A 144179-nucleotide genomic window follows, 5' to 3' on the forward strand; every position below is an offset into this window, starting at 1 on the left:
CCCTCTAAATGGCACGGTATTGTAGAAAGAGTACTAGATACACAGTTAGACAACATGTATTCTAAAGTTAGTTTTTGAAAAACAAAAGCATGTATTAACCTCTCCATATTTGTTTCTTCATTTTTAAAATGACAGAGTAGAAAAAGCAGAGGCTACTAGTTGCTGGCTTCTTAGTGTATTAGTCAACACCTTTGGTTCCAAACTACAGATTTCCTCCATCTCGCTTAAGCAACAAAAAGGGACTATTTTCAGGAAAATAAAGAGAGTAATTGGAGAAGAACAAAGTTGGAGAACTGGCACTACCTGACTTCAAGACTTACTATAAAGCTATAGTAATTAAGACAGTGTGGTATTGGCAAAAGAATAGATAAGTAGATCAATGGAACAGAATAAAGAGCCCAGAAATAGACCAACATAATACATAAGTACCGTCAACTATCTTTAACAAAAGTAAAAAGGCACTACAACGGAGAAAAGAGATACTCTTTTCAGCCAGTAGTGCTGGAACAACTGGACATCCATATGCAAAAAAAATGAATCTATACACAGGTCTTAACATCCTTCACAAAATTAACTCAAAATGGATTATAGATCTAAATGTAAAATGCAAAACTATAAAACTCTTAGAAGATAACACAGAAGAAAATCTAGATGACTTTGGGTTTGGTGATGACTTTGGGTTTGGTGATGACTTTTTAGATACAATACCAAAGTCATGATCCATAAAAGAAAAAAAAACTGATAAGCTGGATTTCATTAAAATTAAAAATTTCTACTCTGCAAAAGATACCACTGGGAGAATATAAAGATAATCCACAGGCCAAGACAAAATATTTGCAAATATATGTATATACACACACAAAAAAAACTCTTAAAACTCAACAATAAGAAAACATACAACCCAATTAAAAAATGGGCCAAAGACCTTACAGACACCACACCAAAGAAGATATACAGATGGCAAATAAGCATATAAAAAGATGCTCCACATCATATATCATCAAGGGAATGCAAATGGAAAAAACAATGAGATACCACTACACATCTATTAGAATGGCCAAATTTCAGCACCCTGACATCAAACACCAGTGATGATGTGGAGCAACAGGAACTCTCATTAATTGCTGATGGGAATGTAAAATGGTACAGCCACTTTGAAAGACAGCTTGGTGCTGTTTCACAAAACTAAACATACTCTTACCACACAACCCAGAATTTCCACTCCTATGCAAAAGAGTTGAAAACTTATGTTCACCAACAATATGCACATGTATGTTTATAGCAGCTTTGTTCATAATTGCCAAAACTTGGAAGAAACCAGTATATCCTTCAATAGGATAATGGATAAATTGTTTTATAAATCCAGCAAATTGAATACTATTCAGCACTAAAGATAAATGAGATATCAAGCCATGAAAAGACATGGAGGAAACTGAAATGCATATTACTAAGAAGCCAGTCTGAAAATGCTATATACTATATGATCTCAGATACATAACATTCTGGAAAAGGCAAAAACACGGACACAGTAAAAAAATCAGTAGTTGTCAGGGGTTCCAAGGAGATAAAGAATAGACAGAGCACAGAAGATTTTTAGGGTGGTGAAACTACTTTGTAATACACTATAATGGTGAATATGTCATTACACATTTGTCCAAGCCCACAGAATGTATGACACCAAGAATGAAACCGAAGATAAACTATGGACGTTGGATGATAGAGAGGTGTCAGTGTAGGTTCATCAATTTAACAAATGTACCACTCAGGTGGGGGATATTGATAACGAGGGAGGCTATGCATGTGTCGGGGCAGGGGATACATGAGAAACTTTTTACTTTCTCCTCACTTTTGCTTTTAACCCAAAATTGCTCTAAAAAAATAAAGTCCATTTTTCCTAAAAAGAAGAGAGCCTTTAAAAGACACTGAAAAATTAAAGTTAGAAGTATCATAATAGATTTCTAGGACCTTATTTGGTACCCACCATCCCTGACACACACACTCCAACCTTAACCCCAGCTAAAGATGAGGCCTTGTTGAAACTGTTGGCATCAGGATCAAGAACCAGAAACAATCTATCTATAAATATTTCTCATAAAGTCATGGATTATTTGTAGATCCTTAACAATTGGTTATAAACGTTTTCGGAATGTAAAAAAAGACTTTATCTTTTGCAGATTATGTCACTAGCTGCACAAGTTATTTGTGGAAACTTGGGAGATCCAAGAAAAGCTACAATGAGATATGCTGCTTCTCCCACTTCTTTATGTGGCTACCTTGTTTCACCTAAGTTTCTGTGTTCTTTGCTAAAGAAATCAGGAATTTACTTTGTGTGTGTGGGTGTATGTGTGTGTGTTGTACCCACAGAGAGGCACCAGGGGTTTCTTCCCACCAATCTATAGCCTACCTGAAATGACACGCTTACATAACCAAATGTCTATAATTAAAATATCCCTACCTACCTCCATTTCACACTTGCTGTCTCCAGAATGTATCTTGCTTTTTCACACCTCTACTTCTTTAATTATATTGCCCTCTGTGCCTGGACTGCACATAGTTGCCTCCCCCTCTCTCCTCTTACCCCCAGCAACTCCCACTACCTCACTTGACAGAGAAGAGGAATCTATGCAGACACCCTAGTAGGTGTCCACAATAGCACTTACCACTGTGCCATATTTGTTTCTTCTTATGTCTAATCCTGTGTTGGACTGTGAGCCATTCAAGAACCAAAGTTGTTTTCTTCACCTTTATATCTCTAGGGTCTAGAGTGTTTATTAAATAACGTACATATGTGTTTATTTAGAAACTGAATTTAACATTTACAATAAAAATAGGCACAGGAACCAAACATCAAAGTTCTGACTGCTTTAGATGTCCTGCCTTCTTCCCCCAACCCCATCCCACACTTTCCCCGTCCCTCTCCTCAACATATTCATTTAGTTATTTATATTGCTTAATCTGGAAAAGTTTCTCGAAAAAGATATTTTTTAAGGTAAGGCAAGAAGTAAAAAAGAAAAACAGTATTTTCTTCGTCACCCACTTGAGAGGCCCCACATGTGGGACTAGGTTTTCTAAAATGAGAAGCAAAGCTAGTCTCATTTCCTTTCCTCACTCCCTCCAATCCCATGTCAAGGATCCAGTGCCCTGTCCCCTTCAAAGTCAAAGGGGTGTCTGTCTCAAAAGAAAATGAACTCAAATACACCTGTAATTGTAAAAGGCTTTATCCTCTGCAATGGGAGTAGTATTCCGGAAGTAAAGAATAAGACTGCCTTTGGCACCCAACTAATGTGGCTACTTCCACATAAGGAACTAACCAAAGACAGAAAATCCCACGCTCAGTTTTGAGTACATTTGCTTAAAGTTCATTTCTTCTGTCACTACTATACGAAAAATGCCACTCTTGATAAATGCTGTTTACCCCCTAAAAGGAGCTGCTTTCTATGTTCACGGCCATTTTAGATGTTCAAGGTATGAGGTGGGGGAGGGTTATCCTAGCGTTGGAATTTGGAAGAAGTATAGACAGATCCCATAGCGATAAAACCATGTGCTACTAAAGAATGGCCTCAGAAGGTGACATTCCCAGGCTAAGTAACACTATTTGGCGTCTGGTTCTCAGACACCGGTTTCTTAGTCCCTCCAAAAAATGAGGTCCTTGATCACAGATTGACTCTAACACAAATCATATATCTATCAAGATGTCTATAATAATTTTTAGTGGTCAGCTTTCCTTTTCAGTGACAGCACTCTTTCCTAAAAACAACCATTCTCGGAGTTATGGCTTAAAACAAGTCAGTCTGTACCATTTATTAAAGTTGATATGCCTATAGAAGCTTGAAATTTACTTATTTATTTATTTATTGAGACGGAGTCTCCCTCCGGCGCCCAGGCTGGAGTGCAGTGGCGCAATCTCGGTTCATTACAACCTCCGCCTCCAGAGCTCAAGAGATTCTCATGCCTCAGCCTCCCGAGTAGCTGGGACTACAGGCATGAGCCACCAGGTTCGGCTAATTTTTGTATTTTTAATAGAGACGGGGTTAGGCCATGGTGGCCAAGCTGGTCTCTGAACTCCTGACCTCAAGTGATCCGCCCTCGGCCTCCCAAAGTACTGGGATTACAGGTGTGAGCCACCACGCCTAGCCCAAATTTATCTTTTACAGTTGCATTCTTGTTTGTTGCATTTTCTCAAGTCTCAGTAAACTGTTTACCTATTTGCTTGGGTATTCCACAAAACAGCATGGCGATATCGATTATGTTCTGGGCTAGATCTCCTATACAAAAGTAGTAACACAGTGAAGGGCAAGTTGATTTCCTCAAAGACACATGGTGGGAAGTGGGGAGACTAACTGCCACCGTTTATTTCTGTTCAAGAGGACTATACTGAACTATTTACACTGAACATATTTAATGGTACAAATTTTATACTGGAATAAAACGAAGCTACATGATCTCAAAATTAGGGTTAGTTAGACCTTCTATATGATAAAATACTCAATCCAGCAACTCTGCCTGAGAAGATCAATTAATACTTCATTTGGAATCCTGACTCTAGCCTCTTACTAGCTGTGTGACATTGAGCAATTTACTGGGACTCTCTGAGCATGTTTCCTCATTTTCTAAAATGAAAAAGTACAATAGCTACCATAGTGGTTAGGTTCTCAAGTCAATAAGTAAGGGGATGGGGGATCTAAGTTGAAATTCCCTTTGAAAATCACTTGAATTGTCCATAAGAACAGTATATTGACTTTTGCATACATATCACTATACAGTAAGTCCCACAGACACTAAATTTTGAGCAACCATTGAGATAAACCAAACAAGAAATGCATGTGTTCATTAGTTATTGTAAAACTTGAACGGCATATGCACATGTGGAGACATTAAAGCCATCCTGGTTTTAGAATTCACAATCACTAACAGCAAATGGGGTATGGATGGAGAACACCACTCCACGTGCTTAACAAATGTCCGTGTCCTTCCTTTCTTCTGCCCTTTAAACCACCTGGAAACCTTCCCGGAGCAGCCGGTTGAATGGGGTTACGCCAGAGACATAGGCATTGATTTACGCAGAGAGTACTTTGAGGGAAGAAGCTTGGAGACTCGTATAGGGTTCTTACCCTGGCACTCACACTTAGAAGCACCTTGATGAATACGAAAAGGAATTATTATTTACCCTAGATTACAGCTCGAGCTATTTCGACGTAATAACGATCCCACGTACACTTTAAAAAGCAAACTTTTCACATACATCACTTCCTGGAAGCCCTAGACAGCCTTTAGCCCAAGCAATGCTGAGCCCAATCCTTCGGCCTTCCGTAGTCTCGCTCGGTTTCGCGAGACCGAGGCTGAGCTCCGCCGCGCCGCCGTGGGGGCGGCCCCAGAACACTTCCGGGTGTAACTGGTTGTGCTGTCTGTGCACTTCTGGCAGCCTCCAGACGGTTTCTTCCGCTTCCGGTACCACCCGGCTCAAGTAGCGGACACGGAACCGGGGACTATCAGCCCATTGGCCTCCGGGCCTTGCAGTCTCTAGCCATGGATCGGGACCTTCTGCGGCAGTCGCTAAATTGCCACGGGTCGTCTTTGCTCTCTCTACTTCGGAGCGAACAGCAGGACAATCCACACTTCCGGAGCCTCCTGGGGTCGGCCGCCGAGCCAGCCCGGGGCCCGCCGCCCCAGCAGCCGTTGCAGGGCAGGTAATGAGACGTTGGTGCCACTGCGCCACGGGAGAGGGGACGCAGCTCTGGCAGCCACTACCGCAGCCCCGGGTTTACGTCTAGAGGAAGTGGAGCCGCGGCCGTGAGCACAGGAGGATCGCGTGCTGGTGTCTTGGGCTGGGTGGACGGGGGGCGCTCCTGGGTTGTGCAATGCGGGATGCGGGCTGAACTTTTTCTCTGGCGCTGCTTGGTAGAGGCGCAGATTCCTTAGCTAAAATCCCTTGAGCTTTCCTCTCTGAGTTGGAGGCGTCACTTTTTAAGTTTCCCCGCTCTCCACCTCCAGGTTGATTAATGAGGGAATGCCTAGTTAAAACTTTTTCTCTGAGGTTGTACGGTCTGGAGCTTAGGATGGAGCGGAATGGGCGATGAAAGCCATAAGCAGAAGGTTAGAAGTAAAGAGGCTTTGCAGATAACCCAATTTTTATATATATTTTTTCTTTTTAAGAAAAGAGAAGAGAGTTGACAACATCGAGATACAGAAATTCATCTCCAAAAAAGCGGATCTGCTTTTTGCACTTTCCTGGAAATCAGATGCACCTGCAACTTCTGAAATTAATGAAGACAGTGAAGGTGAGTTTAGCCTTAAAACCTTTAAGATTGCGGTTCGGTTTAACAGTACTTCGGGTGAAACGGAACTCAAAACTATCGTTAGTGATTTTGTTAATTTTTTTTTTTTAGATCATTATGCAGTCATGCCACCTTTAGAGCAATTCATGGAGATACCTAGTATGGATCGGAGAGAGCTGTTTTTCCGAGATATTGAGCGTGGTGATATAGTGATTGGAAGAATTAGTTCTATTCGGGAATTCGGTTTTTTCATGGTGTTGATCTGTTTAGGAAGTGGTATCATGAGAGATATAGCCCACTTAGAAATCACAGTAAGTTATTTTTGTTACTTGGATTGCTTCTGTTTTTGTTAACTCATCTCAATGCAAGAATTATATCTTTGCATGCAGTTGTGCTCAAGTATACCTGCCAAGATACTTTTGGAAGTTAAATGTTAATTGGAGAAAAATAGTTTAAAAAAATTAGTGAAAGTTACCCAGTTTCTCCCTCCATTTCTGGTTTTTGGGATTTTTTGAATTTAAACTGGTTGGCAGGCACAGTGTCCTTTTCTAAATGCTCAAAGAGGTACCAGTGGACGTGGTGAGGTTGATTGATATTCAGACTTATTTCTTGTAGTTGAACATATGTATTCTTAATTAGTTAATATTTGGCATTGTATATTTTCATGTGGATAATTTGGAGAGAAGTTTCATTTATATATTTACAATAATTAAATGTAAGTGGTTTGTACATTATATTAAGATACTTTGCCCAAGATGGATAGTCCTGAATTTAAACTAATGTGTCACGATAAAAGATTGGGTATTTCCCATCTATCCAGGCAGATAAAAAGGAAGAAAAGCAGAAGGTATTACAGACTGGATAACAGACAAAAACTTTGGAGAATTCGCATTTCATTTTCACTGGAATCCTTATACCTTTTAGACAAATTTTAGTTTGTTTTTGATGCATGTTGTATAGTGTCAGAAGCCATCATATTTGGTTCCTAAACTAATGGAAAGTTTCATGAGATTTTAGTTTTTTAACTGAACCAGCAAACATATTTTACTGTGTTTGGACACGGAAATTACTTTTAACTAAATCCTTATTTAAATTTTTACTTTAGGTTGTTCAACTACTAGCTGTTTCATACCAAACAACTAAGACAAAAGAAGACATTGTTCTTATCAAAGCTTGAAATGTCTGGTGTTTTAAAATACTTGTCATTACAGGCTCTTTGTCCCTTAAGAGATGTGCCTTCTCACAGTAATCATGGGGATCCTTTATCATATTACCAAACTGGTGACATCATTCGAGGTGATTAGTTTCATCATACTAATAAAAAAGTAATGATTGTTGAATTTTTGTTTTTATTAATTTAGAAAAATACAGTCTAAGAGGGTAGTGTTTGGGAAAGTTCATATTTTTTATGTTAGTTTACCTTTTCTTACTAATCAGCTTAGTTCTCTTTTTTTTTCTTAAGCTGGAATCAAGGATATTGACAGATACCATGAAAAGCTAGCAGTATCTCTGTATAGCTCTTCTCTTCCACCACACCTATCTGGTATTAAATTAGGTGTAATTAGCCCTGAAGAGCTTCCTTTATACTACAGGTAATTTATCCGTATTATTTCAACAACAGTTTATTACAAAAGTCTCTTGGATTGAGGAATACCACATTTTTATAACAGTTAAATTACTTCAGACTTGGTAAAAGGAAACCGTATCTAATATTGCCACACCATCTTATGCAAAAAATGGAATTAGTATTTAAACCTCAAATGATATTATTTCTTTACTAGAAATGGAATGTCAAATTAGCCATTTTACAATTTTTGTGTTTGTATTTTCTTTTTTTAAGGAGAAGTGTTGAACTAAATAGCAATTCTTTGGAGTCCTATGAAAATATCATGCAGAGTTCCTTGGGATTTGTTAATCCAGGAGTAGTCGAATTCCTTCTAGAAAAACTAGGAATAGATGAATCTAATCCACCATCTTTAATGAGAGGCCTACAAAGGTATAGTACATTAGTATTACTCTTAGGTGGTGAGGGGAGTGGTGGTAAGCTCAGAGGCTGCGTTTAGCTGAAGGACGTATTTGACCATCCTAAGCCACCTAGTAGCAGGCATATGCCAAAGGTTGAATGAACCAGGTGATCCCATCTTCTGGACTGGACTGTCTTATCAGTGATTAAGATGTGTACCATGTAACCAAGTAGAGAAGGATGCAGAAACTTTTTATAAGAATTTTGTGTGTATGCTAAAGAAAAATACTGGTTTTTTTTGTTTTTGTTTTTGTTTTTTGAGACGGAGTCTCACTCTGTCACCCAAGCTGGAGTGCAGTGGCGCAGTCTCAGCTCACTGCAAGCTCTGCCTCCTGGGTTCACGCCATTCTCCTGCCTCAGCCTACCAAGTAGCTGGGACTACAGGTGCCCGCCACCACGCCTGGCTAATTTTTTTTTTTTTTTTTTTTTTTTTTTTTTTTTTTTTTTGATTTTTAGTAGAGACGGGGTTTCACCGTGTTAGCCAGGATGGTCTCAATCTCCTGACCTCGTGATCTGCCCGCCTCGGCCTCCCAAAGTGCTGGGATTGCAGGTGTGAGCCACCGCACCTGGCCAAGAAAAATACTGTTTAACAATAATAATCATTTCAAAAGTTCAAAGATTTTGGTGTGTAAATAGAATGCAGATTTCTTGCTTGGGATTCATACTTTCACTGTCGAGTGCCTGTCAAGCAGAGTTAAGTATAGTTACTTAAAAAATATTTGTGGTTTAACTTTTTAATTTTTATTTTCTTTAATAGCAAAAATTTCTCTGAAGATGATTTTGCTTCTGCATTGAGAAAAAAACAATCTGCGTCTTGGGCTTTAAAATGGTATGAAGACTGTCTTTCAACAATTGCATTATATCTAGTCTAAAAGCTTAGGGCAAGGCAAGCATGCTTATATCATCAATAAGACAAATTTGAGATGCATTAAAGTAATGCCTTTTTGACATGAGCTTTTCTTTTATAGATGTAAGTAGTCTTACATTTTACACTTAACAGATAAGTTTTATTCAGCATTTCAGTTTTCTCAGAAGGAATTAGTATATTGATATCTAGGTTTCACCAATATTTGTTGTGAAAATGTCCAAAGGCAGAAGAACGTTCCTTAGGTATATTGTGAGTATTCTGAAAACTAAATATTTGCCAAGTTTGATGACATTTGCTTTTAAAACTTATTCACACTAACATTTTATTTAGATATTGTTTGAAGTGTTTGTGATGCTTTACAAATGTCTTTTTTAGTGTGAAGATCGGAGTTGACTATTTTAAAGTTGGACGCCATGTAGATGCTATGAATGAATACAGTAAAGCTTTGGAAATAGACAAACAAAACGTGGAAGCGTTGGTAGCTCGTGGAGCATTGTAAGTGAATCATACATGGATTTTAAGGAATGTTTACCAGGTAAATGCGAACAAGATTTATGAGGAGCTTGTGAGATTCAGCCCTGTAACTTTGTTTCATGTCTCTAGATATGCGACAAAAGGAAGTTTGAACAAAGCAATAGAAGATTTTGAGCTTGCATTAGAAAACTGTCCAACTCACAGAAATGCAAGAAAATACCTCTGCCAGACACTTGTAGAGAGAGGAGGACAGTAAGTATCAGATTTTGTTTAATAATGGAGGTCTAATGTTCAACCAACCACTAAAAAATTTTGAACTTAACATAAGGAAATAGTTTCTTAAGCACTTGATTTAGAACACTCTTGGTTTCAATAAATAAATGGAAAAGTACAAGAGATTAGAAAAGAGTACAAATACTCTTTTCCTGGATAATATACTCAAAAGTTTTTGGTTTATGACTATACTATACAGTCATTCCTGTTTGTGATCACAAATTCCAAGTTAATTAAATTTTGCAATATTCGTTTATAATTCATAGGAACTTCTATTTAATGATTGGAGCAGCTTTTTACATTCCTACTAGGTGGATAACTAGTACCTACTTATATGTGGTTGTCTTATAGCCTCGTATTGATGTCTTTGAGCTGAGTGAATAGCAATACCCTGTAGTTACCTAAGCCAGAGATATTGTTCATCTTTGACTTGTCCTTTGTTTCCCATATCCAGTCTACTGACACAAAGGTGATCCCATTGTATTTGTTTTATAGTAATTTCTTTTTCCTTCTAAGAACCCAAAGCATTTTGCAACGTCTTTTGACTGCTCTATGTCCAAACTTTCTCATTCTGGTGTTTCACAACCCAGACTTGTGAACTTCATCTAATGATTATGCTATTTATAGGCTCATTGTGATATATGTGTATGTTGGTATTTCCAAAGATTTCCAAAATTTTCTGTAGATAATTTTTCATAAACTACTAGGGAAAAAAAAGCCTGCTGGTAGAATTCTGTGCTAAAGTTCAAGATCATACTAAATTTGTGGACACCCATTTATCATGGGTTTTCGTGTATCACTGCAAAAATGTGCCAATATTGGACATATACCTTTTTACTAGTAGTGGATTTCTGTTTATGTGGTCTATGAAATAAATTACAGTAAAAAGCATATTATTTTGGTATTTTATTTTGGAAAATAATTTGCTAAGTGTGGCTTTTCCCTGATAAGCTCTCTCATATAAGCCTTTGACCTGTATGCATATTTGGATAGTTTTGTTGTTTTTACAAAAAAGCTAAATCTTTCTTTCAAATTTAGGTTAGAAGAAGAAGAAAAGTTTTTAAATGCTGAAAGTTACTATAAGAAAGCTTTGGCTTTGGATGAGACTTTTAAAGATGCAGATGATGCTTTGCAGAAACTTCATAAATATATGCAGGTGATTCCTTATTTCCTCTTAGAAATTTAGTGATATTTGAAATAATGCCCAAACTTAATTTTCTCCTAAGGAAAACTATTCTAGATTACTTAAGTAAGGCATTATGAAAAGTTTCTTTTTAGGTATAGTTTTTCCTAATTGGGTTTGACATTGCTTTGTAGTGCCTCTGTTTTTGTCCATAATCGAAAGTAAAAATAGCTATGAGAAAACTATTACCTAAATTTGGTATGTTGTTTTGAGAAATGTCCTTATAGGGAGCTTACCTGGTGGTTTTTAAATTATTGTTGCTACTATAATTGAACTAATTATAAAAACCTTTTTGAGACATATTTTAAATTGTCTTTTCCTGTAATACTGATGATGATGTTTTCTCATGCATTTTCTTCTGAATTGGACCATTGCTGCTGTGTCTGTGACATCTGGTGCTGCTCATCCCCATCCACAAACTGGAAAATGATTTCCTATGTAATCATGCATCCAACTGGGCTGTGCTATTTTTTTAAATGGTTTGTATTTGAACATGGTGATTCCTCCTTCACTTCACCTTAATGGAATGTCTTTATTTGAATTTTATTCGTAAAATGTGTCCTGTTTAAATTTTTCGATCTTTAAAAATAATTTTTATGTACTTTTTTTTTTTTTAACCTTTCTTGCACTCTGGGTCATGGGTACCACTGCAATGGCTTCCCCTTTTTTTATGGGATACCAACTGCAATATGGTCCTCAATGCTGTTCTGGCCATTTCAATGACTAATGCGAAACATCTGTATGACTAATTTTTTTATGTTAAAAAAATACTGTTTAATGCTGGCTCTGTGGTGATTTGGTTTTACTAAATTGGGTTTCTCGTTGGGGGTGGTCTTTTGAATACTGGGTTTTATATATTCTGCTATTTTTAACGTGTGGTTTTTTTCGATATCTGGGTTCTAAAAGAAATCTTTGGAATTAAGAGAAAAACAAGCTGAAAAGGAAGAAAAGCAGAAAACAAAGAAAATAGAAACAAGTGCAGAAAAGTTGCGTAAGCTCTTAAAAGAAGAGAAGAGGTAAACTATAATATTCAGTATTTTTAAACTTAAGGCAACTACTGAATTGAACCCAAAGTGCCATACTGGAGGTAAAGTAAATAAAAATATGAAAGTATTTCAAGTGATAATCAATGACTGTTAAGAATCTTTAGCAAATATGTGTTCCATGTATTTTCTTATTAAAGAGATGAAGTGGAATTTAAGGCTAAAATTCTACAAAAAAAAAAATCTTAGAATTAAAATACAGAATAAGTTACTTCAATTATATTTTAGGAAGAAATGTTTTAGAACTAGAGCAGTGGTTCTCAACTAGGGGTGGATTTATTCACCTGGGGACATTTGACAAGATCTGGAGACATTTTTGATTGCCATAACTGATAGGGTGCTACTGCATCTAGTGTATAATGGTCAGGGATGCTCTTAAACATTCTGTAATGCACAGGTCAGCTTCCACCCCCACCCCCAACAAAGAATTATTTGGCTGAAAATACCAGTAATCAGATGAAGAAGAGGTAGCCAAATAAAAAATTTGAGTTCTCCTTTATGTGTTCAGTAGTCTTAAGTTTTTAAGGTAGTGTTGAAAAAAGTTTGTCTTTCAGAAATGATGGATTTGCTTACAATGATACCTGTCTGCAAGCATTTTTTCCCCCAAAAGTGCTTAATAGTAAAATTAGATCTTGTAGTAGCTGAGATTATTGTATCATTTATCTGAACCACAGCTTTTATAAAATCTTTAAAGGAAACAAATAGGGCCCACATCTTTATGAATAACTTAGAAACATTTTTGTACATACATGACAAATGAACTGTTTTTTTTAGGCTAAAGAAGAAAAGAAGAAAATCAACTTCTTCTTCAAGTGTTTCTTCTGCTGATGAATCAATGTCTTCATCATCCTCTTCCTCTTCTGGTCACAAAAGGCATAAGAAACATAAGAGGAACCGTTCAGAGTCTTCTCACAGTTCCAGAAGGCATTCATCTAGGGCATCCTCAAATCAGATAGATCAGAATAGGAAAGATGAGTGCTACCCAGTTCCAGCTAATACTTCAGCATCTTTTCTTAACCATAAACAAGAAGTGGAGAAACTACTGGGGAAGCAGGATAGGTTACAGTATGAAAAGACACAGATAAAAGACAAAGATAGATGCCCTCTCTCTTCATCTTCACTTGAAATACCGGATGATTTTGGAGGTAGGTCTGAAGATCCAAGAGATTTTTATAATAGCTACAAAACCCAAGCAGGTAGTAGCAAAACAGAAAAGCCATATAAATCAGAAAGACATTTTTCCAGTAGAAGAAATTCCTCAGATTCCTTCTGTAGGAATTCAGAGGACAAGATTTATGGTTATAGGAGATTTGAAAAGGATATAGAGGGAAGAAAAGAGCACTGTAGAAGGTGGGAACCGGGTTCTGTGAGGCATTCTACCTCACCAGCAAGCTCAGAATACTCTTGGAAGTCAGTTGAGAAATACAAAAAATATGCTCACTCTGGATCACGTGATTTCAGTAGACATGAGCAAAGATACCGTTTAAATACAAATCAAGGAGAATATGAAAGAGAGGACAATTATGGGGAGGATATCAAAACAGAGGTTCCAGAAGAAGATGCGCTAAGTAGCAAAGAACACTCAGAAAGCAGTGTTAAGAAAAATTTACCTCAGAATTTACTGAATATATTTAATCAGATAGCTGAATTTGAAAAAGAAAAAGGAAATAAGTCAAAAAATTAATACACCAAGGCTATCGGCACTATTACACAAAATGCCATTTAGTGCAGTTTTTGGTTGTATTAGTCATAACAGTTCAGTGCAGAAATCTCTGCTCCTAAAATTATTTGTAGAGATTACAGGAAACAAATGCTTTTAAGTTTTTCTCAAATTTTGTTTCAGTTGTAGGTCCCTTGTCATAGCTTGGTTTTTAGACTTTATGAGTTTATGTACAGTATATTACTCTGACAGTTTGAATTTCTTCACCTAAAGATAATTCTCTGAAAGTACTGTTTCTTCATTCTATTGCGGTATATGAGAATTCCTGGGTGCATCTTATTCTGCTGTTTGAGAGAAAAATTTGTGCATTGAACACTTGAATCATTTTTATAAAAATTGATTTCATTTTCTTTTCTGTTAAATTAAAAATCGTCAGCTTTTGAAAGATTACATGTTCGAATGTTTCTTGAACACTATTTTATATTTATCAGTTTAACTATTACATTTTTTGCCCAATTTTTTTTTAATTTTTAAATGGTAGATTATATGTCTTAATTTTCCTCTAAAGCCCAGTTTGATTAAAAGTGGTTTGTGAACAGTCATTGGCTTCCACCCAGCATAAGTGTCTTAGGAATAAGATCATAAAAGTTGAATAGGAGCCCATTTTGCTTATTTCTCACCTCATTGCTAGCATAGCCATAAAAAGCTTTTTAACTTTAAATATTTGCAAGGCCCTTAGGGCCTGTATTCCAGGCAAGGGTAAATCAGAAAAGAAAAAAATCCTTTTAGCAAAAACGTAGCGGTAGCAGAGAAGCACATTGTAAATCTGGCTTTGCTTTAGGGAAAGAAAACTGGGAAACTCTCCTAGTGTTGCAGATGTTCAGTCCAGAAGGCACTAGGCATGTTTTTAAATCTGACCTGCATTTCTTCTTACCACCTCCTGTGCCTTGATGCTTCTCTGATGACCCCTTTCTCAGAGTCTGAATAAATAACTAGACCAACTAGAGCCTGGTTTTACTAAGAATAAATTCCAGCAGCTAGAGCTGAAGAACAAAGAGACTTGGATTATAAAGATCCTCCCCAAATTGCTGAAAATAGTGTGGTATATTCTTTGGGAGATAGAGATAGGAGTCATAGGTACTGGGTTTATGATGTCATTAGAGTTTGCAGTTTAAGATTCTCCAAGCTGTAAATTACAATGGGCTTTAGATACTGTCACACACAATGACACTAGATAAGTGGGTGGGTAGCTGAGTATCTACAGAGGTCTAAGTGAGGGAGAATAATAGAGGAAGAAGAGACTTATTCCCTGTTCTGTCTTGGAGTTCTTGCCAACAGTAAAATGTCCAGGCCTTAAGTACTGGGTGTGTATTATTTGTGTCTATCAAACTCTAGTAATGAGAGCCTAGTGAAAAATCTGAAATTTCTTTTGCAAATGGGACAGTGAAAAGAAACCCTGGTCAAGAGCAATAGATAATGGTGGTAGAAATCGGCTAGTCAATCAAAGCATTAGTCTTTGCACCAAGAAGCTTCTTTAAGAAATTCATCTTAAAAAGAGTCCTTAATTCTATGTATTAATAGCTCCAGTATCATCTTTACATAGTCGTGTTTATAAAGAGTGAAAACTACGTCTTGGCATAGCCTTTGACCTTTTGGAATCCCTGGTTCAACTTAAAATTTTAAACACAACATTAAAAAAAATTTTTTTTCCTTAATTCATATAAATTTAAGGGGTACACATGCATTTTTGTTACATGGATCTATCGTGTAGTGGTGAAGTCTGGGCTTCTAGTGTAACCATCACCTAAATGATGTACATTGTACCCATTTCATAATTTCTCATCTCTCACCCCCCTGCCAACCTACCAATATTGGTGTAGGCACATTCATGATTCAGACCTCAAAAGTGCAAGCAAGAGGGGCTGAGTACAGTCACTCATGCCTGTAATCCCAGCACTTGAGGCTGAGGGAGGAGGATTGCTTGAGGCTAGAAGTTTGAGACTGGCCTGGGCAACGCAGCATGACTCCATCCAAATAAGTTGGGTGTGGTGGTGCATGCCTGTAGTCCCAGCTATGCGGGAGGATCACTTTAGCCCAGGAGTTCGAGGCTGCAGTGAGCTCTGATTGTGCCACTGCACTCCAACTTGGGTGACAGCCAGACTGGTGTCTTAAACACAACAAAAACAAAATGGAACTTAAGTGAGCTACGAAGTTCTTGCACAGCAAAAGAAATAACACAGTGAACAGACAACCTGCAGAATGGGACAAAATGTGTAAACTATGCATCAGGCAGGGGACTCATCCAGAATTTACAAGGAATTCGACAAACCAAATCACCTATCCAAAAGTGAGCAGAAAACATGAATAGGTATTTTTCAAAAGAAGAGATAAAAATGGCCAAGAAGCGTATGAAATAATACTCAACATCACAAATTAGAGAAATGCAAATTAAAACCAAATGAGATGTCTGTCATCAGTCAGAATGGCTATTACACCCCATTCAATGTAAGAGAATAGCACCTTATCCTGTAGGCTGCCTGGATTTATTAGGTAGGTGCAAAAGTAATTGCAGTTTATGCCATATTAAGCAGAGTATACAAACCAATTTCTAAGGAAGCTTATCACAGCAAAAATTATTGGGGATTTACATTGTCAAGAACAGCGACATCTTCAGTAATTTTTCTCAAGATCATATATTGCCATATCTTGGTCTCCATAAGCAGATGAAGCATGACTTTTAGATATGAGGATAAGTGTCCAGATTTGGCGATAGGTTGATCCCCTGTCGCACCATTTGTCATTACTACACTGAAGTTAGAACTGTTATTTAAGGATTAAATGTAGATTTGTATGCTGGCCCAAGAACCAAACCATTCCACAAATCCTGTGCTAAGCTCCAGGTGGCAACTCAGTAAGTAGAAGTTGTTATACAGTGCAATTTCTGTGTGTCAAGCCCTGTGCATCTTTTTTATATTATCAAATTCGGTAAACTTGTAGGTAACTTTCTGTGTCTGTAGTATAAATGAGGAAAACAGAGAAGTAACTATCCAAGGTTACAGAGCTAGTAAGATACAACCTCTGCCTTCATAGAAGAGTGTTTAATATTACTTCAAGTTTTAAGTAATTCCCAAACTAGCATAGGGCTGACAATAAGAACTTTGATGAGCAAAGTGACTTTAATTAGTTTTTAGGTCTTATAAATCTCATGCATTAGAGCAGTACTTTAGCCAAAAGTTTTATTACCTAGCTTTTTTTTTTTGCCCACCTTATTCTTTGGACTTTGCTATGCCTTTTTCCTATTTCTAAAACAACAAAAAATAATCAGAACTATTCACTACCACTACTGCTTTTCAGAAAGAAGTACAAACAAACAACAGTTCTAAAATAATGACAGTCGTAATGAGCATTTTTTTCCCGAGGTTTGAAGGAGACACATGTACATTCATGAATTCTAATACATTTATTTAAAATCCAGTTTTATAATATTCCACACTCTATTCCAAGAGTACAAAGTGTTGGGCACATGTTATAATGAAGTGTTAACTGGAAAAACTACTACATTTGGCAGTCTACCTCCAACTGTAAATGAAATTTCTATTGCAAATCAAACCATACCTAGCTTTCATTAAATTGTTTATTAAATCAAGAAAATTTCAAAATTCTTTATACTTGGTTGGCTGTATCTGAAAGCAAATCTTTAATGTGTTTGATTTATTTCAAGGTCAGAAGTGATTTTTGTAAATTTAAGCTGCATTTTAAAATTGATATACAGTGTTTCTCTTACCGGTTTTTTTTTGGGGGGGGGGGTAGGGGTTGATGCTATTTTTTGGTTAAAAATTATAGCAAAAGAAGAAACTGCCTTTAACAATTTTTCTCCCCAAAAGTCTGAGAAATAGTTACTTTGAATAAAGAAAACCTAATTTTGGTGTCTTGTAGAGTAAATGAGATTTTCACATTGCAATACGCTCATAATAGTACAGTAAATCTTTAGAAATTTCTTCTTGAAAGATTGTTACATTAGAAGTGAGTGTAGTTTCATGAAATAATGAAGCAAACTATTTTCTAACACTACGAACATCAAAATTACAGTGAAATACAGCATTTTTCCTATGCTTGTATAACATGTAGCCTTGTCAAGAATCTGCTATTAATGTTTTTCTTCAGTATGAAGAAAACAGTAGAGAAAATGAGAACATTCCTTTTTTTTTTAAACTATATCAGTTTTTACACTTAACACTAAGTTTTTACACTTTCCACTAGATAAAATGTGTTGGGTCGTTTTGTATTTTAAAGTATATTTTTGTTGTTGTGTTTACAACTTTTTCAGAAGAGATTAAAATGTTTATTTGCTGCTCTTTTTGCTCTTACCATTACTAGAGCTACTACTAGCACTAGATGGCCTAGAAGGGCTGCCTACTAGTGAAGAGGAGGCCGGGAATTTAAGCTCCAATACTTTAATTGAAGACTGAGAAGTAGATGTACTTGTACTCCTAGATGACCTAGAAGAAAAACCAGAATTATAAATTTAATGCAAAGTTTATATTTTAGTATAGACCTTCTCATTACTGGCAAAAGGTACCATAATTCCATAACTAAAGAGATCAAAAAAGTACATATTAATAGTGTTAAGTTTTTAAATGACCATCAATAGATATCAAACAATTTAAACGGGAAAAGAAAGATGAACATAGATGAGTTTCAAACCAGTAGAAAAGTAGTTTAATAAGTATGTTCCTACATGGTAAAAATGCTTTGAACTGTAATCAGTTTTTTAGAGTTGGAATCATTAAGCATTGAAAGTTTCCAAGACAGAGGAAAGAGGGCCAAGAGGATTTGGTGCTGGCAAAAATAATTAAAATGATACCTTTTGTAATTTAAGCTGAAGAGAAGAGAGAAGCATATTGATGGATAAAATGGTGGGGTCATTTGAAAAACAACTAGCTATATAATTCTGAAAAAAGTTTTAAATATATATTTTATGAAAGTACAGGGATGTTCAGTTATATAGAAACCGATTTTTATACTTAAATGAAACACTGTTTTTCTAGGGGCCTCTTCATGAAATTTTTACCTGGACTAAGGAATAGTAATTTAATAAGTAGCTGCTGAATGCAGGAGATTGTGAATTCTAAAATCAGGATCATTATTAATAAATTTTTGTCAGCAAAGCACAAGAATGTTGGCTTAAGCATCTGGTGATAGAATTCTGGATAACAACTGCAGAAGAAAAAAAGGGGTTTCCTTTTGAGCAAAATAAAGCTTCATAAAGTCAAATCCTGATTATGTAAAATACCAGTGTGGTTTGAATCACAAAAATCATATTCTATACGTCTGTACATCTAAGCTGCCCTTATATGTTTTTTAAAAAATTCCCCCAACTTGGGGGTTCACCCCCAAATGCTAGATGTAGCCCCCAAATTTATTTCTGTTTTATCCTACTGAAATAGCTCATAGTCACAGAGCACTTGGGCTATACTGGAAATAGTGACATCAGCAGAAGTCAGAAGGAAATTCTTGTTCTGCTGACTGTTTCTGCATCTAATCTATATGATGCTGACTGGTGAGATGTCTGAGGGCGAAAAGAACACTGGCAGTGAGTGCATGGGCCTGTCTAACAGCTGCGGTGATGTAGAAGTGGCTGGAATCACTTAGTGTACAGCTGTGAGAGTTAAGCAGATTTTTTTTTAACCATCCACTTACCTTGCTGATAGTAGTGAAGTATGTGAAGGAGATCTAGAACTCTGACGACTGCCTTTTGTGCTAGCTGTAGGTAGTTCTAACCCACTCTGGAGGAATATTCAATAGCAATCATTAGTACTACTTACTGTTTTTTTGAAGAGAAATATTTTTAATTAGCTTTCACTTCATGATGAATGTCATGAAAGTTTTTATTTTCATGAAGTTTTTAAGAAATATTTAATAGAAGGTGCTGTATTACCTGTTGAAAGTATGTTTGAAGGATAATACGGATCTCAGTATTTTCTTCTATGATATCAACTAACATTTCATCAATAACCTTGTGAAACTGTTTCATTTCACGAAGTTTGATGTCTTGTTCTTCCAGTGTTTCATCTTTTGTGTCTTTCAAAAGACGGATTTCCTTTGTGAGTTTTGCACACTGTTGGTAAATAATAGTCAATTATTCTATAAACCTGTTTACCAGAATTTAATATTTTTAAATTAAATTTAAATTTTTTTTTAAATTTAAATGAAGGAGGATTTGGGACTTCAAAAATGTAATATGACAGGTCAGGTTTTAAAAGATACCAATACCTGTTTGGTCACTCTTTCTAATTTTGGCTTCTGCTCCTCTGTTTCTTTACTTAGTTGAAATGAATAAGCCTGCTTCTCTGACAACTTTTCTTTGACATTATTTGCTAAATGTTCTATAACATCTAATGTATTTTCCATGCTCTGTAGAAAAAATATTAACATGTATTTTTAGAATCAGAAATTGACTTTTATAACTTGTCATTTATCAAGTATTCATTTAATTTTAATTCATTTATTTTTGTACATAATATATATTATTTCTGTTGATGTACCTCTTAATGACGTCTTGGTCAATGATGAACTGCATATATGATGGTGGTCCCATAAGATTATAATGGAGCTGAAAAATTCCTGTTACCTAGCGACATTGTAATGTGGCACAATACATTACTCATGAGTTTGTGGTGATGCCTGGTGTAAACAAACCTGCATTGCCAGTCATATAAAAGTCTAGCACATACAATTATGTACAGTGCATAATACTTGATAGTGATAATAAAAGATATTACTTATTTATGTATTTACTATACAATATACTTTTATTATTTTACAGTGTACTCCTATTTATTTAAAAAGTTAACTATAAAACAGCCTCAGGCAGGTCCTTCAGGAGATATTCCAGAAGAGGGCATTGTTATCATAGATGACAGCTCCATTCATGTTACTGAGCCTGAAGACCTTCAAGTGGGACAAGATATGGAGGTGGAAGACAGTGGTATTGATGATCCTGACCACGGGTAGGCTTAGGTTTATGTGTATGTATGTGTCTTAGTTTTTAACAAAAAAGTTAAAAAGTAAAAAAATTAAAAATAGAAAAACGCTTAGAGAATAAGGATATAAAGAATATTTTTGTGCAGTTGAACAATGAGTGCTTAAGCTAAGTGTCATCACAAAAGAGTAAATTTTACAAAATTAAAAATGTTTAAAGTTAAAAAGCTCTAGTAAGCTAAGGTCAATTATTATTGAAGAAATAAAATTATTTTTATGAATTTACTGTAGCCTAAGTGTACATTGTTTATCATGTCTACAGTAGTGTACAGCAATTAGGCCTTCACATTCTCTCACCACTCAGTCACTGACTCACCCAGAGCAGCTTCCAGTCCTTCAAGTTCCATTTATGGTAAGTGCCCTGTACAGGTGTACCATTTTTTTAATCCATTGTACCATATTTTTATTGTACCTTTTCTATGTTTAGATTTGTTTAGATACACAAGTACCATTGTGTTACAGTGGCCTATAGTACTCAGTACAGTAACACACTTTACAAGCTTATAGTCTAGGAACAATAGGCTATACCATCTAGGTTTGTGTAAGTACACTCTTACGATGTTCACACAGTGACAAAATCGCCCAAGGATGCATTCGTCAGAACACATTCCCATTGTTATGCAATGCATGACTGTATAACGGTTTTATGGATTAAATTTTGTATGTAATTCAACTGGAAAGTATTTTTATGGTATTTTGGAAAAAATAAAACAATGACAATTGAAATCATGGAATCTGCAAAGATTCACAGTATCTCTTCTTCTGCTTTATTAGTAAAATCAATGTTTAGCGCCTGCTTACAAGGCACATTTTTTTTTTTTATTATACTTTAAGTTTTAGGGTACATGTGCACAACATGCAGGTTTGTTACATATGTATATATGTGCCATGTTGGTGTGCTGCACCCATTAACTCGTCATTTAACATTAGGTATATCTCCTAATGCTATCCCTTCCCCCTCCCCCCACCCCACAACAGGCCCTGGTGTGTGATGATCCCCTTCCTGGGTCCATGTGTTCTTGTTCAATTCCCACCTATGAGTGAGAACATGCGGTGTTTGGTTTTTTGTCCTTGCGATAGTTTGCTGAGAATGATGGTTTCCAGCTTCATCCATGTCCCTACAAAGGACATGAACTCATCCTTTTTTATGGCTGCATAGTATTCCATGGTGTATATGTGCCACATTTTCTTAATCTAGTCTATCATTGTTGGACATTTGGGTTGGTTCCAAGTCTTTGCTATTGTGAATAGACAAGGCACATTCTTTTATCTTTCAGTGATTTGCCTTAGTAACTACTTTCTACTAGATTATTATTTTTTCTTTCATACTATTTTAAGGAGCAATCTTAATGTGATCTTTAAGAAATTAAAGTTCATTAAAGGGTTAATGGGTAGATCATAATAACCATGATCTACCAACTAATAACAAGTAATCGTCAGGGCTTACCGCTGGGATTTTAACTAATTTACCTAAGACTCTGAGCACTTGTTTTTGTCTCCTTTAAATGAGACCGTTATCTCTTACTATCTACTTCCCTAAAAGAGATTCTAAATAACTGTCTTCTTGGTGGAAGAGCAAGAGAATAGAAGTAGCAGTAATGATAGTTGACTTTTATTGAAGGCGTATTACTAAAATGCCTGTAAAATTTACCTGGATGTCTTCTTGAAGTTCTCTGATTTGTCTTTGTTTGTATCTGTATTTTTCATCAACAGCTCTTTTTTGTTCTTCTAGTTGAATTTTTAGCTCATACTCATCACCTGAAATGTAGAACATTTTTAGTTTAAAATTTCAACATATTATGTAGAAATCAATTTTAAAGTATTATGTAAATTGCACCAATATTTTTGTTATTAAAGGTTAAATTTTTTATATCCACTTGTAGAAAAACACTATGGGCATGTAGTAGCCATTTCTTGTTTTGTCAACATAGAGCAGCAATATGCTGCCATTTTTTTTCAGTTTTTGAATTAATTACCCTAGAGAGGTGATATGCCATACAGATCCTGAACTAATAATGGAAGTAACACCCTAGAAAACCACTTAGCAAAAAAATGGCGTGGGGGGAGGAAAGAAAAGGGATTAGTTTTTCTGACCCAATCTAACATAGCATACTTTTGTTATTCCTCATGTCTCACAGTGTTCCTTTTAACTATACACTCGTCACTGTATATATGTATAAAAAAAATTTAACTCGTACATACTAGATGGAGTCACTTTTTTAAAAGATTGCTTATAGTTGTTGTTACAGCTGTTCAGTACTTGAAGGGTATTTTCTAGAGCGTAGATTTCTTTTTCAGCTTTGTTGATCTTGGCATCCAAACAGTCACCTTCCCTTTGAAGTTCTTCTTTTTCTTGAGCAGCCTATGAAGTACAGAATAGAACTGGTTGAATAAAAGCATTTACTGTGGGAAGAAATGCCTATTGGCTGTCTTTGGGGCAGAAAATAGTTGACTTGTGACAATAACAGTTTATCTCATGGCCTACATACAGCACCAAGCATTTATTTCTTGCACTTGATTTACAGTGAAAGCCCAAATTATCAGGCCTTCAAAATATGGCACATAGGATACAGAATTCAAAACCGTGATGGAAATGTAGTAACTAACCAAAGCTTATATAAAAATTTCCAACAAAAATTGCCAAAGAGTTAATCAAGTATAAATATTACTGGGAAGGAAGGGAGGGAGGTTTGATAATAGATATTAAATCAGAAGAATGTTTCTGACCTGAAAGAGGTTCAGGAACACTTTATTTCAAACTTTAGGAGTAAAAGAGGTAAAATGGCATGTATTTTGCCACAATTCTAAAAATAATTTTTTAAAAAAAAGATCATTGTAATAAATGTGGCTGAAAAAGATGAAATCCATGAATTGCTAAAGACCAAAATTATTTCCTCTAAAAGTGGACATACTCAGTGACTTTCTACCAGGGTAATGCTGTCACTGGGCTAAGCGGTTCTCTAGAGCTGTACCTAAACAATTCCAAAGAACGTCCTAAAGGTTGACATAGATAGTATGCATATATATACATATATGTGTGTATATATATGCAAGAAAATTTTTAGTCAAAATCACTAATAATTTCATTTTAATTTATTCAGTTCTTAGATGTATGTATTTAAACCTGAATGTAGTCAATTAGAAATATAAAGTTTTTTCTGATTATTTTTATTTGTAAAAATTTATGGAGTACAAGTATATTTTGTTACATGGGTATATTGTGTAGTGGTGACTAGTGTACTACCCGTCGTTGGAATACTGTACATTGTACCCATTAAGTAATTTCTCATTATTCATGTCCCTCTGATACCCCCACCATGCTTCTGAGTCTTCCGTGTCTATCACTCCACACTCTACCTCCATGTGTACACGTTATTTAGCTCCCACATATAAGTGAGAACATATGGTATTTGTTTTTTTGTGCCTGAGTTGTTTCTCTTAAGATAATGGCCTCCAGTTATATCATGTTGCTGTAAAAGACAGGATTTCATTCTTTTTTATGTCTGGATAGTATTTCATTGTGCATATATACCACATTTTCTTGATCCAGTCATCCATCAATGGACACTTCAGTTGAATCCACATCTTTGCTATTTTAAATAGTGCTGCAATAAACATAGGAGCAGAGGTATCTTTTTGATTTAATGATTTCTATTCTTTTGTGTAGATACCAGGTAGTAGGACTGCTGGATCAAAAGGTAGTTCTATTTTTAGTTATCTGAGAAATCTTCATTCTGTTTTCCATAGAGGTTGTGTTAATTTACATTCACACCAACAATGTATAACCATTCATTTTTCTCCATATCCACACCAACATCTCTTGTTTTCTGTCTTTCTAATGGCCATTCTGATTGTTGGCTTTAATTTACATTTCTCTAATGATTAGTGATGATGAGCATTTTTTCATATGCTTGTTGGCCATTTGTTTGTCTTCTTTTGAAAAATGTTTATTCATGTCCTTAGCCCACTTTTTTTTCTTCCAACTTTTAGGTTCAAGGGCTACATGTGCAGGATTGTTACATGGGTAAATTGTGTGTCATGGAGGTTTGGTGTACAGATTTTTTTGTCACAGGTAATAAGCATACTTTCCCCAGTGTATGTTCTTGTCAGTTTTGTCCAAGAGCAGTTAGCTGTATGTGGGTCTATTTCTGGGTTCTCTTTTCTGTTCCATTGATCTTTGTGTCTCATTTTATACCAGTACCATTGATGTTTTGGTTACTATAGCCTTGTGGTATAATTTGAAGTCAGATGATGTAATCCCTCCAGCTTTGTTCTTTTTGCTCAGGATTACTTTGATTATTTGGGTTTTTGTGTTGCATGTGAATTTTAGGATTGTTCTAATTCTGTGAAAAATGAAATTGGTATTTTGATAGGGGTTGCATTGAATCTGTAGATTCCTTTGGGCCCCATGGTCATTTTACCAATATTAATTCTTCCAATCCATGAGAATATAATGTTTTTACCTTTGTGTCATCTATAATTTCTTTCATCAGTGTTTTGTAGTTTTCCTTATAGAGATCTTTTACCTCCTTGGTTAAATACATTTCTAGGTACTGTTTTTGTATCTATTATAAATGGAATTACCTTCTTCATTTGGTTCTCAGCTATACCATTATTAGTGTATAGAAGTGCTACTGATTTTTGTACGTTGATTTTGTATCCTGAAACTGCTGAATTCATTTATCCAATCTAAGATTTTTTTGGTGGAGTTCTTAGGGCTTTCTAGATGTAAGATCATATCATGTGAACACAGATAATTTAACTTCCTCTTTTCCTATTTGAAAGACTTTTATTTATTTCTCTTGCCTGACTGCTGTGGTTAGGACTTCCAGTACTATCTTGAATAGGAGTGGTGAAAGTGGGCATCCTTGTCTTGTTCTAATTCTCAGGGGAAATGCCTTCAGCTCTTCCCCCATTCGGTATGATGTTGGCTGTGGGTTTGTCATAGATGGCATCTATTATTTTGAGGTATGTTCCTTCTATGCCTTGGTTTATGTAGGGTTTTGTCATGAAGGAATGCTGAATTTTATCACATTGCTTTATCTGCATCTATTGAGATGATTATATGATTTTTGTCTTTAATTTTGTTTATGTGATGTATCATATTTATTAAGTTGCATATACTAAACCATTCTTTCATCCCTGGATAAAACCCCCTTCATCATGGTGTATTATCTTTCTGATGTGCTGTTGGACTCAGTTTGCTAGTATTTTGCTGGAGATTTTTGTGTCTGTGGTCTATGTTCATCAGGAATATTGATCTAGCATTTTCTTTTTTGTGTTGTGTCCTTGTCTGGTTTTGGTATCAGTGTGATACTGGCCTTATAGAATGAGTTAGGGAGAATTCCCTCCTCCCCAATATTTTGGAACAGTTTCAGGAGAATTTGTATTAGTTCTTCTTTGTATGCTTGGTAGAATTTAGCTGTTACTACATCTTACCCTGGGCCTTTTTTGTTGTTGTTTGGAGATTTTTTTTTATTATTATTATGGATTCATTCTTGCTATTTATATTATTGGTTTATTCAGGATTTTTGTTTCCTCCTGGTTCAACCTTGGGAGGTTGTATTATATGTTTCCAGAAATTTATCTGTTTCCAGGAATCCATTTCCTCTAGGTTTTATAATTTATAAGTTAGTATAGTCCCTGATGATCTTTCATATTTCTGTAGTTCGGTTGTAACGTCTCCTTTTTGTTTTCTGATTTTGTTTGCTTGGATCTCTGTTCTTGATTAGCTAGCAGTTTATCAATTTTGTTTGTCATTTGAGGAACAAACTTTAATTTCGTTGATCATTTGTAAATTTTTTTGTCTCTATTTCATTTAGTTTTGCTCTGATCTGTTATTGCTTTTGTTCTGCTAACTTTGGTGGTTTTTTTTTTTCGTATTTTGCTAATTCCTTGAGGTGCAGTGTTAGGTTGTTAATTGATGACCTTTCTACATTTTTGATATAGGCATTTAATGCTATAAACATCCCCCTTAGCATTCCTTTTGCTCTATCCCACAGGTTTTGGTATGTTGTGTATCCATTTTCATTCACTTCAAAATTTTTTTCAATTTCCATCCTGATCTCTTTGTTAACCCAGTGATCATTTAGGAGCATATTGTTTAATTTCCATATATCTGTAAAGTGCCCAAAGCTTTCTGAGCATTGATTCCCGGTTTTTCACTCCAGTGTGGTCTGAGAAGATTTTTTTTTTAATTTTTTTGAGACTTGTTTTCTGGCCTAATATATGGTTTGTCTTGAAGATGTTCCACGTGCTTATGAAAAGAAGGTATATTATGCAGTCGTTGGGTAGAATGTTCTGTAGATGTCTGTTAACGTGCATTTGGTCTAAAGCCCGATTTAAGTCCAATGTTTCTTTGTTGATTTTCTGTCTTGATAATCTGCCTAGTGCTGTCAGTGGGGTGTTGACCCACCGTTATTGTCTTGCTGTCTGTTTCTTTATTTCAGTCTGGTAATGCTTGTTTTATGAATCTAGGTGCTGCAGTGTTGTGCATATATATTTAGGATTGTTATATCCTCTTGCGAAGTAATCCCTTTATCATTGTATAATAACCTTCTTTGTCTTCTTTTACTGTTTTGATTTAATATCTCTTTTATCTAATATAAGTAAAGCTACTCCTACTTGCTTTTGGTTTCCATGGAATGTCTTTTTCTACCCCTTTACTTTCAGTATATATGTCTTTACCAATAAGGTGAGTTTCATATAAGCAGCATATTGTTGGATCACAGTTTTTATCCATTCCACCATCTATATGTTTTAATTGGGTCATTTGATCCATTTACATTCAAACTTATATTGATATGTATGATTTTGTTCCTGTCATATTTTCAATTGTTACCTAGTTGGTTTATAAATTATTTCTTTTTTTTCTCTGTGTGGTCATCTGTTTTGATAGAATTCTGTTATGTTGCCAGTGATTCCTTTCTCTTCCTCTTTTGTGTGTTTGTTTTATAAGACCTTTGAGTCCTATACTTTTGTGTGTTTTCATGATGGTGAATACTGACATTTTGTTTCCATTTTAAAACTCCTTTGAGCATTTCTTAGAGGACCAGTCTAGTGGTGAAGAATTCCCTTAGTGTTTGCTTTGCTGGGTATTTCTTCTTCCTTTATGAAGCTTATTCTTGCTGGATATAAAATTGGGGGCTGACAGGTGTTTTTTTGTTTTATTTTGTTCTGTTTTTGTTTTCGTTTTCCTTTTAGTGCTTTGAAAATTCTGTCCCATTCTTTTCTGTCCTGTAAGATTTCTGCTGAGAAGTCTGCTGTTACTCTGATGGGGTTTCCTTTATAGGTGACTAGATGCTTTTCTCTTGCTAATTTTAACTTTTCTCTTGCAGTTACACCTTGACTTTAGACATTCTGATTACAATACACCATGATGAGGTATTGTTTTGAAATGTATTTTCCTGGGGATTGCTGGGCCTCTTGTGTCTGGATGTCTAACTCTCTTACTAGACTTGAGATGTTTTCATCAATTATTTCCTTAAATGGGCTTTCTAAACTTATTTCTTTCTCTTACCCCTCAGGCATAACTGATAATTTGTAAGTTCAGTCACTTTACTAGTTCCAAACATCTTGAAGGCCTTGTTCATTCTTTTTTATTCTTTTTTTTTTAATTTGTCTGACTGGATTATTTTAAAAGACCTGTCTTCAAGGTCTGAGATTCTCTCTGTTGCTTGTCTAGTCTATTATTGACTTTTTCTTTCGCTTGTGTAGTCTATTTTTGAGTTCTTTTTTTTTTTTTTTTTTTTTTAGTCCTTGGTGAATTTTTTGCTCATACCCTGAATTGATTTCTGATTTCTTTGTATTGGTTTTCAGATTTCCCTTGCATCTAATTGAACTTCTATCAATATTTTGAATTTTTCATCTGGCATTTCAAGGATTTCTTTTTGAGTGGGATCTATTGCTGAACAGTTGTCATATGGTGGGTCACATTTCCTTGCTTTTTCATGGTACCTGTGTCCTTCCATTGATAGACGCATATCTCATGTAACAGTTGCTTCTGCTAATTTTTTGAAATTGCTTTCCTAGGAGAGGATTTTCTCCTGAAGAAGTACATATGTAGTTGGTGCTTTGATGTGGGGTGCCTGTGGTAGTGTGGTCTTTGTATGATTTCTTAGGCAGTACACAGGGTCAGTGGTATCTGTGATTTCCTCAGTGACTTAAGGTATGGTTATTAGGTGAGCTTTGGTGAAGTTTTGCGGGGGTCTAGGATGCCAGGTAAGCCTGTCTTTGGGCCCCATTGGTGGCAGTGGTGGGCTGACTGTATCTATTCTTAGGCCAGAGAGTAGCTTATACTGTCACTGGTGTTAATGGGTCCTGGAAGGCTGATTCTTGGGCCTCTGAGTAGCTTGCTCAGATGTTGGTAGTGGAAATGGTGGGCCCGACATGTAGGCAGGTTTTCAGGCCCCTGGGCAGCTGGTGTGATGCAGGTAATGGCAGTAGCGGTGGTGGTAAAGCAACTCACTGGAACCCAGAAGGTCCATACTGGTGTTGCTGGTAGCTGCAATGGGTTGGACATGCTGGTCCTCTGGCCTGTTGGTAGTGCATGTGAGTGGGTGTCAGCTGTGTTGGTATTGGTAGGTTGAGTTGCCCCAACTTCAGGCTCTAGCAGGACTGATCATGTGCCAACAGTGATGCACTGGGTTGGTAAATATCTGGGCCCCTGGATGGCATACTTGAGTACTTGGGGGATGGGTTTGGGCTAGCAGACTAGTCCTCAGGCCCCTTGGTAGTACCTTTAAGGAGGTTCTGGCTGTGACAGTCAAAGGTGGGGTGGTTCCCAGGACACTGGCAGAATACTCAGGTATGGGCTGTGGTGGCTGTGCTGCATGCCTGCCACCAGGGAGGGTGCAACCTTTCTCGGGTGGAACAGCATGGGTAAGAAGCTGTAGGAAGTCCCACAGCAGCCATAGTGGGACAGCAGGAATCGTCACCAGAGTACATGGGAGTGCCTGGTCTCTTTTCTCCCTCCTTGGATCGGAGACAGCTGCGGCAATGTCAGCCTGCACTTGGCCCAAATGTGGGGCACGGTGTAGCATTAAACTCTCCAAATGGTGCTGGCTGTGGCCTTGCAACCAGAGAGTGCAGGGTTCCTCTCAGGTGAGGTGCTCAGGTGGGTAAGAAGTTGTGAGGAGTGCAGTCTTCTCACACCTCCGTCTCACAACAGCCAGTAGCAAGGTTGTGGGAATTGTCTTAGGGGTGCACTGGAGTGCTTGGTCACCCCTCTCCCACCTTGGACAGGTGGTAGCTGCAGTAGTGTTTCAAGGCACAGCCCAGCATTAAATTCTCAAAATGGCAAAATCCTAAATCTACTATATCAAGAAACAGAATCCATTACATTGAAAAACAGACTTATATTGAAAAAACAAAAATTAACTTCTCATTGGCAAGGTTTTTCCCAGCAGTGAAAATGCTATGGGCCCATGGCCAGAGAGGTTGTGGTTCCTCTCAGGTGATTTACATGGGTAGGAAGCTGTGGGGAGTGCAGTCTGCTTATGTGTCACTTTCACAGCAGCCTGCAGCAGGGCAGGGGGAATTGTAAAGATAAGTTTTATTAGTAACATTTCCATTCTTAACATTTTCACTGGCATTTGTTTTATTGTGCTTCAGAACATTAGTTACACATATTTTGTGATAAGTATTACATAATTTTAAAAGTTTAGCAAAAAAAATTATAGAAATTATATCTAATTCCTTTGAGTCTCAAATTGGTAACCCCATTTCATTTGAAATATAATAGTATAGTGGAAGAACGAGCTGGGATGAGCCAAACAGATTTTAGTTGTGGACTACTGGGTCAGTTTCTTCATTTTTCAAATGAAGGAGTTGAATTTGTTCATTTTATGCAAATTCCTGATATAATTCCATGTATAGCTTGAAGTTCTAAAATTCTGATTCCATTCACTTCTAAATCAGAGATGATATATCTCTCAAAAGTCTGTCCAACATTTTCAAGTAACTTAATTGGACAGTTTCATTAAATTGCAGTCAGAACTAGACTGTTTCCTTATAAAGACTAAGAGGAACTTGGAAATGAGATTTGAAAAATACTAGTCCTTCATTGGTTACTAATTATATTTTTCAGTTTGGCCTTTAAGGGTTAGATATTATAAGGTACTAGAGTTGATGAAAAAGCCATGTATGTCCCATAGAACAAAGACCAAAGACAGGAGCTTACTACAAGACCAAAGACAGGAGCTATGGGTTGAGCTGTGTCCCTTATAAGAAGATATGTTGATGTCCCAACCTGTGGTACCCCAGAAGGTGACCTTATTTGGAAATAGGGTCTTTGCAGATATAGTCAAGTTAAATTGAGGTCATTAGGTTGGTCCTAATCTGATATAACTGGTGTCCTTATTAAAATGGGAAATTTGGACAGAGGGAAAACTATATGAAGAGACACAGGAAGGAACACCATGTAAAGATGAAGGCAGATTTCAGGGTGATGCATTTACAAACTAAGGAACACCAAAGATTGTCAGCAGACCACCAGAAGTTAGGAGAGAGGCATAGAACAGGTTATTCTTCATAGCCTTCAGAAGAAACCAACCCTATCAACACCTTCATCTTGGACTTCTAGACTCCAGATGTATGAGATATACATTTCCTTTTTTTTTTTTCTTTTTTTGAGATGGAGTCTCACTCTGTCGCCCAGGCTGGAGTGCAGTGGTGCGATCTTGGCTCACTGCAAGCTCCGCCTCCCGGGTTCACACCATTCTCCTGCCTCAGCCTCCTGAGTAGCTGGGACTACAGGCACCCACCACCACACCCGGCTAATTTTTTGTATTTTTACTAGAGACGGGCTTTCACCGTGTTAGCCAGGATGGTCTCGATCTCCTGACATTGTGATCCGCCCGCCTCGGCCTCCCAGAGTTCTGGGATTACAGGCTTGAGCTACTGAGCCCGGCCTGAGACATGTATTTCTGTTGTTTAAACCATCTAGTTTATTGTATTTTGTTACAGCAGCCCTAAGAAACTAATAAAAAGGGTCAACAAGCTTTGTCTGTAAAGGGCCAAATAGTAATTAGACTTTATGGGCCATTTAGTCTGTCAAAACTACTTCATTCTGTCATTGTAGCATGTAAGCAGCCATAAACAATATATAAATGAATAAGTGTATGTCTTTTGTCTTTCAGTACTTATTTACAAAACAAGTGGTGGGCAGCATTTGGCTGGAGTGCATAGTTTACTAAGGCCTCATCCACAACATTCAGAAAACACAACAGCGGTTAGCATTGTAATCAAATTCCTGTTACCCACAGCCATAAACATAATATATGTATCCATCAGGAGAGATCCCTTTGTAGATAACATAAGAAGAATAAGGGAAGGGAAAAAATTTTGAATTGACTAAATTTAAATCCTAAATCTACTACATCAACAAACAGAATCCACTACATTGAAAAACAGACTTACATTGAAAAAACAAAACTTAACTTCTAATTGGCAAGGTTTTTCCCAGCAGTGAAAATGCCAAGGTACTATTTTCAAATAGTTAGTTAAAAATTCTTATACAAATATGAAATGAACATTTATTAAAGGTTTTATTCAACTTGTTAATGAAGAGCCAGTAAGATATTTAGACTATTTCAAAGAAGAATATGAAAACAGATTTTATATTACAGACATGTCGAATCAGAAATGCTGAAATGAATTTGCTGGTAGATGCAAAGCATATTAATATATTTTAGTGTAATAAACTTCAATGCTTGGGTTATCTTTTCTACAGAGCAGAGTTGTATTTCTACTGGCCAAAATTTACATTGTTACCAGCAAGAATCACTTGTCTTACTATCAGTTGTCTGCAAATTATCATCTATACCTACAGAGTTGTAAAATAAGTTAGTTAATAGAGAGTTGAAGGTGTGCACTCCTATATAATACCTTGGAGGGCCCACTAGAAAATGCCAACACTTTGGTATCACGATGCACTGGCATCATTGCACCCATGGTTTGCTTTTCTCTATTTTTCAGGCTGTAATTTTTCCTGATATAAGCTAGACTGAGTTTAGTTATTATTTAAGTTTCATTTTTACACATCTAAGACTTGTGAAGTGTTATCAGTAAAAAGCGTAAACATGCTATATAACCAAGAAAAAAAAAAAAGTGAATAACTGCGTGGCAAGCTGCGGATCCCAGAGAAGATGGAAGATAGGAAATATGGCATCAGGACATTGAGAAAGTAACTGATAGCCTCAATTCATTTAACATAATCATTATTCTCACATTTATCCAGCACTTTCACTGTAAACAGAAGGAATATTCTTTCTTCATATAAAACTTGCCTGTGTTCCTGTGAGTTAGGTTAATCAGCATCATCACAGTAATAATAATAACTAACATTTACTGAGGACTCATTTTGTGCCAGACACCGTCCCAAGGGCTTTACATGTATTTTCTCTTTTCTCCCAATAAAAGTAACAATATTACCCTCTTCATTTTCCAAATGAGTTTCCAATGAGGAAACTTATGCCTCACATGGTTAAGTAACTTATTCCTGGTTACCTACCTAAGCAGTGGTAGGATATGGACGAAGGCACACTTAACACCAGTACTTTTAGGTAACCCATCACACCACTTGTTAGAGAAACTTAATTGGAATTGCAACATCTCCCTATTTCCCAACACCTAAAAAATTAGAGCCTACCCTTTATCCTTCGGGAATTTTTAAAACCTGAGAGGAGAAAAGTCCTGTTTGGGCAGAAGCCTGAGGTATTACAGACTGACAAGTTATAAGAAAACTTTTGAGAGCTGGGACTGATTTCTCATAGGGAAGGCAGAATTTCAAGCAAAGTGACAGGCATACCATACTTGCTGTATTTGTTAGGGGCAGATTTGAAGAAGAGCTACAGGAGAAAATTTGGCCAATTAAGTTGGTAGAAGTCAAAGGGAGAGAGCATCCACAAGAGCCATTCTCTGAAGGTGTGAACTGGAAGATCATCTCACCCTTATTCATGTATGGTACAGGGAAATGAGTCAAAGTTCCAAGTTCCATCCCTTGTTTGAAGCATTTTGAGTAATTTCCTAGACCTTTCTGTAAAGGAAATTACTCCTGTTCAGGGTATTTTCTGTGTGGGAAAGATGAATATAGCAGTGCTTAGAATGAGAATAGCATTCAATTCCACATCACTTAATGAATTTCCCCTTATGGGTTAAAGATAACCATGGGATGACAGACAACTGTCAAACATCAGAAAAAAACAGATTCACCTGGTCTGTCTCCCTATAATATCATTATAGGGATATATGGGCAGGGAAGCAGCCCTCTTCCTCTCTGAACAGCTGCCATACCAGGACTATAATGGTAAACTGGAGTTTAAAATTCAGAGGTGGTGTAGCTCCAAGAAATGCTAAGGTCCAGCCAGGGTGTGGCATAAGAGTGGGTGGCTATAGTGAAGTAAACGAAAGCGTTAAGCCTCAAATGTTGAACAGGTTGTCACATGCATACCAAAGAAACTTAGAGTGATAATAGGTCTTAAAGAAAAAGATTACGAATCTTGACTAGGGGAAATGACATGCTGCAAATAATAGCAAAAAGAAAAAAGTGTCAAAGAATGGTCAAGTAGAATGACCTGAACTCAAAAGAGGAAGACTTCTATAGCAAGTTCACAGTAAATTTTGGGAATCAGAGGGCAGTGCTTGACCTCACGGACTAGAGGTATATAGAATGAATAGTGCTTTCAGTATCTCCATTTAGGAATGAATGTTTTGGCCGTTGTTAAGTGTAATAGTGGCCCTAATTAAGTGAAATAGTTGCTAGATTTCATGGAGGGAAAGTTGCAATTTTTTTTTTTAAATTCAGAGGATTACGATGAATGAGTTAACAAAGAAAACTTCATACCATCACAACTGTGAATCAATTAAAATTACCTTTATTACATAATAGGCCTGTGTTTTCTCCTCTTCTCCTTCAGGAGGCAGCATAACAACAGTCAGAATTTCATATCTATTCTTCAGCTTCTCAATTTTACTTAGCCGCTCATGAAACTCAGTGCTAATAAGAAAAAGAAACACTGAGAAACGAATAACATACTTTAGAATTTTTAAAGGACTATCAGGTGTTCTTACTGAAGACATTTGGATTTGTGTTACTACTAAACTCAAACAGGTTAAATTTGTTCTCACGTTTTAATTTAATAATTCAGTGTGAAGGATCTGATATTTACCCTACTTGAAAGCTGACAAGTTAGCCTGCCACAGTTTCATTGTGTCTTTTGCTGGCAGAAGACACAATTCCTGTTTCAGAGACAACGGACTTTATTTCTCATGACACAGCAAGTAGCATAAGATTCCTGTTTGATCGGTTCCCGTTGCTCCTTACATCCCATGGGGGCAAGAAGGGGCTCAAGTGGATGCTGCACACAGTAGATTTGCATCACAGCTGAGGAATCTCAAGCCTAGGTAACCCAAATATTTTATAGTGGGAAATAAGCAAACATGCCTAATTTTTGCTCCAGAAGGAGATACTACCTCTAGTTTCTGAGGCTGTTTGCTATTCAAACTTCTTTAAAAAGATAGTCTAAAGAGGGCGGTTGAGAATTGTCTTCCAGAATTCAGATTCAGATTCTTAAATCTATTGGTTACTTTCTCCTTTTATTTCAGTAAATTTGTATTTTATGAGCTATTTTTTAGAACTTAATACTAGTAATCTTAATATATGCATGGCAATATGGAGAGTGACTCAACTGCTTGCTATAAACTCATGAAAGTAAGCTATCTAACAATGGTGAAAAAGAAATCCTCGACCTACCAGTTTTTCTACTGCTAGAGAAAACTCATGGTAAAATATATTTAGTGTCAGAAGTTAACAGTTTTTCTTATTTTTAATTATCACTCATTTCCTCAGGAAATATTTACTCATCCTTTATGTGATCATAAAAACTTGCTGGACTTCAAGATTGTGGACCAAGCACAGTATATTACTCTTTCTTTCTAAAATAAAAAAAGATTAAAAAAAAACAGCAACATAGCCATTCTGAGAACCAGAAAGGTACAATAATTTTTCATGAGTTCATGGAAAATAGATGGGGTAAGATTAACAGAAAAAAAAAAATAGATACACACATGGAAGACCACTGCAGAAGCAGGAGCCATTTTCCACCAAAGAAGTCTGAAAAAAATCCAAACTCAGAAATAAGAAAAAGAACAAGAGTGATCTGTGAGGCTATAATCAACACCTCTGTGCCATTCCCCTCAACCCCTAAGCATACAGAAATGTCAGGAATGCTTTCTGCTCCAATGATAACCAAAAAATTACCACAGTTCCTAGCATGTATGTTGAAGCTAGAGAAGAGGTAAAAACATAAAGTAATTCTAGGCTTCCCCCAACAGTGGAAGTAAATGAAAAAGAAAGGCAGTTCTACTTAGGAATGAGATAGTGTCTTCATCACTCAAAATAAACACCTCCTAACTTTTTGTAACCATGAAATCCTAACCCTGCTTGATAGCTATTACACTCTTACCAGGACAAACTAGCTCAGAGCCTATAATCAGCCCTCCCATTTAGAGGAGCAATCTGTTGGAGAAAACCAGAGATCTACTTAATTGCAGAGGAAACCCTTACCAGTTAGCTACCGATATCCACTGATTAATAAGCATTTATTAATAAATATTAACAGAAAACAAAGGACCATTAAACATTTATGGAAAGCAAATGGCAAAAATGAACAAAATGAATGACGAACAGACCTGACACATAATGCATAGAAGACAATGTTTAGTCTTCTAATTAGTACCCTCAGAAGAGGATATTGATTCCAAAAACACCCATAAAACGAGATGGGCTGCTATGAAAATAAAGGACTAATGAAAGAATAACAGTGCTTGCAAATAAGTTTTCTTTTTCAGTGTAAGAGCAGTGAAGAATAAAGATTTAATGAGCAATCTGGAGAGAGATACAAGGGAGGAGATTAGGCAGAGGAGAGGGGAATAGGGAGAGAGAGAGAAAAAATATCTGAGAAAGTAAAATACAAGTAAAAAAAAAGAAACCTGGAGGACAGACTTAAAAGGGCCAACATCTACTAAAAATGAGGAACAAATGGGGAAAACAGAGGAAAGTATGATGGTAAGAAAAAAATTAAATAGAAAAATATTCTCCTGACCTGAAGAAAGACTTGAATGAAATAACTAAAAGAGAACATACAGAAAGGAGTTCAGCCCCTCTTCCCTGGGAACCCCTATTCCCTGACTCTTCACCAGGCAGGGGCCCCAGCCCGTGACCACGGAACAGTTGCTCCACCCATGGCTGAGCATACCCACTGGTAGTGGCCTGGAGTTTCCTGGAGAGGCCCCCAGAGGCAAATGATAGCCTCTCTGCCATGACCACAGCAGCAGTTCTGTCCCTGCTGCCCTTGATTTGGGGGAAAAAAGCCCTGAGGACTATGCCTGAGCTTACAGCACACTACAGTCACCATGCAGAGAAGACACCACTCTCTTCTCCTGACTCCCTTAACTCCTTGCTCCCCAACAAGCCACAGGCTCACACCAGCAGTACAGCCATCCCACCCCACCCCACCAGCTGAACACTACCAGTAACAGCAGCTAAATGTTTCTCAGAGGTAGAGCTGCCAGGGGCAACCAAAAGCTTCTGCCACTGGCTCTGCAGTGGTACTACCCCAGCTATCCTCGGATTAACCAAGGAGCAAAGACCCTAAGTGCCTCATCCATATTTGCAACAAGCTGCAGTCCACCCAAGGAGAGGAAGCCAGTCCATCTCCCATGGATCACATAAACCCCCACTGCTCATCACCAGGCAGGGTGTCCCCAGCTTGGGCCCATAGCGCAGACTACCTCATCCTGGGTTTATTGCACTCAGTGATTGCTGACCTGCACCTCTCTGGGATGAAGCCATCAGGGGACAAAAGACCCTCAGCCACAACCACTACTAAGGTACCTTATTCTGCTGCCTCCAAGTTGGGAAAGAAACATAAACCCTGAGATCACCCCAGAGCTGTGGTGGGCAGCCCAGTAGCACCAAGCCATGATCTACAGCCAGCACTCAGGTGAGAGAGGAGCCCACACTTACAGAGCATTGAGAAAGAGCATGAATGTGAGGAAATATAGAGGAGCCACACAGCCAAGCAAGAGCCTACCTACTGACCACTACACGTAAGCACCACCTACTGGATCACACCCCAAAGCTTCAACACCAAAAATAACTTCCTAACAGATCCCCCTGTGAAACCAAAGATAAGAAGTCAGCTACAAATAAAGACCCCACACAAAGCCTTGGCCCAGTGAAAACCTCCAGAAAAGAAATCTGTTGACTGTACTCAGTCTACACCACAGTTAAAGGAATAACCATTGTATTAGTCCATTTTCAAACTGCTATAAAGATACTACCTGAGACTGGATAATTTGCAACAAAAGAGATTTAATTGACTCACAGTTCCACATGTCTGAGGAGGCCTCAGGAAACATATAATCATCAGTCATGACGGAAGGCAAGGGGGAAGCAACATCTTCTTTACAAGGCAGCAGGAGAAAGCAAGAGAGGGAAACTTCCAAATATTTTTAAACCATCAGATCTCATGATAACTCACTCACTCATGAGAACAGCATTGGGGAAACCACCACCAATATCCATTACTTCCCACCAGGTCCCTCCCTCAACATAGGATTACAATTGTAGATGAGACTTGGGTGGGGACACAGAGCCAAAGCATAATCTGCCCCAGTGCCTCCCAAATCTCATGTCCTCACATTTCAAAACCAATCGTACTTTCCCAATAATCCCCCAAAGTCTTAGCTCACTCCAGCATTAACTCAAAAGTCCAATTCCTAAGTCTCATCTGAGACAAAGCAAGTCCCTTCTGCCTATGAGCCTGTAAAATAAAAAACGAGTTGCTTCCAAGATACAATGGGGGCACAGGCATTGGATAAATGTTCCTGTTCCAAATTGGAGAAGTTGGCTAAAACAGAGGGGCCACAGGCCCCATGCAAGTCCAAAACCTGGCAGGGCACTCCTTAAAGCTCCAGAATAATCTCCTTTGACTCCATGTCTCACATCCAGGGCACACTGATACATGGGGTGGGCTCCCAAGGCCTTGGGTAGCTCTGCCCCTGTGGCTTTTTAGGGTACAGCCCCTGTGGCTGCCTTCACGGGCTGATATTGAGTACCTGCAGCTTTTCAAGGTGCATGGCGCAAGCTGTCAGTGGTTCAACATACACAAATCAATAAATTTGATTCATCACATAAACAGAACTAAAGACAAAAATAACATGATTATCTTAATAGATCTATAAAAGGCTTTTGATAAAAGTCAACACCTCTTCATGTTAAAAATTCTCAATAAATTAGGTGTTGAAGGAACATACCTCAAAATAATAACAGCCATCTATGACAAACCCACAGCCAACATGATAGTAAATGGGGAAAAGCTGGAAGCATTCCTCTTGAAAACCAACATAAGACAAGGATGCCCTCTCTCATCACTCTTAGTCAACAATAGTATTGGAAGTCCTGGACAAAGCAGTAGGCAAGAGAATGAAATAAAGAGCATCTAAATAGGAAGAGAGGAAGTCAAACTATCCTTGTTTGCAGATGATATGATTCTATATCTAGAAAACCCCATAGTCTCAGCCCAAAACCTGCTTCAGCTGATGGACAACTTCAGCAAAGTTTCAGGATACAAAATCAACATATAAAAATTACTAGCATTCCTATATACCAATAACAGCCAAGCCAATAGCCAAATCAGGAACACAATCCCATTACACAATTAACACAAAAAGAATAAAATACCTAGGAATACAGCTAACCAGGGAGGTGAAAGATCTCTACAATGAGAATTACAAAACACTGCTCAAGGAAATCAGCAGAAAACTGATTTCTCATGGATAGGAAGAATCAATGTTAAAATGGCCATACTGCCCAAAGCAATTTACAGATTCAATGCTATTTCTGTCAAACTACCAATGACATTTTTATAGAACTAGAAAAAAACTATTTTAAAATTCATATGGAACCAAAAAAGAGTCTGAGTACCAAGGCGGTCCTAAACAAAAATAACAAAGCTTGAGGCATCACGTTACCCAACTTCAAAGTACACTACAGGGCTACAGTAACCAAAACAGCATGGTACTGGTACAAAAACAGACTTACAGACCAATGCAACAGGAGAGCCCAGAAATCAGGCTGCATCCCTACCACCATCTCATCTTCAACAAAACTGAGAAAAACTATCAATGGGGAATGGACTCGCTATTCAATACATGGTGCTGGGATAACTGGCTAGCCATATGCAGAATATTGAAACTGGACCCCTTTCTTACACCACATACAAAAATCAGCTCAAGATGGATTAAATATTTAAATGTAATACTCAAAACTATAAAAACCCAGAAGACAACCTAGGCAGTATTATTCTGGACAGAGAAAAGGGCAAAGATTTCATGATGAAGATGACAAAAGCAATCACAACAAAAACAAAAAGTGATAAGTGGGGTCTAATTAAAACTGAAGAACTTCTGCACGGCAAAGTAAACTATCAACAGAGAAAACAGACAACCTAGAAAATGGGAGAAAATTTTTGCAAACTCTGCATCTGATAAAGGTCTAACATCCAACAACTATAAGGAACTTAAACAAATTTATAAGAAAAAATACAACCGTATTAAAAAGTGAGCAAAGGACTTGAACACTTTTCAAAGGGAGACATGCATGTGCCAAAAAGCATAAGAAAAAAAGCTCAATAGATCTTTAGAAAAATGCAAATCAGGGTGGCAGCCAAGATGGCCAAATAGGAACAGCTCCGGTCTACAGCTCCCAGCGTGAGCGACGCAGAAGATGGGTGATTTCTGCATTTCCATCTGAGGTACCAGGTTCATCTCACTAGGGAGTGCCAGATAGTGGGTGCAGGAAAGTGGGTGCAGCACACCGTGCGTGAGCCGAAGCAGGGCGAGGCATTGCCTCACTCGGGAAGCGCAAAAGGTCAGGGAGTTCCCTTTCCTAGTCAAAGAAAGGGGTGACAGACAGCACCTGGAAAATCGGGTCACTCCCACCCTAATACTGCGCTTTTCCAATGGGCTTAAAAAATGGCTCACCAGCAGATTATATCCCGCACCTGGCTCGGAGGGTCCTACGCCCACGGAGTCTCGCTGATTGCTGGCACAGCAGTCTGAGATCAAACTGCAAGGCGGCAGCGAGGCTGGGGGAGGGGCTCCTGCCATTGCCCAGGCTCACTTAGGTAAACAAAGCAGCCTGGAAGCTCAAACTGGGTGGAGCCCACCACAGCTCAAGGAGGCCTGCCTGCCTCTGTAGGCTCCACCTCTGGGGGCAGGGCACAGACAAATAAAAAGACAGCAGTAACCTCTGCAGACTTAAATGTCCCTGTCTGACAGCTTTGAAGAGAGCACTGGTTCTCCCAGCACACAGCTGGAGATCTGAGAATGGGCAGACTGCCTCCTCAAGTGGGTCCCTGACCCCTGACCCCCGAGCAGCCTAACTGGGAGGCACCCCCAGTAGGGGCAGACTGACACCTCACACGGCCGGGTACTCCTCTGAGACAAAACTTCCAGAGGAACGATCAGACAGCAGCATTCACGGTTCACGAAAATCTGCTGTTCTGCAGTCACCACTGCTGATACCCAGGCACACAGGGTCTGGAGTGGACCTCTAGCAAACTCCAACAGACCTGCAGCTGAGGGTCCTGTCTGTTAGAAGGAAAACTAACAAACAGAAAGGACATCCACACCAAAAACCCATCTGTACATCACCATCATCAAAGACCAAAAGTAGATAAAACCACAAAGATGGGGAAAAAACAGAGCAGAAAAACTGGAAACTCTAAAAAGCAGAGCACCTCTCCTCCTCCAAAGGAACGCAGTTCCTCACCAGCAACGGAACAAAGCTGGACGGAGAATGACCTTGACGAGTTGAGAGAAGAAGGCTTCAGATGATCATACTACTTCGAGCTACAGGAGGAAATTCAAACCAAAGGCAAAGAAGTTAAAAACTTTGAAAAAAATTTAGATGAATGTATAACTGGAATAACCAATACAGAGAAGTACTTAAAGGAGCTGATGGAGCTGAAAGCCAAGGCTCAAGAACTACGTGAAGAATGCAGAAGCCTCAGGAGCCAATGCGATCGACTGGAAGAAAGGGTATCAGTGATGGAAGATGAAATGAATGAAATGAAGTCAGAAGGGACGTTTAGAGAAAAAAGAATAAAAAGAAACAAACAAAGCCTCCAAGAAATATGGGACTATGTGAAAAGACCAAATCTACGTCTGATTGGTGTACCTGAAAGTGACGGGGAGAATGGAACCAAGTTGGAAAACACTCTGCAGGATAATATCCAGGAGAACTTCCCCAATCTAACAAGGCAGGCCAACATTCAGATTCAGGAAATACAGAGAACGCCACAAAGATACTCCTCAAGAACAGCAACCCCAAGACACCTAATTGTCAGATTCACCAAAGTTGAAATGAAGGAAAAAATGTTAAGGGCAGCCAGAGAGAAAGGTCGGGTTACCCACAAAGGGAAACCCATCAGACTAACAGCGGATCTCTCGGCAGAAACTCTACAAGCCAGAAGAGAGTAGGGGCCAATATTCAACATTCTTAAAGAAAAGAATTTTCAACCCAGAATTTCATATCCAGCCAAACTAAGCTTCATAAGTGAAGGAGAAATAAAATACTTTACAGACAAGCAAATGCTGAGAGATTTTGTCACGACCAGGCCTACCCTAAAAGAGCTCCTGAAGGAAGCACTAAACATAGAAAAGAACAACCGGTACCAGCCACTGCAAAATCATGCCAAATTGTAAAGACCCTCGAGGCTAGGAAGAAACTGCATTAACTAACGAGCAAAATAACCAGCTAACATCATACTGACAGGATCAAATTCACACATAACAATATTAACTTTAAATGTAAATGGACTAAATGCTCCAGTTAAAAGACACAGCCTAGCAAATTGGATAAAGAGTCAAGACCCATCAGTGTGCTGTATTCAGGAAACCCATCTCATGTGCAGAGACACACATAGACTCAAAATAAAAGGATGGAGGAAGATCTACCAAGCAAATGGAAAACAAAAAAGGCAGGGGTTGCAATCCTAGTCTTTGATAAAACAGACTTTAAACCAACAAAGATCAAAAGAGACAAAGAAGGCCATTACATAATGGTAAAGGGATCAATTCAACAAGAAGAGCTAACTATCCTAAATATATATGCACCCAATACAGGAGCACCCAGATTCATAAAACAAGTCCTGAGTGACCTACAAAGAGACTGAGACTCCCACACAATAATAATGGGAGACTTTAACACCCCATTGTCAACATTAGACAGATCAACGAGACAGAAAGTCAACAAGGATACCCAGGAATTGAACTCAGCTCTGTACCAAGTGGACCTAATAGACATCTACAGAACTCTCCACCTCAAATCAACAGAATATACATTTTTTTCAGCACCACACCACACCTATTCCAAAATTGACTACATAGTTGGAAGTAAAGCTCTCCTCAGCAAATGTAAAAGAACAGAAATTATAAGAAACTGTCTCTCAGACCACAGTGCAATGAAACTAGAACTCAGGATTAAGAAACTCACTCAAAACCGCTCAACTACATGGAAACTGAACAACCTGCTCCTGAATGACTACTGGGTACATAACGAAATGAAGGCAGAAATAAAGAAGTTCTTTGAAACCAACGAGAACAAAGACACAACATACCAGAATCTCTGGGACACATTCAAAGCAGTGTGTAGAGGGAAATTTATAGCACTAAATGCCCACAAGAGAAAGCAGGAAAGATCCAAAATTGACACCCTAACATCACAATTAAAAGAACTAGAAAAGCAAGAGCAAACACATTCAAAAGCTAGCAGAAGGCAAGAAATAACTAAAATCAGAGCAGAACTGAAGGAAATAGAGACACAAAAAACCCTTCAAAAAATTAATGAATCCAGGAGCTGGTTTTTTGAAAGGATCAACAAAACTGATAGACTGCTAGCAAGACTAATAAAGAAAAAGAGAAGAATCAAATAGACGCAATAAAAAATGATAAAGGGGATATCACCACTGATCCCACAGAAATACAAACTACCATCAGAGAATACTACAAACACCTCTACACAAATAAACTAGAAAATCTAGAAGAAATGGATAAATTCCTCGACACATACACCCTCCCAAGACTAAACCAGGAAGAAGTTGAATCTCTGAATAGACAAATAACAGGATCTGAAATTGTGGCAATAATCAATAGCTTACCAACCAAAAAGAGTCCAGGACCAGATGGATTCACAGCCGAATTCTACCAGAGGTACAAGGAGGAATTGGTACCATTCCTTCTGAAACTATTCCAATCAATAGAAAAAGAGGGAATCCTCCCTAACTCATTTTATGAGGCCAGCATCATCCTGATACCAAAGCCAGGCAGAGACAGAACAAAAAAAGAGAATTTTAGACCAATATCCTTGATGAACATTGATGCAAAAATCCTCAATAAAATACTGGCAGCAAACCGAATCCAGCAGCACATCAAAAAGCTTATCCACCATGATCAAGTGGGCTTCATCCCTGGGATGCAAGGCTGGTTCAATATACGCAAATCAATAAATGTAATCCAGCATATAAACAGAACCAAAGACAAAAACCACATGATTATCTCAATAGATGCAGAAAAGGCCTTTGACAAAATTCAACAACACTTCATGCTAAAAACTCTCAATAAGTTAGGTATTGATGGGACGTATCTCAAAATAAGAAGAGCTATCTATGACAAACCCACAGCCAATATCATACTGAATGGGCAAAAACTGGAAGCATTCCCTTTGAAAACTGGCACAAGACAGGGATGCCCTCTCTTACCACTCCTATTCAACATAGTGTTGGAAGTTCTGGCCAGGGCAATTAGGCAGGAGAAGGAAATAAAGGGTATTCAATTAGGAAAAGAGGAAGTCAAATTGTCCCTGTTTGCAGATGACATGATTGTATATCTAGAAAACCCCATTGTCTCAGCCCAAAATCTCCTTAAGCTGATAAACAACTTCAGCAAAGTCTCAGGATACAAAATCAATGTGCAAAAATCACAAGCATTCTTATACACCAATAACAGACAAACAGAGAGCCAAATCTTGAATGAACTCCCATTCACAATTGCTTCAAAGAGAATAAAATACCTAGGAATCCAACTTACAAGGGACGTGAAGGACCTCTTCAAGGAGAACTACAAACCACTGATCAATGAAATAAAAGAGGATACAAACAAATGGAAGAACATTCCATGCTCATGGGTAGGAAGAATCAATATCGTGAAAATGGCCATACTACCCAAGGTAATTTATAGATTCAGTGCCATCCCCATCTAGCTACCAATGACTTTCTTCACAGAATTGGAAAAAACTACTTTAAAGTTCATATGGAACCAAAAAAGAGCCCACATCCCCTAGTCAATCCTAAGCCAAAAGAACAAAGCTGGAGGCATCATGCTACCTGACTTCAAACTATACTACAAGGCTACAGTAACCAAAACAGCATGGTACTGGTACCAAAACAGAGACATAGATCAATGGAACAGAACAGAGCCCTCAGAAATAACGCCGCATATCTACATCTGATCTTTGACAAACCTGAGAAAAACAAGCAATGGGGAAAGGATTCCCTATTTAATAAATGGTGCTGGGAAAACTGGCTAGCCATATGTAGAAAGCTGAAACTGGATCCCTTCCTTACACCTTATACAAAAATTAATTCAAGATGGATTAAAGACTTAAATGTTAGACCTAAAACCATAAGAACCCTAGAAGAAAACCTAGGCATTACCATTCAGGACATAGGCATGGGCAAGGACTTCATGTCTAAAACAACAAAAGCAATGGCAACAAAAGACAAAATTGACAAATGGGATCTAATTAAACTAAAGAGCTTCTGCACAGCAAAAGAAACTACCATCAGAGTGAACAGGCAACCTACAAAATGGGAGAAAATTTTCGCAACCTACTCATCTGACAAAGGGCTAATACCCAGAATCTACAATGAACTCAAACAAATTTACAAGAAAAAAACAAACAACCCCATCAAAAAGTGGGCGAAGGACATGAACAGACACTTCTCAAAAGAAGACATTTATGCAGCCAAAAAACACAGGAAAAAATGCTCACCATCACTGGCCATCAGAGAAATGCAAATCAAAACCACAATGAGATACCATCTCACACCAGTTAGAATGGCAATCATTAAAAAGTCAGGAAACAACAGGTGCTGGAGAGGATGTGGAGAAATAGGAACACTTTTACACTGTTGGTGGGACTGTAAACTAGTTCAACCATTGTGGAAGTCAGTGTGGCGATTCCTCAGGGCTCTAGAACTAGAAATACCATTTGACCCAGCCATCCCATTACTGGGTATATACCCAAAGGACTATAAATCATGCTGCTATAAAGACACATGCACATGTATGTTTATTGCGGCACTATTCACAATAGCAAAGACTTGGAACCAACCCAAATGTCCAACAATGATAGACTGGATTAAGAAAATGTGGCACATATACACCATGGAATACTATGCAGCCATAAAAAATGATGAGTTCATGTCCTTTGTAGGGACACGGATGAAATTGGAAATCATTATTCTCAGTAAACTATCGCAAGAACAAAAAACCAAACACCGCATATTCTCACTCATAGGTGTGAATTGAACAATGAGAACACATGGACACAGGAAGGGGATCATCACACTTGGGACTGTTGTGGGGTGGGGGGAGGGGGAGGGATAGCGTTAGGAGATATACCTAATACTAAATGATGAGTTAATGGGTGCAGCACACCAGCATGGCACATGTATACATATGTAACTAACCTGCACATTGTGCACATGTGCCCTAAAACTTAAAGTATAATAATAATAAAAGAAAACAAATTAAAAAAATAAAAAGAAAAATGCAAATCAAAACCACAACGAGATACCATCTCACACCAGTCAGAATGGCTGCCATTAAAAGTCAAATAAAATAACAGATGCTGGTGAGGTTGTAGAGAAAAAGGAATGCTTATATAATATTGGTGGGAATGTAAATTAGTTCAGCCATTGTGGAAAGCTATGTGGTGATTCCTCAAGAAAGTAAAAACAGAAGTATCATTCAACCCAGAAATCCCATTACTAGGTATATACCCAAAGGAATATAAGTCACTCTACCATAAAGACATATGTGCACAAATGTTCATTGTAGCACTATTCACAGTAGCAAAGACATGGAATCAACCTAAATACCCACCAATGACAGATTAGATTTAAAAATTATGGCATATATACACCATGGAATACAATGCAGCCATAAAAAAGAATAAGATCTTGTGTTTCACGGGAACATGGATGGAGCTGGAGGCCATTATCCTTAGCAAACTAGTGCAGGAACAGAAAACCAAACTCTGCATGTTCTCACTTATAAGTGGGAGCTAAACGATAACTCATGGACACAAAGAGGAAAACAATGGACATTGGGACCTGTTGGTGGGTGGAGGGTGAAAGGAGGGATAGAAACAGAAAAAATAACTATTGGGTACTAGGATTAGTAGCTGGGTAATGAAATAATCTGTATAACAAACCCCCATGACACAAGTTTACCTGTATAACAAACCTACACATGTACCCCTGAACCGAAGATAAAAAAATTTTTAAAAATCACTGAAAGAGGTCTAGGAATGGTCAAGCAAGAGAAACTTTAAAATGACAAAACGCCCAGACACATACAAGAAAATTATAAAACATCAAGGATAAAGAGAGTGTCCCAAAGCTTCCAGAAAGAAAACAAACAAAGCCCAGTTTCCCTACAAAATAAATTTCATTAATCTGTAATCAGACTTCTCATAAACAACACTGTAATCTAGCAGAATATGAAACAATGTTTTACAATGTTCTGTCATTCAAGTTTAAGGGAGAATAAATATATTTATTAAACATTCAAGGACTGCAAAGTTTCAGAAAACATCAGTTCGAAAAAACAAATTCAAAATCATACTCCAAAAAAGGAAACGAAATCCAAGAAAATAGAATGATGACAAGGGATACATGAAAAAACCATTAAATCAAGAAACAAAACACATAGGTAATTTTAAATTATTGCTGACATTTGGATCCACAGCTTAACGCACATGAAAAAGTTTTTTAAAAAGTAAAGACATAATATTAAAAACATAGCAAGAGACTATAATCAGTATTTCAACAATATGTGAAAGATGGGAAAAGGAAAAGAAGAGGTAAGAGATGCTAAAAGTCTTATTTTTTAGGAAGGGGAAAATAATAGAAACTAATTTTCAATATTCATAGAGAAAGGATTAAAGTTTCTTTTAAATCTAAGAATAACCAACAAAATAATTAAAATTAGAATGTATACCTTCCAAATAAAGAAAAGGCTAAACAAAATTCAGTAAAAACAATGAAAAGCAGGAAAGACAGAAATAATGAATACATGGCAATTTCTTAATGTTTCCTGAAAAGTTAAATATATACCTACCACATGATCCAGCAATTTTACTCCTAAGTATTTATCCAAGAGAAAAGAAAGCATATGTCCATACCAAGAACACATATGTTCATAGCACCTTTGTTTATAACAGCTAAGAACTGGAAACAACTCAAATGTCCGTCAGCAGGTAAATGTATAAATAAACTGGAGTAAATACATGTAATGGAATACTGCTATTTAACAAGAGAAAGCCAGGGTCAGCAAACCATCCTGCCTGCCACCTGTTTTTAGATAGCCCACAAGCTAAGAATGACTTTTAAATTTTTAAGTGATTAGAAAAATAAAAGAACTATATTTCATGAAAATTTAAAATTTCAATATTCATACAGTTTTATTGGAAAATAGCTGTGCTCATTTTTTGACAGTGTCTGTGGCTGCTTTCAGTCTACAATGACAGAGTTGAGTGAGTTGAGTTATTAAAACAATGACTGGAAGCAGCCTAAATGCCAATCAACCAACAAGTGGATAAAGAAAATGTGGTATATATACACCATGGAATACTACTCAGCCACAAAAAGGAACAAAATCATGGCATTTGCAGCAATTGGATGGAGTTGGAGACCATTATTCTAAGTGAAGTACCTCAGGAATGGAAAACCAAATATTGTTATGTTCTCACTTATAAGCGGGAGCTAAGCTATGAGGATGGAAGAGAATAAAAATGATATAATGGACTTTGGGGACTTGTGGGGGGTGGCATGTGAGAGGGACCCGAGGGATAAAGGACTATACTTTGAGTACAGTGTACACTGCTTGGGTTCAGATACACCACAATCTCAGAAATTACTGCTAAAGAACTTATCTGTGTAGCTAAAAACCACCTGTTTCTCAAAAATTATTGAAATAAAATTTTAGAAAAAATTGAAAAATAAAACAAAGACAATATGGCCTGCAAAGAACTGTAAGTTAGTTATCTAGCTCTTAGAGAAAAAGTGTGTCAACCCCTGACAAAAAGGAATGTATATTGATATACACAACATGGATGAATTTCAAAATAATTATGCTGAATGAAAAAAGCCAGACAAAAGGCAGACCTACTATTGGATTCCATTTACATTAAACTCTTGAAAATGCAATCTGAACTATGTGGATGAAAAGGAGATCAGTTGTCCGGAGAGAGAAACACGGGGGAAGGACTGAAGGGAGGAATTACAATGTGGTACAAGGAAACTTGTGGGGGTGATGGATACATTATCTTGATGGTGGTGATGGTCTCTCCAGTATATTACATATGTCAAAACCTATCAAATGTACACTTTAAATATGTGCAACTTATGTATCTCAAATATACCTCAGTAAAGTTTAAAAAGTAAAGTCTATGACAATTGAAAGACAGGAAAGGCAAAAAAGAAAAAATGGCAATATTTTTTGTGGGATACAGCTAATATAATACTTAGAGAGTTTTTTTAGACTTCAAAACTGAAAATTAATAAGCTAAGCATCTGAAGAATTAGGAAAAGAACATTAAAAAAGCCCATATAAAAGAAGGAAAAAATAGTAAAGGCAAGATCAGAAACAAATGAAATAATGAATGGACAATAGAAGATATCAATATGAGCACATCCTTTCCAAATAATGTTAATACTGATTAACTTGTGGTAAGAATTATCCTACCCCAAAAGAATGCACAAATAACCAACGTCAGGAATACAAAAGGAGTCATCTCTAAAAATACTACAACTATTAAATAATAAAATAATAAACAACTGTACGGCAATAAATTTGAAATTTGGATAAATATAGAAAATTTTTCCTAGAGAAAAATAGAATTTACCAAAACAGAATCAATAATAAATACAAAATCTGCATTGTCCTATAACCAGTATATAAACCAATAGTTGAAAATGTTCCCCCATAGAAAACTTCAGGCTCCCAATGGCTTTTTTTTTTCCAGTGAGGCCTTTGAAAAACAAAAAAGATATAATTCCACTCTTTTAGAAACATATTCAATGTATAGAAAAATAAGAAATACACACAAGTCATTTTATGAAGTCAGACATAACCTTAATAGCCTGATAACCTGACAAGGACAGTAGAGCAAGGATAATTATGGGTCATTTGTACACATGAACATAGATGCAAAAATTGTATTAAAATATTCCCTAACAAAATCTAGATGTATGCAAAAGATAATATGTAACAGATAAGTTGGGTTTATTCTAGAATGTAAGGTTGGTTTGACTTTGAAAAATTGATCAATATGATTAAACACAACAGACTGAAGAAGCTACATCTTGTCAATAAGTGCTGAGAAAGCATATAATAAAAGTCAACATCCATTCTTGATTAAACAAAATAACTTCTTAGTAAAGGATAAAAATAGATAGGAGCTCAATGTGGTAAAAGGTATCTAAAAAATAGAAATAAACTACAGTAAACCTTATACTTAATGCAAAAACAATGAAAAATTTCCCTTTGAGATCAGGTAATAAGACAAGGATACCTGTAATCAACACTGCTCTTCAGTATTGAACTGGGGAAAAAAGAAAAGTTATAAAGGTTGGAAAGCAAGAAATAAAACTGTTATTATTTGAAAATAATATAAATGAAATACAGTATATAGAAAATTAGAATCTACTGATTGTTAGAACAAGACTGATTGTTAAGCAAGGTTGCTGACCACTTAATATACGGAAATTAACTGCATTTCTACATACCAGCAACAAACCAAAAATGAAATTGACAGTAACGTTAAAGAAAAAACATGTAGCCAGAAATAATCTTATAAAAGATGTGGAAAATCACTCCGATAGATGCAGCTATTGAATATCTATTTTTAAAAAGACATGTTATTTGACTTTACCACAAACAATACATAAAAAGCAATTCCTAGTAGATTAGTGATCTTAATGTAAAAGAGACAATCTAAAGAATGAAGAATTAACCAAAAGAAGAGCCTAGATTTACGGCTCTAACATGCCCTATGTCTTTCTTATATGAAAATCCATTTCAAATGAATAAGAAAAAGATGCACATCCAGGATGTTAGAGGGGGCGGCCAGTTCTCCTGACATCATCTTCACTCTTTTTTTTTATTCCTCAGCAGTTTTAAAATGAAAAATTACCTTATGTTTTCCCGTTCTTGATCAACATATCTTATTTGTGATGCAAGCATTGTTTTATGAACCTTGATTTCTTCAGTTCGCTCTTCCATTGCTGTGTATAATTGCTGTTTTCTTTTTTCTAGGGAAAGAACTTCTTCTGCCTTACTGTGAAGCATTTCTCGAGTACGCTTAACTTCAAGTTTTAAAAGATTGTCCTCTATCATCAAATCCTATCAACGTAACAAAATGGTCAAATATTGAAATTATTTTTAATTGCAAAACCAAAATATTTTTATTGCTATATAAGTAAAACTTGAAAATACACCTTTTTCTAATTTAACCATTGACTAAGATACTAACTAGGCCTAAAATTGATCAGAGTCATAGTTTTTTTTTCTTTTAAGAAAAGGGTTTATAGTTATTCCAAATCTTTTTTATAATTCAATTTTAAAGTCAAGCTTTGCTATTATAAAAAACAAAGGGAAGAAGTTATTCCTGAAATTAAATTTACACTATCCAAAAAACATAAAGCCCTATGAATGGCCATTTTTATACTCTGAATATCACAAAATAATGTGGAAATATATTTTTATTTTAAAACAATTCAGTCATGAATAGAGTACTGATATAAGAGTACAGATATCTATCAATTTTCAGAATAGAAACCCCAGAAAAAAACACTCCAAGATATAAGATTTTATTGTTTCATAAACATAGCTTTTCATTTGGAGAGGTTAGATACTTACATCTCACGTGCGCCAAAAATATGTTCTAGATGAATGAAAAATCTTAAGAGATGAAATCAATGTAACTACTAGAAATAGTAAACATTTGTCTGATTTTTAGTGTAACCAAGAAGTTTCTAAGCATAAAAATTAAAAAGAAAAACTAAAAGACTTGATGTTTAAAAAAAAGTTTGTGTCACAAACACTGAATAAAAATGTAAAGGTAAATGGGGAAAATATTTACAATATTTATGACAGAGATAATTTTTATTTATTTATTTTTTGAGACGGAGTCTTACTCTGTTGCTCAGGCTGGAGTGCAGTGGTGCGATCTCCGTTTACTGCAAGCTCTGCCTCCCGGGTTCACGCCATTCTCCTGCCTCAGCCTCCCAAGTAGCTGGGACTACAGGTGCCCGCCACCATGCCTGGCTAATTTTTTGTATTTTTAGTAGAGACGGGGTTTCACCATGTTAGCCAGGATGGTCTCGATCTCCTGACCTCGTGATCCACCCGCCTCGGCCTCCCAAAGTGCTGTGATTACAGGCGTGAGCCACCGCGCCCGGCTGACAGAGATAGTATTTTTACATATGAAAATCTTCTATAATTTATGTATGTAAACTTCCCAGCAGAAAAAAAATGGGCCAAGAATACAAACTAGAGCTCCAAAGAAAAAAAATACGGAACATGACATAACAGACAAAAGTGTTTTAAACATTTTTATTTAAACATAAATGTTTGAAAATTTATCATTAAACAAAATATTTTTAAACCACCAATTTTAAAAATGCAGACTGAAACAATGAGATACCATGTTTATCAAATTGGCAACAATTTTTTAAATTAGGATATCCAGCCTCAGTGGTAGTGAATAAAATAGAATGCTTACACACTACTGATAGGAGTATTAATGGTGCCCTGTAGAAGAGAACTGGGCTTAAAAATAGTTTCAAGACACTAAAAATATTCATTTCTTTCTGAACCATAATTATACAGCTAGGAATTTATCCAAAGGAACTAATTGAATAACTACACAATGAACAACTAATTGAACAACTGCACTGTACATGTAGTACTATTTACAATAGCCAAGCATTGGAAAGAAACAAAAATCTAAAAAATAGGGGATGGTTAAATAAATTATGGTAACTTCATGCAATGGACTTATAGAAAGCCTTCAAAATGTTCTTGAAAGAATAGTTAATGTTTTAGGAAGCGTATGATATATAGAAATTTTTTTAATACAACATAAAAAGCCAAATTTCTTTAAAAGACTGGAGGGAAATAATAGACTTTAACAGTGTTTATATTGGGTATAGTGATTATAGTGACATTTTCTTTTTCATAATTTGCTATATTTTTTCATTTATCTACAATTAACATGGAAACATGGTTTTCAATACTACATATGCATACAATTTTACTGCACCTGCTTAAAAGCTTTGGCTTTATCAAGTTCTTTCTCTGATCTGTCGATGAAAAGGTTTAGTTCATTTATTTTGGTCATAAGGGACTGTTTTTCATCACTGTTTTTACTATGTGACTTCTTGATAAAATAAAGATCATTCTGCAAAAAAGAAAAAGTATATAAATGTATGTTTTAAATATTAACAAAAATATTAAATACATACTGTATTATATATCTTACATTAAATTATATACTCAGATATTTAAAATAATCCTATGTTTTATTATCTCTCTTTCTGCTATGTGTCTAATATAATACACATGGATAGTCACATAGGAATATTTTCATTTTTATCATCAATTGATGTTTTGGATTTAGTACGAGTTTAGTAATTCTAGGAAATACATACTTCCAGTTCAACCTAATGAATCACAGTCATCCCTCAGTATTGTCTGGGGATTGGTTGCAGGACAACTGCACTACCACCATCAAAAGGTATGGATGTTAAAGTCCCTTATATAAAATGGCATAGTATTTGCATATAATCTACACACATCTTCCTGTATACTTTAAATTATCTTTACATTACTTATGTAATAAAATGTAAATGTTATGTAAATAGTTGTTATACTGTATCATTTAGGGAATAATGACAAGAAAAATGTCTGTACATTTTCAATACAGATGCAATCACCCATTTTTCTGAGTATTTTCAATCCTCAGTTGGATGAATCTGCAGATGCGGAGCTTGTGGATACAGAGGGCTGACTGTGTTAGGAGACAGCCATTTATGAGGAGATGGGAACATATACCAGTTCATTACATGGTTCACCACTCCCATACTGGAGTTCATTGTTTGATTCTATGCAAGTCCCCGATAGTAAGGACATCAACAGTCTGAGAAAGCATAGGGTGCTGGTTAAGAGTACAAGCTCTTAGAATCAGATGGCCTTAATTACGTACTAACCATCTGACCCTAGTATGATGGACTCTTCCTCAGTTTCCTCATCTCTAAATGGAGATGAGGACAGTTTCTAACTTCCTGGGTTATTGTGAAGATTAAAGATGTTATTGTCAAAGCATGTGTATAACAGTGCTTGACACACAGAAGTGCCACGTAAATGTCAGCTATTATTAATTACATACATAATCGCATATTGCTAAAGAGAAAAATGTTTGATTAGATCTAATTCCATCATATGCATAAATAGATCATACATATGCAGATACCAGTTTTCCAGTTTTATACCTGTTTATATCCCTCTTCCCACCCAGAACCCAGAATAAGGTTTGTGCTCTTATTCCCTTCTTGTTTCCTAAATCTAAACTTTCCAGTTCCAAGATCTCTTTCTCTCTCTTCCTCCCTCCATCCGTTCCTCCTCTCCTCTGTCTTTCTAGTTGCCTGCATTTCTCTCAAGTATTGGGACCTAAGATTGCAGCAAGATTTCAGAAGAGGAATTTTTTGCATAAAAATGTGATTTTATAAAATTAAATTTGACAAAAAGAGCTAAAAGAATGTGATTTTCAACCTGAAGAAACTAGTTTCTATATGTAAAATGAGACGGAGTGGCATGTGAGAGGGCATACAGGATGACTTTACAATCTGCTGCTACTATTGAAAAGAGCAGCTCTTCATAATGACCAAAGGCTAACTAGCTTTAATATAATTTGTTAATTCACTTCCATTTCTATTAATTTATGTATCTCTCTGTTAAAACCAGAGTCAGAATAGGCATAAGCACTTGACAATGGTATGATGGAGGGAGCAGTCATACCATTCTCCCTTTGAACTACTTTGAACTACTGCAGGGAGGAGTTCAAAGGGTGAAGAATTATAACCATCCCCACACAGCAAAACAGACACAATCCAGCCCAGGAGCAAGAAACAAAGTCATACCTCTAACATTCAATACCATTCTCATATTCTAAATAATCAAAACAATACCATATATTGAGTACCTACAATTGTCCTAAGATATAAATTGCTTCTAGTTCTCCCAAATGTCCTAAAATAATATTAATTTTTCCCCCATTTAATAGACGAGTAAACTAGAGCTCAGAAAAGTTAAAACAGCAGTAGTGGTATAGCCTTGAAATTTAAAACTAGTTCTATCTGATCCAAAAACAAGTGTTTTTTTCCACTAAACAAAGATAACCATTTTAAAATATTTCATCAGACTACAAACCACTCCAAACCAAAATGTTGTCTTCTTAAAATAAGAAGAAAAAAAAAGTAATAGCTCTCCACCTTTTGCAGCCCTCAAGGAATTTAGGGCAATTATTTTTATAACCACCAGAGGACACATCAATAGTCTTTCCGGTGGTAAATAACAATTAGACCCTGCTGAGTTCTCGCCCCATTCATGTCCATGCTCACTCTCTCACTTTTACTCTCTAGTCAAACTTTAACATAGGTTTTATATTACAAGAAACGTAATAAAATGCCTAAAGATGAAGACGTTCTAACCTTATTAACAGAATCCAATCATTTCAAATATTATAACTAAGTAAAGATTTGAATAACAACTGCTGACTCATAAAAGAGCAGTTTCTTTTTACATGGTGTTTTAAAGACAAAGGACCATCAAGTTATTTGTTATGGCAGTTAATAAATAGAAAACTAGAACTTATCAATGTTCTAAACAGTGTACTCTTGAAGAGTATTTAGAAGTCAAATGCAGGAGGGGTCAAATCCTAGCTCTCTGTGTACTAGCTGTATAACCTGGACAAATTACTTACTCTATGAAACAGATAATAGTATCTTCCTCACAAGACATTTGTAAAGATTATATGAAATAAAATACTAGAGGCATGTCATACAATATTTAGCATATACTAAATGCATCATCAATGGTAACATTACACACTAATAGTACAAAAATAAGAACATTGTTCATACATTTGTTATATATGTGTGTAGAGTGGCAGTCACCCTATCCAAAGTAGTTTTAGGAACATGTTGTCTTAAAACAGAATGACTAGGATATTTGAAACATAAAATGTATTTTGGCTAAGTTACATGAAGCTTCTTGATCTGTGTTTCCAAAAGGCCACATGTAGATTTTTTCTCTTCCAAAGACTTCTTAAGTTCAACAATTTTTGCTTCAAGGGCTTGTTTTTCTTCTGAATTAATTTCTCCCTTTAACCGTGACATTCTCCGTTCCACTTGTTGAATGTGAAAATCCTGTTACAGTTTAAAAAAAAAGTTATTACAAAGAGAAAAAAGCATTTCTATAAGTGTAAAAACAAAGTGAATACTTTCTTATGAGTTTGGACTAGGCATTATCATGTAATAAAGTCACTTTAGTCTCAGTAATTCAGGATAAAATCCTTTTCACTCTAAGAGGAACAAAAATAAACTATGTCTCAACAATCAAGGTACATGATAGACACAGAAATAATCTTCTGAGAATATGACAAAGTTGGGGGATGTTTATCTTACTACCATGATGGAATCTCAGTAAATTCACTGGATTTACATGAATTTGGATTTCTGAGGGCACATTATCTAAGGGATACAAAACAGGTAGTCACTAATTGTTAGCCACGAAAGGCTCAAATATGAACATCTAATTAATTATTCTTAATATTATACTTTAACATTTGTAATTTTTAAAAACTAAGAATATATATTAGATGAGAAAATTAAGATGTAGAGATGGAGAATATTAAGAAATTAACACAAATATATAAATAGAACAAAATAAGGAAAAACTGAAAAAAATGTTTTTACTCTATTAGCATGGGAGTGAGGGTGGTGGTGCATAACTAAGAATCAACATACAGTTTTTCTCGGTTTCAGATATCTCATGCCTTCTTTTGCTTTACTCTGGATGCAAATGTCTCAGGTTCCTTTAAAACACGGTTCTCCCTCACTAGAGTTCTCTCTCCTCTTGCCTGTTTATTGCAGATTAAGGGGAAAAAAATAGTTTTTAAGGCTCCCTCACCCTACTACTGATCTAACGTGATACTCTCACCTTCAGCATCTGTCTGTCCTCCACAAAAGTGCTTATAATTCTTTGTTTTCTTAGAACATGGCGTATCTTAACCATCACAACTGCCATAAATCAATATGGAAGATATTCATAAAAGTAACATCTACCTGACTGTACATAATTTCTTGCTGCTTCAAGGTTTCAAAATCCAGTTTTTGTAACTGATGGTTGAGACGTTTCAGAGAGGAACGAGTTCCTTCAATTTCTGATAAAACCGCTTTTTCTTTCATTGTCTCAGTCTGTAACTCCTGAGCTTTCTTAAACAGCACACCTTTTATGAGGTTCAGTTGAACATCTACTTCCTGATAATAAGAATTATAGTGATTAATGAAATTAAATATATTGAAATGTTGTATTTATATGAACATAATAATTTAGAAACTCAAATAAATTTGAACCCTCCACTATTTTAGCCCTTTAGAAGATAAAGCTCTTTTCACAATTTTAACAAGTCCCCAACATTTCTTATGGTCTACTCTATTATAGTAGACTAGGGTAGTTTTTATTCCTGTGTCATACACCTTGACCTGTCATCTTAATTTCATCCCATGCTACCCTCGCCTAGCAGTTGGCCATTCCACTGATTTCCTCAAAAAATAAAGTCCACTGGAAACACACAGCCTGTACATTCACAGAGTTTACTAAAGTCTTGAGGGTGCTATGGGGAAGAAATCACATCACCCAATCTCCCACCTTTCAAGCACTATCCAGTGGTGAGCAGGTAAATGTTTAACCATTGTCTCTCCAGGAGATGAGAGGCTAGGGGGAGAATCTGATTTCCATGGTATAAATACTCCCACTATGGCCAATTTCACGCTACTAACATGATTCCACTAAAGGCAGAGTTGGGAAGAAATTCACAGAAACAGAACATTTTGTGGTATTTCCAACGTACAGATAAAACAGACATAAGTAACCTTAAGAGTATAGAATAATAAAATATTTGGAAGTAATGAGTGCTGAGTATGTATTACTTTTTTTGTAAATGCTATTTAACTGTGAGTTTATATAATTTCATTTTTAATCATAGCTGTATTTAGGAAAATTTCTAAAAATTTAACTATTGGCGCTTGTAAGCTGGTAGGAGCTGGCCCCAGAACACTACAGGAACTACCTGTCACTCACTCATTGCCTCCAGTTGGCCTCTCTACCATGTGCAGCTCTAGGAAATAGAAATGAGTCTCCCATTCCCACTGCTCTTCTCTCAGGAAGCAAACCTGTCTTGACCTGGAAGCCTCCCAACCAATGTGTTCTAGGCTTTAAATTGATCTACCATGCCATGATCAATTGAAAATTATCATTTTTAAATGCTGAAATAATTTGCCTATGTGATCTTATACCCAAATAAGCATATTTTCCTTTAGCAACCAACAAACCTGAATATGACACAAAACAAGTCTGTGACTGACACATTGAAATCTTTGCATAAACAAGAAATATAATCTGATATTCAGCGCATTATTTTACATAAACAATTTTCAGTGGGTTTAAGATCTTCTCAAAGATTGTCTGGCAGAGTTTTAAAGTCAATACTTAGTGGCGAATAACACAGTATATCTCCAAAAAAGATAGGGCTCGGAATTTTTCAAACAAAAACCAACAGCAATGAAAAAAACCCCAAGACTATGAACACAGCCCTGCTAAAAAACAATCAGTACACCCTGTTGCTAATATTATTAATTTTTCTAATTTAGCTAGTTCTTCAAAAATGTCTGAAGTTTTTAATTCTCTGTGATGAAAAGGTCTATTTCATATAAATTTCACAGTTTTTACAGGTTACTGATAAGTATTAATATATATCATCTGTTACCAGGGAATCATGCTGTTAGAAAAAAACACCAAAAGTTTTAAAAAAAAATGTATAATTTGAATATCATTCATGTCAAGATTGCAGCATGATTTTATTACTTAGAAATTTTACAGCACACTGAGGAAGTTGGATCCCATCCAAATATAAATGGAGCCAGATGAGATATAAGCCTTATATTGGGAGATTTTGCCACCATCTTCAACTACCCCTTTTTCAACCCCCCCAAACGAGTAAAAGCAAGAAGTAGTGTCAGGTCACACTTCTGGTTCACACTTAGAGTTCACTTTGAACTTTTCAAAGAGGAAGTGGTGCACCAGCAGCCTTTTCCAGTTCTTCGAAAATTGGCTTTAATGCCGTCAAGATGCCAAAAAAGACTGAGGTAGAAGAAGGTGCCAGTAGAATTAGCAAAGTTATAGCATTTCAAAGCCCATTTACCAAAAAATTTTGCCAGATTATAAGGGGTTAAAGAGATAGTAGATGATGAAGAAGTACAAATCAGGAATGTAGATGATGATGGGAATTTGATTACAAAAAAACAGTGATAATCACGTAGAAATCAGTTGTAAAACAAAGCCACTTTTCAAACTATTTATATGCAATATACGAATAGATATATGGATGATGGCAGGGACATAGGTACAGTAGGCTTTGGGAAGGAATGGAATCCAGGGCACAGTGGGGGAGCTAGTTTTTTAAAAAGACGTCAAGCCAGGCATGGTGGCTCACACTTGTAATCCCAACACTTTGGGAGGCGGAGGAGGGTAGATCACTTGAGGTCGGGAGTTTGAGGCCAGCCTGGCCAACATGGTGAAACCCCATCTCTACTAAAAATACAAAAATTAGCCAGGTGTGGTGGCACGTGCCTGTAATCCCAGCTACTCAGAAGGCTGAGGCAGGAGAATCGCTTGAACCTGTGAGGCGGAGGTTGTAGTGAGCTGAGATCATGTCACTGCACTCCAGCCTGGGGGATAGAGCGAGACTCAGTCTCAAAAAAAATAATAAAATAAAATAAAAAATAAATACAAAGACATCAAAATTAGTAACTTAAAAAGAGAGGAGGCTGGCCACTGCAGTGGCTCACGCCTGTAATCCCAACACTTTGGGAAGCTGAGGCAAGCAGATCGAGACCAGCCTGGCCAACATGGTGAAACCCCATCTCTACTAAAAATACAAAAATTAGCCAGGCGTGGTTGCAGGCACCTGTAATCCCAACTACTCGGGAGGCTGAGGCAGGAGAATCACTTGAACTTGGGAGGCGGAGGTTGCAGTGAGCCAAGATCTCGCCATTGCACTTTAGCCTGGGCAACAAGAGCCAGACTTCATGGCAAAAAAAAAAAAAAAAAAAAAAAAGAGAGGAGACTGAGAATAACTTCAGAAGCAATGCATGAGAAGAGGTCCAAAACCAGATTATAAATGTGATCATACCAAAAAGCAGAGCTTCTTACAAGACCTCCTCGTCCTCTGATCCTGAGTCTAATTAATTCACTGTTGCTAAATTTTCTGTGATTTAAAGAAAAATTAAAACTAAACTTTACCTTCACATCTTTTTCCTCCTCCTTTACCATATCTTCCAAATTAGTAGCTTTCTCTTCTACAGACATGGTTTTCTCTGTTATCTCCTTTAATTTTGTTTGTATTATCTCATTATGATTTTTAGTTTTTTGTAACCTGAAGAGGGTTTATCACAAAAGATAGAAAACGTGCCTAAAAAGCATTTCATACAAACAAATAATAGTTTATCCTAATATTTATTTGTATAACTTGAAGGGGTTTTTTGCTGTAAACCTTTTTATTACCACTACATATTTAATAGACCATAAAAATATGGCTTCTGAGTCTTTGTGATGAAAATATGAGTAAAATTTTTTTAAGTTTAATAATGTAGTAGCTGGCCAGGCGCGGTTGCTCACGCCTGTAATCCCAGCACTTTGGGAGGCCAAGGTGGGCAGATCACAAGGTCAGGAGATGGAGACCATCCTGGCTAACACGGTGAAACCCCGTCTCTACTAAAAATACAAAAAATTAGCTGGGCCTGCTGGCAGGCACCTGTATTCCCAGCTACTCAGGAGACTGAGGCAGGAAAATGGTGTGAACCCAGGAGGCAGAGCTTGCAGTGAGCTGAGATCGCGCCACTGCACTCCAGCCTGGGCAACAAAGCAAGACTCTGTCTCAAAAAAAAAAAAAAAAAAAAAAAAAAAAAGTAGTAGCTAAAATCTTGCAGTTATTTAAACAACAAATAGTCTTAAGTATTTAATAATTTTCTAGATATAGTAAAAAATAATCATAAACATATTTAAATAGTTTTTTTCTTACCTTGCTGTTTCTTCATGCATGTCCTTCTTTATCTTGGAAATATTTTTCCTCAGAGCTTCTAAATCACTGGAAGTTCTATTCACAGTGGCTTTTAAAGAATCCAGCTATTTATTAGTTAACAGACAGAAATTATATATTTACTCTGTATCTTATAACTTATTTCATTTCTGAGTTTTATTCTGCTCACTTTAAGTTCTAACCTACATCACACCCACAAAAATAGTAGCCATTTTTTTATATTTAATATATAAACAGATTTCCATATTGATCTGATATCAAATTTTAATTGGCTTTGTTGTATAATCCTAGCAAATTATAGAGAACACATATGTGTTGAAAGTAAATACAGAAATGTCTAATATCACTAGACCTCCTCAGAAAGAGCACATCCCCAGAGTCAAGATAAGCTAATATATATGTGCTCATAAGAATCATAAGTTTAATTGGATTTGAAAAATCTCAAAAGATTCTAATACATCAGACTCCTAATAACTACATTTTACTGTTAATCAATAGTAAACTACATTTTACTATTAATCAAAATTATTAAAACAGAAAATCTAAGATACGAATTTTCTTTTTTATTAAGGATCTTTGCAAAAACCCTAAACTCTCCACCAAATACTCTCAGAACAGACAAATTCAGTAAGGTTTCTGGATACAATATCAATATACAAAACCAGTTACATTCTCTACACTTACAACAAGCAATCCAAAAAAGAAATCAAGAAAACAATCCCATTTACAATGGCATCAAAAAGAATAAAATACTTAGGAATAAATTTAACCAAGGAAGAAAAAGATCTGTACACTAAATCTACAAAACATTGATGAAAGAAATTGTAGAGGACATAAAGATATCCTGTGTTCATGGATCGGAAGAATTAATACTGTTAAAATGGTCATACTATTCAAAGCAATCTACAGATTTGTGAAAGCTGTCAAAATCAAAATGGAGTCACTTGTGTCAAACCCTGACAAAATTGAGCTGGGGAAGGCCATGACGAGAGAGTTCTCATACATATTTGCCCAATAACAAGAACTATCACAAGAGACTCTGCCAGAACCACAGCCTTGCATAAAGACCACTGCAACCTTGCACAAAACCCTTCTACAGAGATATCTGCCCAGCAACTGACTGATCAACCTTGGACTGACACTACCCTAATTGATTCCTATAGCCAAGGATTATTATTTTAAAACAACTTAGGTAAAATTACTCATTTTACCTTTAAATACTTTTGCCTTCCTTTATCTCCCTAGACATGCCTATAATCTGTCATAGCCTGTATATACTGGATTTTCAAATTCCCTGCTCATTCCTAATTAAGCTCAATATTTTTAGAGGGCCTCTGTCTGTTATTTAGGTTGACAGATTCAATACAATATCAAAATTCCAATGTCATTCTTCACCGAAACAGAAAAACAATTTTAAAATTCATATGGAACTATAAAAGATCCCAAATAGCTCAAGTAATCTTAAGCAGAAAGAACAAAGCTGGAGGCAACATACTTTTTTATTTAAAATTGTATTACAAAGCTAAACTAATCAAAACAAAATGGTGCAGTCATCCGTTGGCATCCACAGGGGATTGGTTCCAGGATCCCTCACAGATAGCAAAATCTACAGATGTGTAGGTCCCTTATATAAAATGACATGTATTTGCATATAACCTATGTACAGCCTCCTGTATACTTTAAATAATCTCTTGATTATTTTTAACACCTAATACAATGTAAATGCTATGTAAATAATTTTCATATTTTTAAAATTTGTATCCTTTTTTATTGTTATATTATTTTTATTGGGTTTCTTTTCTGAATATTTTTTATCAATTGTTGGTTGAATCTACACATGCAGAATCCATGGATAAGGAAGTCTGACTGTACTGGCCAAAAAAAAAAAACCAGACACACAGAAAAATGGAACAGAATAGAGAACCCAGAAATAAACCCATGCATATACGATCAACTAATTTTCAGTTAAGGTGTCAAGAATACACAATGGGGAAAGGAAAGTCTCTTCAATCGATGATGTTAAGAAAACTGGATAGCCACATGCAAAAAAAAAAAAAGAAAAAGAGAAAGAAATTGGGCTTTTCTCTGGTACCATATACAAAAATTAATTCAAAATGAATTAAAGACTTAAATATAAGACCTGACACTGTAAAACTTCTCAAAGAAAACATAGGAGAAAAGCTCCTTGACATTGGTATCTGTAATGATTTTTTGAATTTGACACCAAAATTACAGGCAACAAAAGCAAAAATAAACAAGCAGGACTACATCAAACTAAAAAGTTTCTTTAAGGTGAAGGAACCACCAAGAAAATGAAAAGGTAACCTACAGAATGGAAGAAAATATTTGCAAACCATTTACCTGTGATGTGAATGGCACCCCGTGGTGCTTAATCAGGGGTTTAATCAGAGTATCCCAAAAGTTCCACAAACAAAGCGACATTAAAAAAAAAAGGAAGAAAGAAAGAAGAAAAAAAAAAAACTAGAAGCAGTTTCTCCATCACAGGAAAAGCTTTATGCTTATTTTATATTTTATAGTGATTTGTCATGAACATACAAGCCAGTCTTTTTTAGTTGACATACCTCACCCTTCAGCTGAATTCTACTAGTTTCATGGTCCTGATATGCCGTTCTACATTTTAAAAGTTGACGATCAGCCACAGAAATTCTTTTCTCATATTCTGTGTTATTCCCAATCTCACTTTCCAAAAACTTGATCTTTTCTTTAACCAAATTTTCTTTTTCTCTTGTTTCCTGCTTTATCCTTGCTAATTCCTAGGATTAAAACAAATATGTTTACTTAAATATATGTTTAAACTGACAAAACTAAAAGGAATTTAGTTTCTATTTTTCTATTGTTACATTTAGTACTTATTTTACCAAAACTTCTTAGAAGACATTTTTAAATACTTTTATATTAATAAAAGCAAAATATTAGTATGTTACATATTAATGTCTATAAATTCATATTGTTAAATGCCTCTGTTTCTTTCATATATCTGGAATTTTGCTAAAGAGATGAGAAAAACGGTTATGCTTTTATATATGAAAGGTAAAACCTACAAATGTAACAGTGTTGAATATTTTTCACATGGAAAGCAGGGTTTCAATGAAGTTTTCCAAATATTTTACAGACCGGTTTTTTTTTCATGTTTTGAAAATAGCATTTTAGTTATTGGTTTCAATAGGAATGTCTTCACTCAGGCCTTTCACTGGTCATAGGGACAATAATAAATAGAATACACAAAACACTGTAACTGAAATGTGGACAAAGTACGATGGGAACAAAGAGATGATGAATTCTTTCCAAGAGGAGTCATTAATTGACATTATACTTTCCTGGCTTTCCAGGATAAGGAAGAAAAAAAAAAGAAAAAGAAGTAGAAGAAGAAAAAAGACGTGCCCAAGAGGCATCATTTGAGTCAGGCTTACAAACATGAATGGGGTTGCATAAATACTCTAATGTAGTTAAAGTGTAGGGTGGGAAGGCAGGGGTGCAAAAGGAATATATTAAGAAGGGTTGGGGTCCAGATGAAAGGGATAAAGCTGGAAAGGTAGGGTTTAGGGCCAAATTGTGAAAAAATTCAAATGTCATGTTAAAGATCAACTTTTAAGCAATGTAAAACAAAAAGATTTCAAAGCTGGGAAATAAAAAGATTAGATGTTGTTTTTACAAGCGATGCTGATGGCAATAAGTTGGATGAATTAGAAAAAAAATTACCCTAATATGTATTACTTGCATGTATTCCAAAATGAGGTCCTTCCAAACAACTAATCACAGGAGACTGGGGAAGGAGGTATGTGTTCTGAAATCAATAGGTTTTAGAAATGCTGCATGTATACATATTAGCATATTAAATGGCTACACGTCTGAGATATAACATATTTTAAAAAGGAAATTTTAAAGTTGTTTAATTTTCATGTTGTTTAATCCAATTTTTAAGTTGTTCTAAATATTTACTGTGTTCATTCACTCAAAAGACACGTCAAAACTTCCTAAGTTTAAATATTTTAGAATATGAATCCAGAGTTTCTTGCCTTATGATTTTTTCTACCACTTAATCAGATGCTTTAATTCTACTTCAACATCATACTTAATAGTGCTATTCATCATAAAGTTTTCATATAGGTAATACTAAGTAATATTTTAAAACTTCTACACTGTAATAAAAGCATGGTAGAAAAATATTTTTCCACTTCTACACATTGTTTCTTTTAAGAATACAATTTCAGGATTTTATGACCAGACCCCTGACAAGAAAACGCCGAGAAGGCAGGAATGAACTGTTTTGCAAGAAGAGGAACAAAAGAGTAAAATATCAGTTAGGAGATAAAATATGCCACCCTCAAATATGCTAACCATCGGAGGTGTTTGAACCAGAGCAACTCCATCTTGAAGAGGAGTAGCGTAAAATAAGGCTGCGACCTACAGGGCTGCATTCCATTCCCAGACAGGCAATCTAAGTCACAGGATGAGATAGGAGGTTGGCTCAAGATATCATAAAGAACTTGCTGATTAAAAAAAGAACTTGCAGTAAAGAAACCAGCTAAACCACCTGCCCCCCAACCCCCCGACCAAGATGGAAAAGAGAGTGACCTCTGGTCATTTTCACTGCTTATTATATGCTAATTATGATGCATTAGTCTGCTAAAAGACACTCCCACCAGCACCACGGCAGTTTTCAAATGCCCTAGCAATGTCAGGGAGTTACCCTATATGGTCGAAAAGGGGGAGGCATGAATAATCTATCCCTTGTTTAGCATATAATCAAGAAATAACCATAAAAATGGGCAACCACCAGCCCTCAGGGCTGCTTTGCCTATGGAATAGCCATTCCTTTATTCCTTTGCTTTCTTAATGAAGCTGCTTTCACTTTTACTCTGTGGATTTACCTCAAATTCTTTCTTGTATGAGATCCACGAACACTCTTTCAGGGTCTGGATCAGGACCCCTTTCTGGTAACAGTATGAAAATAATAAAACCATAGAAATCAGAAATCCTATATATCAGGGGTTTTTAAAAAATGTGTTCTGTTTTGTTTTATTCTCAGAGAGCAGTTATCAAACACTTAGAAGCATCCTGCTGCCTAACAGAACCACCTCTTAGCACCCTCCTTAGTCTCTGACAGCACAATCAGGAGATGTCAACATGTAAGTAAGGAACCACTGTGAATGTGACCAGGGAGCTATTAGTTGTGTATTCTGCCAAATCAGCTGACCGAGTTACTTTAGCCATGGGGTTGTATGAGAAAACTGATTGTGGATACGTAATCTTGGATCTCGCACATGACTTACAGAGAGGAAGCAGTCATGACTTGAGAAAAGAATTTTTATCTGAGAATTTTACATTATCAAGCCCAGAAAGGCATTAAAATCAGACAGAAATAACATCCCACTGCACCCCTTTTATGAGCTGTGTACTCATGTCTTGATACAGCTTGCTATTGCCACAAGCAGCTATAAATTAACCTAATAATGCCTCAGCAGATACTATAACCCACACCCTGCAGCTTAACAATGTATAGCCAATCAATAGCTGATGTTATTTCAATGTAAATTCTTGATAAACAACTCAGGAACTCCCTCTTTTTTTCCCCCCTTTAAAAATCAACTTGTAACTGCTGCTAATTGGAGTGTATATTTAAGGCAACTTGAATCTATACTCCCAGGTTCCCAGGAATCAATCCTCAAGCTTGGCCAAAAGAAACTCTGCTTCCATTAATTTTGCTTCAGCTTCTTCCTTGTAAGTCGACAGCTTAATGTTTGAAAGCAATGAGAAGTTAAGAAATATTAATAGCAGGCCAGGTGTGGTGGCTCACGCCTGTAATCCCAGCACTTTGGGAGGCGGGTGGATTGCCTGCGGTCAGGAGTTCGAGACCAGCCTGGCCAACATGATGAAACCCTGTCTCTACTAAAAAAAAATACAAATATTAGCTGGGCGTGGTGGTGGGAGCCCGTAATCCCAGCTACGTGGATGAGGCAGGAGAATTGCTTGAATCCGGGAGGCAGAGATTGCAGTGAGCTGAGATCACGGCATTGCACTCCAGCCTGGGCGACAAGAGTGAAACTCAGTTTCAAAAAAAAAATAGGTAGTATCAGCATTAATTAAGAGAACCTCCTTTAAAAAAAAAAAAGAATTAAGAGAACCTCAGCCAGGCGTGGTGGCTCATGTCTGTAATCCCAGTACTTTGGGAGGCTGAGGCAGGTGGATCACGAGGTCAGGAGATCGAGACCATCCTGGCTAACACACGGTGAAACCCCGTCTCTACTAAAAATCCAAAAAAATTAGCCAGGCATGGTGGCAGGCACCTGTAGTCCCAGCTACTCAGGAGGCTGAGGCAGGAGAATGGCGTGAACCCGGGAGGTGGAGCTCGCAGTGAGTAGAGATCAGGTCACTGCACTCCAGCCTTGGTGACAGAACAAGACTCCGTCTCAAAAAAAAAAGAATTAAGAGAACCTCATAGTTAAGATTGGTTCTCCTTTGTCCCTCCTAGGGAGGTATAACCAGTTTTGTTGATAAAATGTTGGTTACTTACAGAAATTGAAAATATAACAACCAAAAGTAAACCACACCCAGATACCAGAACTTAAACTCCCAGTAGCCTGAGCTGCTTGCCAAATGCCTTTCCATAGAGTAGATAGAATTTAACCCATCTTCTCACCTGACTCCGAATTCCTTCTCTTTCTCAAATCTTCCCACTTTTATTCCCCATTATTTCATTCCCTAATGATTTTCCAAAAACATTCTCCTAAATTACCACTGAAAATAACAAGAGATAACACTTGGTCTGTGTTATCAGTGCAGTATTCCCCGCTTCCAAGCCTCTATGTCATTATTGGTGTCTCAGCTTCAAAAGTGAAACTTTACTGCAGTCTAGGTTTCTTTTCTGACTCCTTGTCCCTTGGCTATTCATGGAGGTTCATTTCCCTACTGTAACTTATTGCCAAATAGCATACACATTAAATCCAAGGGACCTTGGACAGCCATGTGTAAGTCAGGGCATTGGTTTTATTGCAAGAACAGTATTTACTGACTCTCTCTTGTTCCGCAATTCTGAGATGACAGGATCCAGTGTCTGGAGTTATAATACTACACTCAAATAATCTTCATCACATTTCCAAATGGATATAGAGTCAGCTTTCAAAAATATTTACCAAAACTACTGAATATTGCTACAAAAGTGACTTTCAAATAACAATGTGATTTACATTTGGAATAATGAGTTAAATACAAAAGAGACAAATACAGTTGAACATTACAAGGACCAAACAACTACTTTACCAAAGCACAGTTATCTATGTCTCCATCCCTCTTCTGCATCTGTTCTATTGTGTTCTCCCACTGTTTAATGAGTTCTTGTCTTTCATTATGAATCTTACGAAAATCTTGTGCTGCTTTATCCAATTCTAACTGTCAAACAGAGAGCAAAGAACATTTCTGTGAATTTAAGTGGTTTTGCAAACATCACCTTGAAAATTAAGAAATAAAAATCTTCCTTAAACTAACCTGTGCGCTTATAGTCTCTGTAAGTTCGTTGTCAAGTATCTTTCTTTTCTGATTACATTCCAGAGTTAGTCTTTCTAATTGCAGAGTCAGTGCCTATGATGTAATTATATACAGATACTTATAATTCTCATTCTATTAATTTAAATGTTATTAGTGTATCTAACATTAAATAGTATTACACTATACATATACATTTATTTTATATCTAAAACAACTGTGAAATAATAAATATCTTTCTTATCTTTTAACCCCAAAAAGCTAATCTAATGTGTTTGCATATAGCTGCATAAAAACTCAATTGTTTCTAAAATGACTTTTAATATTTTTAAAGTAAATTAGAAAAAAGATTAAGTTGTAATTTGCTATTTGAAAGTTTTAAAATAATGCATTGGTATTAAATCTACCAGAAAATAGCATGTTTTATAATACTAGCTTTATTAGTATCACCAGATATAAGTAGATTTTAAGTGATTTTTATAACAATCAATAGCACTACAGTCTCAAATCAGCAAAAACTACATGTAATATTCAAACTACATTTTAGGCAAAATAGCTAAAATATATTAAAATAGTTCTAGTGGAAAACTTTCTCTTCTGAAATGCTTTTGAGCATCCTTATAAATCAGGATATTCTTAACCTGCGGTCCATGGATCCTCAAATAATCAAAGGGAATCAGAGAATCTATGAAACAGTCAGCAATATTTTATGGGTATTTGAATATAGTCATTTTTTCTACAGAGAAGACATTTCGCTTTATTAGCTTCTCCAAGAAGCCTCTGACTCAGAAGTTTAAGAATTGCTGCCTTAAAAATCGTAAGTATAACTTTAGGTAAATAGGTTGACACACTACAGATTTAGAGAAAACCTAACAGTTACAATTTGTAATTTCTCACCCTAATTTTATTATCATCTTGTTGTGCATACTTCTGAAGAGTGAGAGCATCACTATCTTTATGAGCTGATTCTTCTAACCAGGCCTCCAATGCTTGCTGGTCCCAGTTCATTTGACATTTCAAACCATCCAGTTTTTGAGTGGCTTTAAATATGCCATTCTAATTTCCAAAGAGAGAGAGAAAAGGGGAGATTACAAAACATTACTTACTATACAGACTAAAATAAAACATACCTTTATATACTATGGAGCAAAATTAAAAATGAAGAAATCCTGTCCCTGCCTTCCAGATGTTTATAATATGCCATATTTTAATTATATAAACTATAATTATATAGCTTGTATCTTAATTCTTTCATTGTAAAATAGAGGAGAGATGACTATACAAAGTCAAGAACAGTAGTTGAGCCAAAGCTTGCTTTAAAAGGCTTTAGGCTTTAAGGTAGCTCCCTCACAGCAACTGCATTAATCATTCCACCAAAGCCACCACAAATATATATGCAATCATAGTTAAAATAATATGTTTGGTATGCTAACTCAAATCCAAGACAAGTATCCTCCAGCCCCATTTCCAACCATATTGTTTGCCCCTAAGAAGTCTCTTATAGAGAAATTTTGGAAACATTTCTAATTGAAGTAAATATAGTAAAAGAGATAAAAAAAATTTATGTACATTTAGTCACTTAATAAATCTAGATTCATAAAAAAAGAGACAACCATATAAACAAATACAAATTAATAAGTATGTAATTATATACAAAGATTACATTATAAAATATGTAAGCATATTTCCATATGTATATACATATGTAAAGAGAAGAATCAGAATTTGGAAAGAGCTCCCAAATCAAGTAACTATAAACTAAAGAAAAGACAGAAATAGGTTAAAGTAGTTTAATGTTAGAGTCACAAAACTAATAAATCAATATGAAAGGTCAACATTTTAAAAGAAATTCAAAACTAAAAGTGATTTTTTAAAATGTGGCTGTTAAAAATCTAACACTTACATATAAACCATGCCTGGTATTTTATAACAGGCAGCAAGCATGGTACTTTGCATATAGTAAGTCTCAGTAAGTAGCTGGTGAATGAATAATGGGAAAATGTACTATTCTATTATTGTTTCATTCAAATCACAGCTCCATGCGCCTTTCACTGTCCAAAAAATGCGTAAGTAAACACTAGGAAACTAATGTATGCCTTTCCCATACAAGAAAAAAAAAAAAGTCAATGCTCATTTGGTGACGGAAGAATGAGCAGTAGCACAGAATTTTAAGTAATATTTCAACATATACTTCTTTATCACTTTTCTTTTCCAGTATTGAAGCCATCTCATTTTCCAGCCGTTGAATTTCATCTTTCACTCGTCCCAATTCTCTTTGAGCAATGGCCTTAAAATGTTCTTCACTTTCAGTCTCACGCTCCCTTGCTTTGCAAAGAGACTACAGAATAACACACAAGATAAAAAGGCTTTTAAAATTTTAGAAATTTTGAATAAAAATATTTATAATAATCCATTAGATTAAAACAAAGTTCCCATAAATTGCTTACATTAAGTACCACTAATTCCACTACTCTAAAATTACATTAGACTGTGATTACAATATAGTTGGTGTTGCTCACTAGTTGTAAGAAAGTCAATGAACTGTGCTAGGAGAAAATACTGTCAATAGTTTTCAGATACTACGCTGATCTAGGAAAACTAAAGAAAACCAAAGTTTTAGTTAGACTTAAAACTTATTATCTACAAATAAGAAATATCCATTAAAAAACAGTTGAGAAATGACATGTTTTATATGAATTGATCACATATTCTAATTAATAGACATTATTTTTAAAAAATTAAACACCAATGGTTGTAAATATTCTCTAGAATATATTAGCATATAATCACACCTTTATGTTCAGTTTTATGTAATAAAAGAGTATGTGTTAACTAATTTTACAGTGCTTCAAGGTTATCACTTAGTATTAATTTTACAGTACTAAAGCTACCATTGTTGGAGGTTTATTATTCTTTTGTCTCTATTACTCTATTCATTTGAGGTTTGATGATAATAAGATACAACTACAGTCTCTGCCTCTCAAATCCCCAGCTCAGTAGTTTAATAACTTAAGGAAAAGTGTTGTTCCAAATAGTTTATCAATTACTCAATCATATTGAGATTCAAGAATTCTGAGTTTAAGTTTATTAAATTTGTAACTTTCTAATAAGACTTGTAAGCCATGAAATACTTACTTATCTATATTGATTATAAATAGCTTTTTAAAATATGGCACTGTTCATTTTTTTGAAACTGCATACTATTTCTCAGACAGTAGATGCACTTTAAAAAAAACTAGTTTGAGATAGAAGTTAGAAAACTCTCCAATGCTGTTTGCTGAGCTGCCTGGTTTGCTGGGCATCATTAGGGAGTGAGTTCCTATACCTGAACAGATTATGAAGCTTACTTAATCACCACAAGTTTTAATTTTTATTATATTTATGTTAACATTTCTAAGATGCCTAATGTCTTCCCCGGTTATCTGAAAGTCTCTTAAGTATAATTTAACTTTTTAATCTCAGGATTATTATTATGAATTTCAATTCTTGAACAATGCTAAGATGCCGTATGTGTAGACTACTGGCCTCCACTCAAAATGGCCCCGGTGAGTTGTGCTGAAAAATTAAAAAGGAGACAGAAATTTTATTATGTATTATATTAGCTCTGTTTCTGCTTATAGCCATCATTTCTCACCACCATCATTGTACCTTTCTCAAATAACCTGCTGTCTAATACAGATTGTTTGAATAATGATTTCTCCTTTCATATGGATTAATTTTTTGTTTAAAATTGGAGCAGTCGCAGCACTTTGGGAGGCTGAGGTGGGAGGATCACCTGAGGTCAGGAGTTCGAGACCAGCCTGACCAACATGGTGAAATCCCATCTCTACCAAAAATACAAAAATTAGCTTGGCATGGTGGGTGCCTATAATCCCAGCTACTCGGGAGGCTGAGGCATGAGAATCTTTTGAACCCAGGAGGCAGAGGTTGCAGTGAGCTGAGATCACGCCACTGTACTCCAGCCTAGGAAACAGAGCGAGACTTCATCTCAAAAAAAAATTGGACCAGTAGTTAGTTCCTCTAAGCCTTTTTCTATCTACTTTCATGTTCAAGGTTATGTTCACAATAGTTTAATTATGCTAAGGTTTCCTATTATAGCTGTAAAAATCACAGATGTAAATACACTATGAGATGTTCCATGACTACACGATATAATCAACATAAATTTCAGTTACTGTACCTGTGTAATTGAGAGCTCTTGCTTAACATTTTTGAAGTGAGAAGTCATAGAATTAATTCGCTCTTCATACTCACGTAACTCATCTTGCAAGCTTGCTCTTTCATCCTTCAGCTTTGACAACTGTAAATAATAAATACTATGATTAACCAAAGTCCTATTAAGTTTTACCATATGAAGGACCTAAAATTGAAGAAAATTAAATTTTCATTTACTTTGTCTTAGTCAATTTGGATTGCTATAACAAAAATATCATAGACCAGGTAGCTTAAACAAAATTTAATTTGATTCATGAGAAATTCCTCACAGTTCTGAAGGCTAGGAAGTCCAAGATTAAGGTGCCAACTAATGTGGTTCCTGGTGACGGCCCCCTTTCTGATTTGCAACAGATGCCTTCTTGCTGTATCTTCACATGACAGAGAAAGAGATCATCTTTCTCTTGTCTTTTCTTAAAAGGGCACCAACACCATTCATGAGGGCTCTACCTCTATGAACTGTTTACTTCTCAAAGGCTTCACCGCAAAATACCATCACATTGAGGATTGAGACCACCATATGAATTTTGGGAAAACAAAAACATTAAAAACATAGCATTTTGTTTCTTTAAATGTCCACATGAACTTCTAAAATCTACTAATTCTTTAAATATTATAAAATAGTGTTGTGATTTGGAGATTACTGTGGGAAAATTAGCACCATATTACACGGAATAGAAATCTCTCTTAGATTTGCAGCAGTAGCAGATCTACTCAAAAATGCATTTTTCATACAGCAATACTATATTTTTATAGGGCAAAAATGAGATTCTATTCCATTATTAAACCACAAGATATCTTTTTTTTTTTTTTTTTTTGAGATGGAGTCTTGCTCTTGTCACCCAGGCTGGAGTGCAGTGGCGTGATCTCAGCTCACTGCAACCTCTGCCTCCCGGGTTCAACCAGATTCTGCTGTCTCAGCCTCCTGAGTAGCTGGGATTACAGGTGCCCACCACTACACCTGGCTAATTTTCTTTTTTTTTTTTTTTTGGTATTTTTAGTAGAGAAGGGGTTTCACCATGTTGGCCAGGCTGGTCTCGAACTTCTGATCTTAGGTGATCTGCCCGCCTCAGCCTCCCAATGTGATAGGATTACAGATATGAGCCACCACGCCCGGCCTAAACCACAGGATATCTTAAGCGAACAAGAGCATACTAACAAGATGTAACAAAAACAGAGCAGGAACCATAAATTTGAATAGTCACTAGGCATCAAGCATGATTTCTTCTCCAAGAACTCCTTATCAAACCCCATTGAACTGGGCTAAGTTTAAGAGAACAGAACTGACTTTTATGTACCTAGAAATGGTTTCTTAATGTATTTGTTTACCTTTGAATTATAACTCTGACTGGAAACAAAACTGTGTAAATGTTAAACAAAATAAATCCTTGGGAAATTATAAGACAGATTCTCAGGATTATTAGAATATACTATCCCTCAAAGCAGCATATAAGGGCAACAAAATAAAGATATGCTTTCTTGAGGTCTGGAGCTACAGTCCCCAAAGTCAGGGATATCTCCTGAGGGTACACAACACAATCCACTGAAGTGTGAAAGGAAATATTAGAATTTCGATTTAAGAAAAAAATACTAATTTACTCATTTGTATGTCCTATACTAATATTAAATACATTTTTTTGCGTTTTGTGTCATTAAACTTTTAATTCCCTCTCGTTTCCTGTTCTTTTTTTAAAAAGTTATTAAAATGAGTTATTTCTTTACTTTTTGTCTTAATGATTGAATTAAAAAGGCATTTAAGGCTATATGTTTTCTTTAAATAAAATTTTTGCTGTTTCCCATGGATCTGGGCATGAAGCAGTCTCTTTTTATTGTTTTCTAAAAGGTGATTTTTCCTTTTCAATTTCTTTTTCATATAAGGGCCACCCAAGAATATTTCTCAGAAACCTGCCTAAGTATTTAATATGGAGGATCATTTTTAATTATTTAATAAATAATTTTTAAAAATAATTTTAAAATAATCTATTACAAATTCTATTGGCTTATTATCAAATAATGTGACCTACAAAATGTTTGTTTGTATAGCATTTTAGGGATTATAATTTTTTAATTTTGGCAAAATATACAACATACAATTTACCATTTTAACCATTGCTATGTGTACAGTTCAGTAGCATTAAGTACATTCACACTGTTATACAACCATTACCACCAATCCATCTACAGAACTTTTTCATCTTCCCTGAACCTCTATAAGATAAACACTGACTCCCCATTCCCCGCTCCTCTCAGCCCCTGACAACCACCATTCCACTTTCCATCTCTATGAATGTGACTACTCTAGGTACCTCATATAAATGCAGTCATGCAATATTTGGCCTTTTGTTTTTGGGTTATTCACTTAGCATAATGCTTGCAAGTTTCATCATTGACTTTTAATGCATTAAGATTTTGTTTTGGTATAGTACATGATCCACTCTTGCAAATGTTTTATGGGTATGTTTTAGGGTGCATATTCTCTATTCAAGAGATAGGTGTCTCTATGTTTTTATTTTTATTGTTTTATATCCCTTATATCCTTATTTTTGTCTAGTAGAGTTGTCTAATTCTGAGGTGCTCATTAATGAAAGAGCTCACTGTAACTGTACTTTTGTCAAAGTCTACTTGCATTTATAATAGGTCTTGCTTTTATGTAAGTAGCTGTTGTGTTTTGTGCATACAGCTTTATGACTTTTATTTGTTTCATCAATTATGCCATTTATAATTGCATAATGTCCCCAGAGCAAACTTCTGACTTTTAAATGAAAGCATAATTAACTCTCCACAAGTTGAAAAGCCCTTCCCCAAAGAGTTTCCAAACAACATTTTATAGCTTCTTTCTTAAATATAAAGGGACATGTAACAATCACCAGATATTTATTGAAAACGTAATTACATCATGTGCAGGATGCCAAAATAAGCAAACAAGATCCCAGAAGAAACAGATAATTCAGGACAAAAAAGACAAGAACTAAACACATACACATTACACACACACACACACACACACACACACAATCAGACTGGAGAAGATATTTTACCCCTAAAACAAGACCATGGTGCTACAAAAAAGCAACAAAGAACTTGAAAATATAGTTCATCAATATAGTTGCCCAAATAAAACATGCAATGGAAAGATAAAACCCTAAATACTTTCAGAGTATTTTTTTTAAAAAGGTAAACTACAAAGAAACAGAAATCAGACTAATATCAGATTACTAACTGAAACACAGCTGGAAGATAATTGATACATTCCAAATTCTGAAGTAAAATTATTTTCAACTTAAAGTCTTCTACCCAGCCAAACTACCATCAAATGTGAGTGTAAATAAAGATATTTTTAGAGATTCAAAGATTCAGAGTGTTTACATCTCAAACAGTCTTCTTATGGAGATACAAGAAACCATTCTATCAAAATAAGGGAATAATACAGACATACTTCATTTTATTGCACTTTACTTTATTGTACTTCTCCAATAGCAGATTTTTAACAAAGTGAAGGTTTGTGGCAACCCTGTGTCTAGCAAGTCTATTAGCATCATTTTTCCAATCGCATGTGCTTATTTTGTGTCTCTATGTCACATTCTGGTACTTCTTGCAATATTTAAATTTTTTTCATTATTATTATATCTGTTACAGTTATCAGTGATCAGTGATCGTCGATGTTACTATTGTAATTGTTTTGGGGTGCCACAAACCGTGCCTCTATAAGACAATGAACTTGATCAAAAAATGTTGTATGTGTTCTGACTGCACCACTGACCAGGGCTCCCTCATCTCTCTCCCTCTTTTGGGGCCTCTCTATTCCTTGAAACACAATATTGAAATTAGGCCAATTAATAACCTTACAATGGCCTCTATGTATAAAAATCAAAAGCTAGAAATGATGAAGGCCCAAAGTTGACATAGGCCAAAAACTCAGCCTCTTGCACCAAACAATTAACCAAGTTGTGAATACAAAGGAAATGTTCTTGAAGGAAATTAAAAGCGCTACTCCCTTGAACACACAAATGATGAGAAAGCAAAATAGCCTTATTGCTGATATGGAGAAAGTGAGATAGGAGGTGGGTCTAGACTCCAGAAGCAGGACTCAGACACCAGACCAAATTGAGGACTAGATAAAACAGGTTCGGGCAGAGGCAGGTTTCTATAAGACATGCTCACCAGTGTGCCATGTCAGTTCACCTTTGCCATGGCAACACCCAGAGGTTATTACCCCTTTGAACCGGGCACAATGGCTCACGCCTGTAATCCCAACATGTTGGGAGGCCAAGGCAACATGGCAAAACCCATCTCTACTAAAAATAAAAAAAATTAGCCAGGCATGGTGGCACACAATGGTAGTCCCAGCTACTTAGGAAGCTAAAGTAAGGGGATCACTTGAGCCTGGGAGGCAGAGGTTGCAGTGAGCTGAGATCATGCCACTGCACTCTAGCCTGCACAACAAAATGAGACCCTGTCTCAAAAAAACAAAACAAATGAAGAAACCAAGGAGTCTTCCAGACTTGGGGTCTTCAGATATGCTGGTCTCTCTTCCTAGAACATTTTCCTTCCCTAATGGCTGGTTGTATATTATTATTCAGGGCCTCATATTCTTCAGTTTGTATATAAAATTAGAGAGGCTGTCCCTGCCCATTTAATTCAATACAGTTTTTCCCAGTTATTTTCTCTCATGGCAACCTTTTCACATTTAGTAATTACCTTCAAACAACTTACCACAATTAGTAACTATGTTTCTATTTGCTTGTTTATTTATTTTCTATCTTTGACACTAGATTATAAGATGAATGGCAACAGGAACCATACGCATTCTTAAAAATTTTTTGCTTAAGCTTAATGGCAAGAAGCATATGCATTTTGTTCACCCTACATTCAGAATCTAGAGTAATGCCTAGAACATAATAGCACTCAGTAAAAATCCACAGAGAGAACAGATATAGGAATTACAAGAGTTTTAGATTTGTATGGAGTTATATCTGTCAGTCTTTTCTTTGGTGATTTTTATGTTTTGTGCTACACTGAGGAGGGCCTTTCTCAGAAGATTATTTTAAAAGTCTCCAATAAATTCACATAGTACTTTTATACATACTCTACAGCAAAATTTGTAACATACATGAAATGTATGTTCATGTGTTAGAGGAAGCAGATTCATAACTCTTTTTTCAAAACAAAATAGCAATAGACCATTTATTAAATAGTATATCCCTCTCCTTTGGTTGGAAATGCATCTTTTTTATATTAAATTCTCATACATGCAAAGATATGCTTCTGGATGTCTGGTGTTTCATTGATTTATTTATCTTTGCAAAAGTGCCACACTGTTTTGAGTAGCATAGCTTTTTAATATGGTAGGGCAAAACACACTATCACCACCATCACAACTATTTTGTCTAGTATCAAACACTTTCACTTCCAAATGAACTTTGGAATTGACTTGTCAAGTTTTTTTTAAAAAGGGCCCTAGGCATTTTCATTGAAATTTTATTGAATATACAGAATAATTTAAGAACTGAAACTTTTATCATATTGTCTTCCTACCCAGAAATATGTAAATGTCTCTGTTTGTTCAGATCTTCTTTTATGTAATTAATTCTTAATATAGTTGCACATGACCAGATTCAGAGCATTTCTATAACCCCAGAATTAGAAGAAACCTCCAAGATTGCCCCGACTACAAAATGTACATCAGCAACACGTAGTGCTTTTACACTTCCACTACCTCCTGAGGAAATACATTTTACCACAATAGATAATGAAATAGATAATGACTTGGATAATGAAATAAGTCTCATAGGGAAAATGTCAGAGGGGTTCTGTAATTGTCCTGTTTCACAATTTCCTTATCTACACAAAATGCTTTTTTAGTGATGATTATCTTGACCAGTATCTATAAAAATTTTTAAACATGTACACATCACAAGGCTGAATCAGATTGTTGACTGCTCTGTTGAGCACTGTTAATGAAAGAGATGGATGTAAAGTCTTTATAAAGGGGCACTGACTTCATAGCCAAATATTATGCAATATTTCTGAAATCACTGTTACTTTTTTTCAGTGTTTTCATCATTGTTCCCAGCACAGAGTAATCTCTTGATTAATATTCACTGAATTAATGAATGGATCATTCTTATGGATTTATTTCTTCTCACAACAGGGGGATATAACTACATTAAAAACATGTTCTAATGCAGAGGTACAGTAAAGACCTCTCTAATTACAGATTTTCAATATCCTTTTCTGGGAAATACACATTCACAATTTGTTTTTGCCCATGACAACCACTGCCTTGTAAAAAAATTATGTAATGTACTTAATATTTTTAAGGATGTGTACAAGTATTATCATGTAATTAAGTTGGGTGTGTATGGAAGGGGTGTGTGTGTGTGTGTCTAATTAATTCCTGAAGATGAGTGACATTAAACAAAAGCTGACAATTTTCTATGACTCTTTCCTAGAACCCAAGGCAAAGAAGAAAAGAAAGGTCTTTATATCAAAGTATTCTCACCTATAAGTAAAATGGTCCTAAAAATCATAAGAGTTGGTTAAACCAATACTTTAAGAAGCTTTGATATTCAGAGGTCCACACTTTTACTAGTGGAAAAAACACACTTTGCTGATTTTATTCATTTACTCTGATTCCATAGATGGTGCTTCATGTCTGTATATGTAAAGTACCACAGTGCCTTTTTTTCTCTTTTTTTTTTTTTTGCTTTCTTTACTTTTTTCTCCTTATTTAATTTCTTTAAATAAATCAAAAGTGCTACTCCCTTGAACATACAAATGATAAGAAAGCAAAATAGCCTTATCGCTGATATGGAGAAAGTGAGATATGAGGTGGGTCTAGACTCAAAGGCAGGGCTTCGACACCAGACCAAATTGAGAACTAGCTAAAGCAAGGATGAAGGGGAAGCAGCTTTCCATAAGACATGCTTGCCAGCGTCCCATGTCAGTTTACCATTGCCATGGCAACACCCAGAAGTGATCACCCCTTTGGGCTGGACACGGTGGCTCACACCTGTAATCCCAACACATTGGGAGGCCAAGGCTGGCGGATCACTTGAGGCCAGGAGTTCAAGACCAGCCTGTCCCGCATGGCAAAAACCTATGTCTACTAAAAATACAAAAACTAGCTAGGTGTGGTGGCACGCACCTGTAATCCCAGCTACTTGCAGGGCTGAGGCACAAGAATGCTTGAGCCTGGGAGGCGGAGGTTGCAGTGAGCCAAGATGGTGTCACTACACTCCAGCCTGGGTGACAGAGCAAGACTCTGTGTCAAAAAAAAAAAAAAAAGTTATCACTCCTTTCCATAGCAACAACCCAATGACCTGGAAGTTACTACCCTTGTTTTAGAAATTGCTGCATAATCTGACCCTAAGTATATGTATAATTAAAAGTGGATATAAATATGACTGCAGAACTGCCTCTGAGCTGCTACTCTGGGCACCTGTTTTCAAGTATCCCTGCTCCACAAGGAGCAGTACCTCTGCTGCTGCATACTGCCACTTCAACAAAAGTTGCTGTCTAACACCACTGGCTCATCCTTGAATTCCTTCCTGTGTGGAGCCAAGAACCCTCCAGGGCTAAGCCCAAATTCTGGAGTTCGCCTTCCCTGCATCAAAAGATTTAGTGGTCCAGATAGAAGATTAAATCAGCCACAATCAGCTTACAGGTGCAGTGGTGTGATCTTGGCTCACTGCAACCTCCATCTCCCGGGTTCAAGCGATTGTCCTTCCTCAGCCTCCTGAGTAGCTGGGATTACAGGCATGCACCACCATTCCTGTAAACCAAAGCCTAATCCAGAGCAAGGCCCTTAACTTTCTTCAATTCTGTGAAGGCTGAGAAGGGTGAGGAAGCTGCAGAAGAAAAGTTTAAAACTAGCAGAGCTGGGTTCATGATGTTTAAGGAAAGAAACCATCTCCACAACACACAAGTACAAAGTGAGATAGCAAGTTCTGATGTAGAGGCTGCAGCAAGTTATCTAGAAGATCTAAGTAAGATCATTGATAAAGGTGGCTACACGAAACAACAGATTTTCAACATAGATGAAACAGCCATATATTAAAAGAAGATGCCATCTATGACTTTTATAGCTCAATAGGAGAAGTCAATGCCTGGGTTCATAGCTTCAAAGGACAGGTTGACTATTAGGGACTAATGCAGCCAGTGACTTTAAGTTGAAGCCAACACTCATTTACTATTCTGAAAATCCTGGGCCCTTCAGAATTATGCTAAATCTACTCTGCAAGTGCTCTATAAATAGAACAAAAAAGCCTGGATGACATGTCTGTTTACAATATGGTTTACTGAACATTTTAAGCCCACTCTTGATTCCAGCTGCTCAGAAAAAAAGGAATTCCTCTCAAAATATTACTGCTCATTGGCCAGGTGTGGTGGCTCACACCTGTAATCCCAGCACTTTGGGAGGCCAAGGCAGGCGGATCACTTGAGGTCAGGAGTTCAAGAGCAGCCTGGCCAACATGGTGAAACTCCATCTCTACTAAAAATACAAAAATTAACCAGTCATGGTGGCGCATGCCTGTAATTCCAGCTACTCAGAAGGCTGAGGAAGGAGAATCGCTTCAGCCCAGGAGGTAGAGGTTGCAGTGAGCCGAGATCACACCACTGCACCTCATCCTGGATGATGACAGAGTAAGGCTCCATCTCGAACAAACAAAAAATTAATGCTAATTGACAATGCACCCGGTCACCCAAGAGCTATGATGGAGACGTACAAAGAGATTAATGTTTTCATGCCTGTTAATACAACATCCATTCTGCAGCCCATGGATCAAGAAGAAATTTTGACTTTCAAGACTTACTTCAGAAATACATTTTGTTAGGCTATATCTGCCGTAGATAGTGATTCCTATGATGGATCTGAGCAAGGTAAATTGAAAACCTTCTGGAAAGGATTTATCATTCTAGATGCCATTAAGAGCACTCATGATTCATAAGAGAAGACCAAAATATCAGTATTAATAGGAGTTTAGAAGAAGAATATTCCAGCCCTCATGGAGGACTCTGAGAGGTTCAAGACTTCAATGGAGGAAGTAACTGCAGATAAGGTAGAAATAGCTAGAGAACTAGAATCAAAAGGGGAGCCTGAAGATGTGACTGAATTGCTGCAATCTTATTTACAAACTTGAACAGATAAGGAGTTGTTTCTTACGGATGAGCAAAGAAAGTGGTTCCTTGCGATAGAATCTACTCCTAGTGAAGATGCTGTGAACATTGCTGAAATTACAAGGGATTTAGAATATTACATAAGCTTATTTGATAAAGCAGCAGCAGTGTATTGGAGAATTGACTCCACCTTTGAAAGTTCTACTGTGCATACAATGTTATCAAACATTATTGCATGCTACAGAAAAATCTTTCATGAAAGGAAGAATCCGTTGATGCGGCAAAGTTCATTGTTCTCTTATTTTAAAAAATTGGCACAGCCACTTGAACCTTCAACCACCACCTTGATCAGTCAGCAAACATCAACATCAAAACAAGACTCTCCACCAGAAAAATGGTTACAACTCACTGAAGACTCAGATACCTGTTAGTATTTTTTTAACAATAAAGTATTTTTAATTAAGGTATGCACACGTTTTTAATTTTTTATTGAACACCTAATAGACTGAAGTAAAAGTAAACATAACTTTTACATGCACTGTGTGACTTGCTTTATTGCAACATTCACTTTGTTGCAGTGGTCTGGAACTGAACTCACAATATCTTGAAGGTATGCCTACACAAGAAAAACGAAGGTATGTGATCTAGGAAATACAGCCTCAACTCAGCAGAGGAATAAAGAAAATTTCCAAGGTAACAGTTGTAAAACAGGCCTGTGGGGAAATCTGTACATATTGGAAAATACAGTACTCCAGAAGGAAGTGGGTGGGAAGTAGGGGCAGAAGGAATAGAAGAGTACCTTGAAGATCTGATACTTTAAGATGTATAAACTTAAAGCAGGCAATGCAAGGAAGTAGACTGGCAATCTAGGATGCAAGAAATTAAAATGACAGTACTTGGCAATGCAGGCTCTTTTTTGGTTCCATATGAACTTTAAAGTAGATTTTTCCAATTCTGTGAAGAAAGTCATTGGTAGCTTGATGGGGATGGCATTGAATCTCTAAATTACCTTGGGCAGTATGGCCATTTTCACGATATTGATTCTTCCTATCCATGAGCATGGAATGTTCTTCCATTTGTTTGTGTCCTCTTTTATTTTGTTGAGCAGTGGTTTGTAGTTCTCCTTGAAGAGGCCCTTCACGTCCCTTGTAAGTTGGATTCCTAGGTATTTTATTCTCTTTGAAGAAATTGTGAATGGGAGTTCACTCACGATTTGGCTCTTTGTTTGTCTGTTTTTGGTGTATAAGAATGCCTGTGATTTTTGCACATTGATTTTGTATCCTGAGACTTTGCTGAAGTTGCTTATCAGCTTAAGGAGATTTTGGGCTGAGACGATGGGGTTTTCTAGATATACAATCATGTCATCTGCAAACATGTCATTTGACTTCCTCTTTTCCTAATTGAATACCCTTTATTTCTTTCTCCTGCCTGATTGCCCTGGCCAGAACTTCCAACACTATGTTGAATAGGAGTGGTGACAGAGGGCATCCCTGTCTTGTGCCAGTTTTCAAAGGGAATGCTTCCAGTTTTTGCCCATTCAGTATGATATTGGCTGTGGGTTTGTCATAAATAGCTCTTTTTATTTTGAGATACGTCCCATCAATACCTAATTTATTGAGAATTTTTAGCATGAACGGCTGTTGAATTTTGTCGAAGGCCTTTTCTGCATCTATTGAGATAATCATGAGGTTTTTGTCTTTGGTTCTGTTTATATGCTGGATTACGTTTATTGATTTGCATATGTTGAACCAGCCTTGCATCCCAGGAATGAAACCCACTTAATTATCGTGGATAAGCTTTTTGATGTGCTGCTGGATTCAGTTTGCCAGTATTTTATTGAGGATTTTTACATCGATGTTCATCAGGGATATTGGTCTAAAAATTCTCTTTTTTTGTTTATCTCTGCCAGGCTTTGGTATCAGGATGATGCTGGCCTCATAAAATGAGTTAGGGAGGATTCTCTCTTTTTCTATTGATTGGAATAGTTTCAGAAGGAATGGTACCAGCTCCTCCTTGTACCTCTGGTAGAATTCGGCTGTGAATCCATCTCGTCCTGGATATTTTTGGTTAGTAAGCTATTAATTATTGCCTCAATTTCAGATCCTGTTATTGGTCTATTAAGAGATCCAACTTCTTCCTGGTTTAGTCTTGGGAGGGTGTATGTGTCCAGGGATTTATCCATTTCTTCTAGATTTTCCAGTTTATTTGCGCAGAGGTGTTTATGGTATTTTCTGATGGTAGTTTGTATTTCTGTGGGATCGGTGGTGATATCCCCTTTATCATTTTTTATTGCATCTATTTGATTCTTCTCTCTTTTCTTTTTTATTAGTCTTGCTAGCAGTCTATCAATTTTGTTGAGCCTTCCAAAACACCAGCTCCTGGATTCATTGATTTTTTGAAGGGTTTTGTGTGTCTCTATCTCCTTCAGTTCTGCTCTGATCTTAATTATTTCTCACCTTCTGCTAGCTTTTGAATGTGTTTGCTCTTGCTTCTCTAGTTCTTTTAATTGTGATGTTAGGGTGTCAATTTTAGATCTTTCCTGCTTTCTCTTGTGGGCATTTAGTGCTATAAATTTCCCTCTACACACTGCTTTAAATGTGTCCCAGAGATTCTGGTATGTTGTGTCTTTGTTCTCGTTGAAGCCAAAACAACAAAGCTGGAGACATCACGCTACCTGAATTCAAACTACACTACAAGGCTACAGTAACCAAAACAGCATGGTACTGGTACCAAAACAGAGATATAGATCAATGGAACAGAACGGAGCCCTCAGAAATAATACCACACATCTACAACTATCTGATCTTTGACAAACCTGACAAAAACAAGAAATGGGGAAAGGATTCCCTATTTAATAAATGGTGCTGGGAAAACTGGCTAGCCATATGTAGAAAGCTGAAACTGGATCCCTTCCTTACACCTTATACAAAAATTAATTCAAGATGGATTAAAGACTTAAATGTTAGACCTAAAACCATAAAAACCCTAGAAGAAAACCTAGGCAATACCATTCAGGACATAGGCATGGGCAAGGACTTCATGTCTAAAACACTAAAAGCAATGGCAACAAAAGACAAAATTGACAAATGGGATCTAATTAAACTAAAGAGCTTCTGCACAGCAAAAGAAACTACCATCAGAGTGAACAGGCAAACTACAGAATGGGAGAAAATTTTTGCAAGCTACTCATCTGACAAAGGGCTAATACCCAGAATCTACAAAGAACTCAAACAAATTTACAAGAAAAAAACAAACAACCCCATCAAAAAGTGGGCAAAGGATATGAACGGACACTTCTGAAAAGAAGACATTTATGTAGCCAACAGACACATGAAAAAATGCTCATCATCACTGGCCGTCAGAGAAATGCAAATCAAAACCACAATGAGATATCATCTCACACCAGTTAGAATGGCGATCATTAAAAAGTCAGGAAACAACAGGTGCTGGAGAGGATGTGGAGAAATAGGAACACTTTTACACTGTTGGTGGGACTGTAAACTAGTTCAACCATTGTGGAAGACAGTGTGGCGATTCCTCAAGGATCTAGAACTAGAAATACCATTTGACCCAGCCATCCCATTACTGGGTATATACCCAAAGGAATATAAATCATGCTGCTATAAAGACACATGCACACGTATGTTTATTGCGGCACTATTCACAATAGCAAAGACTTGGAACCAACCCAAATGTCCAACAATGATAGACTGGATTAAGAAAATGTGGCACATATACACCATGGAATACTATGCAGCCATAAAAAATGATGAGTTCATGTCCTTTGTAGGGACATGGATGGAGCTGGAAACCATCATTCTCAGCAAACTATTGCAAGGGCAAAAACCAAAACCAAACACCGCATGTTCTCACTCATAGGTGGGAATTGAACAATGAGAACACATGGACACAGGAAGGGGAACATCCCACACCGGGGCCTGTTGTGGGGTATGGGGAGCGGGGAGGGATAGCATTAGGAGATATACCTAATGTAAATGACGAGTTAATGGGTGCAGCACACCAACATGGCACATGTACACATATGTAACAGACCTACACGTTGTGCACATGTACCCTAAAACTTAAAGTGTAATAAAAATATATATATATATATAAAATCACAGTACTATGGGCCCTTCTTGCAACAATCATTTGAGGATAAAATCCAGCCAGCCAAAAGACAAATCAAAATGAAAAGTTCAAGAAAGATAAACTGAATAAAAGTGACTGCAGTAAGGACCATTAAAGCAAATCAAGTATAAAACTAACACTAAACACTTGTGATAAATTAAGGGCATTGAATCAAATGCAAATAAAACTTGATAATATTAAAAATCATAAGACCATTATTTTTAATAGGGGAAGAGGAGGTGGGAAAATGCTAACTTATTCTTTAAAATCAGAGACATTCAGTAATCTATATTTGAAATATAGAGTTCTTAAAAACATTAACCATTTAATTTTTTCTTAACTTGGAGGAATTTTTTAGCAATCAGCACCTCTTGTGATCAAGTAATATTTACCTGAAAATCAACAACTGCTTTTTCTTCTCTCAAATACTAAAATTAATATTTTGTGTTAAAAACAACATATATATAATTCCATTATAATACTCATTTTTCTCTTCTTTCTGTATATCTGTATACCAAGATGTCTGAAATGTGTGTTTAATGCCATGGCAGTCATTTCTACAGTACAGTGGACACTTTGGGGAGGGAATAGCTTATGTTTTTATCTCATACCCTTCTATTCTGTTTGAATGTCTTAAATTTACAGGAGTTGCTTTTTAAATGTCAGAGTTTATTTATGTAATGCAATTGTGGTCCTCATTTTCTTCTTTATATGGCTCTGTAATTTTTAAAAATAGCTAATATAGGTAATACGTACATAAAAATCCTGTGCGACACACATTATGGCAATAATACTAAAACCTAAAATTTGGATGGAACTTTAACCCGTGTTATGTCCCTAGAGCCCGCGAAGTAATTAGTTTGTTTATCTCCATCTCCACTTTACAGAAAAAGAAGCAGGATTAGGGTTGGTAAGTAGGATCTGAACCCAGGGCTGGATACTTATTATTAATTCCTTGGTACTCAGTGCTAGATCCCTTATATTTCCTAATATTGCCCTCCTTTGGGGAAAAATTGCAGTCTTCTAAATTACACATGAGTAAATAGGTCAGAACGTGTTAAAAAGCATTTCCATTGTTTTCAAAAGGTAGAGTCACGGGATTTTCATTTTCCTTTTTTAGAGCTGAGAAAACTTTCTGTTCCGTTTTATAAAGTTGTGTAAGCATCATCTGTTATTCTGGGACCTTCTTCTACACAGCATATCACCACCAAAGTTTTTCAAAATTTGCTGACCCGGTTACAATTTTTTATTTTTTTATTTTTATTTTTTCGTAGAGACGCGGGGTGAGGGGTTTGTGGGGGGTCTTGCTTTGTTGTTCAAGTTGGTTTACTCCTGGCTTTTAGGGATCCTCCGCCTCAGCCTCCCAAAGTGCTGGGATTACAGGCGTGAGCTACTGCGCCTGGCCTGCAATTTTTTTTTTTTTTTTAACAACTGCTATGAACTGTAGTTAGTATAAGTTCGTCCTTACAACGTAAAATTTCTTATGTCAGTCTGTGACAACTCAATCTTCTCTTTGAAAAACTGTAAACTGCACATTTCATTCTTACTGGGCTGTTCGTCTTGAAAACATCTCAAGTCACTTTCAGCTTTAAACATTATAGACAAAAACTCACAAAGAAATATGAACCTTCTGGAGTTTAATTTATAAACGTGCGCAAATAACCGTTGCTATGCAAACCTTAGAAGTTCTTTTCCAAGTAGCTCTTTAATTTTTGAGCAAGAAAAAAGCGGGCGCCGGAACAAGCTTTTCCTCTCATGCCAGGAGGAATGAAATACATAAGAGGAGTAGGCATGAGGAAGGGAGTAATAATTCGAGCTTTATAACCCTAAATGTCAATTATGGTTTTAATAGCATTTTTAAATGCTTAACAATTACTTAAATAGGCAGAGAGGGTAACGAAGGAGGGCGACGGTGCGGGGGAGGGGAGTGTTAGAGGAAGCACAGGATTAGGAAAGGAGAGAAATAAAAGGGCTGGGGTAGTACTGCCAACCAGAAAACGCCCCCAACAGGCTCTCTCTGCTTCCTCCCGCCTGCTTCAATTGATCTCACCTGATCTTCCAGTATCTTGTTCTCCCCGTTCGCCACCGGGATGGCGAACCCATCTTCCCAGTGCAGCTCGGCCAGGAATTCGCTACTCATGACTGCAAACGGATAAAGAAGATACAGAGCAAAGATCCGCTTTCTTGTACAGCGGGTGAGCAGCACTCGCGTCAAGCCCAGGCACCTGCACAGCGCCGCGGCAATTGCCGCGGGAGCCCTAGCAACCATCCCGCGTCCTTAGTTACCAAACAGGAAACGCTCCAGCCCGAAGGCGAAACTTCCGGTTGAGAACTCCCTGCCTGCAGGCCGAAGGATCTTTTTTTACCTTGAGCGCTGAGGGATCAGCAGCAACTTGCCCCTCCCGAGGTTCCCGGGGGTTGCCAGGCGCAGCGTAACTTTCCACGAAAAGGCGGCTCTCGGATCGCTCCCGGAGCGTGTGAAACCTGTGGCCCCCCGGAGCTGGCTGGAGGACCACGGGGCAGTTGGCTGCAAGTAAACCGCACCATCCTCCGATTGCATGGGGGACGACGGGAGATAATAAACTACGTTTCTTTTCAAGGTGTTTTTGCTGTGTTGTGTAGATTTCAGCTACTACAGTAGGTGAAAGTAGACCGAGGTGAACTGGTGTTTGGAAACAGAACTCTCTCTCTGGCATGACTGGGATGTTCTGATCGTCGCCTGTTTCAGTCGGCCAGCCTTCCTCACCGCACTCACCCGCCCCGTCGCGGATGTCCCAGTCGATCACAAACGCGGACCGCGCGGAAGCCGCACACTTGTGGCGCGGTGTGGTGGCCCCTCTGGCACCACTCCCATATTTGCATTTTTCTTTGCATTTCGTTTGCTAACATTTAAAGTGTGGAATTTCGCATAAACGTCTGTATTTCCTCCGCTTGAAAAAGGGTAGGCAACACAATCCCCATTATCAGAAGGCAATGTTCCGCTGGAGAGGCGCCTCCTTTAGACCAACAAAGCACTTAACCAATTCACTAATTTGAATTACCTGCTTGGCACGGGTAGGCATTTGAGTGATAGTCTCTCTTGTATAGTATCTCAGAACGGGAAAGGACAAAACAATCAACTAATCTAATTCTTTCATTTTCTCGGTAAGTTAAACCGAGGCTCCTTGAGGCAAAGTGATTAAAGAAGGGATGTTGTGCATGAATTAATTTTACGTATCCAATAATCATCTGTAACCTTTTTTTGCTCTTTCGAATTTTATTTTACCTAGACATTGTTAAACTTTTATTATAAGTATTTTAAATGTATATGGGAATAGAAAGCAGAGTATAAATAACTGCTATATACGCATCACCTTGATTTAGCATTCATATTTTGCCATATTAGCATCATTTGTATCTTTTGCTCAAGTAGAAGATAATCATAGACATCATGACATTACATCCCTAAATACTTGAGCATGTATTGGTAGAAGAGTGGTTAATGTTATCTAACATAAGCACAATATCATTATCACACCTATAAAAATCAACGATTCTTCAATATCATCTAATAACCATTTCAGATTCATATTTCGACTGTCCTAAAAATGTCTTTTTACAGTCGATTTGTTTGTTACTATAGTTCTGAAATCCTCCTGTAGGAGCTTTGTCTCTTTGTGCCTACATTGTTTTCCATAAGCTTAATCTTGTAGACTTAGTGCCTTTAAAGACTAGAATTAGCAAAGCATTTTATTCCCCCTTTCTACAACGATTAAAGGCTGGGAGAAAGGCTCAACTTGTAGAAGAAATTTGACCTGTATGTAATAGTGGAATTTTAGATATAATGACATTTAATCCTTTATAAACGATCATTACTTATTTTATAATAGTTTAGTCATTCCAACTAATGAAAATGTTAGTATTCTGCTTATGTTAAGATGGTACATAGTTATTTATACTTGGGATATGTTGTGGCAATGCTGCTTTCTAAGATTATTGGTGTTAGATCAAAGGTGGGGAGGAAAATGGCAGAACAAGACTTCCAGCAATCAGCCCTCACAGAAACATCAATTTGAACAACTATTCACCTATGAAAATACCTTCACAAGAGCTAAGGAAACCAGTCACATTTAATTACATTTTAATACAGCAAAAAATAAAAATAAAATAATTGGTATTATTATCACCCATGTATCTTAAAATTACCTAATTTACCATCCCATTTTTTAATATGAATACTGAGCTGCCTCGACCTGTGCCAATGAGTTGAAGCACCCCTCTCAGTATCAGCTGTAGCTGCCAAATGCATGACTGTGGAGTCTTTTTCATCTTTCCATTAATTTTACTTCTAGGAATATGTCCTACAGAAAGTTACATAGGTAAGTTCCGTGCGCTTATACCACATGGGCTTAAGAAGTCTAGCATCTGAAGCTCTGAGAGTCCCATGTCTCATTTCTCAAAGATTCCTTTTCCTGAATTTGAGGATAACAATTATATGATATTTACTTCTAGATGAAATGCCCATGCTTTCTCCAAATTCTACAATTCTGCCTTAAAATGGTATCCCATCACAGCATCTCATATCACCTAGTTCTCACTCAAATTCTACAAGTTCTAGACCATAACTCTATTTGCATTCATCCAGATCTAGCTTTGGAAACAAAACCCATAGTTTTATAAGCTTTGTTGTTGAAATGCTCAATTTAATTCCAACATGCTAAAGAAGATGTTACCCTTTTACTATCTTATTCCCTTAAATTCACCAAATCAAGTTGCGCAGGCTAAAACATAAAGTTTATTTGTTCTGCAAAAATAATGTAGAAGAAATACTTCTATGCATGAAGTAAAAGAAAAAGATGTATTTCACCTCCATGCCAATCCTACTTGTAAGAGAGTACCACTGTTTAGTGTTTACCTAACCAGCATTTTTAAATGAAGCTATAAATATTTACATATGTCAATTTTGTCCTACATAAATATAATCATATAGTAAACATTCTTCTGCAAATCCATTCTTTTCACTTAACAATAATGGCCATGTTTCCATGTCAGTACATTTAGATCTACCTTAGTCTTTTTATAGAAGCTTAAAATTCAGTATTATCAATTATAACTTTTTAAACAATGCTGCAATGCACATCTTGATAATACTGCATTTCATCAATTCTGGTTATACTTATTTTCACATTTTTATATCTCTGAGACGCATCTTTTAATCAGTGAAGTTAGATTTGGTGAAATAAGATATAATCTTGCATACCTACGTAAATGTCTCTGCAGGAAAAATTCTTAGAAGTAAAATTAATGGAAAACAAATATAAGCAATTTTATTTTGATAGGTAACACTAAATTATTCTTCAAAAAGGCTTTACATATTCTCCAAAAATATGAGAGTATCTTTGCATACCTGGATATTATGAAATATTAAATATTTTACAATATAGAGAACAAAATACAGTATCTCATAGTTAATGGACATTTCCCTAATAAGTGAGACTGAGCATCACATTTCTGCTAAGAATTTCTTTATCGTATTCTTTGCCCAGTTTTTCCTTACTCAGTGATCTTATTGAATTATAGCAGTGCTTTTTGTATTATGGATAGTATTCTCTCTCTCTCTCTCTCTGTGTGTGTGTGTGTGTGTGTGTGTGTGTGTGTATGTGTGTGTAAATATTTTTCTCCCAGTCTGTTTTTGGAGGCTTTCTGTTTAACTTTGTTTTTAGTGTATTTTGCCATACACACCTCAAAAACTACCCTTGTTGCCATCAGCATGCTTCCTACTCAGCGGACTCTTTCATCATCAACTTACCCAATCTAGCAGCAGCATTAAACTCACCTGTTTCTTCCCTGTTAAAACATTTTCCTCTCTTGGCTTTTATGACTTTTTCTTTCCTGTCAGTTTCCCATTAACTTTATTAATCTCCTTTGCTGCTTTATCTTGGCCCGTTTGGCCACTCAACAATGGTATTCCTCAAGACCCAAAGCTGATCCCTCTACTCTTCTCTTCTTACAATTGCTTCCTAGGTGATGATATCCATTTTCATGTCTTTAAATGCCACGGTAGGTGTATTAGTTTGCTCGGACTGCCATAACACAATATCATACACTCGGTGGCTTAACAGAAATTTATTTTCTCACAGTTCTGGGGGCTAGCAATTCAAGAGCAAGGGATGGTTTCTGGTGAGGCCTCCCTCCTTGGCTTGCAAGATGGCTGCCTTCTCACCGTGTCTTCGCATGGTCTTTTCTCTGTGCACATGGATTGCTGGTGTCTCTTTCTCTTCTTATAAGGATACCACCAGTCCTGTTGGATTAGGGTTCCGCACTTGTGACTTCGTTTAACCTTAGTTCCCTCGGTAAAGACCCTGTTTCCAAATACAGTCAAATTGGGAGTGGCTTCAACATATGAATTTGGGCAGAGGAGGGGCCCAACTCAGTCCAAAACAACTGATATTTTCTTAATTTTATTCTTAACATTTCTCTAGCCCAGATCTCTCTTCTGTTCTCCAAACATACATCCAGCTGCTTACTAGACAATTCTGTCAAGATGTCTCATCGATATCTTAAACCCGATTCACAGGTCTAAGATAGAATTCTTGACTTAGCTGCACATATTTCAAAGCTGTTTCTCTGTCTTTTCTACACTGCCAACACACCGCCATCTACTGATCTGTATAAAATCAAATCCTGACTGTGATTACTGATTCCTTCCTTTTCCTCACCTTCCATCTTCAATACATCACTATTACATCTCACCTTCAGCCCCCAAAGCTGTACTGATCCTACTGCTCTCCATCTCCACTGCCACTACTCTAATTTAGGCTTTCATCGCCTGTCACTACGTTACCAAAATTGTCTCCCCATCAATCTGCCCACCTCTGCTCTTGTTCTCCTAAAAATCCATCCTCCCCTCAGCAATTAAGGCAATCTTTTCTTTCTGACATCAAATTCCAAAATGTTTCCAACATAAAAAAGGCTGAAATAATTTTAGTCCTCTAGATCTAGTTGGTACCTAGATCCTGCCATTAATATTTGCCTGTTCTTGTGTTATCATATGTTTATCTCTCTATTAATCCATCAATCCATATTATTTCTTCATGTATTTCAAAATAAATTCTAAGAATCAATACACTTCCTTCTTAAATACTTTACCATGCATATGTTTGCTTTTGTTTACATTTTTCCTCTACAGTGAAATTTACATACAAAGAAATACACAAATCTTGCATTTTGACAAGTGCATGACTTGGTTAACCTAAACTACTCTCAAGATACAGAATATTACCACTACCACAAAACATTCCCTCATGCCTCTTTCCAGTCAGTCCCTCCTCTCACCTCCCCAAATCCCCAGAGACAACTATTTTTCCAGGTTTTTTTTTTTCTATTGTAAGTTTTCTTTCTTTTAAAATGCCAAATAAACAGAAAGGTACCATATTGTACCAGTTAATAATTTATTGCCTCTCAGCTCCAAATTCACCCATTTTGCCTGTTCTGTTAAAACAGTATGGGCTCTTTAAAGAGTTCTGTTTTGGCTGTTGGCATAAAATTAGGCTTTATCAACAGAGGGCATAGGAGAGACATTGCAGAAAGAAAATAGTTGGTTTTTTTTTTTTTGTTTTGTTTTGTTTTTTTTGCTTTGTTTTGTTTTTCTTTCTGGTTTCCATGAGCTCACCTGGCAGGCTCCTGTAGTACACACAGCTTCTCCAGCCCCTGGCTCCTGTGTTGCACACAGCTTCTCCAGCGTCCAGCCCCTGCATCACAGGCATTTTCTCCAGCATTAGGCTCCTGCAGTGCTTGTGACTTCTCCAGTTCCCAGCTCCTGCAGTGCGCAGCAGGCAGCAGCATCCAGAAGCTTTCCTTAGCACCCCACTCCACTCTGAACTCTTCACTTGGGCAGTTCTGTAGCAGAGTGCCTGTGGTGAGACATCTCCCAATTAATAGATTTCCCTGGCATCATAAAGAATAGATTTTCAGCCAGTTCCACTGCACCAAAGCAACTCTGCCATTCACTGAACCATGCGGTGGGGGTGGAGGAGTCTCTTCCTTGGGTACTGTATTTCAGCTTTAGGGATACTGGCTGCTCCTTATAGCTGCTATTTTTATATTCCTTAGAGTTCTTTACGTCTTAACAGTCAACCATTGTGACTCATCCTCTGTTATAATGAACAATTTTTATATTAAACTTTCTCTATTAAGTTACTATGTAGTTTCTTTCTCCTCACTGGACCCAGATTCATACAAGGACAGTTTGTACTTTTTGAAATAACATGCTTTTTTTCACTCTGCATAATGTTTTTGATATTTATCCATAATTGTGGTACATAGCAATAGTTTGTTTCTTTTTATTGCTGTGTTGTTTCCAGGTTTGGATAATTATGAATAAAGCTATTATAAACATCCTTGTACCAGTCTTTTTAACACACTTTTTATTTTAGAATAGTTTTGGATTTACATAAAATTTACAAAGATAGTAAAGAGAGTTTCCAGATACCCCTCATCAAGTTTTAGTTTCCCCAATGTTATTATTTCACATTGTCATGGTACATTCGTCAAAATAAAGAAGCCAACCGTGCTACATTACTATACACTACACTCGATTTTTTTGTTTTGTTTTGTTTTAGATGGAGTCTCACTCTGTCGCCTAGGCTGGAGTGAAATGGCACGATCTCGGCTCACTGCAACCTCCGCCTCCCAGGTTCAAGCGATTCTCCTGCCTCAGCTTCCAGAGTAGCTGGGATTACAGGCATGTGCCACCACACCTGGCTAATTTTTGTATTTTTAGTAGAGATGGGGTTTCACCATGTTGGTCAGGCTGGTCTCGAACTCCTGACCTCGTGATCTGCCCGCCTCAGCCTCCCAAAGTACTGGGATTACAGGCATGAGCCACCGCGCCCAACCCAGACTTTCTAGTTCTTCCATTAATGTTCATTTTCTGTTGCAGAATCCAATCCAGCATATCACATTGCGTTTTATTGTTATATCTCATTAGTCTCCCTTGTGTCTGTGATAAGTTCTAAATTTTTTTCTTGTTTTTCATAACCTTGACAGTATTCAGGAGCACTGACTTGTCTAATATTGTGTAAAATATCCCTCAGTTTGATTTTGTCTGATGGTTGTCACATGCTTAGGCTGGAGTTAGGGGTTTTTGCAAAGAAAACCACAGAGGTGAAGTGTCCTTCTCATCACATAATATTGGAGGTATATTATGTCTCCATGACATCGCTTGTGATTTTACCTTCAGTCATTCTGTTAAGGTAATGTTTGCCAGGTTTCTTCACTGTAAAGTTATTATTTTTTCCCATCCATACTCAATTCTTTGGAAGCAATTCACTAAGTTCAGCCAGGTCTCAAAGGAGGGAGACTAAGCTCTATCGCCTAAAATAATAATATCTACATACATTATTTAAAATTTTTCGTAAATAACACTATTTCTTCTTTATTTGCTCAATCTTTTTATGTCACTATGGACAAATGTATATTTTATATTTGGGGTTATAATCCAAACAATGTTATTCATTTTGTGGCTTAATTTGTTCCAGCCTTGGCCATTGGCCCCTGTGTGTCTTTGACATGCCTTCATCCTTTTGTTTTTGTCTCACTTGGTTTGTTTTTGAGCACCTCCTTACTTTCTGGTACCGCATGACTTTTCAGGTTCATCTTGTATTTTTCCTAACCCAGCTTGAGAATCAGCCATTGCTCCAAGGAGCCCTGGTTCCTTTTATGGGAGAATGGTGTTTAGAAACCAAGATCTGGGGTCTGGGTGTGTTTGTTTTTGTGGTGGTGTCATTGCTTTCAGGTCTTCTCAGAGTCAGAGATAAATAATATACGTATGTACATTATTAACCCATGAATTCATACATATCTATCATTGTTTTTGCTTCTGTATGCATAAGCTAAACACTAGCACATATTGCTATCTCTGACTCTTACCCAGTACCATAAAGCTTGTACTAGCCTTCCCTTTTTACCTATTTATAACTTTCCTGCTGGTCATGAGAAATCTTGCTCCTACCATCCATTATTCATTTACTTATTTTTTCAGCCCCAGTATACATTTAAAGTTCTTTCAGAATTATTAACCTGTACTTCTAGTAGAAGTGTTTTCATGGACATATGTTTTTACTTCTCTTGAATAAATTCCAAGAAGTGCAATTGCTGACCATAAAATAGGTTTGGCCAGCATGGTGGCACACACCTATAATCCTAGCTACTCAGGAGGCTGATGCAGGAGGATTGCTTCAGCTCAGGAGTTCGAGACCAGCTGGGCAACATACCAGGATGCTGTTTCTCAAATAAAATTGTTCTAAAAAGATAGATGCATGATTAGTTTTATAAAAACACACCAGACCTTTTTCCAAAGTAATTGTGCCATTTTAAGGGTTTCTTTTGTTAAATCAAATTTTTCCCAGGCTAAAACTCTTCAATGGACTCCTAGTTTAGTTAGAATTAAATCCAAACTCCTTAACTGGTCTACAAAGTCGTATGTGATCTGACCTCTGCCTATTTTTCTCATCCCATCTCTTGCCAACTTTTCCTTCACTAACTACGTTTCAGCCACACTGACTTTCCAAAATTGTTTCTCCAGAGCCCCAAAAAACTGACCGGGCATGGTGATTCATGCCTGTAATCCCAACACTTTGGAAGGCCGGGGTGGGCAGATCACTTGAAGCCAGAAGTTCAAGACCACCCTGGGCAACATGGCAAAACCCTGTCTCTACTAAAAATGAAACAATTAGCCAGGTGTGGTGGCGTGAGCCTGTAGTTCCAGCTACTCGGGAGGCTGAAGTGGGAGGATTGCTTGAGCCCGGTTGGCAGAGGTTGCAGTGAGCCGAGATCACACCACTGCACTCCAGCCTGGGTGACAGAGTGAGACCCTGTCTCAAAACAAACAAACAAAAAAAAGGAGTGTCTTCAGATATGCTAGTCTCTCTTCCCAGAACATTTTCCTTCCCTAGTGGCTAGTTCCTTATTATTCTCCAGGGCCCCATAGTCTTCAGTTTATATATAAATTTAGAGACGCTTCCCTGCCCATTTAATTCAATATAGTTTTTCCTAGTTATTTTCTCTCATGGCAACCTTTTCACATTTAGTAACTACCTTCAGACAACTTACCACAATTAGTAATTATGTTTCTATTTGCTTATTTTCCATCTTTTCAACTAGACTACAAGATGCATGACAACAGGAACCATATGCATTTTTAAAAAAATTTTGCTTAAGCTTAGTGGCAAGAAGCATATGCATTTTGTTCACCCTATATTCAGAATCTAGAGTAATGCCTGGAACATAATAGTGCTCAATAAAAATCCATAGAAAGAATAGATATGACAAGAGAATGACAAGAGTTTTAGATTTGTATGTGGTTATATCTGTCAGTCATTTCTTTGGTGATTTTTATGTTTTGTTCTACACTGAGGAACGCCTTTCCCAGATTATTTTAAAAGTCTCCAATAATTTCTTCTCATACTTATATAATTACATATTCTACAGCAAAATTTGTAATGCAAATGAAATGTATGTTTGTGTGTGAGAGGAAGCAGATTCATAACTCTTTTTTCAAAACAAATAGCCATAGACCATTCATTAAATAGTTTATCTCTCTCCTTTGATTTGAAATGCATCTTTTTATATTAAATTCTCACACATGGAAAGATATGCTTTTGATTTGAAATGCATCTTTTTTATATTAAATTCTCACACATGGAAAGATATACTTCTGGATGTCTGGTGTTTCATTGATTTATTTATCTTTACAAAAGTGCCACACTGTTTTGAGTAGCATAGCTTTTTAGTATGGTAGCACAAAACATACTACCACCACCATCACAACTATTCTGTCTAGTATCACACACTTTCACCTCCAAATGAACTTTGGAATTGAGTTGTCAAGTTTTTTTTAAACAGCCCTAGGCATTTTCACTGAAATTTTCTTGAATATACAGAATAATTTAAGAACTGAAATTTTTATCATATTTTCTTCCTACCCAGAAATATGTAAATGTCTGTTTGTTCAGATCTTATTTTATGTAATTAATTCTTAATATACTTGCACATGACCAGATTCAGAGCATTTCTATAACCCCAGAATTAGAAGAAACCTCCAAGATTGCCCTGACTACAAAATGTACATCAGCAACATGCAGTGCTTTTACACTTCCACTGATTAGGTACTCACTACCTCCTGAGGAAATGCATTTTATCACAACACATAATGAAATAGATAATGACTTGGATAATGAAATAAGTCACATAAGGAAAATGTCAGAGGGGTTCTGTAATTGTCCTATTTCATAATTTCTTTATCTACACAAAATGCTTTTTTAGTGATGACTATCTTGATCAATATGTATAAAAATTTTTAAATGTGTACAATTCACAAGGCTGTATCAGATTGTTGGCTGTTCTGTTGAGCACTGTTAATTAAGGAGATGGATGTAAGTCTTTATAAAGGGACATTAACCTCACAGCCAAATATTATGCAATATTTCTGAAATCATTGTTACTTTTTTCAGTGTTTTCATCATTGTTCCTGGCACATAGTAATCTCTTGATTAATACTCACTGAATTAATGAATTAATGAATGGATCATTCTTATGGATTTATTTCTCCTAATAACAGAGAGACATAACTACATTAAAAAAAATTTTCTAATGCAGAGGTACAGTAAAGACCTCTCTAATTACAGATTTTCAATATCCTTTTGTGGGAAATACACATTCACAATTTGTTTTTGCCCATGATAACCACTGCCTTGTAAAAAAAATTATGTAATTTACTTAATATTTTTAAGGATATGTATGTATATTATTATATAACTAACATATAATAATAATGGGTACCATAATATAATAATGGGTACAGGGGTGTGTGTGCATGTGTGTGTGTGTATAATTAATTTCTGTAGATGAGTGACTTGAAACAAAAGCTAACAATTTTCTGTGACTATTTCCTACAACCCAAGACAAAGAAGAAAAGAAGACTCTTTATATCAAAGTATTCTCACATATAAGTAAAATAGTCCTAAAAATCAAAGGAAATCGCTAAACCAATACTTTAGGAAGCTTTGATATTCAGAGGTCCACACTTTTACTAGTGAAAAAAACACACTTTACTGATTTTATTCATTTACTCTGATCCAGTAGATGGTGCTACATGTCTGTATATGTAAAGTACCACAGTGCCTTTTTTTCTCTCTCTCTTTTTTTTCCTTTCTTTCTTTTTTTCTTTTTTCTTTTGAGCCAGAATTCTCATCAAGGTCTACTATTATAATGAAGATCATTATTCCTGACATCTGAGCCAAATCTTTGGGTGCAGCTTTAAAGATGTACTTAAGAAGAAAACCCCCTAGAAATAATTTTGGACCAGATACCAACCTAACAATTTATTAACATTTTTCCCCTCAGTTCGTTTTTACTTTAAAATGACAAATCTTTGACCCCACACAGAACTGTCTGTCAATCCATGAAAAACATCTAGATGCAAAATCATAGTCCCTCTTATTCTTCTAAACACTGCTAGTTGCTATTGTTTTAAAGCAATCATAATAATGATAATAATTAACAATAAAAGTTTAAATTCAGGGTCGTAATTGATAAATCAGCTTGTTACTCAAGTTATAAACTTAGATATATAAAAATTTATAAACATGAAGTTTTTGTTGAATCAGCGATTAATCTAGTCACATAAATTAATGTTTCTTTATGGATCATAAAAAACAGAAAGCTTTAGAAAAGCAGGGATGATATTTAAGTGTCAGCACAAATAATCCATATCACCCTGCAACCTACAAACAATTAATTTATGTTTCTTATTTACTCTAAACACAGCTAAACTTGACATATAATCTGAATCAGAAGTTATCCATTTTTTGCCTCTTTTGAGTTTGATTTAGTAATGATTATCATTTAGTGATGATGAGAGCTATGGTCACTAATCAGTGCTATAGATAATACAAGTATTCATAATCTGCTGACACAAGGCTTAATAAAATGGCTTTAGTTGATGAACTATACCCCTTTAAGGGTTAAATTCTAATACAAATATAGGAAAATCAGAAGTAAACTTTCAGATGACTTATCGTTTATGCTTTTCTTCATTCATATCGCCATTAACTCTTTTACCTATCTTTGAACAAACTCAAGGAAACAGGATAGAATCGGTTACTCCCAGGTACGTTACACAAAATAGAAAAGCACATGATCTTTATCGAGAGAATGACAACTTAATGAAAAAGACCAAAAATATATATAATTAAAATGATCAATTATAATATAGGCAAGGTGGATAATATAAATCAACTTAAATATCTCTTGGTAGGTGAGGTCAGAGTAGGGTGCTGCTAACACCTCCTTTGTATAACTAGCCTAACTAGAGGTGGTAACATTGACCCAATGACTAGATGAGCCGTAAAGGAATAGCACTTCCTAAGAGAAGTAGCTTTTAAATTCTTACTTTTTTGAGATATGATAATTGTCATAAGTAAAGTTCTTCATTTATAAAAGAAACATTGCATTCATTCAGACAGGACTTAAGCTCTTAAGTTACAATACTGAAAAAAATGATTATCCTTTCCTTGAGTTTACCATCAAGTGGAGAATTGACCACAGAAGCTGCCTCCTATCTGGACTCCCAACCTCCATAATTGATTTCTCTAAGATCATCTCCATACCTCTGCCGAAGTGATTTTTCCAAACCTCAACTCTGAGTACATCACCCCTTCCCCATGAAAACTCCTCCATAGCTCTCCATGACCCCCTCTAACATGGCATATAAGGCCTTCCTGAACTGGCCCCTCCTTCTTCCCCAGCCTTACCTTTCACTCACCTTCACCTTAACACTACAATTTCTAGCCTGACTAAATTGTTTTTTTTTTTCCTCAAGTTCTCTCTCACTTCAGCCTTTCACACATCTGTTCCCTCTGCCTGGGTACTCTTCTCACATTTGCCCAGCTAATGCCAACCATCTCTAACCTATATGTGCCCCCCAACACCATATTTTTGCTATCATGGCACAGTCCTGCCTCCTTGAGTTTGTTATACTTTTTATTTCTCCTGGTCTTCTATTACTCTAAAAGCAACATAAGTCAGAGAACATCCACGTTATTTAGCACTGGCTCCCTAGCGCTAGGTACACGGTAAACATTCATGCATTCATTGTATTAACAGTCATTGAGCACCTAATATGTGACGTGCTCTCAGCAGAGTGATGGGGACATGTATCTGTGAACAAAGAAGACTCGAATGTTGCCTTCCAGAACTTTTGTTAAATTAACAAGAGCAGACAAAGTGCACACAGTATGGCAAGGCTGTCAGGACTCATCAAGGCAAGCATTTCTATGTCTCCAGGTGGGAGGACAGCAGGGGCAGAGGAGCCATCCAGGAAGAAAAGCCTCTTACCTGAAGCTTTTAAGATAGGGATACAAAGGTTCCCATAAAAAGTTGGGTGAAAGTGCATTCCACGTGGTGGGAATAACAATAAAAAGACAATAATGTAGAAACTCCTGAGTTTGGCTGGGGGAGTACAAGGAACTACTTGTAATTAGTGGAGAAATACAAGTAGTTTAACACTGCTGGTCATAGGGTGACTTTTGTGGAGTAACATTTGCCTGGGAGAATGACATGACATAAGGCAGGAAAAGTTGAAAGACACCAGATCGCAAAAATATTTTCTTGTAGACAATAAGCATAAATTGAATAATTTTAAATGGGAAAGATGAGAGGAAAGGAGAATATGAAATAGGGGAAGAGAAAAGAGGCAGAAAGTAAGACTTTGTGACTATTTTAAAGGGGGGCCAACCAAGAGGATGCTCTTCTCATTGTGTGAGAACTATCAGGGACCAGGGGATTTGGGGTGAAAAAACTAACCCCCAAATCTGCCAGCAATATTGTGCCACAAGTAGCAAAGTTTTCAAAACCTCTTTAAGATCACCTTATAAAGTGTAAATATGTTTTTGTCTAACTTTTCAAATGCATATATATTCTCCAACGTTCCTAACAATCACACTCTTTAAGGCATCAGAGTATATATTAACACCTACGAGTACCTGTATGTTTGTAAACATCAGCTAATTATCTGGGGTCCACGGGAAGACCAGGCCTCAGCACAGAAAATAAAGAAAAAAGGGGCAGGAATTCTATGCCCTGTGTCTTATGCTGCACTAGCTGTTAGTAAAAGAAATATTGGCAATGGCTTTCTTTGCTTTCAGCGTTGCTCTTCAAAATTACACTATCTTTCATTTCCTTCCTCGCTCTTTCTTGAACTTTTTTCATGTTCTTTACAATAAGCATGAACTACTTTTATAATTAAAAGAAAGATACTTTCTAACAACGATATGCCAAAAAAAGATCCTTGGAGTAACAAGGAGTAGTGAAAACAACAAACAAAAAACATACCCACCATGTAACCACTGTATAGAAAAATGCGGGGTAAAGATACAAGGAAATGTGTGTCTGTCATGATACTGTACACACCATCCATGTGAGCACAGCACAAAAACAAGGCTGGTATGAGGCTTCAGCTTGAACTTCCATGCTGCTATACGGAAAAAGCACCCCTCCACTGGGCTAAGACACTTGGCTTTCTTATAGCTAAGGCTTTAATTTAAGAGACACTGCAGAGAGGTGGCTTGCTTTTATTCTATGAGCTATAGCTCTGCACATAATATATGGGTAAGTTTACTCAAAGCACTTTTTATCAGCTGTCAATCTGTTTCTTAGCTCGCATTTGGCTACGTTTCAGGTAGCAAAGGAGAAAGCAGGGATTAGTCCATGGCTCTTGCCCTGGGGGAATTAATTGTTGCTTGTTACTTTAGTGAATTGTATGTGGAAGTAATTGCTGTTCTTCTGCTATATTCTGTGGTTTTATTCACATAAATTCTATGTAAAGCTCAATCTGAGTACAATCTAGTCAGTATATTCAAAGGCGGATGAACTGCCTGTATTCGTGTACCTAGACAGTTGGAAGCAGTTATTTGAAAAACTGTCTTACAAATGCCATCCCATGTTGACACATCTGTGAAGTTACATTGACTCCTTCATCCTGGAATCCGGTCAGTGTGTCTGCCCATGTACTACCATAAGCTGAGAATTTCATGCTATCAAATTTTTTTCTTCTCGCCACACTCAATGCCAATTTCTTATTATTCCCATATCATTATCTTACTCCAAACTCCTTTATGAGTGAGTGTCTTAAGTTTCAATGAGGATTTCTGAAGATACAAACTATTCTAACCTTTCTTATTTTCTTTTAACCCTGCCTCTCACTAAGGTTTATTGAAGGGTAGCTAGTAATGGTAGGGGAGAGACAGAGAAAGAGGAAGAGAAAGAAAGAGAAAGAGAGAGAGATGCACACATTAACCAACAGTTTTCTTGCATGAACAAGAAAATTGGCCATTTTCCTATTAGCATATGAGGAACCTAAGAATGTCTCTTGTTGTCAAGGCAACAGCTATTCCTTGGGTAGCTGCAATAGAAAAGAAACCAGAGCAATCTTTATAGGATCAAGTTTTTTTATCGTCAAATCATAGAAAGGAAGCTTGGGCATCTACCTAGCCTATTCTCTTGCCTTTAGTTAAGACCCAGAAAAATAATGTGAAACCAACACAAAAACAGTCCTATTTTATATGCTTCTGAATATCTTGCATAGCTTTCCTTGTTAATCATTTGCAGTGTTTTTCAGGGCATATTGCAAATAAAATTTTTTCAATCATTCTTACTTAAATCTTTCATGCTGCAGCTTGAAATTTGCTTCCTACAGTTCCATTCTCAGTAGAAATAAACCATTGTACACTTTCCTTTCTAAGAATCTTGGCCAAACTTGAGAAAAATAACAAAATTATCTGTCTTAAACTCCTCAAAGTGAACAATGCTAGATCCTTTATCTTTCAAACCATTGGTATTGTAGGTCTCCTCTGATGAGTCTTATACTCTGCAAGACCATCTCTAATTAGGGAATCCAGTCCTGCCTCTTAACTTTCATAGAAAGTGGGCCAGTGGCACCCAAAAAGAACAGAACACCATCTAGTTTCAGTCTGTCTACTCAAGTATCATTGGCAAATTTTTTAATCTGTGGAATTATGTTTATTGTCAGATGGTTTTAGTTGTTGTTTTGCACAGTATGGCTAATACAACTTTTGCTGACTGGTTTGAGCACAATCACTCATTCCACATCTGGTACTTGGAAAACTGATTTTATTCAAAGGACTCTGATACATAGACTATTCTTTTTCCTTGTAAAATCATATTTTCTTGATTCTTTCTTTCAAGATGAAATTCACTCCTTTCTGAACTCACGGTGACAAGTTTAGTAACCATCCTTTCAGTTCCCCTGTACATGTCTCTGATTAATATATGCTGAGCACTAGGCACAGGAAGGCATACTGACATTTTTTAAAAGAAATCCATATTGGCCAGCCAAGCAGAAAATATTTATCATCCAGAACTAAATATTTCTTTTTTCTCACTTGATTTCTTGCGTCATTTTGGCCTATTACCTTAGTGCTTCAGCCATAGATGCCATATTTTCTGGTCCTAATTTTCCTCATCTTTGAAATGAAGAGACAGCAAACATAGACTAACAGCATTTATTGATCCCTTAGTCTATACTAGGCATTTTTAAAAACATAGACTATCAGCATGTATTGATCTCTTAATACTAGGCAGTTTTTTTTGTTGTTGTTTTGTTTTTTTTTAGACGGAGTTTCGCTCTTTTGCCCAGGCTGGAGTGCAGTGGTGTAATCTCTGTTCACTGCAACATCCATCCCCAGGTGGTGGAATTACAGGCGCCCACCACCACACCTGGCTAATTTTTGTACTTTTAGTAGAGATGGGGTTTCGCCATGTTGGCCAGGCTGGCCTCGAACTCTTGACCTCAGGTGATCCACCTGCCTTGGCCTCCAAAGTGCTGGGATTACAGGCATGAGCCACCTAGCCTGGCCTACACTACACACTTTTTAAAGCACTTTATATTGTCTCATTTTGGCTTCACAATAATTCTATGAGGTAGATATTTATTGTCATCACCATTTTACAAAAAAAAGAAAACTGAAGCTTAGCATGGTCAAGTAGCTTTCCCAAGATAACACAAATACTGGGTGGTTGAGCCAGACTTTGAGATAAGGTGATCTGATCTCTTATACTCTTAACCACTATTCCATGGGGGCAGAAAAATGAGTACTCCACTTACATGCTGCTGTAAGGAATAAAGATTGGTAGAATCTTTCTGGAAGGTAATTTGGTAATATGCTATCAAAGTCTTTTAAAAGATGCATATCCTTTGCTCCAGTACTTTTTTTATTTTACAAATATCTATGTTGTATTTGCAGTGTGCCAGTCACTGCTCTAAGTGTTTTTCATATATTAAAAAACAAAATAATGACCACACAATGAGGTAGGTACTAATATCTTCATTTTGTAGAAAACCAAACTGAGGCAATTAGAAGCTAAGGGATTTTCCCAAAATCTCACAGTTCTTAAGGTGTGAAGCTGAGTTGTAGCTACAGAATCTAAGTGTCCTTAATCACTGCACTATCCAGTAGTTTTAATTTTAGAAATCAAGTCTTGAGAAATAATTATGTATATACACAAGACATATCATTATAGCTCTGTTCCTATAATAAAAAAGTGGAAAGAAATGGTTGTAAATTCATACGGCACTCTGTAACAGATAAATACTTTGTTGTAGAGGAAGCAAGAACTATATTAATAACATCACGCATAAGATATATTGATAACAAAAGACAGTAAATGAATATTATGGGATATCTAGTTTTTATTTTAAAAGTAGGCATATATAGGCACAGAAATAAACTAGAAGAATATACAAACAAACTAGAAGAACAACAAAAAGTAAACAGTAGTCTTTGGGCGATGAGGTGATAGGTGGTTTTTTTATTGAATATATATTTTTTCTTTTTTCAAATAATGAAAGTATATTTCTAAATAGCAAATCTTAATTTAAAAGTAATCTAAGGAGGTTGTAATGGAGTACGTCTGGGGTCTTTTAGACAGTGGGGTGGTGCTTACTTTGTATATTTATAGGAACAGCCATGCTTTAACTTTAACTGGAAATCTAATCTCCCTGGTCAATCCTTTGTTGATATCATGCTGGCAAACAAGGATTACCTGGCTTGTTTTAATGCCGATTTTATGTGATCTGAGTAACTCCTAATGAGAATTTGGAAACTCTTGCCCCAGATCTATCAATATGACAAGCCATTTAACTCCTTTTGCTACATCTCTGCATTCTGTTGACAGTGTTAGTGACTTTAAGATCAAGTAATGGTTAAGTGCCAAGTTCCAGGCATCAGTTCTCTTTGGTTCCATTCCTAAATCCACCACTTAGTTTAGCCATATGACCTTGAAGTCTATAGACTTTATTTTCCTCATCAGTATATAGGGGTTTTGAGATAATTAACTGAAATAACATATGTAAAACACTACTACGTAGGGCACATAGTAGTTTCTCAGTAGATGGTAGCTATTTTTATTAATAGCCTTTGTTATTGTTCAATGCTCATTTTTAAAAGTGCATGTGAAGCATAGTAGCTCACATCTGTAATCTCAGCACTTTGGGAGGCCGAGGTGGGAGGATAGTTTGAGGCCAGGAGTTCAAGACCAGCCTGAGCAACATGGCTAGACCCTGTCTCTACAAAAATAAATAAATAAATAAAAATAAGAAATTGAGCTTGTCATAGTGGCACACAACTGTAGTTCCAGCTTCTTGGGAGGCTGAGGTGGGAGGATCCCCTGAGTCCAAGAGTCTGAGGCCACAGTGAAATATGATTGTGCCATTGCACTCCAGAGAGAGAACTTGCCTCTTAAAAAAATTATGCATGTGAGATTCTCTAGTAAAAGCTACTATGCACTTTTTATGTGGAATTCTCAACCGAATTTAAATTTTTCTTTGGCAGAGAGATGAGGAAAAGCAGGGTATCATCTATGAGTGGATCTATTTAAATTTGTTAAACTGCATGTTTTAAATGATCCCTGTGGTTTTCTAAGGCCGGTTTTCATGATCAATGTGTTTAGCATGTCTATTTCAATTAAAAAAATAATGATTTTTATGAAACTATTTCAAATTCACAGTCAATATATACTGATTGTTTTAACTATGTTATAGACTATTTGCTTTTACATGTAGATAAACTCTTAAATCAAGATGTGGACCCTCACACACCCTAATTATCATCAGAAACTAATGCTATATTGTTTGATGACTGCCAGTTTCCATGGGAAAGGATTATCAGGTTAAATTATGTGTCTTATGTGCAAGAAGAATATCAATGAAATACCTTTATCCCATAGCACTCTATGGCTATTTCCAAAAAAGACTTCCATGTTTATATGCCAACACAAGGAATGATGAATGCACACACACACACCTTATTTTTCAATAAATGAAATTAAGAGGGTGGTATTCACCTCCTAACACTGTTTCCTCTGAGCTCAAAACAAACAGCTTTGGAAAAACTCTAGCTGTCTTTTGCCAATAGAGTTGTCCACCAAAATCTGAACCGGCTTTTCAACTGGGTCTGGTTGTGTGAGGCAAAGCAGGGCTTGTGTTGTCAGACATCTCTCTACCTCTCCCCATGCTCCACATTAGCTGAGCCTCACTGCCCTTCACCATAATCCTCCCAGGCCTGCTCTCCACGTTGGTTGAGCCTCACTGCTCCAACAAGTAATGCACTTCCCACACAATAGAGGCATGGCAGGAGCAGTGTGAAGGAAACCAGATAACGCAGTCACAAGCTTGACAGACTTGCTCCCTTTCGAGTGGTACATTATGAACTGGCCAAGTGAAACATGAAGGTATTATCCTGTCTTATCTGCTGGTTGAATGGGGTGCAGCCTCCTTCATGGTAAGGTTTTTGGCTTGTTGCCGGAGGATTCTCACTTTAGCTGCTTCACATATTCACCCAGAGTCCTGCCTCTTCACCTCTGTTAACTATTTTGGCTCTGACTTGCTCCAGAATGAGAAATGAGGACATGTTGGGTCCAGGTGATGACTCTGCCAAATGAGTTTTATGAATCACAGGTCAATTCTGAAGCTGACTTAGAAACATCTGCCACTGTAAAGTGAGTTTAGGGAACCAGGTTACATTAAAGAGAACTTGGGTTTCCTACACTTATCTGCCTCCACAGAACTGGCTTTAGTCTTTTCCCAGAGAAATATATCATTTTGGGTCATAATTTCCTATCTGAGAGAGGAGATTGTAAACACACACACACACACACACACACACACACACACACACTTCAGAGTCTACATGAAATGGATTCAGGGTTGGGTTTTACAACAAGATTCCGAAGTGAATATGATGCCAAATCTGTAGCTTGAGAATGACTGCCCATAGAATTCCTAGTCCCAACTAAAGACAAACTCAAGGGCTAACTTTCTAAGTTTATGAGCCACTCTGATAAAGCAAAAACACCCTTAAAGCCTAAAATTCCTTTTATAGTTGGCAATAATTAACAATAAAATATATAGCACTGCTTTCGATAAGACACCCATAATGGGTGCCTAGTTTTTATTAAACGTTGTAAGTAAACAGCTGAGTCTGCCAGAACCAAAAGCATAGCCCTTTTTACATAATAATTAATTCTACAAAAGACCAGCACACAGACCATCATCCAGTTATTCCTGGCATGATCCTAAAGAAAATTACTTGAGGTAGCTAAGGTTTAGTTTCATTATGGGTAAAATGTTATCTCTATCTCATAAAAATTTGCTAAGGATTAAAGGTAGGTAAAGAGCCTAGCCCAACACCCAACCAGTGTAACATAGGTACCCAATTCAGGTCAGCTTCCTTCTCTTCCCTATTCCTTTGACTTCTTTGCAAACAACTGGATTGTGTATCACTGTATCAAGAGATCTTAATCAGAGCAGAGAGCAATCAGCATAATAAAAAAAGGTCTATAAGAGCACAGTCCAATTTACTTATTGGTTCAAAATACTGAAATAGCCCCTGGATTTAAAGGCTCAGGAAAGTAATTAATGCATACCATCCTAGGATTTCAAAGGTGTTTATAGGTAATATTTTATTCAACTCTATAAAGGTCTGAAGTTGAAGGAAGCACAGATTCTCATCTTCATTTTACAGGCACTTGAATTTTTTGAGATTGTGTGCTTCCAAGAAAACAACCAATCTGTGACCAAGATGTAATTAAGACCCATGATTTCTAATTCCCAGGCTTTGACTCCAACCTCTGAAAATGCTTCAATTCAATGAAACTAATGGCACTTTGGTCTCTGGAATTAGATCCTGTTATCAATGACTTCCACATGGAAAGATCATTCCAAAATGTGTAATTAACCAAGAAAATGCAAATAAACCAATTTGTACCTGCTATTTAGAGGTAAGACACAGAAATGGCTTGAGTTTATTATTCAAAAACCTAACCTTTTTCCGCTTTGAATGTAGCTCATGTTCTCCAATTCACGTAGTTTTTTGCAAAATTTACATTTTCAGTGAAATATTTTAATCATCTGTGATTCTGTTATCAGTGCAGAGTTTAGAATGGAGAGAGAAATATATGTCATTGGGCACAATGTGAAAACACAAAGGTCTTTCAATGACTTTCACAATTCAATTCAATAAATATTTTTCAAAACTCAACTCTTTACCAGGCTTTATGCTAAGTAGGGTAGGAGTCAAGCTTTCAGCCTAGCACAGTTGGAAATACAGTAACATTTGGCCAGCATTACTGAATGAATGAACCTAGTAGAATGATTAAATACTTATGTATACCTTCTAAAAAGCAGACAGTAATCAGTATAATAAAAGAGGTCTATAAAGACACAGTCCAGAAAGGCATCCTAGTGAAAGAAATATTTAAGCAGGACCTGGAAGACAATTTCTTTCAAGTGACAGAGGCTCAATTCAAAGTAGTTTAAGAGAAAAAACAAAACAGAGATTAAGGGTTGGCACTGTTGGAGCATGGCCTGAAACACCCAGACTCTCTTAGTCTCTTTGACTCCTTAGCCTATCTCTCTGATTCTCCTTAGTCATGAAGCATGTTGGCCTCATTTTCTCCTACTGCATGTGAGCTTTCTCCTTGTGTTTGCTGGCAGAACATGTTTGCTGGCAGCTTTGGGCTAACGTAATTCCAAATTAATGACTCAGAAGGAAAGAGTAACTCTCGCCTAACTTCAATCTAGGAAGGACTCCACTTGGCACATTTGGTTACTTACTTATCCTTGGACCAATCATTGTGGCTGCAAAACTGATGACTTGCCTGGTGTGGGTTATGTCACCAGAATTGAGTCGCTGCTGTGATGACAAGTCTTCCAAAAACACATTTTTGCAGTGAGAATAAAACAGGTTCTTAACAGAAGAGGGGTTCTGGATAAACAAAAAGAATGAATTCCATTGCAGCCTAGAAGACAGACTGGCGACTGTTAAGCTGACATGGAGAAAAAGGCCACTCTAAGCAGGGACGAGGGTCTGAGTAAACAAGAAGAGGGAAAAAGTGTGTATTAAAGGAATGGGTGGTATTGGTTAAACACAGCAGGAAAGGATGGAGGGTTGGTTGGGGTCAGATAGATGTGCATATTTGAGCTCTATAAAGAAACTGGCCACGTGTTCTCTGAGCAATGTATAGGTTTTTAAGGTTTTGAGAGTCACATAATATACTTTCTATTTTATAAAGGTAACTCTGATTATATTGTGGAGTATATACTGGACAGAAATGCTCAAGGTCAGGAGTTGAGTAGGAAAGGTATGTCAGGCATGGATTTGTTTTGTTTTGTTTTGTTTGTTTTTTGTCTGAAAGTGTTAATTTCCTGGGAAGAACTTCTCCTCTGCTTTGTCACAGCATCCCACATAACCACAAGGCAGGGCCAATGTTGTGCTGTATTTTCTGGGACACAGTGACTAGTTCATGGGTAAGCACATAACTCAAGCAGGACCAATCTGTGTCCCTTCTAAGGTTTAATACCTGAATCCTTTCAGACAGCATTCTCCAAGAATGTAGACTAAGTTTCCAGCAGCCATCTTGCCATTACATTGAAGCCAACACATGAGAAAAATCGAGGTGAAAGGAAGAAAAGAGGCAGAATTCTATTGACATTGCTTCAGCCCTGGATTGAAAGTGTCCTGAAATTCTCAATTACATGTGTCAATATTATCCTCCTTTTGTTCAAGCTCATTTGAACTGCATCTCTTTCATTCGGTGACTAAAAAAAGTCCCAACTTAAAAGAAAAGGCACTTGCCATTTATTGAACACTTACAGTATACAAGGCATGGTGTTGGGTACTTTATGCCCATTATCATACTAAATCTTTATAATAACCTTGAAATGTAGATATTATGATTTTCCATTTTACAGAAGGAAAATCCATGAGTCAAATAAGTAACTCCCCAAAATTTAGTTAGTTCTTAAAAGTTGGAAATGACATTCTAAAGTTTTGTTCAACTCCAAAGTTTATGCTCTTTCCACTTCACTGTCTCTATGCTACGTTGCTTCAGTATCATTAGAAATCAATATTCCAGGTGAGAAATAATAAAAGCCTGAATAAGGCACGGCAGTGAGGACAAGAAGAAAAGACAAAAATCAAGAGATATTTAAGAAAGAAAATCTAGTGATTCTAGATTCCTGTTGATTTTATCAATGAATTTTAAATGTTGAGGAACAGTTAGAAATCTAAGAAAATTCTGAAATCAGGTTAACTTAAGTAAGTATAGGAGGAAAACATGGCTGGAAGGAACAAATCATGTTTCATTTGAAGTGCTTGTTGAATATCCAAGTGGAGCCATCCAGTTGGGGTTTTTTGTTTATTTGTTTGTTTTTTTACAGAAAGGGTCTCATTCTGTCACCCAGGCAGGAGTGCAGTGGCTCGATCATAGCTCACAGCAGCCTCAAATTTGGGGGCTTAAGTGATACTCCTGTCTCAGCCCACCAACTAGCTGGGATTACAGGCACACAGCATCATGCCTGGCTAATTCTTGGGGGTTTTCTTTGCACAGATGGGGTCTCACTGTGTTGCCCAGGCTGGTCTCAAACTTCTGGCCTCAAGTGATTCTCCCTCTTCAGTATCCTGAAGAGCTGGGATTACAGAAATGAGCCAACACACCTGAGAAGTGGGTTGTTAAGAACACAGTTCATTTTGCAGGGATGCTCTGGGGGATTAAAAAAAGAAAAATTAAAAAATGAAAAAAGAATACAGTTCTGCTGATGTAGGAGGGTCACAAAAAATATATAGGCTTGAAAGTAATATATCTATACCAGTGTTTACAGCCTCCACAGTGGATGAGATTGTTCACAGACAGCCCATAAAGTGAGAAGTAAAAGATGGTGGAAAATGGACTCTCTCTAGTCTAAAACATCAGCATTTAAAGAGTAGGCCTTTGTTCATGATAATCCCTCAACCTGGAGTGGTCTTTTTCCTTCGTCTATCTTATGAATGAATTGCTGGGGACAGGCCCCCAAATCTGGCCATAAACTGGCCCCAAAACTGGCCATAAACAAAATCTCTGCAGCACTGTGACATGTTCATGATGCCCATGGTGCCCACCCTGAAAGTTGTGGGTTTACTGGAATGAGGGCAAGGAACACCCGGCCCACCCAGGGCGGAAAACTGCTTAAAGGCGTTCCTGAACCACAAATAATAGCATGAGCAATCTGTGCCTTAAGGACATGTTCCTGCTGCAGATAACTAGTGGGAGCCCATCCCTTTGTTTCCTATAAGGCATACTTCTAATCTATAATCTATAGAAACAATGCTTATCACTGGCTTGCTGTCAATAAATACATGGGTAAATCTCTGTTCGAGGCTCTCAGCTTTGAAGGCTGTGAGACCCCTGATTTCCCACTCCACACCCTGTATTTCTGTGTGGGTGTCTTTAATTCCTCTAGCACCGCTGGCCTAGGGTCTCTACAACTAGGCTGGCCTTGGCAATGTACATTCATCTGAGATGATACCATACAATCATAAAATCTCCATGAGGTTCTGTTGGATCTTCCGTTTTTCATCATCTAGTAGAATTTGAACCTTTGTCCCATGCCCCTGGGGCTTTGTACAATAATATTCTTTTTATACTTCTTGTAATATTCTTATTCTATAGCACTGGGACAAGAAAACAGACTTCAGATTTTATACAGATCTGAGTTGGATTTCCACTCCACAATTCACTGGTCATGTGGCCTTGGGCAAATTACCCAAGTCATGGTCTTCTCCTATGTATTTAAAAAAAAAAAAAAGAAAAAAAAAAGGCAAGGATGTGGAGTTCTGCTTGGGGAAAGTGAGGTTGAGAAAAATAACTCCTTCACAAGATTGTTTTGAAAATAAAGAAGATAATTGTGAACCTTTTACTAATATAGTGAGTAGCACATAGAAAACACTAGAGTAATGGTAGATGTTATTGGTTTATGAGTCTGTTTCTACCTACCAGACTTCTTGAATGCAGGTTCTGTGCCATTCATCTTTGTATCTCTGTTCTCTAACAAAGTATCTGGCACCTGACAGTCACTCAGGAAATGTGTGCTGAATTAATACCTGAGTAGATATGAAGTCAGAATGCTTGATTATGTATTGTCTTATTTGTTCTCCACTGTGTCACAAATTGATGAGCTCCTCACTAGGTCTCTTTCACCATCCCCACTCTATTGGGCTGTGATAGGTGCTGTATGTTCAGTTGGTGTGAAGAGACATTAGGCAATTGTTTATTATGACAGGTACACCTACCACTCTGTTTAAAATGACTCACTAAACATTTTCTCTTTTTTCAATAACTGGTATGTATCCCTGATTTAAGGGCATTTTTGAAATGTTTCTGTTTTCTGGGAACACTCATAGTTTCTGGGAACACAGGGAACACTCGAAATATTCATATAAAACATCAGCTCAATTTGGCATCATCTATTAAGAGACTTACAGATGTGAATAATTTGATTTAGCAATTCCTCTTATAGGAATTTATTCTAAGGAAACAAAGGCTAATACTGCATAAAAACATGTTCATTGCTACAGTATTTATTATAGCAAAAAAAAAAAACAAAACCTAAATGTTCTTCAATCAGGAAATGGTTTACAAATTATAGTACAGGGGATGATTATCCAGTCAGTACAATCATGATTTTAAAGATTATATTATGACATAGGGAAATGTATAAATACAATATTAAATAGAAAATCGGAGCACAATCACACATTTGACTTGTAGCCAATTTTGTGAAATGTCTACATTAAAAGATTGGAAGGAAATACAAATATTTCATGCTATCCAAACTCATATCAGTTTCTGAATTCAGATAATAAGAATTTGGACAGTTAGAAATACCTGCATATTAAAAGAGTTAAAAAGTACCCGTCTCTGAATGCAGGAAAGGGAGATTACTTTTATTTTCTTCTAATTTTGCAAATTATGCACATTTGCTAAATTAAAATACACTAAATGCACTGCTAAATTAAAAGGTACTTTTCCTTCTTTGCTGTCAAGTGATTAGAGGAAAACATGAACAAAAGATAACTAAGTAGTTAAGTAACCTACAATGACCCAACCACATGTATCATTTAGAGTCTTCTCTTTTCTTGGGCCACACAAGTCATCCAACTCTAAGAACTGTCCATGTTCCCTTCTTGAAAATCTTTGAATCTGTCTGCTTCTTCTCACTGCCACCACTGCTATGCTAGCTCAGTTCACCACCACCTTTTTCCTGGACTTGTCTTCATGCTTTCAGCCTTCCTGGCCACTGCCCCTTTGGTTCACATAGGAAGCAGAGTTATCATCCTGAAGTGTAAATCTCACAAAGCAAAACCTTCACAGGCTTCCCGTTCCACTGTTTAGTGGTTAACTCTTTAACATGGTTCATGAGTGCCTCACCTTCTGGGGTCTGATTACTTCTTCAGCCTTATATCTTCTACTTCCTTTTCATACATGGATACTCTTGCACCAGAACCCCTAGAATATGCCAGGTCCTCCCTCACCTCTTGCTGAGTTTCTATGTCTACAATGCATCTACAGCGCTTTTTCTTTCTCCCCTTACCTCTGTGCCTAACAATAGCTGACATCTGGTTGTCCTATGGGCCTTAGTGTGGATACTTTCTCCAGGAACCTTTCCTTGACTGCCTAGTCTGTGTAATACTTCCTGCTCCCACAGCATCCTATTATAGGCACTCATGCATATTATGATATCGTAAAGTATGCTGTGATAATATATGATGTGGAATATATGGTAATAGCATTTTATCATAACTGTTTTTTTCTTGATATGTTTGTTATTTGTTTACATTTTATTTGTTTGGTTTTTTTTTTTGGTCTCTCAATGCCCAGTGCACTGCCTGATTTCTAGTAGAGGCTTGATCATATCATAGAATGATTGCATGGACAAATGAAAGAGGCATCTCAAATACAAATACAAATGACTAGTCCCTGGGTTAGCACAAATAGAGAACAGCCACTGTTCCACCATTAGCACAGAGACACAGCCCCTATTTCACTGTCAATATGGAGGATAAGCACACTGGTTTATACAAACCATACTATATAACCTATAAATCAGAGGATTATTTAAGAAATGAAATAAATAAGGCCGGGCGCAGTGGCTCACGCTTGTAATCCCAGCACTTTGAGAGGCCAAGGAGGGTGGATCGCCTGAGGTCGGGAGTTTGAGACCAGCCTGACCAACATGGAGAAACCCCATCTCTACTAAAAATACAAAATTAACCAGGTGTGGTGGTGCATGCCTGTAAACCCAGCTACTCAGGAGGCTGAGGCAGGAGAATCACTTGAACCCGGGAGGCAGAGGTTGCGGTGAGCCGAGATTGTGCCATTGCATTCCAGCCTGGGTAACAAGAGCAAAACTCCACTTCAAAAAAAAAAAAAAAAATGAAAAGAAATATGAAATAAATAAATAAATGTTAGTTAATAAAATAGTTTCTAACAGTCTTTAAAAATACCACTCATTGTTTTAAATTCAACTGAGTGCCCTTATTTTATGTATACCAGAATTTGAAGTCATCCATCTTTTCTTTTTTTCCTTTGATTTCCTTAATTTTCGTTCATTGTCTTTTCATTGTAGGAGGCATAGTATTTCACTGCTATCCTCAAAAGGACATTCTACAAAACAAATGGCCTTTTTTGTGTGTTGTGGAAAAAGGAGGTATAGGCAAAGTGAATTTGGATTGTGTGGCTTACTATTTCCTGGCTGAGAAAAATTTGTTAAATTTTTTTGAAGCCTGAATTATCAAACCTGTTTGATCTTGAAGCCCAAGTAAAATACTACAGAAAATTCCGATATATGGGTACAGGATTGGATTCAAGGTCAGGAGACCAGGCTCCGCTCTTGACTACGCCATCCTCCACAAGTCACATTAGTTCCTGAGCCTCAGTTTCCTGATTTGTAGAATAAGAAAGTTAAACTAATGTCAAAGATTTCTTTAGACCTAAAATTCTATTCTGTATCAAATCGTATGTTGATCTACTCTGCATGAGAGATATTTAAGAAAAATATATATGTCAAAGATTATTTAATGTAATCATGGAGAAACAAATTTTATTACACTCACATTCTGCATTTTAATTTTATATCATCATCTAGATCTCCAGATAGATGTTGAGACATCTGAAACCTATTTGATCCTCATTCATGAAAATAAAAAATAGTTAATTTAGCCCTCCATGCAATGCTCCTCTTAACTGCATAGTGCCATTTTTTTCTTTTCCTTTCTGATAAGTAACTGAAATAAAACTAATGGATATACAAGTACGAAGATATCATAAGGTTAGGACCTCTGAGTCTAACAAACAAAAAGCCGATTCTGCGTCTGCAGCATGCTGTAGACACATCTGGCTTACTTTAGCTCACAATGGAGTAATATGAATTGTGCTAAAAAGCACTATTTGTGCAAATGCAAATAATATTCCATCTGCTCAGGATTTTTTTTTCCTTATATAGCTTTTGTTCCAGTGTGGTAAAAGCCTGTTTCTTTACCCTGAAGTGCTCCTGCTGATGAAGAGTGAAGTACATGACAATGAACTAAAATCCATTATCAAACAAATACAGTGAGCTTTTCAGCAAGTCATCACGGGGAATGTTGCCTTTTTCTCTGGCATTAAGTTGAAAGCAATTTGTGCTCATGCAAATAAGACAAAGTGGTAGGTTAAAAAAATTGTGTGTGTGTATATATATCTATATATATAGAGATATATATATATTCCATACACTGTAGTTTGCTTTGTAAATCTAACATTTTTATCTCTTTTAGTGGGGGAGGGAAGCAGTGAAATAGTTTGGCAGCCTTCTTTAGATTTCCTTATGGTTTGAGTCATGTTAAATTCTTCAACAGAAGAATTTAGCTCTGCCTTATATTGTCTTGAATAACTTAACTTGGGATTTGGGAGAACTGCTTTCCCAGTTCCTGAGAGAACCTAGGGCAAGTTAGAAGAAAACTTAACTCCTATGCTGCTGAAGGAAAACCGTAAGTTTCAAGAGATCCAATTTCAGGATTTGCTGGTGGTGACAGGCAAAAGGCAAATCATCCAAGTTCAATCTAAAGGTATACATTTCTGTGTGCTCATATATTCCACTCTGTGTCCTGGACCTTAATCTGAGGGCTTTGTGATAATTATACACCTTCTAAAATTAATAGGCCATTTCTCTAGTTTTAGGAGGAGATAGAAATGAGGGACAATTATATGACTATTACACAAGATGTTGATAAGCCAACTCCAGAGAACACCAGTGTTTGGGAAAATGTATTCCATCTTCTTTTCAGTCCACTTGGTCTTCAGCTTTGTCCTTTGATTTAGTTCCTTGCCCCCTTTGTCCTAAGATCTATGATTTCTATTTGGACAAAACAGAGAAAAAAAGCAAAAGAACTTGATCCTTTCTTCCTAAGATCAGGGAAGAAGTGGGGCAGAAGATTATAAGCTTGTATGAGCATGAAAACACACTTTTATTTTACACAAAAATTGAAAGCTCATTTTAAAGCATTTTTGGCTGTTTTATTTATGCCTGATGATTTTATTCAATACTAGTTGGATTTTAAATAATCTAACTAATGTTTTCCTCTTCATGAAATTTAAAGATTATTCTTTTATGAAACAGTAGTTTTGGAGTTTAGCTTTTTAAAAATTTTTGCAGTTTATATATTTCAGACATTATGCATTTTTCTTTTCAGTTCAGCTTTATAATGCCATTTTCAATAAGCATTTATTTGTAGGTTTGAAATATAATAGAGCACATACACTTTTATTCTGTTTAAATTTTTTTTCAAGTTTCTACATACAGCATTGATGAAGCACATATAGAGAGGTTAAGAGACAACGAAGTATTAGATGTAAAAGCACTTCAATTATTAGGGTGAAAGATGTTATAGGGATTTAAAGTATTAATTCTATTAACACATATAATATATAATTCTGGAAGAAATACTTGACTGAAAATGAACAGTATTTTCTCTCTGAGTACATAGTAAACATCAACAGCTAATTTTATTATAGCTTATTTTCTATGATATATATTAAACTACCTTTCACAGTTCAAGTAAAACCTGAAATTAAGCACTTAAGTACACAATTATCTCACATCAACAGTTTTGCTGTTAAGCTATCTGCAGATATTAACATCATTCCCCAAAGCATTCTATTTAACAGCTAAAACTGTGATCTAAGTGAATTAATAATTTAGACTATAGCAGTTATCTTTACATAGTGTCTATAATTATATTTACAATCTTGCAGTGTATTTTAGAGCTACTCAGAATTGTGAAGCGATAAAATAATATTTGCCCTAATAAGACCATTTTTATCAAAGGTGATTTCCTTTTATGTTAAGACAAGATAACTTTTCACTCTTCCTGACTTCAAAGGGAAACACATTATTTCAAATATATTTTAAATTTTTACCATAAAACCCTTAGACATGAAACCATTAATATGTGGTTGGTGAGGAAAATGTCTTATTCCACTCACAATAAAGTCTGAATTTAATTAGACCCTGAAAAGTAAAGGATTTATATTCAAATCCTGGCCAACATTAATTACAGAGTTCTTAACATTGTAGCATGCCCTTTACTAAGTTTCGAGAATATGCCCCATGCTAAATAAAAAAGGCGATTCACTTCTGGGGACAACGGACTGGTTATTTTTAAATGTTATATGTATTGATATGTGATATATCATTGTAATGTCATCTCCCAAAACCCAAAGTGGCTAGGTAGAATTCCTTGTCCATTCCAGTGTTCTTTTTCCACATGGATAGGGAGCCAAAGGCCTGCCCCGAATCTTGAACATTTTTTCAGCTTATTCAGTAGGAAGATGATTCTCTTTGCCACTCTTTTTATAGTCTCTCCTCAATCTTAGTTAAATGAAGAGTTTATTTACATACAGCTGTGACTGCTACTGCCACTGCCAAAAAGGAGCATTCCTGGGCCCATTTCATGGACAGTAGAAATGGGACCTAAGAGTGGCTGAGGATGAAAATACACAGGTGCAAGCCAGGTCCTCCCGAGGCCTATTGTGAGACCCTTTGCAATCTCTTCTTACTTAATACATGAAGATTTGCTCCTTTATCAATCAGTCAAGCAATCAATAGTTTTTTTATTAAGCATTCATTTTCATATCAGGAGTTCTACGAACTGTATCCCAAGGCAGCATGCTGAAGGGCAAAAAGCCCTGGGCTAGATTTAGCATTCCCACCCAGTCCTGCCAATGATAAGCCATCTATGTGACCTGGTCAGTCTCTTAACCAGCCTTAAGGTGGCTCAGTTTTCTTACCTGTAAAACAGTTATAACAACTTCCCCATTTGCCTTTGGCATTGTTCTGAGAATTAAATAAGTTATGGAGAAAATGCTCTGGAAATTCTGAAATACTAAGCAGACAAAAACTAGTAGTGGTATTGGACTTCATTCTGTAAGATCAATACATTTCTGTAACTACCCAAAGAAAAAGTCTTAGTAATTTCTAAATTGCAAAAAAGAAAAGAAATCTATTGTAAAAGATGCTTTAAATATCAAGTGAACACTGTCAACTCTAATTTTAGCAAATACTCAAGTAATTTGAAAGTTACTTTGGGACAAACAATAAATACATTTGATTTTGTTTACTATTTCATTCATTTACCTCTTACTTTATTTTAGCCAAAAATGTAGGCAGTTGCCTTGAGTTTCAAGGAGTAAAACAGAAACAATTCTTAGTCAATCAGTATTCTGTAAATTTGGTTTTAGACTGAAAGAATTATAAAAATTTGATAACGTACCATTTGTGTTTCACTGTGGGACTCCTTCCTGGTATTTCTTAGGATGTTTTCGTGTTTTTCAAAATCCCATATTCTAAGAAAAAAAATGAGAAACCGGGAAGACAGGAAATGTGTTACAATTATCCTGCATGAGTTAAGACTTCACAATCAACATAGGCACATGACAGGTTTGAAGGGATCCACTGAAAAGAAGTCAAAAGCAAGAGCTGGAAGCACTGCATGCCTGAATAACAGTTTGCCCATTCTGAAGCTTGGGTCTCTAGCCTCCTCACCAATCTCAAAGCCAAAAAGAAAAGTTAAGTAGTTGAAATGTATATTATAATACCCAGACAGTAAAATTTACACACTTTTCTCCTAGGAGAGACTTTATATCAGTAATCAAAACCCATCTACTTCCTAATGGACATTTCTAATTTGTTCCAAGGTCAAAAATGATTAGAAGCAGCAGATCAGGAAAGGAGAGAAGGGTTGTAGAAGGATATTTCCTACAAACAGACTTTGGTATTTTAATAAGAAATGTCAATATAGAAGAAAAAGAAAACGGAGAAATACCACAAAAAATAAAGCAAGAACTCAAAAAAGGCAGGTATGTAGAGGCATTTAAGGATGTGGTAAATGGTCTTATATACCTCAGAGCTCTTTATAATTACCTGCTGAAGACTCTTGAAAATGTCTGCATTGTTAGTAAACAAAAGATTGTCACTCATACTGGAAAATTTTTCAATGAGAATTATTGAAATACATATTAAAGGGTTGTCAAGAGCTTAGTCCTTAGGAAGCAAAAGTTTACCTTTAAAAATACAGCTCACGGTTTCTGGTCAAAATGGCTGGCAAGCGGGCTGTTTCAGCATCAGGCAAGTGGCTGGATGGTATTCGAAAATGGTATTACAATGCTGCAGGATTCAATAAACTGGGGTTAATGCGAGATGATACAATATACGAGGATGAAGATGTAAAAGAAGCCATAAGAAGGCTTCCTGAGAACCTTTATAATGACAGGATGTTTCGCATTAAGAGGGCACTGGACCTGTCCTTGAAGCATCAGATCTTGCCTAAAGAGCAGTGGACCAAATATGAAGAGGAAAATTTCTATCTTGAACCGTATCTGAAAGAGGTTATTCGGGAAAGAAAAGAAAGAGAAGAATGGGCAAAGAAGTAATCATGTAGTTGAAGTCTGTGGATGCAGCTGTTATGAAGATGGTTAAACTTGAAACAAACAATTTTAAGAATTATTTGGTCTATTGATGTTTTACTTTAAATAAATGTCTATTGTAATGGCAAAAAAAAAAAAAATACAGCTCACTTGTCAAGAATTCAAAGTACCAGACACAACGGTATTTTTACCTTAATTTTCAAACCAGCTGAACTCTACAAATAAATATTATTGGCTCTCTGCTGATGTGGAAAGTATTTAAGATAATACTGTATGTGGTTTTGTTACACTGTGATAAATTTCTAGTTCTATCTCCTAACTAGCAGAAGTGATCATTGGTTTAACATTGCTCTTCCTCAATTTCCATGCTAGCACCGACTACTCTTGTTTCATGCTTGTGACTATTATTGCAAGGTTTGTAATCAATACTGTGGTTGAGATAACGAGACCCACTGCGTTCATAACAGTTTATCAACTGGAATAGTTTACTGCTTAGAATTTGTTTTTCAGTTGTTTTGACATACTGTCTCATGATGGCAGTTTCTGAAAAAAAATAGATTTGTATATAGGCTTTGTTAATTTTTTTTGTGGCAATTCACAACTTATATCTAATTAATGGATTCCACTGTGGGTGCTCACAAGCCAAGAGAGTGTAAGGCAATTCATTGACAGGTGAGAAGAAATTATGAATTTATATTTATTTTTATTTTTGTATTAGAAATAAAATATATTAATATTTAATAAATGGTTGACATTGGCATCCAAAATTGTTCAGCCTTTCATAAAACGTTTATCAGTTTGCCTGAAGGATGTGTACGATTATAGCAAGGCAAAGGGTTGACAGGAAAGCTCTAATTTATCTACAAGCTTTTAGCATATTGTGGTCTATTGTGGTGTATGTCTGTGGATAAATGTACATATAGATATTACTTTAAAGAACAGAATCTTTACAATACCTAGAGTTAGATTGAAAGTGACTACAGAAATCCTGGTATATTGGGAGGCGGAGGTTGCAATGAGCCAAGATTGCGCTATTGCACTCCAGCCTGGGCGACAGAACAAGACTCCATCTCAAAAAAAAAAAAAAAAAAAAAATTCCTAGTATGTTACAGATGCTTGCTAGTAGTCTCTCCAAAAAGTACTTAGAAGAGTATTTGAGCTTAAAGATGAGTTGTGGCTTTTTTTAAAACAACTGTTCTAAATTTGTTGACTTTTACTGAGATGATAAATATTTGGCATTGGGTATTACCCAGCAGACATTTTTATAAAATAAATAAATTTAATGACGATAATGATGATGTTAGTGAGGGGAAAGGAGTTTTCTGTAACAAGTAAATAAACAAAATTATTTTTTAAATAATTACTTCATTTTTATCCCTTATTTCCTTTGTAATTTTGTGAATTTTATAACATAAATAATGTACATTACATATATTATATACTCTATTTTATATGTATATATTTGTAGAGTAATGCTTCTAATAAATAAATGTATTGAAGCTGCATGCTCAAACACTTTTGACTAACTGAGATGTGAGATCAACTAACTCATGCATAATGGCAGCAACATTTTTGTACCTAAAGAAATCTTATTGATAACAATTGGCATGTTCCTGGTGATAGTCTATAGCACTCTAGAATCATGCTTTTATTTGTTTACCACACTAGACTTGGAAGACTTAATATGTATCAGTCACGATGTTTTCAATTGCAAGTAACGGTAATCAGCCAGAGGTAATTTGGGCTTCAGACAAAGGGATATCAGAGTACTAGGCGCCACTTCATGTTATTTTCTTAGCTTCTCTCTTCTCTTTGAGTCAGCTTTAGTCTTTGGTCCCCGGGCTGACTTGCCTCATTATCTCAAGATAGTTGCCAACAGTAGCCAGGGCAACAGGATTCCTTGTTCATGTTTGAGGACAGTGTGTGTGTGTGTGTGTGTGTGTGTGTGTGTGTGTGTCAGAGAGAGAGAAAGATGGAGAAATACTACTCCTGCCAACCTTATTAGACACAGGAAGCTTCTTTCCCAGAGGGCCTAAGCAAGACTCTTCTCAAGTTTTATTGGCCCAAATTGGTTTAGACAGGACCTTATCTAAACCAACTTCTGTTAAGTGTGATAAGACTATCATAATCTGCCACTAAAGAGTCAAGGTGGAACCACTATTGAGAATTCAATGATAATGTTCACTAGATAATATTCTCCCCATCTCACAGATTCTTTCCATTTTACTTACCCCAAACCGAATTACTTACCTAAGACTACTTAGCAAATGAGTCATTGACATGAATGAAATACTTGTCATCATCATGTTTATTATTCACTATTATTATTACCAAAATACTAACAAAATAACTGAGATTTGTATTATATAAAAGAGCATGATATTAGGGGGATAATACCTACAGATAAATAAACCAAAACTGTCAAAATCTAAGTCGGAAAGCATCATAAATCAATGAGACATCTAATACAAGGGGTTGGAAAAAGTGCTCAACTGCGTACATGTAAAAATAAAACTAACAGCCTACCTCTTCCTAAATTCAAAAATAAATTTCAAGTGGTTTGTGTAAATGTAAACATTGAAACTGTAACATTTAGAATTAATTTTTTTTTTTTTTTGATGGAGTCTCGCTCTGTCAGCAGGCTGGAGTGCAGTGGCACGATCTCAGCTCTTGGCTCACTGCAATCTCTGCCTCCTGGGTTCAAGCGATTCCCCTGCCTCAGCTTCCTGAGTAGCTGGGACTACAGGCACACGCCACCATGCCCAGCTAATTTTTTGTATTTTTAGTAGAGACGGGGTTTCACCATGTTGGCCAGGATGGTCTTGATCTCTAGACCTCATGATCTGCCCGCCTCAGCCTCCCAAAATGCTGGGATTATAGGTGTGAGCCACCACACCTGGCCAGAATTAATTTTAAGCAATAATTTTCTGCTCTCTAGGAGTGAAATATTTGGAGGTGACATTTATAAAAGCACTAAAATTTATAATATTAAAAATAAAAAAGGACTTGTTTTCACTATAAAAACATAAAAATGTTCTGAGTGGATGTCTGCTGATGGAGGAGGACAGAAGTCAGGCCAATCACACCATAATTGTTGAGTAATGGCATAGTCGAAAGTGGGCAAATTTTTCTATAAAGGACCAGATAATAAATATTTTAGGCTTTGCAGGCCATATACTCTCTGTTGTGACTATTCAGCTCTGCCCTTGTTATTTAAAAGCAACCATAGACAACAAGTAAATAAGCAAGTATGACTTTGTTCCAATAAAACTTCATTCATTAAAAAATAAATAAATCAAATAAAAAGATAAAAATGCCAAAAGTTTAAAACATCATAATATCAAAAGGCCAACAATAAGTGTAAAATAATAAAGGCTTTGTATTTTAATGTGTAAATAGTCCTCATAAACCAATAACAAAAAGATAAACACACCAATAGATAAAGGAAAAAAGGATAAGATGATTTACCAAAAAAGACATTTTAATTCCAATAAATGTAGAAGAAAAAAGTTCAAATTCACTAGCAATAAAAAAAAGTCCTAGTAAAAACAAATACATCTTTCATTTTTTAAACAAATTTAGTCAAAACAAATGAAATAGCTTGTTTCATTTATAATGTACAGTGCTAATGAGGCTTACATTGAAACTGGTACTCATACACTTTTGGTAGAAATTAACATGTTCAATTATTAAATTTACAAAAGTTTTGAGAAATAATGTGATCAACTTACAAAAGAAGGATTTGAGAAGAATATTCTCACAGTTTGCTTGTGAGAGTATACAGTGCTACAACTCTTCTAGAGTTTGTCATTGAATTATAAATAACTTTAAAAATGTTTGTATTTGTTGACCACTATCTAATCTAAGAAGATAACAAGAAATACACATAAAAACTTTCATTAATTAATCTATATAGTAGCCTTAAATTAAAAACAACCTAAGCATCTAAAAATAGTAAATGGTTTGATAAATTACTGTAAGGTCACTCAATTGGCTATTTTGCAGCCATTAAAAATTATGCTTCAATAATAAAAATATTATATAAAATAGCAGTATAATAATTTAAATACAAAATATAAATAGTATTTAAAAATAGTTAAGTCATGGTAAAGCACTATTACAGTGAAATATATATCAAATCTTAGAAAATACAATATGACATCAACTTTGAATATCTGAGTAGAAAAAAAAAGCTGAGAAAACAGCACATTTAAATGCCTTTGAAATAAAAGAAAAATTTAAAATTTTTAATATATATTGTTCTACATTTCTTAAATATTCTACAATGAAAATATCAAGAATTTTTTGTTTAGAAGGTATTAAAATGTGTCATATGTTCAAAGTCCCAGTTCACTTTTGAGAAATAAGCCCATCTCTAACGTTATTCATGGATGTACGTATTGAAGAATTATGTATGGAGATCATACCAATATACTAAAAAACACATAAGATCTAAAGTACAACAACAAAAAATGGTTTTACATACCTCTAGTTGACTAAACAGTTACATGTGGAAATCATAGCAATAATTTTACAAAAAATATGTAAGATCTGAAGCACACACAAAAAAGTAGTCTTACAAACCTTCAGTTGATTAAGTGCACCTAATGTTTATTGAGTACCTACATATTAATAAGTCAATTATTTTTACCCATGTTTTACTCAATCTTCCCAACAAACTGAGTAAAGTATTGTCATCTCATCTTTCTAAATGAATAAATTGATGCTCAAGTGAAGTTACATATCTAGCCAACATAGAGTAGCTAGGTAATGCCATTGCCAAATTTCAAATCTAGGTCTGTTAGATTCAAGAGTTTATAACTTTCTACAACTATATGCATGCTGCCTCTGAGGCAATTCACAAAGACACAACTGATCAATTAAATGAGGAATTAATTAAAAGTAAACCGTCTGAGGCCAGGAGCGGTGGCTCACGCCTGTAATCCCACCACTTTGGGAGGCTGAGGCGGGCGGATCACGAGGTCAGGGGATCAAGACCATTCTGGCTAATATGGTGAAACCCCGTCTCTACTAAAAATACAAAAAATTAGCCGGGCGTGGTGGCGGGTGCCTGTAGTCTCAGCTACTCGGGAGGCTGAGGCAGGAGAATGGCTTGAACCCAGGAGGTGGAGGTTGCAGTGAGCCGAGATCGTGCCATTGCACTCCAGCCTGAGTGACAGAGCAAGACTCCATTAAAAAAAAAAAAAAAAAAAAAAAAAGTAAACCGTCTGGAAAAAAAAAAATCAAACTAAAGTTTTGAGGAATAGCATGTGATTAATTTATTTGCAAAACTTTATTTTGTCTGAAGTATCCTGATAATTTGATTTATTTTCTAGTTTTAGTTTAGATTTGTTTCTTCCTATTCCAGAATGCTTAGAACTTATAGGAAGTTGTGACTACACAATGTCAATCACACTAATAAATTATCTCAAGGAATGGATGTCTCACTCTTCATGCAAGAGCTAGACTATATGCAGACTTCTGGGGAATAATGACACTTTGATTATTTGTCTTCTATGGGATTTCTTAATGGCTCAAATCACCATTGCCAAGGTCAAAACAAGACATCCAGGAAGTTTCAGTTAGTTAAGTATCTTATAAACAGAGGATTAACATATCATGGTCCAAACAGCTGACTGATCTCAAACTCTGTAGTCTGTCTTTTGGGAACATTTGACAAAGCTCAATTGCTGGTGAATTTCAACTTGCAAATTTCAGAAGAGATTTAAAAGCATCCTAAGACTATATAATTACACACTGAAAATTTTAGAATTTATAATGCTGGACACATAAATAGTAGTTTTCATTTGGTGTTAAGGAATAAACATTTTGTCATTAAACTTTACCAGAAGAAGAGATGACACTATTTGAAAATTGCTATGGATAGATCTGAAAATGATATTTTACTCTATCTTATAGAAGCATCATTTTCAGAATCATTTATATGCCTTTTGAGTTGTGCTGCTAGGTTTTATTTGCTTGATATTATTTTTGAGTGTCAGTTTTAAAACACTGTAAGCATATTTATTACCTTTGTTTGAAAGATTTCTCCCCAAAAATGAAGGGAAATTGCTAGTCTGGATTCAGAGCAGAGATGAGAAAAAGGTATGTATCTCCCTTCCCCATCCCACTATGCTTTCCCTAGACCCATCCACTCTTACCCCACACATACACCACAAATACTCATTTGTCATTTTATTCACATCAATAACTTATACTATCAAGATGCTCTTTTTAAAACTCCATTTAGTTGTGGACTAAGCTTATATCAGAACACTATGAAGAAGAACCTTAACAGAAAATAAGCTTAGTTTATTTTTTGGAATTAGTTTAAAATGCTCTTTGAGTACTGTAGGTATCCTCCCTGGCACAGGATGCAATTGTCTTAAAAAGTGACCTCTTTATACTGAAATTTTATGAAATGCTTTGGAAGCTGTCCTTATCTTTTTCAGTCAGAACTATAATTAGGATTTATTTTCAACATAGTATTTTGATAGCTTTTTTAACACCATGGCACTGAAAGTGTAGAGCTTCCTCAATAATATTTATTCAGCCTTTGAAGACACAGTCACCTGATACATCCTAAGAAACTTTTGATCATAGCTGAACAAAGTGAAATAATTAACAGGAATTAATTTTAAGTGATTGGGAATTCCACTTAATTGAGAATCTTAAGTGATTTCCAAAACCCTCTGGAAATAAAAACTTTTCACCTGTCCTTAAACCAAGAGATCAAGTATTCATTGACCAATAAAGACTCTCCTCACCATCAGCTAGAAAACACCCTTTGAAATCCAATTAACTCTTTCATGCTGACAATGTTCATTTTCTATTTTATCAGAAAGTTAAATTTGCCATTCTATACTCCAATAAAAGTTAAGTTGTTTTGATCTGATAATTGTAAGATGTACTGTATGTATCTTAATTTATAAGTTTTAAATGCTAAAGCTCAAGGCTGCTCAGATATAACAGGAGTGCTGGAAATGAGGTACAAAATGCTGGAATTCAAATTAACCAATAAATATATTTGAATATATATCAGCAGGACTCTAGAGGATTCCATTAATGTTGAAAAATAGAAAGGATTTAGGTTAATTTGGTAAGAAGGCAGGTCAGAACGTTTACAACAGTGGTATAGAATTGTATAGAGATGCAAAATTTTTCAAGAGAGCAGAATTTTTTCAAAAACGCTGACTCTAGCTGTCACAGCCCTGCCTTGGCTAAATCCAGTGGAGAGATAGGAGGACTTTCTAATTTGCTTTCCCTCTATTTTAATAATAGCTGTGCATAAGTAATTTATGAAAGGCCAACCAGGCAGTGGGCAACAGAAAATTAAACTCATTTTATCTGAAAGCAGGTGGATTTCTATATATCATTAGCATGCATAGAATTCTCACAATGTTATTTCTCATACTGATGGAATGTAACCAAATAATATATGAGTTTTTTGCTTATGCACGAGTGAAATTTTTAGATAAAAGTGCCAGCCCCAATGGCAATTTTCTGCAAAACGAAAACTAATTCTGTGAAGCTTCTTATTACTGGAAAGACTCATTTGGCTTGCATTAGAGACTGACATAAGTGACTTTAGGATTTTACTAACAGATTAGAAGAGATGTGCCACATACTGTAATATCATTAGAGAATGTAACAGCACTGGCATGCTTTGGGGGCACTTATTAAGGGTACCGGCACAAGTAAATTGTTTTCCTTTTTGACACAAGCTTTTGAATTTCTTCCCTCTGATTAGAATGCTTTATTTTTATGGTTGCTTTTTATGATATTTAAAACAGCTTTTATTTTATACACCCTGAAATTGCACACAAATTATGTTTTGCATGATTCAGCTCAGTGTTACTAAATGCATTATCTATGCCTTATTTCGTGAATATCACCTAGGCAGAGGGTAGGTATGTATTAAGAAAACAGCTTACACAATACTAAAGTCAGAATTCTTCTAACAGAATATTATCCTAACTTACAGCAAAGGCTAATCTTCATGACTCTGAGGAATTTTTGCTATTAGTACCTTTCACTCAATGTTTGTGTGAGTTCTACCATCAACTTCTAACAAAATCTTAGAATTAGATCATTAGAAATGGTTACTATAATATGAATACTTCTATTCTGTTTAACTACCATTCTAAAATTCATTCAAGTATATTAAATATTATAGTTCTTTTTATTCTGATGAATCTTCCCTTATCAAAAATTATGGATCAAGCAAAATATTTTTGCTAAGGTAGGCAAAAATGTGAAGTGGGGATGGAAATGCTTATCACCTTATGAAAGAAGCTAAGGGAAAGGCTGGAAGTATAGGGGAGATGATTTTATGCTCAATATTTTTCCTTTTCTGAGTTATCTTTTACTGATATAAGTTTTTACCTTTTCTTGGGCATAGAGAAGGTTGGGTTCTTTTCCCCCTCCTTTTATACTTCATCATTAGAAAAGAAAATTAATGAGAAAATGAACACATACGGTTACCTAGAGCCACAGAAATGCATTTTGGGAAGTGTTATTCAGTGTCCTAATCTATACAGTGGTAAGGTTTACAGCCTGTGAGGCCAAACAGATGGGCAACTGAATCCCAGCTCTGCCATTTGACTAACCGCCTAATTTTAGGCAAACGACTTACCATCTTTTAGTTTTTATTTCCTCACCTATAAAACGGGATTATGATAACTCTGACCTCGAAGGCTCTCTGTGAAGATCTCATGCAACTGAATCATTCTGCTCTTCATATTCTATCACCATAATAGAAGGGGAGGCACCTGAAAACAAAGGGTAGCCTAATGGGCCATTTACCACTCATTGTGGTAAATGTTTCAGATTTCTATAGTAAGAACTCAAGAACCCAAAATTGTGTTAGTTAAGAAATAGAATGTGAAAATAATCCATAAGGCAATGCTCCTTGAAATATCATGATCTAAAGACTCTTCAATCTAGCAGTGACTGAAGTCAGTCATCTCTGTGTTCAAAAGTCATCTCTTCTGAGGACTTGGCTGGTCACAGACACCTGTGTGCTCCTAATTCTATTTTTATTAGCACACTTATAACACTACTTTGGTATTATTTACTCAAATATCCTCATGTCTTGCACTCTTTGAAGGCAGGCACTTTGTCTTTTCAACTCTAATTCTAGCAGCTGGAACAATGCCTGATACATAGAAGTCACTAAAATACATGTCTATGAGCTTTCCATGAATTTACATTTTTCCATGAATTTATGTTTGAGATCTGAAAAAAAATTAGTACAAAATAGAAAAAAAACTTTTAAAATGAATGTATTTAATTAAATTTCCATAAACTGCTCCATTCATGTCTTATTACCTATGAAATTTAATATTCATAAAAATTCATTACATTAAAAATGTAAGGTGTATTTTCACATCACAAAAATTTCTGAGGATGCACAATAATTACCAAGAAATTATAATCAATCTTAAAATAAGCTACACATAACCAAATAATTTTGGATATAAAAGGATTAAAATCCTTTCAAATTATTTTTACAGTAAAAAATCTATATATAATTAATATGGAATATTGGTGCATTTTGATGTGGTATGATGTGGGGTAGGGCCTGTAAAAGTGGGAGTGCCCAGGCCCTCAGAGGTCTTCAACAGCCTGATAACAGTGGGCCAGAATTTAAACAGGCTGGCTCAAGCATAGTGAGACTAATCAAGAAAAGCTTCTTAGTGGAGGTTTCCTTGATCTTCACTATAAAGGTGGAGAGAGAGAGATGGTTTGGAGAAGGGGAGTTAGGCTTCGCCAGAACTAATCTCATAAGTAGCAAAGTAAGAGACTGAGAATATTTTCCAAGATGCTAGACAAGACCCCTTGACTCATTGCACCTTCATCCCCTCACCTGAGAAACTTTTCCACTATGCTTTTTGAGACCTAAAATTCTACCCAAAAGAATAATTTTATCTAAAACTTATGTCAGCTAGTATACGTAGATGTGGCTGAGAGATACAACTCTTAAAACAATATATTTGATTTAGACAATAGTGTGAGTTTAACATTTTCTTTCTTGTGGTTAGATTTGATTAAAAAAAAAGAATACATTTAGTGCAGGTGGGCACTAAATGACCAAGTAGGGGTACACTTGGAGAGGAGTGGTAAGCCAAAATATCAGAGACAAAAAATGCCAGTGGTCTACTGTAGACTGCACTTGAGACAGCTCACATTCATGGTCAAAACCCAAGATTATCACAAATTGTACTGAACCAGCTTTTGTAGAAATGTGAGTTGTGGGAACCACTGAGGGCTTGTGAGTTTTGGAGCAACCTGGTCAAAAAATGAGGATGGAGAATAACCTGAGGCTGAAAAAGAAAGAGAGAAATATGTGTAACAAATGGCAGCAGCCACCACATTCTTACTGAGCCACTACAAGAGGGAAAAAAACGGATTCATTCTATACAGACGCTAAAGACAGGATAGTTCACCTTAGCATTGCTATTGCTAGTTGTTTTATATATTTAACTTACAGAGTTTAATCATATGTCCCAACTAATAGATGAACAAAAATTGTCTCTAGGAGAAACAGCAATGTTTAATGGCCACTCTGAAATATCATGCATGTATAACCTCTAAGGTTAGCAATATCTATGATCTTTATCCAATATCTGGGAAAACATCCTTTTAAGTCACCATATTTTTAAAAGAAACTTAATTCAAGTTAGCAAATAGAATATACACAACAATGCCAGGAGACTGGCAGATCAAAAGTGGTAGGAGTATTTGTAATTCTTATCCGTCTCAGAAACTCAGAGGTGGCATGGAAAGACTCAGTCCTATCATTAGAGTTGAGTAAACCAGAATTTCATAGCAAGTCTTTGAGCCCATAACCATATTTCTTATTATATCTAAATTTATTCTTACTTTAAAAATGGAAATCTATGCAGTAGTTGAGAGAAGAGTAGTTCTTTTCACTTCATTGTTTTATATTATGTTTATCTGTCCTGTGCTTTCCATGGGTAAAACAGTTAGTATCCAAGATAGTATCAGAGGGTGCCCCCATTATTCCTACAACATTAAATTTCCTAATTCCTTTTCCCTGTTCTCATCATAAAATATTAAATCTCATATCCTGTAATATTCAGACAATTTCAGCTCAAACTGAGCAAAGAATTATTATGCAAGAGTTTGTCTCTATCCTCTAATTTGGGGAGGAGTCTAAATATTGATCTTCAAAAGACCTTTGGGAATGTTATGAAAATGGGTTACCATTTATTTTAGGAGGGCTCATTAAGGGTCTTATTTAAAATAAATAATCTCATCCTTTCAAAATCAGGGAATGAAAAAAATGTATATTTTTCTCAAAGTATGAATGCCACAAGGGTTTCTCACATTTATTCATTGCTTATAGATAAAAACAACTTAAGCTGATTTTTCTTGTATATAGAGTAAGTGTAAAATGTTCCACCAAAATAGGTAATGACATTTTTGTGTCCACAAATGTGCATGTAAGTCCAATTATGTATTTGTTGTCATTTAAACATCACTACCATTATTGAAACAGAAGTGCCAGTACTAATTCTTGCTGTCACGTTTTCCAAAAATGAAAATAAGGCTTTTAAGCAAAATGCTAAGGTTTTCAATGTGAATTATTCATTCTTTGCATGGCCTTAGCAGAACACTCTCAGCAAAATAGCTAAACAAAAGCCTACCAGGGTTCTGGTTTCTAATCTGGTTAAGAAATACATTATAGGATTTTTCTTTTAACTTCACAGTTAATGGAAAAGTTTTCCTTTCCTGAAACTCAGCAAAGAGTTCAAGAAGCCTTCTCTAACTACCACAGACTCCATCTAATTGAAGTACCATGAACAGACCTTGAAAACAGTGGCATTAGTCACACAGCTAAACAAACTACCTTTGATGGTACCAGCCAACCAATCAGAACCATTCCCCAGATGATCTTTGTGGGAATAGCAATCCATTAATAATAACTGAAGTAATGATCTTTCATGCCACCTTTCTTTCATGTAGGACCACTCCACTGGTAATCTCTTAGGGGAACTATTAGCTACTTCAGTGTCCTTCAGAGAGGGCACTCTGCCTGTTCCAACATTTATTTCCACTGTAACTATTTTTTCTCTCCCACAGAAGTGCCTTTTAGAAATTAAAATAATTCTCACTGTGACTCTAGCAGGTAGACAGGGGTAAAGAAAAGAAGAAATGAGTGGCAGAATAAATGAATTAAGAAGGAAAACACCTTCCCCCCCACACGTAGCTCTGAATTTCAAAGTTATCAAAGATAAGTAATGCACTTAATTATTTTATCCCATAGTGGTTCATCATCACTATTCTTTGTCATTAAGGAAACTAAATCTATGTGTATCTAAATGGTTCATACTAAATATAAATAAAGTTTTACAGAATTTTTTTACCCCTGATCTTAATAGATATGAATATATGCTAGAAGAGTGAGGGAAGGAGAGAATAAAAATCTGAGGTAGTCCAAGCTGTACCCCCAGCTTCCTACAATACTGAGCTCCAAGTTGGGGTCTATGTATCATTTGATTTATCATGTTTAGTGCCTTGTCCTGCATAGGTACTCAATAAATGTTTCATGAATAAAATTTCTCCCATGAAGGGCGAATCAGGCAGAAATCAGCCATACTGCTGAATCTTCTACATTCTGCACATAAGCTGCCTTTGTCATTTTCAACATCAGCATGAACATAGCTATTACTTTATTTTGATTCTATGCTTCACGTTCTCAACCTTCATTCTCTTACAGGGTCTCGTTATATTTTCCAAAGTATAGTTAGATCAACTACCGCAAACTCTTAGCAATGGAGGTGATAATTTGGTAAACATTTTCCATTAGCTAAACTGTACAGAATCCCTCATATAGTGAAATCTTTATCCCACTAGTATGGTTTGACTCTGTGTCCCCACCCAAATCTCATCTTGAATTGTAATCCCCGTGCGCTGAACATGGGGCCTGATGGGAGGTGATTGAATCATGGTGGTGGACTTCCCCCTCGCTGTTCTCATGATAGTGAGTGAGTTCTCATGAGACCTGGTTGTTTAAAAGTGTGTAGCACTTCCCTCCTCTCTCTCTCTCTCTCTCCTGTCACCATGTGAACATGTACTTCCTTCCTCTTCACCTTCCACCATGATTATAAGTTTCCTGAGGCCTCCCAGCCATGCTTCCTGTATAGCCTATGGAACGGTAAGTCAATTAAACCTCTTTTCTTCATAAATTACCCAGTCTCAGGTAGTTCTTTATAGCAGTATAAGAACAGATTAATAAATCCACCCTTACCCCCAAATCTGTTGACTTAAAATAAACTGGTTGATTAAAAAAAAAGAAACCTTCTCCAGCTTATAAAATATTTTAGCAGTTCCAAACTTTTCACATCACTAGCACATCTAACATGGTAAATAACCAAAAGATATTAAGAAAGTATCAGTGATTCATATTTTTATTCATTAAATGTATCCATATGCAAACCCTGGATTGGGTAGTTGGTTTGTGCAATAGGATGAAAATTTGAGATAGTAACAAGACTTCTTCCTTTCAAGAATCTGATTTTACCTTGTGATTCTTCTCACTTGGTCAGAACTATACATTATTTCAGGAAAGGAGGAAAATACCTAAAAGAATGCTGAATACAAACACATTTAGTCTTGTTTCCTGATTGCCATAACAGGTTCTTACAACTCATTTTATAAAACATATTTATAATGAAAATTCTCAAACAAATACAAAAGCAGAAAAACTAATATAATTAGTTCCTATATATGTAGCACCCCATTTAACCATTAACTCAAAGCCAATCCTGATTTATCTATACCTAGCTAACACTCCCCTTCTGTCGTGAAGTTTTAAAAGCAAATCCCAGACATCATATCATTTCACCCACAAATATTCAGCATATTTCTCCAAAAGACAAAGGGTTTTTGGACTCCCTTTTTCTAATCAATCTTTTTGTTGTACACAATGTATTAATTGGAAGAGGTTCATCTTTTAAATATGATCACAATATTCTTATCACACTTAAACATTAAACAATACCTTAATATCATCAAATATGTAGGGAGTCACATTTCTCCGATGGCCTCATAATGAAACACAGAGCTTTTTATCTATAAAATCTGAGATTAAAGAATTTCAAAAATCTAATCTTAAGGATTCAGGACATAGAATTTACCCATTAAAAAGTAATTAGGCCAGTGCAGTGGCTCATGCCTGTAATCCTAGCATCTGAGAGGCCAAGGCAGGAGGATCACTTGAGCCCAGGAGCCAGGAGTTTGAGACCAGCCAAGGCAATAAGCAAGACCCTGTCTAAAAAGAAGAAGAAGAAGAAAAAAACCACAAACTACTACAAATGAGTAAATAAGTAAGTTGGAAAGAGGAGAGGAGAGGAGACATAACATCTCATTCCAGAGACTAAAGAGAGATTGTCATTCCAGAGGCTAAAGAGAGATTGTCCAGACTAGAGAAAGTAAAAGGGCGGAGGAAGAAAGCAATCATGTTAGATGTTTAAAATGGATTGGAGAATGAGTTCTCCCCCCAGCTCTTGATGCCAAGTTCCCAAAATCCTTGATGAGTATATTGGTCTGCTTAGGCTGCCCTAACAAAATACTAGACTGCTTAAGCAACAGAAATTTATTTTCTCATAATTCTTGAGGCTGGGAAGTCTAAGATCAAGGTGCAGGTTGATTCAGGTTTTGGTGAGTTCTCTCTCCCTGCTTTGCAGACAGCTGCCTTTTCACTATGTCCTCATACAGAGAAGAGAGAGTGAATGAACTCTCTGCTGCCTCTTCTAAGAACGTAACACTATCTGGCCGGACACAGTGGCTCACACCTGTAATCCCAGCACTCTGGGAGGCCAAGGTGGGTGGATCACCTGAGGTCAGCAGTTCGAGACCAGTCTGGCCAACAGGGCGAAACCCTGTCTCTACTAAAAATACAAACAAACAAAAAAAAAGTTAGCCGGGCGTGGTGGCGGGAGCCTGTAATCCCAGCTACTTGGAAGGCTCAGGCAGGAGAGTCGCTTGAACCTGCGAGACGGAGGTTGCGGTGAGTTGAGATTGTGCCATTGCACTCCAGCCTGGGCAACAAGAGCAAAACTCCAACTCAAAAAAAATAATAATAATAAAATAAAATAAAAACACTATCAGATCAAGACCCCATCCTTATGATTTCATTTAGCCTTAATTACTTCCTTATTCCAAATAAAGCCATACTAGCGTTTAGGGGTTCAGATTATGAATTTAGGAGTATGGGAGGGACACACACATTCAGTCCAAAATCATGGTGAGGGCCAAGTAAATTCAGGATTTAGATGCAAACTTGAATTAACTAGGAGTTTAATTTCTGCCTCTTGGTGGCATGAGAACTAGAGATAGATACTAATTTAGCCCTTAGAAAAATAAAGTGTTTTGACCCACCTGATTAGTAGACTGTAAAATTCATTCTTTTTTTTTTTTTGAGACGGAATCCACTCTGTCACCCAGGCTGGAGTGCAATGGTGCGATCTTGGATCACTGCAACCTCCATCTCCCAGGTTAAAGCTATTCTCGTGCCTCAGCCTCCCAAGTAGCTGGGATTACAGGTGCGTGCCACCACACCTGGCTAATTTTTATATTTTTAGTAGAGATGGGGTTTCACTATGTTGGCCAGGCTGGTCTTGAACTCCTGACCTCAAGTGATCTGCCCACCTCGGCCTCCCAAAGTCCTGGGATTATAGGTGTGAGCCACTATACCCATGCCTGGCCATCTGTCAATTTATTCTTAATCCACTTGATGATTTGGTGACCTGCCCTGCATGGCTGGCCAGACTCTTGGAAGACATAAAATAATATCCAGTCACATCTCTCTTCTGGAAAAGATGTGTTCGTAACTGGTCCACCCAAATATAAGAACTATTACCTCTGAAAATTGTTTCTTTGGGCCCCACAAAAGAGAAAATTTCCAAATTCTCATTCCTGGAATTATTAGGTTTCCTGGTTTCAAGTTCCATATAATGCCACAATAACGGAAAAATGACAATAATAACACAGCCTTCTTGACAGGTCTAAGACACTGTTCTAGGCACTTTAGATGGGCTACCTCATTTCATTTTCATAAAAGTCCTTTAAGTAGCTGCTGTTATTCCCAATTTATAGATGAGAAAAACAAAGTCACACATCTAGTAAGTGGAAGAACAAAGAGATTGACTCTTCCATGTGTGTAACTCACTGGAGTCACACATTTAAACACTATTCTCTGAATCCTTTACTTGATAATTAAAAAAAAAAAAAAAGGCTTTTCAGGAATATAGTCTCCAGAAGTACCATTTCCTTGAACTTTTAACTCTTTACATTTTTATTTTGTATCATTAGTTTAAACTTCAAAGTATAGATTGAGAATAAAATGTGCTTAAAAATAAATTCTTTAAAATGCTAACCTGTATTAATGCTTTACTTGTTTTTAACTATAATAAGCTTCGTATTTATTATCGAACTGCTTTTGCAAGTTACAAGTATAGAATTTGACCTGGTATTCATGACTAGGGTCTCTGTAATTCCAAGTCAGAATTTTTTTTAAAGAAATTAGGAGACAATGGCTGATAATGTTGAAAAAAAGTCCATATTTACGGGAGATTTTTCAAGTGACTTACTATGATGTCTATTCATTGGAAGAAAGCTTTTGAAAAGACAAATATATAAAGAAGTTATCCTACAGTGAACAGAACAAAGCCCATTAATGACAACGATGTGAACACTCAAGGAATTATTAAAAGAACTTTTCACTTTGAGGGAAAATTAATTTACCCAGAATTTAGTGCAATTGTTGAAATAAGAAAAACAGTTAGAAGGCAGCAGACCTTGTGGCCAAAGTTTTGCCTAAAGCCATAGCAGTTGGAAGGAATAAGTGCTCTGCTTGTCTCTTTTATATTTTGTCACTGGAGGCACACACATTAGTAGCTCTTAACATTATTTCTCTAACAGCATAGCTTTTTTTTTCCTGTCAGAACTTAATATAATTAGTAGGCCTGGAGACTCATCTCTGTTTTATCTACACATACTTTAAAACTCCTATTTCTTGAATTTTTGGGAAAATAGCTTTAGCTTTATTTCACCTAATTCTACTTCTTTCTTTTTAAATATATTCGTATATATAGAGCCTTTCAGGTAAGAAGTAGTTGTTTACCAGGGACGCTTGTTCTGAAGCAGAGAGATGGTCTATCTGGCTGCCTTCACATTGAGTAGCCATTTTTGTCTAGGAAAGTCGATTCATACTTCTAATCTGATGTAGATTCTTCTCTCCCTAAACTAACCAATGGACCAGGAATAAGAGAAGAAATCAGAGAGGTTAGACATGTCCCTTGGCCTCATATTTCATTTCATTCCCATTTTCTCTGTTTGTCAATCTATAGCTAAATTGAAACCTTCATCTCCACTGCTTCAGGAGAGACAGAAAAAAAAAGTAGAAAAACAAAGTAACTAGTTCTTGGTTTTTGAACTTCAGAGTTATCTGACCATATCCATTTAAATAACAATTTAAGAAATGTTCTGGGATAATTCCCACATAAGATGCAACTCTAGTGAATGAATTGAATAGTGTGTCTATGTTGTCTTTAGACCATAAACAGAGAAAAGATGACACTTTGGACTACGGGGAAAGTTTCACACTGAGTGTCTGTGAGATTCATACTTCTCCTTGAAGGATGGTTGGTTTCAAATGCAAATAGATGGGCATTCCGATTCAAGAACCAGCCTAAGCAAGGGGCACAGGCAATGAACTCAAGACTCAGCAGTAACTATGTGAGGTCCCTAGAAGACTCACCTGAGAGAGAATCCATCAGGGTGACCACAAGCACATTAGATTCCTCTATGCATACAATATTAAGTGCTGACTTCTTCATTAATGTCACTGTGTCATGGATGGAAAATGCTTCTCAATTACAGGGAGAATTTAATGTCATTGTTTTGAGAATTTACCCTCAGAGCTTCACCTCATAAAATGACAACATGCTCCCATCAAATAATACATGTGCTCCCTGCTTCTAGCTGAGGTTCTGTCCTCTAGGACTCTATTCTCCTGCATGCTTCTAAATCTTTGCATTGCAGTCAAGCCTTACTTCCTCAAGGATTGGGTAAACCACATATTAGTCCATTTTCACACTGCTGATAAAGACATACCCGAGACTGGGTAATTTGTACAGGAAATAGGGTTTAATGGACTTACAGTTCCACGTGGCTGGGGAGGCCTCACAATCATGGTGGAAGGCAAGGAGGAGCAAGTCACGTCTTACATGGATAGCAGCAGGCAGAGAGAGAGCTTGTTCAGGGAAACTCTCATTTTTAAAACATCAGATCTCGTGAGACTTATTCACCACCACGAGAACAGCATGGGGAAAACCCGCCCTCATGATTCAATTACCTCCCACCAGGTCCCTCCCACAACATGTGGGAATTCAAGATGAGATTTGGGTGGGAACACAGCCAAACCATATCAAACCATAACTTTATATGTGAAATATTCCTGACATCTCCAATCCTAGAAGCACCATCCCCCATTCACTATTAAGTGGTATGCATAACTTAATTAACATTACCATATGGCTGTATGCATCTTTTCACCTGTATTCCCTTCTGACTGCACTGTTGATCTTGCAGGATATAAACAACATCTTATGCATGTCTTTCAGTTTTTAGCTCCAAGCCCAGTGAGTGACATATGTTAAATATCCAATTTAAATTTATTTTTCAGGGAAAAGGGGTGGGAAGAATAAACTTTCCTTGTAAGTACCTAGGTAACCTCAATTAGGCAGGTCAGAAGCTGTGAAGGTAAATGTAAGAACAGAGAAAGGAAGCATAGAACTTGTTTTCCCAGACAAGCACTACTATATTAAATTATAACTAAAGCATTTTGACTTCCAAGTCTTCTTTAGTCCATTTTAGGGCTTCAGCCTCGAGGATCCCTGGTACCCTTCTGACATCCTTGGTGGATGTGAGTTTCTCAGCCGGACTTTCCTCCCCAGGCTGAATCCAATGTCCCACACAGTTTTCTATTCCTTCCCTACAAACCCACATTCTATTCTCTGCATTAGCTTACTGCTGTCTGCTAGCAAATCTAAAACTTTCATGTGTAGAAATATGTGATTGTGTTCCCAATGTGCTCTGTAGACTGAAACCTCCTGAGATGCTACATGAAAAGATATTTCTCAATTAAATTTGGAAAATGTGGCTGGTACACTGGATCACGCCTATAGTCCCAGCACTTTGGGAAGCCAAGGCAGTGGATCACTTGAGGCCATGAGTTTGAGATCAGCCTGGACAACATGGTGAAATCCTGTCTCTACTAAAAATACAAAAATTAGCTGGGTGCAGTGGTGCACGCCTGTAACCCCAGCTACTTGGGAGGCTGAGGCAGGAGAATCACGTTAGCCCAGAAGCAAGAGGCTGCAGTGAGCCGAGATCACACCACTGCACACACTGCCTGGGTGACAGAGCAAGACTCTGTCTCAAAAAGACAAACAAAAAAAAATTGGAAAATGTTTATACAAAACCTCCCTCTTATAGCCTCAAATGTGCATTAACATATTAAAGGCTCAGAGAAGTCTTGCACTAAGGGAACTTTGTTGATTTTGTTTAATATTTGACCATGAACCTTTTTTTTAAACTATCACCTCTTAAGGTCATACAGGACCCCTGTTCCACAGAACACACCACAGAAAGCACTAGGTAAGGATTAGCAATTCAAAGTGGCTTATTTGGGTAGCAATAGGTGTTTTCTGAAGACAATAGTTTAACCAAAAGGCCTGCTGCTTTAGTAGAAATTTCAGGTGCCTACTTGGATGGAACTTTTGGGTAAATAGTCTCTGTAAAGCACTTCAGATCCTAACATGGTGGAGAAATTTTTTACGTTTATCAAGCGTTAAGCTATGTGCTATATGTGTTCACATATGTTCTTTCAGTTAATCTGAAAAACAATCCTAGTTATATTTTTACCCATTATAAAAATGTGGAAAGTGAGCTCAGAGGTTACATAGCTTGCCCAAGATCACACAGTTAGTAAGTGGTGAAGATGGCTCAGATCCAGCCCTTGTAGCATTAAGTCTCATATCAAGGTCTTCATGCTATCTGAATTTCTAAGTCAGTATCTCTCAAAGCCTCGTCCTAGGATGCTTGTCAAAAATTTAGATTCCTAGGATCTATCCTAGGTGTACTATATCAGAGTTTTAGGGATTGGATTAGGAACAGACATGTTTAACAAGCTCCTCAATTGATTATTACATACTCAAAGAACCACAGTTCTTGGTGTATGTTATTTTTTACCACATTGTACTAGCATCATCCAACTAATTAATAAATTAACATATTATAATGTTGTACCTCACTCATATTACTCTACTGTCAAGTCCAACACAATAAAGTCTCCATCCTACATTGTCCTCAAATGTTACAAGTCCCTTGAGTAAGGCAACTCACTATACCCTGAAAATAAATTAGACAACAGATGAATCTTCTTATGCATTGTTTTTGTTGGTGTTACAGGTGAAATCTACCACTTCTAGAGGTTATCTCAGTAAAATAACTTACGTCTCAGATGGCAAAAAATTGAGAGCAAAAAATATCCAATGAAAAGCAGGGTTTGAAATTAATCAAAAAAGCTCAGGAGGCTTTTGACTTTCCTCCTCTAAGAGTGATAAAAAGATTTTGCTTCTTCCTTTCAGCTGATGCCTTTTACATGTTACTATCTTCCTCTTCACTAATTCCCTAAACAAACCAGTTGTACTTTCTGTAAAATGGCCTCTCATAAAGAGCAAAAAAGCCAAGTAACTGTCCTTCTTTTCTTCTCTGGATTGTGTGAAATATTTTCTGCTGCACAGTGAGGTTCTCTAGACAAGAAATAGTGAAAAACAGCCAGAATGTATATAAAAGTGTGTGTGTGGTGGGGAATTAGAGAGTGAAGAAGAAGGAGAGAGAAAATAGAAAGGCCCTTTTCTCCCTTTTGTTTTTCGTTGCTTAGAAACCATCTCTGTTTTTATCTTGTGTTTCCAATTAATTATTATTGTTATAGACTTCACGTAATGCAACTGATATATCAGGGATCTGTACTTGCATTTATGAGAAAATTAGTAAGTTAAAAGTGAAGAAATAAGTCACCAAGGTAAAGAAGGGATATTACAATAGTTGACATGTAAACAGAGAATGATAACTGTCTACTCTGACATTCATTCTCACCTTCTTCCTTATTGATAAAACTCCAGTGCTCAGCTAGACACATTACTGCCCAGAATACAGAATACAATCCCAGCCTTTCTTGCAGCTAGGTGTGAATATACACTTAAGTAATGGCTTTTGAAATGCAACCTGAAGAGATCTGCAGCAGCTTCTGGGAATCTCTTTTGCCCTCCCCCTTACACATCTTCTCTTTATTCCCGCTGGCTGGAATGCAAACATGACTGGTGCTAGGAACTGCCATTTTCAGAAATGAGGTAAGCTCAGAATGGCAAAGAAGCAAGAACAAAGGAGTTGGGGTCCCCAATGACCACGGAGCCACCAGATCAACCCTGGACTCATTATCTCCAGAATAATTTTACTTGAAAAAGAAATAAACTTTTAATCTTGTTTATGTCTTTATAACTTGGGTGTGCCATCATATGCAGCCGACCCTATACTGACACAGCCTCTGTTGACTCAAGGACTGCAGACAGCATGACTCTAATCCTGAATTTGTTTTGATGTAAATAAAATAAAAGTGATTCTATCAATAATGATGTTTTTGTTTAAATATTTTAAATCCTAGTTATCTTAAGATGTTCAACTCACAGCTACAAAGCTGTGTGATTCCATGATTCTTCAGTGAAATTACATGAGGGCCACAAGTGGTACAGGAGATTGCAAGAAACTGTACACATTTATACGTGACTTAAGCAACTTTTTCTCAAATAGAGCAAAGTCTAAATTGCTCAATTTTAAGTTAAAACTAGATGACTGTTATTTCTAAAGTTTCTATATCCTGACTTTTTCTTTTTCATTTTATTTATTTTTTAAATTCAAGTTTTATTTTAGATTCAGGGAGTACATATGCAGGTTTGTTACTTGAGTATGTTGCTTGATGCTAAGGTTTGGGGTACAAATGATCGCCTATGCAGGTAGTGATCATAGTACCCAACAGTTAGTTTTTCAACTAACTTTCCCCTCTCCCTCATGCTATAGTAATCCCCAATGTCTATTTCCTTATAGCAATGGTCATACCTGATCAACACTGAAAACCTGGAAAACACAAATGTTTCTCC

General features: G+C 36.4%; 3 protein-coding genes across 6 annotated transcripts; 2 read left to right on the forward strand and 1 right to left on the reverse strand.

The window, feature by feature from the left end:
• Positions 1-5378: 5378 nt before the first annotated feature.
• Positions 5379-21566, forward strand: TTC14 (tetratricopeptide repeat domain 14). 4 transcript variants are annotated; one of them, XM_054481204.2, is made up of 13 exons: positions 5379-5687; positions 6154-6278; positions 6387-6586; positions 7487-7571; positions 7738-7867; positions 8116-8271; positions 9056-9127; positions 9542-9661; positions 9770-9892; positions 10952-11069; positions 12003-12112; positions 12914-13284; positions 20626-21566. In XM_054481204.2, exons 1-13 carry the CDS (start codon positions 5527-5529, stop codon positions 20811-20813), a joined length of 1959 nt encoding a protein of 652 aa, XP_054337179.1. In that variant the 5' UTR covers positions 5379-5526; the 3' UTR covers positions 20814-21566. The 4 variants fall into 4 exon arrangements, 3 of the variants coding, with proteins under 3 accessions (XP_054337179.1, XP_054337178.1, XP_063518525.1); XM_054481203.2 differs by lacking the exon at positions 20626-21566 and having other exon boundaries at positions 12914-14249; XR_008501547.2 differs by lacking the exon at positions 20626-21566 and having other exon boundaries at positions 10952-11575; positions 12003-14249.
• On the reverse strand, positions 12750-88899 carry CCDC39 (coiled-coil domain 39 molecular ruler complex subunit). Its single transcript, XM_054481200.2, has 20 exons — positions 88649-88899; positions 73316-73435; positions 71327-71473; positions 70033-70191; positions 69139-69231; positions 68914-69042; positions 64215-64406; positions 61615-61718; positions 60837-60969; positions 57599-57793; positions 56516-56680; positions 53518-53655; positions 51388-51596; positions 34713-34836; positions 23043-23202; positions 22492-22598; positions 20073-20213; positions 19738-19917; positions 19500-19585; positions 12750-18298 (listed from the first exon to the last, which is right to left on the reverse strand). The coding sequence occupies exons 1-20, from the start codon at positions 88865-88867 to the stop codon at positions 18142-18144; spliced, it is 2958 nt and encodes a 985-aa protein (XP_054337175.1). The 5' UTR covers positions 88868-88899; the 3' UTR covers positions 12750-18141.
• Positions 88900-121589: 32690 nt separating this feature from the next.
• LOC129033142 (cytochrome b-c1 complex subunit 7-like) lies at positions 121590-122069 on the forward strand. The gene has a single exon (XM_054481205.2). The coding sequence runs from the start codon at positions 121600-121602 to the stop codon at positions 121933-121935; it is 336 nt and encodes a 111-aa protein (XP_054337180.1). The 5' UTR covers positions 121590-121599; the 3' UTR covers positions 121936-122069.
• Positions 122070-144179: the final 22110 nt, after the last annotated feature.

This window comes from Pongo pygmaeus, chromosome 2 (genome assembly GCF_028885625.2).
Source record: "Pongo pygmaeus isolate AG05252 chromosome 2, NHGRI_mPonPyg2-v2.0_pri, whole genome shotgun sequence".
Taxonomy (NCBI): Eukaryota; Metazoa; Chordata; class Mammalia; order Primates; family Hominidae; genus Pongo; species Pongo pygmaeus.

What these genes read in the sequence shown, in the direction of transcription:
- TTC14 (XM_054481203.2), top strand. Translation starts at nt 5,527, where the DNA reads ATGGATCGGGACCTTCTGCGGCAGTCGCTAAATTGCCACGGGTCGTCT. An exon ending in CAGCAGCCGTTGCAGGGCAG is followed by an intron (nt 5,688 to 6,153) that starts GTAATGAGACGT and finishes TTTCTTTTTAAG; the next exon opens with AAAAGAGAAGAGAGTTGACA. An exon ending in AATTAATGAAGACAGTGAAG is followed by an intron (nt 6,279 to 6,386) that starts GTGAGTTTAGCC and finishes TTTTTTTTTTAG; the next exon opens with ATCATTATGCAGTCATGCCA.
- CCDC39 (XM_054481200.2), bottom strand. Translation starts at nt 88,867, where the DNA reads ATGGTTGCTAGGGCTCCCGCGGCAATTGCCGCGGCGCTGTGCAGGTGC. An exon ending in ACAAGATACTGGAAGATCAG is followed by an intron (nt 73,436 to 88,648) that starts GTGAGATCAATT and finishes TATTATTTACAG; the next exon opens with TTGTCAAAGCTGAAGGATGA. An exon ending in GAATTCAGCTGAAGGGTGAG is followed by an intron (nt 61,719 to 64,214) that starts GTATGTCAACTA and finishes ACTAATAAATAG; the next exon opens with CTGGATTCTTTAAAAGCCAC.
- LOC129033142 (XM_054481205.2), top strand. Translation starts at nt 121,600, where the DNA reads ATGGCTGGCAAGCGGGCTGTTTCAGCATCAGGCAAGTGGCTGGATGGT.